At 41.6% G+C, this 123177-nt stretch overlaps 13 protein-coding genes across 19 annotated transcripts; 8 read left to right on the top strand and 5 right to left on the bottom strand.

Moving 5' to 3' along the window:
* Positions 1–15023: 15023 nt before the first annotated feature.
* On the bottom strand, positions 15024–16082 carry LOC115678145 (F-box/LRR-repeat protein At2g43260-like). The gene is made up of 2 exons (XM_030601464.1): positions 15843–16082; positions 15024–15800 (listed from the first exon to the last, which is right to left on the bottom strand). Exons 1-2 carry the CDS (start codon positions 16080–16082, stop codon positions 15024–15026), a joined length of 1017 nt encoding a protein of 338 aa, XP_030457324.1.
* A 3489-nt stretch (positions 16083–19571) lies between these two features.
* Positions 19572–20734, bottom strand: LOC115678135 (F-box/kelch-repeat protein At3g23880-like). Its single transcript, XM_030601452.2, has one exon. It carries the CDS (start codon positions 20732–20734, stop codon positions 19700–19702), a length of 1035 nt encoding a protein of 344 aa, XP_030457312.1. The 3' UTR covers positions 19572–19699.
* A 1984-nt stretch (positions 20735–22718) lies between these two features.
* LOC115678126 (putative F-box protein At5g62660) lies at positions 22719–23858 on the bottom strand. The gene is made up of 2 exons (XM_056313353.1): positions 23852–23858; positions 22719–23560 (listed from the first exon to the last, which is right to left on the bottom strand). The coding sequence occupies exons 1-2, from the start codon at positions 23856–23858 to the stop codon at positions 22719–22721; spliced, it is 849 nt and encodes a 282-aa protein (XP_056169328.1).
* Positions 23859–25409: 1551 nt separating this feature from the next.
* LOC115677693 (phytochromobilin:ferredoxin oxidoreductase, chloroplastic) lies at positions 25410–29365 on the top strand. Its single transcript, XM_030600897.2, has 8 exons — positions 25410–25720; positions 26131–26250; positions 26752–26846; positions 27647–27740; positions 27838–27969; positions 28074–28178; positions 28744–28794; positions 28882–29365. The coding sequence occupies exons 1-8, from the start codon at positions 25502–25504 to the stop codon at positions 29065–29067; spliced, it is 1002 nt and encodes a 333-aa protein (XP_030456757.1). The 5' UTR covers positions 25410–25501; the 3' UTR covers positions 29068–29365.
* A 2135-nt stretch (positions 29366–31500) lies between these two features.
* On the top strand, positions 31501–33332 carry LOC115678119 (F-box/LRR-repeat protein At1g06630-like). The gene is made up of 2 exons (XM_030601430.2): positions 31501–32787; positions 32881–33332. The coding sequence occupies exons 1-2, from the start codon at positions 31573–31575 to the stop codon at positions 33244–33246; spliced, it is 1581 nt and encodes a 526-aa protein (XP_030457290.2). The 5' UTR covers positions 31501–31572; the 3' UTR covers positions 33247–33332.
* Positions 33333–35517: 2185 nt separating this feature from the next.
* Positions 35518–41455, top strand: LOC115677936 (pseudouridine-5'-phosphate glycosidase). Its single transcript, XM_030601211.2, has 12 exons — positions 35518–35676; positions 36576–36678; positions 36784–36894; positions 37262–37344; positions 38328–38387; positions 38483–38543; positions 39264–39370; positions 39462–39539; positions 40399–40444; positions 40535–40655; positions 40784–40869; positions 41100–41455. Exons 1-12 carry the CDS (start codon positions 35602–35604, stop codon positions 41189–41191), a joined length of 1023 nt encoding a protein of 340 aa, XP_030457071.2. The 5' UTR covers positions 35518–35601; the 3' UTR covers positions 41192–41455.
* Positions 41456–48725: 7270 nt separating this feature from the next.
* Positions 48726–59132, top strand: LOC115674400 (DDT domain-containing protein PTM). Its single transcript, XM_030596790.2, has 9 exons — positions 48726–50466; positions 50576–51169; positions 51750–52893; positions 53003–53294; positions 53378–53502; positions 54494–55011; positions 55787–55815; positions 57441–58106; positions 58204–59132. The coding sequence occupies exons 1-9, from the start codon at positions 48902–48904 to the stop codon at positions 58479–58481; spliced, it is 5211 nt and encodes a 1736-aa protein (XP_030452650.1). The 5' UTR covers positions 48726–48901; the 3' UTR covers positions 58482–59132.
* Positions 59133–60881: 1749 nt separating this feature from the next.
* On the top strand, positions 60882–69730 carry LOC115675916 (magnesium-chelatase subunit ChlD, chloroplastic). Of its 4 annotated transcripts, XM_056313289.1 has the most exons (16): positions 61113–61238; positions 62050–62197; positions 62563–62741; positions 63226–63310; positions 63382–63698; positions 63766–63889; positions 64515–64607; positions 65500–65595; positions 66121–66255; positions 66342–66542; positions 66816–66971; positions 67202–67309; positions 68285–68419; positions 68722–68883; positions 69121–69241; positions 69323–69730. In XM_056313289.1, the coding sequence occupies exons 3-16, from the start codon at positions 62656–62658 to the stop codon at positions 69406–69408; spliced, it is 1905 nt and encodes a 634-aa protein (XP_056169264.1). In that variant the 5' UTR covers positions 61113–61238; positions 62050–62197; positions 62563–62655; the 3' UTR covers positions 69409–69730. The 4 variants fall into 4 exon arrangements, 3 of the variants coding, with proteins under 3 accessions (XP_056169263.1, XP_030454591.1, XP_056169264.1); XM_030598731.2 differs by lacking the exon at positions 62050–62197 and having other exon boundaries at positions 60884–61238; XR_008816983.1 differs by lacking the exons at positions 62050–62197; positions 69323–69730 and having other exon boundaries at positions 60882–61238; positions 68747–68883; positions 69121–69146.
* A 1933-nt stretch (positions 69731–71663) lies between these two features.
* LOC115673658 (uncharacterized) lies at positions 71664–74751 on the top strand. Its single transcript, XM_030595889.2, has 8 exons — positions 71664–72005; positions 72162–72231; positions 72414–72495; positions 72603–72664; positions 73303–73610; positions 73687–73720; positions 73791–73922; positions 74466–74751. Exons 1-8 carry the CDS (start codon positions 71958–71960, stop codon positions 74645–74647), a joined length of 918 nt encoding a protein of 305 aa, XP_030451749.1. The 5' UTR covers positions 71664–71957; the 3' UTR covers positions 74648–74751.
* A 1184-nt stretch (positions 74752–75935) lies between these two features.
* LOC115676094 (ubiquitin-conjugating enzyme E2 20) lies at positions 75936–77637 on the top strand. Its single transcript, XM_030598969.2, has 6 exons — positions 75936–76309; positions 76420–76447; positions 76720–76947; positions 77033–77096; positions 77213–77272; positions 77382–77637. The coding sequence occupies exons 1-6, from the start codon at positions 76179–76181 to the stop codon at positions 77426–77428; spliced, it is 558 nt and encodes a 185-aa protein (XP_030454829.1). The 5' UTR covers positions 75936–76178; the 3' UTR covers positions 77429–77637.
* A 783-nt stretch (positions 77638–78420) lies between these two features.
* Positions 78421–82905, bottom strand: LOC115676086 (hexokinase-3). Its single transcript, XM_030598957.2, has 9 exons — positions 82140–82905; positions 81403–81553; positions 81115–81297; positions 80660–80734; positions 79847–80002; positions 79676–79774; positions 79460–79587; positions 79117–79198; positions 78421–78990 (listed from the first exon to the last, which is right to left on the bottom strand). Exons 1-9 carry the CDS (start codon positions 82412–82414, stop codon positions 78610–78612), a joined length of 1530 nt encoding a protein of 509 aa, XP_030454817.1. The 5' UTR covers positions 82415–82905; the 3' UTR covers positions 78421–78609.
* Positions 82906–98234: 15329 nt separating this feature from the next.
* On the top strand, positions 98235–105888 carry LOC115677350 (uncharacterized). 3 transcript variants are annotated; one of them, XR_004005267.2, is made up of 14 exons: positions 98240–98525; positions 99080–99177; positions 99529–99611; positions 99749–99875; positions 100120–100183; positions 103434–103531; positions 103649–103733; positions 103938–104061; positions 104720–104821; positions 104984–105048; positions 105257–105338; positions 105417–105496; positions 105580–105752; positions 105851–105888. XR_004005267.2 is itself a non-coding variant. In XM_030600506.2 (13 exons), the coding sequence occupies exons 1-13, from the start codon at positions 98332–98334 to the stop codon at positions 105635–105637; spliced, it is 1260 nt and encodes a 419-aa protein (XP_030456366.1). In that variant the 5' UTR covers positions 98240–98331; the 3' UTR covers positions 105638–105821. The 3 variants fall into 3 exon arrangements, 2 of the variants coding, with proteins under 2 accessions (XP_056169420.1, XP_030456366.1); XM_030600506.2 differs by lacking the exon at positions 105851–105888 and having other exon boundaries at positions 105580–105821; XM_056313445.1 differs by lacking the exons at positions 104720–104821; positions 105851–105888 and having other exon boundaries at positions 98235–98525; positions 105580–105821.
* Positions 105889–107605: 1717 nt separating this feature from the next.
* LOC115674954 (uncharacterized) lies at positions 107606–118187 on the bottom strand. Of its 2 annotated transcripts, XR_008816954.1 has the most exons (12): positions 115579–118187; positions 115220–115459; positions 114676–114805; positions 113889–114041; positions 113555–113793; positions 113374–113443; positions 111879–112085; positions 111389–111624; positions 110393–110471; positions 110181–110318; positions 107867–108662; positions 107606–107771 (listed from the first exon to the last, which is right to left on the bottom strand). XR_008816954.1 is itself a non-coding variant. In XM_030597486.2 (11 exons), exons 1-11 carry the CDS (start codon positions 117843–117845, stop codon positions 108459–108461), a joined length of 3963 nt encoding a protein of 1320 aa, XP_030453346.1. In that variant the 5' UTR covers positions 117846–118187; the 3' UTR covers positions 107606–108458. The 2 variants fall into 2 exon arrangements, 1 of the variants encoding a protein (XP_030453346.1); XM_030597486.2 differs by having other exon boundaries at positions 107606–108662.
* Between the last annotated feature and the right edge of the window lie 4990 nt (positions 118188–123177).

Genomic DNA, 123177 nt, shown 5'->3' with positions numbered 1-123177 from the left:
AAGAATCAGTTCCGGAAAAATTATTCCAGAATCAAGAAGCTACTTTTTTTTCTTCTTGATTCGTTTCCAAAATTGATTCTGAGACCAATTTTTTGCAAAATTGTGCCCGGGCACAAAAATTTTAACAAACGGATTTCTGTTCCTAAACTGATTCTGAGAACAAAATAACATAAATTTTCACTATTTGGCACTTTGCCAAACGGGCCCTAAAGAGATTTTCCTAAATGCAAATAGTATTTGGTAAATTGTAATTTTAAAGTGCATTAAAAAACAACTTTAGCTTAAACGCCGTTTGGTAAAAACTACATTTTGTAAAGGACTTTTGCTAATTTTTTTTTAAAAAATCTCACAATATTTCCGGTAAAGCTCAGCCGCCGGTGGGCCAAACCATCCGCCGGCCAACCACCGGTGGCCAGATCCATGATGCTTGAGTCGTACAACCCCGTCCTTAGGCAAGGCAGCTTGAGGTCGCGCGACCTCAAGCGTTGCCTGAGTCGCGCAAATCAAGCGACGCCTAAGGTTGCCCTAAAGAAAATAGAGAATTGAGTCGATGAAGCGTTACCTTTCATTAATATGTTTTATACTATAAATAGAGATATTATCACCTATAATTATGGTAGAAGTTAAAGATAAAAGATACAATTTGATTTACAAGGAAATTGAATAAAAGACAAATCTGAAAAGATTTCTAAATGATCAACTCGTGGATATTCTCCTTGATATGTTATCTTCGTGCTGATTTGTGGAAGATTCTGCACTGCAAACATTCTGAATTTTTGCTTTTTGATTTGTTGCTTCAATACTCCCCTTCAAATCGGTCAATGGGAAGGACCAGAGACCGAGTTTGATTCTTAACTAACAAACACATCTCAAGTCAATGGCTTGGTAAGAATATCGGCAATTTGTGAGGAAGACGGAACATAATGAGTTACGATAGAACCAAGAGCAACCTTTTCTCGAACAAAATGATAATCAATCTCAATATGCTTTGTTCGAGCATGAAAAATTGGATTAGTTGTGAGATGTAATGCTGACATATTGTCCGAGAAAAGTAACGAAGGTTGATGTTGGTAGATTCCAATGTCACACAGTATGTATGAAATCCAAGTGAATTCAGCAGCTGCGGAAGCAAGAGCCCGATATTCAGTTTCAGCTGCGGTTCACAGTAAGTTGTTTCCTGGCACACTGTGAAATACAATTTAAGCCGAGAAAAGTACAATAACCAATAGTAGAACATCGAGTGAGTGTGCACCTTGCCCAGTCTGCATCAGCAAAGCCAAATAATTGGAGAGAACTACGAGACAAAATTAGAAGCTCAAGGTGTAAAGTACCGCGAACATATTGCAGAATACGTTTTACCATCTGATAGTGAGCAACAGTTGGGGTATGCATATGTTGGCAAACTATGTTGACTGCAAGCAAGATATCTGGACCAGTGAGAGTAAAGTACTAAAGAGCGCCTACAATACTTCAAAAATGGGATGGATCAGCATAGGGCTTATCACCATGTTTGAGTGGTGGTTGCTTGGTAGCTATTGGAGTAGCAATCGGCTTACATTGTGCCATTGATGCTCGATTCAAAAGGTCCAAGGCATATTTTTGTTGTGAGAGTAAGAGTCCATCAGTGGAGCGATTGACTTCAATGCCCAAGAAATAATGAAGAACGCCAAGGTCTTTCATGGAAAACACTTGACCAAGTTCCTACACAAGATGGTTTAGTAATTTCGGAGAATCACCGGTGAGGACTATATCATCCACATAGAGCAATAGAATAATAATATGACCATGATGACGATAAACAAATAGTGATGGATCAGCTGTGCTACAGAAGAATCCATATTCGAAAAGAAAATCGCTGAATTTGTCGAACCATTTCCTGGGAGCTTGTTTGAGGCCCATATAGCGCAAGCCGAAGTAAGCAAACATGGTCAGGATGAAATGAATCGCGGAAACCCGATGGTTGTTCCATATAGACAGGAACATCAAGATCGTCGTGTAGGAAGGCGTTCTTGACATCTAATTGGCGAATTTCTCAATTCTGAACGGTAGCAATAAATAAGACAATGCGAATTGTGGCTTGTTTGACCACCGGACTAAAATTTTCTAGGAAGTCAACACCCTCCTCTTGATGAAAGCCTTTTGCAACAAGTCGGGCTTTCAATCGGTCAAGTGAACTATCGGTATGTAGCTTTGTCTTGTACACCCATTTACATCCAACCACATTCATTGACGGATGACGGGGAACTAGTTCCCATGTTTTGTTGATTGCAAGAGCATCCAACTCCTCAAGCGTAGCAGCTTTCCAACCAAGGTGCTTTAAAGCTAGATGAATAGTGCATAGTTCGGGAGGGATGGATGATACTGCTATATTGACATACCTGGTGTTTGGCTTCGAGATCCCGGCCTTTGAACGTGTAACCATGGGATTTATTGAAGATGTGAAAGCTTCGGATTGAGATTGAAGTAAAGATGCACTCTCTACTGATTGTGCCACATGGTTAGAGATAGTAGCATATGGAGCATTTGAGTCCAGTTCTATCTCAACAAACAGACGTGCACGTTCGCTTGCAGAATCAAGATCTGTTGGTGAACAACCATTTTGACAAACTTCTAGACTAGGTTTGGGCATAGTCAAATGATCACTAGAAGCTTTGGTTTGTGATGAGGTTAAAATTGAATTCCATCGCAACAACTCCCCCTCAGTCATAGCAGTCGCCTGAGAAGAAGAGGCAAAAGGAAAATAATGCTCATAAAAAACAACATGTCGAGATATATAAATACAACCAGTAGATTGATGAAGACAACGATATTCTTTGTGCTTTTCACTGTATCCCAAAACTACACACGGCAAAGAGCGCTTGTCAAATTTGTTCATCGTGTAGTTGCATAAATATGGATAACAACGAGAGCCAAACACTTGGAGTAATGAGTAATCAAGGTCCTTCTTGAATAAGACCGAGTATGGACTTTGATTGCCTAAAGCAATTGAAGGAAGCCGATTTATCAAATAATTCGTCGTTGTAAATGCTTCCACCCAATAGTTGAGTGGCATAGATGCCTCAAATAATGTAGCAAGTCCGAGTTCAACAATGTATCGATGTTTCCTCTCAGCAACACTGTTTTGTTCTGGCGTAGCTGGACATGAGAGTTGTTGTTGTATGCTGCATTCACAAAGATGCGTGAGAAAATTATTGCTTGTGAATTCACCTCCTCCATCAGATTGGAAAACTTTAATTTTCTTATCAAACCGATTTTTAACTAATTTCTAAAAAGATAGGAAAATCTCATAGAAATCTAACTTTTGCTTCAACGGATACAACCAATAGTATCGGGAGAAATCATCAATAAATACCACATAATATCGAAATTTTTGCATAGAAGGATTTGGGCTCGGTCCCCAAAGATCACAATGTATTTTCTCCACTGGATGGGAACATCGAGAATCAGATAAAGAAAATGGTAATCTTGAACTTTTACTAATCTGACAACTTGTACATAAAGTGCCAGTGGATTTATTTGCTAAAATCAAATTATCAGACCACAGAAGCCGCAAAATACGACTATTTGGATGGCCTAATCTATGATGCCACGTAAGTTCATCAGCAACATCATTTCTCTGAGAAAAGAATGCCATGGAATGTGGGTCCTTATTGGTATATAATCCGTGATGATTAGTTCTCGTCAACAATACCCGATGTGTCCTGGAGTCCTTGATAGAAAAACCAGAGGCATCAAACTCAAAATAGCAAGGATAATCTCTCGTCAATTGAGAGACAGATAATAGATTTTTCTTAATTTGTGGAACGACCAAAACATTATTAAGAGAAAACTGACCGGTCTTATTGCCAAATTGACCAGTCCCAACATGAGTAATCGGCAGTGATGTATCATTCCCAACTATCACATTATCATGGCCATGATAAGGAACTACATTCACAAGATTACCTGGATTATCAGTCATATGAGTATTAGCACCGGTGTCTGGATGCCATTCTTCATCTTGTGAGTTTGAGATATGAAGTGCAGTCAGGCCATGGGGTATATTAATACTCTGATAACTGTTATCGAAACGATACTAGCAATTCAACGCATCATGCCCCTTCTTCTTACAAATTTGACAGATGAGAGATGGCACTCCTAAGTTTGAATTTGACGATGTACCAATGGTTTTGGTTTGTTGAGTAGTATAGTAATTTCCTGAAAATCGCCGACCATTTTGGTTTGTCTGAGAAAAGCCACGACCCCTAGAATTAAATTTGGGTCCTCTACCCCTTTCTCTGGGTTGTTTAAGTAGCCACCATTATGTCATTGTGAGATAAACGCCATTGAACTGTTTGGGAGTATGGTTGAAGTGCGCTTGTTTCGTAACTCATAACTTTGAAGTTGTGCAACCACTTCAACATGAGATAGAAGAGGAGGCCTGAACATAGTCGTTTTGAACGACTCATAGCGATCATCAAGTCCTTCAAGTAATCTGAAGACTTTATTAGATCAATGGAATGCAATTGATCGCAAATAGATTTAAAGTCACAAAGATAAACAGATAAAGGCTTATTTTCTTTCCTGATTTGTTGAAGTTGTCCAAGGAGATCAAGTTCTCGAGTCACCGAACTTTGCTTGAAATGATCAGTGAGAGCCTTCCACACTTTTGCTGCTGTTTGAAGTCCAACAGCATGTCCGAGAACATCTTCTAAGAGTGTGCCCACAAACCAAGACTTTACGAGGCGGTCACTACGCACCCATGATGTATATTCTGGATTACTGACTTCGGTTGAATTCTCCGATGTCCGAGTCTGCGGTAGTGCAACTATCTCTCCAGTAAGAAAACCCAGTAGGTCCTGACTTTCAATCAGAGACAATACCTGTGTCTCCCAAAGCAAAAAGTTGTTTTCATTGAGCTTCAATGTAACAAAATTTGCCACATTGATGTTTGAAGGAAATGGAAATCTCGGGTTTGACATGATTGTATCAAATTTTTTTTTTAACAAGAAAAGAGCAGTGTGCCCTTTCATGGCTCTGATACCATAAAGAAAATAGAGAATTGAGTCGATGAAGCATTACCTTTCATTGATATGTTTTACAGTATAAATAGAGATATCATCACCTATAATTATGGCAAAAGTACACTAGAAGTGCCATAACTTGTGTACGGCGATTACTTTGGTGCCATAACTTTTTTTCGGATCACTTTGGTGCCAAGTCGGAGGAAAATCGATCACTTTAGTGACTCCGGCCAAAAAGCTGACCTAGCATTTATATTTAAAAAAATGGTCTGAATTGTACACGGTGAAAATTACATGGCTTTTTTTTTGAATTTTTTAATTTTTTTAAAAAAAATTTCAAGCAGCGGCGAGGGCCCTCGCCGCTGCTGCCGCCAACCCACCACCGCCGGGAAGGGCCAGCGGTGGTGGGCGCAGTGGTCGGGGAGGGTCGCCGGCCCCTGGCCGGGGCCTAGCGACCCTCGCCGAGCCTAGGGAGGGCCGGATCCGGCGACCCTCGCCGAGCCCGGGAGGCCGGATCCGGCGAGGCGAGACCTCGCCGTCGCGACCCGGCGATCGCGAGGTCGGCCTCGCCTTGCCGGGCGAGCGAGACCTCGCCGTCGCACAGGGCGCGACGGCGAGGTCTCGCCGCCCGGCCCGGCGAGCCGACCTCGCCGTCGCCTGGATCGCGACGGCGAGGTCTCGCCTCGCCGGACGAAGGCGAGGCCAACCTCGCCGTCGCGACCCAAGTGACGGCGAGGTCTCGCCTCGCCCGGCCGAAGGCAAGGCCACGCCTCGCCTTCGCGCCCGGGCGACGGCGAGGTCGGCCTCGCCTTAGTCCGGCGAGGCGAGACCTCGCCGTCGCGACCCAGCGACGACGAGGTCTCGCCTCGCCCGGCAAAGGCGAGGCCGGACCTCGCCACCGCCCGGGTTGCGACGGCGAGGTTTGGCCTCACCTTCATCCGGCGAGGCGAGACCTCGCCGTCGCGACCCGGCGACGGCGAGGTCCGCCTCGCCTTGTCGGGCAAGGCGAGACCTCGCCGTCGCCCGGGTCGCGAAGGTGAGGTCTCGCCTCGCCGGATCCGGCCCTTCTTGGGCTCGGCGAGGGTCGCCGGCCCGGCCAGTGGGCCGGCGACCCTCGCCGACCACTGCGCCCACCACCGCCGGCCCTTCCCAGCGGTGGTGAGTTGGCGGCAGCAGTAGCGAGGGCTCCCTCGCTGTTGCTGCAGGTTTTTTTTTTTTTAATATAATATAATTTTTTTTTTTAAAAAGTACACGTCAGCGGGCTAAACGGCGTCGTTTTTTGTTTTAAATGCTGACTGGACCTCTCCGCCGAGCCGTGTCAGCGCCACATCGGATTTCCGGCGAGCCACGTCAGCATTGGCACTAAAGTGATCGATTTTCAAAAAAGTTGGCACCAAAGTGATCCGAAAAAAAGTTATGGCACCAAAGTGATCGCCGTACACAAGTTATGACACTTCTAGTGTACTTTTGCCTTATAATTATGGTAGAAGTTAAAGATAAAAGATACAATTTGATTTACAAGGAAATTGAATAAAAGACAAATCAGAAAAGATTTTTAAATGATCAACTCGTGGATATTCTCCTTGATATGTTATCTTCGTGCTGATTTGTGGAAGGTTATGCACTGCAGACATTCTGATTTTTTGCTTTTTGATTTGTTGTTTCAATATGCCCTACCTTAGGCGACGTCACCTGGGGTGGCGCAACCTAAGCGGCAATCGCTGGGGGTCACGTAACCTAGGCTAATGCTCGCTTGGGTCCTGCAACCCCAAGCGGAGGTCGCCGAGGTCGCGCAACCCCCCAGGCGGTGGTCGCCAGCCTCCTTCCACTCCTCTGTGCAAACCATAAGGAAGATGAACAGTGTTGATGAACGGTACCAATATTGCATTCTAAGAATGCTACTTTTCAAATGATATCCAAACCTGCCTTAGGCCATAGGCTTTTAGAGGTTTTTGGAAATGCAATTGCATTTCCTCAAAGTTAAGCAAAAAACGAACTAAACACTATTTACATTTGGTCAAGGGACTTTAGAATCCCAAAGCCCATTTGAAATGTTGAACCAAACAGGACCTTAATGAGATTGAATATTGCATATTTTTTTACCCAATATTTTAACTTTTTTTTGGGCAAATACCACAAAAAAATCCCAAACTATGCACACTATGATATAAATACTTCAAACTTTTTTTGTATTGCCAAAATCCTTAAACTTGCCTACTACGATACAAATACCCCCGACTTTTTTCGTGTCGCAAAAAAACCCAAACTTATACATGTGTGACATATATACCCTCTATTTCAGTTCCATCTATGGTAAATTTGTTATACTAGTATAAGTTCAGGATTTTTTATGACACAAAAAAAAGTTTGGGGTATTCACAATGGACAAGTTTAGGGCTTTCATGACACAAAATAAAGTTCGAGGTATTTGTATTTTATTTTGTGTTGGGTTTTTGTGATATTAACCATTTTTTGTAATTCTTCATATTAAGTATTTCTTCGAAAGGTTTTTACTATCTTCTCTCAATAATACAAGGACGTGATTAATTACATTTATAATTTTCCCGTATCATTAACAACGATAATGATAGTTCTTTGAATGATCCCTCATGGTTAACATTGTTTTTCATGTTAAACTTTCTCGGAGTGATGAATGGAGGATCAGGAGCGAGTGCGTCACGCGAATTAAGCGCTAATAGGATGTCACGGACTCACGGGAAAGAAGGCACCTATTTTTTTTCTTTTGGGAAAAAAAAGATATCTGCAAACAATTACTCTCAAGATCTATTCAACCTATGGATGACTAATGAATGTATAAGCATGGTTAACAATTCACAAGGACAAAGAGACCGTCATTTTATTTACAGGTGGGGCGAAAAAGTCCACGCCGACCATTGGCGACTTGCTTGACTATGGCCTCAATCCCATAACGGAGGGAATAATGAACTCTGATTGACTATGGAGCCTTGGAGTGCAGATGCAAGGGCGGGATCTGATTCACCGGAAGGGAAGGCAGCGTCACTGTTATCGAAGAAGAGCTCATCGTCGGAGAGGATCAGTCTATCTTCCACGATGCTGTTGCTTATCATCTGGTTGAGTCCATCAGGGAAATCTCTGTCTTCATTTGCTCGTGCGGTTGCCGTCGCCTCGGGCGGGTTGCATCGCCATCAGAAGCTAGTGAACCAGTCATAGTTTGAGGGAAAAGCTCCACCATAGCTGCTGATGGAAGGCCTCGTAGTGAATAGTTGGTACAAGGCGTCGATGGGGTTGAATCATCTATGGTGGACGACTTATAGTCGTTGACGAAAGGCATTGTGCTTACATGTTCGTCGGTCCCGTGGTGAACGGTGATAGAAGGCGGAAATGAGGCTGGACAATCCAAAGCGGAAGCGTCATGGTTGCTGATGAAAGGCATTGAGTTTGCTTGTTGGATAATCTCTTGGTTCTAAACAGTCGTCTAAGGCGGCAACGGGGTTGAATCATCATCCACAACGAACACATCATCGTTGTCGACAAAGCCCATTGTGTGTTTGGTTGCTGAGTCTCTTGCTGAACACTCGTCGAAGGTGGCAACGAGGTTGGATGACACAAATTTGGGTGCGTTTGGGAATGGCTTTCCCAAGCCACTTTGGGCATCCATAGCCCTTTGAGCTAAAATTGGGTGTTTGGGAACAATTTTAAAAACCTTATTCAGCAAAAGTGAGCCTTGTGGAGGCTGAAAGCCAAGGCAGGTCCTAGTCTCCCTTAGGCTTTCAACTTTCTCAGCATGTAAGACTCCCAGGTAAGTACAAAAAATTTCTTCCAAAACTTCCCTCATTTATTTTTTGATTTTTCGGTTTTGGCCTCGTTTATCACTGTTCATCATCTTCTCCGCTTAGCTCGGCCGGCGTGGCCGCGTGGCTGTAAGGGTACGGCGACGGGCCGGAGGGGGACTGGCATGGTTGCGCAACCCAGCAACCGTCGCTTGGGGTCGCACGACCGCTGCGAGGGGCCACACGACCCAGGCGAGGGCCACATGAGGTCACGCGACCTCTAGACGGCCCTCATCGGGAACTTGCGCGACCTCGGAGAGGTGCCGCGTGATTCAAGCAAGAGCCGGCTGAGGTTGTGCTACCTAGACGACCTTCAAGGACCGCCAGGGACCCAGATCTGGCGCCGTGCGGCCGTCGTCTGAGGTTGAACGACCTCAGGCAACCCCCGACAACCACCGACGAGGGCCGCCTGGGGTCGAGCAACCTAGCATCGCGAAACCCAAGCAGCCCTCGTCGGTGGTCGCCGGGAGCTGCCTAAGGTCGTTCAACCTCATATGACAGTCGTGCGGCGCTAGATCTGGGTTGTCGGCGGCCCTCGCCTAGGTTTCGCGACCCATGTCGGGGGTCGAACGACCTCAGACAACGGCCGCCGGCGCCAGATCTGGGTCGTCGGCACCCGCTTGCCCTTCGGCTCCGGCGAAGGGTTCGAACTTTTCTTTATTAAAAAATAAAAAAGTACTTTGCAAGAATAATTTTTCCAAACATTATTTTACGCAAAGTTGCTTTGCAATGAATTTTTAAATTACAACTTACCAAACATAATTTGTATTTTGAAAAACTCCTTTAACTTAAAATCCTTTACAATTTTCCAAAGACTTTCCCCCAAAATGTTCCCAAACGCAGCTAAGTGGAAGCGTCATGGTTGCTAACCAAAGGTGCGGTGTCTGCTCGTCGATCAGTCTACTGGCGAGCAATTCTCCAAGACTGGCAATGAGGTAGAATCGTCCATATCAGCCACATCGTAGCGGCTGTCGACAGAAGGCTTCGCTTTTGCCGATCCAATGATCTCCTGGTGAACAGTTGCAGGAGGCGTCAAGGAGCTCGAACCATCCGTGGTGAATGAGAGTGTCGTGCTCAAAGGCATTGCACTTGTTCATCAGCCTCCCGGCAATAAACAATGTAGAAGCACCTCGACGAGGTTGATTCATCCACAGTGGAAACGTCATGGTTGTAGACGAGAGACATTTTGTTAGCTTGCGGATCAATCTCTTGGTGGCGAACTGCAGTAGAAGGCGGCAACATGGGCAAATTATCGTCGGCAACGGAGGAATCGGTGTCCACCAAGCGCATGGTCTTCGCTTGTCGAGTCTCCTAGAGATCAAGCGGCATTGCATCATAACAAACAACGAATTTCCTCCTGCTTTCATCCAGTGCATCGTTATTTCTGACGACACACTATACATAGCCGGTTTGCTGCATTGAACAAGAACGACATTTAGTACTTTTGGCAAAGAAAAACACCATTACAGGAAAAAGACAGAACCGAACAAGAACACTGTGTCACGTTTTGTGACGTGGAAAACGTGGAAAAAGACACCATATCAGGGTCCCTGCAAGCTGACCGCATGCAAAACGTGGAAAACGTGCATGTACACCTTCTAACAATGTCGAGTGACCTTATATAAAGAACAATCGATCTAAGTTTTTTGAAAGGCTTTCTAGGTCTAGAAAAATCGCAACTCTATTAGATTTCACCATGCTAACCGAATCGTCCATTCCTCTTCGTCACGATGCGTCATGTCGTGATCTCAGGATATATTTATCGTGATGATTTGCCTCCTTGAATCGAAAGAGGTGTTCTCCCTTTTTTCTCGTGAAGTGTGGTAACCTCATTATCATTTCAAATTTTTAAGTCGATTTAATTAATTCTCTTATACTAATTGGACAGCTTTTCGATTTCTCCAGAAAGAAAATTCACGAATTCTCTTTTATCACCCATCTGTTTCTGCGTTGGGTTGGAAGCTCTGGATTCCAATGGCAATCGGGAAGAATTGGTCACTTCATCAGCGACGAAGAATGAATGCAGTCCAAGTCGATTTTGCCCTTGAGCTTCCTCATGCAAGTGGGACTACGAGTACGAGAACGCACGTGGTCTGAAAACCTACGGAGTTTTTCCGAGGTCGTTTGTTTCGTGCAGAAGTTCGCACGTGACCTCAAAAAATTTTCACGAGTACAGAAAACGCTACTTTTTTCCTTGTATCCTCGGCAAAACCCAGAAGAGAAAAGAAATTCATTACAAATTAGGGCATAACAATTGACTACAATTATATATGACTATGGCCCATAAATTTGTCAAACGGGTCGGTCGGGTCGATTTGAAAATTGCCCATTCGAAATTGACTTATTTAACCCGTTTTGACTCATTTTTATGTAATACAAATCTAGTGATCCACACAACACATACACCACTCATATCGTTACCCAAAATGAGATGAAAGCGTGAGATCGAATGAGAGTGAGAGAGAATAAAGAGAGAGTTATAGAGATGGGTTAGGTTTAAATAAGTCGTGAACCTATTTAATACATATATCAAACCCATTTATGACCCATTTACTGGGTATACCTAACTTATAGAACAACTCAACCTATCAAATATAGATTAAGATGGGTCTACGGCGGGTCTATCAGCCTAGGAATTGAGATTAAGTATTAATCACACAATTGTTACCACCGTTAACAAGAGGAAGAGAAAAATGAACTTACATCTCTGGGATGTAATGTGTATATGATCCAAATATGATTGGTAGCTTTACCATCCTTCTTCCTCGAAGGACTCTTCATTTCGAACGAAAAGAGTCATCTTGAACCAATTGGGTCGCCTTGTGCATTCTTGATTTCCGCCCTATTTTGGCCTTTCCAAGTCTCTGACCGGCGGTCCTCTGAACCCTCTATTTGATCTTGTTCCGTGTCCTGAAAACTTGAGATAATTTTGTCGCAAGCCGGATCGAACATCTTCCATGGCTCCTTCTCTTCGTAGATATCGTGCTCGAAAATAAGATCGGGCAGTATCGGCATTCCTTTCACCTTCTCCATCAAATTGAGGTACAAAACGGAAGCCGAGATACATGGTGTCAAATTCAAGCGCTCCTCTTCTCCAATCTCTCGCAAGAGCGATATCAATGGCTTTTTTTCTAATTTCTCTTCACGTTTAAATAAGAATTGAAAAATGAAATGAATAAATGAAAACAAAAGAAGTCGAACAAACGTAGCTAATTCGATAGCTAATTTCTTTATGCCTTATATATTTTATTTTTCTACTTTGGATTTCACCTGATTGTAATATGAAATTATTTCACTGAAGAAAATCATTTTAACTAAGGAAAAATTGAAGTGGATAAAATTGAGAATCCACATGAATTAGAATCTTTAAATCACAAGTATATTCGGATGTAACTAGTTTTGTTCGGACTTTTCGCCAATTGGGTCGATAAAGATACGACAAACATATCTTTTTTGCGCTAGTAGAACCACATCCCTTATCCTAAAGTTTAGTAATCGGTACTTTAGCATCGATTATTAAAAGTTAAGATTTTGGAGCCCATTTATATTGGCTTAAAAACCAAACTTTGGCTTTGTTAAAGGTTGAAATAGAATTTGGGTTAAATCTAAAAATAGCATGACAAAAAGATTTGCAAAAAAAATACTCCCCTCAGCTCGTGGCCCGGAATCATATAACAAATTCACAAAATTTATAAAAATATAGCATGATCAATCACTATGCCTCGGTGATGGCCGGCAAGGTTGACTCAAAAAAATTTAAAAAAATTTCACAAAATTTATAAAAAAAAATCGGACAAATTAAAAAGAATGTAAAAAATTGTCTACGTGGCGGCCGACCGTGCCACGTAGGACGGCTGGCATCCACATCAACAATGAATGAATCGGCACGATTGCAAGGTTTATGACTAAATTGGCAAATTGTCAAAAATTTTAAGACTAAATTGACATAATTGAGCTTTAGGATTGAATTAATCATCATACAATAAGTTTGCAATTTTTTGAACAATTTCCCCATCTAAAAACATAAAATGAAGGGACCTTTTTCACTCCTTTTCATCTTTTAATGGCGTGAAACTTGTCAAAACTCTTAAATTTTGTTTTGACTGTAAGGCTGCGCATGGCAACCATTCTGTACCCGGGAACAGATTCTGCTCAGAAATGATTCTTTTTTATTCGGTGCCCGAAAATAATTTCTAAGCATTTGAAGACGTTTGGTAACTGCCCAAAATTTATATTCTTAGAATAGAATAAGAACAGAAATGCATTTGGTAACTATACAAAATTTCATTTTATTAATAATATTTTGAATAATATTTCTTTCTTTCTTTTATTTTTTTTCCATTTTTTTCTTTTTTTTCTTTATTTCCCTTCCCTTCCTTGGCCATGGCCGGTCACCGGCGCCGGCAACCGGCCACAGGCCAGGGCTAGTGAGGGCGTCGCGGCCCTCGCCACCGCCCTTGCTGGTCACTATGGCGAGGTCGGCCTCGCCTTGGCTAGGCAGGGAACAGCGAGGTCGGCCTCCCCAGATTTGCGCGAGGTCGAGCCTCGCCCAGCCAAGGCGAGGCCGGCCTCGTCGTTGCTGCCGCAAGCAGCCCTTGCAGGCCACCGATGTGGGCCGCGACGCTCTCGCCGGCCCTGGCCTGTGGTCAATGGCCGGCGGCCGGCAGGTGGCAGGCCGAAGAACAACAACAAACCAAAAAAAATAAGAAAATCAAGAAGAATGAGAAATGGAAAAATTGTTCCAGAATCAAGAAACTACTTTTTTTTGCTTCTTGATTCTGTTCCAAAACTGATTCTATGAACAATTTTTTGCAAAATTGTACCCGGACACAAAAATTTAACAAACGGATTTCTGCTCCCAAACTGATTCTGGGAACAAAAGAATAAAAATTTTTACTATTTAGCAAGTTGCCAAACGGGTCCTAAATAGAGTTTATGTAAAAGCCCAAAGGAAGAAGCCACTCGTGCAGAAGCACAAGGGCCAAATCCATTGGAACTTATGACGAATGAATTGGACTTTGCTTTATTAGATCCTTTCCCATCTATATTTTAAATTTTAGACAATTCATATATCACCCGATCCATTAAATATTAGTTAAAATATGAGTCCCACCCACTTTAACTCTTGAATTTTTCCTTCAATCATTAGTTTTCGGCCGTGTGCTAGGCCAGTTGGCGATCATTTTTGGGTCTTACACGTTACATTTTCTTTTCCATGTATAATCAATAAACCTTACTCGCGGAACATGAATCGCTTCTATAGATTGGAGAGTGATCATATTCATGTAATCACATAGATCATAAATGATCTTTCATACACGAATGACGACGATGGACAACGGACTGACCTTATATTGATTAACGCATTTCATTCCATTTATTGCCTAGATGTACATGTTAAAAAGAAAAAAGAAGAAGCGATTCGGATCATTCACGTAATAGAGAAAGTTAATAATGTGTGGAACTAAAAGTAACTAATTGAAGATGAAATTCGAAAGTTAAATTCTAAAAAGAAAGTAAAATAATGGGAAAGCTAAAGTTTTAAATTGTATGGGTGTAAAATCAAATTTGTGAATTTTTTGTTAAGTTAAAAGATGAAAAGTTCAATGGGAGAGAAAAACATGGGAATTTAATTAAAAATTTCCAACCAAAAAAAAAAAGAAAACATCTTAAGAAAAATTAAAATCCCAAAATCGTAATCTAAAGCTCAACGCCCATCAACTAAGTGCTCGTCTCACTCTCACTTTGTCTAAGTCATCTCTTTATCTCTCACTTATGATCTCGAGTCTCAAGCTCAACGCCCATCGTTGTGATTCTCAACTCCTATCAACTCACGGCCGCTCATCGCCTCCCTCTCTCGCTTTCAATCACATCTATGTGCGTGAAGCTTGGTGAATGCGGTCCGGTTCCGAGTGGATCTATGGAATCAACAGGTGGTTCCCGGTTACAATTTTGCGGCACCGGTCCTCAGTGGACGGATCTCAGTTTTATGGTGGAAATCACTCATTCGAACCATACTCACCTTTACAACAAAGGGTAAAGGATTGTCAGTTTTGTCCCGAGATCACGAACACAATCTGTAATTAGCGCCCTTTGACAAATAATCAAGGAAGTACCAACGAAGGTAAAGCCAATTCGGTTCAAAACGGGTGTGTAGAGCGTGGAAAACCAAAACGAATGAAATAATATACGAAAATATTTACGCAACTCAAGGCAGGACTTTGTCCGCGTTCCACAACTTCGCCGGGGAAAGCAAACTCACGGTGATGCTGCTAGCCTGTCCGGCCGGTGCGTCGCCGGATCTCTGTACACACTCCAGCTTGTCAGCCGCCGGATCATAGAGCAGCAGGTTCTCCAAGTACTTGAGCACAATCTTCCGGCCACCGCAGCCCAGAACGGTAAGGAACCAGTGACTGTCCACGGGCCACGGCGAGTTCAGCCGGACGCTGTACCGCTTCACCCACTGCCGGCCCTCCTCCATCGCCCACACATCCACTCTCTCCTGGCGGGAGCGGTCGACGAGCCCCAGAGCTCCCCGGAGGTCCACCAGGTGGGCGTCTCGAAGCTCGGGGCGGGGAGTCCACGCAAACTCCTCCTTCGCGATGTCGAATGACGAGATCCTGATGAGGCCGCCTTCTCCGGCAGCTTCCCAGTGGATCGATCCGGCAGCGAACACGGGGCCACCGAGGAGGAGGCCAGGAGGGACGCTCGCTATGTCCCTCCATGACCGCGAGCCCTGATCGAGGACCCGTGCTCTAGTCGGGCGGACTGTGCGGTCCACAGAGCAGCTCAGGCGGACGATTTTGTACCGGCCAGACAGGCGGTCAACCCCGATTCCAATCCTGTGCGGGTGCCTCCGTTCGCGAGACGGGTCGATGCAGCTCGGCAGCGAGACGATCTCTCCCGTCAGAGGATTAAGGAGATAGATTGTGCCATCGCAGAGGTCGTCGAAGCAGAGCAACCCGTTACAGGAAGCTCTGGCTCCCTAGAGCCACGACCTGGCGGCCGACTTCGGGAGCGAAGTCACCAGGAACTCATCGTCCACCTCGAACCAGCGCTCCGCGCTGCGGCTCGGCCCCGGGAGCGGCAGAATCCGGGGACTCTCGAAGTCGCAGGTGGCGTGCGTGGCGGCGAAGTGCGGATCGTCGATGACGTCCCGCCATTCCCTGCAGACGGACCTGAGCTTGAGGAGCGATATGGTGGGTAGGCGAGAGAGGACGTTGCGAAGGAGGTCGAGAGGCAGCGAGCTCGCATGATAGCTCGACATTGACAATGAGAGCTTCGAAGAAGAAGACACTATTCTGGTTTTGTTTATATGATGTTATTGCGAAAGAAGTGCACCGATTCGGAGATTTCTATGTTCTCAGCCGTTGGTAGTATCCACGAGCACTTATATAATTCAATTTCCATCTGAAAAACATATATAAAAGGGGAAAGAAATCCTTTTTTGACGATTAGGGGTCAGTTTCTATGGCACTTGTTAAACATTCTTGCACGTGAGTGGGACGAGATGTTAAAAAAGTTTAAACTTTTTGGATTAGATTTTCTGACATTAATGATAGTTTGTATGCTACCGTTTGAATTTAATTTTTAAAAATATATATTAGTGAATTTTTTTTATCAGTAATTCATTTATAATATATTGAAATCGAGTAATCTTTTTGTGCAATAAAATAAGCTATACCGCACATTATGAATACTAACGAGTAACCAAAATCAACCTCAGATTTCTTTTTAATAGTGAAATTTCTAACGACATAAGTCGTATTTTGAAAAGATGAAACACATCCAACGGGGCATATATTCTTAATTAAACGGTTTTCCATAAATTTACTACCAAAATATTTTCAAAATTAGCTATATCATTGAAAAAAATATTTGAGATGTTTTTCTTTAACTACTTTTCCATGTTTGAACTTAAATATATTGAATAGTAGATAAAAAAAAACAAAAGTTGGGGGAAGTTACCAAAATTCAATCTTAAACTTTTTAATTTGGCAAATTTAATCTCTAAACCTTTTGACAATTTACCAAATCATTCCAGCCAATTTTGGCTGGAAATCACTGATTTGGACGCCGGCTATCCTATGTAGTATGTCTTACGTGGCATGACCGACGCTGACATAGACAATTTTTGCAATTTTTTTCAAAAATTGAGCTTTTATATAATTTTTTATTTTCTTTGTTTATTCATTGAGGTTGGCGAGGGCGTGAAGGCCTCGTCAAGATATAGGCGAGGGCTGCCTCTCCCGGGGCCTTGTCGGCAACCCTCACAGACCAAAATGAAAAAAAAAAAAAAGAGAATAAAATTCAAAAAATACAATTTAAAAAAATTGTAAAAATTGTCCATGTTAGCGCCAAACTCAATTGGCAAATTGCCAAAAGACTTATGACTAAATTGGCTAAATTAAAAAGTTTAAAAACTGAATTGGCATCTGCATAATTGGTTTTCGACTTTTTCAGTAATTGCTCCACAAAATTTGTATCACAAATTCAAGATCGGCTAATAGCATGAGCAATCAGCTTGTAGGTCGGCTTGCAAGTTAGGATAATGACTTCCATGGATGGTGATGGATACAGCAGCCGATAAACTCTTCCTTTAATTTTCTAGTTTGGAGATTTTAAATTCCAAGAGATTTGACTATAGCTAAGCCATCTCTATGTGCCCAAAACTCATCCGCAATACTAGTTATGGCGTCTGTCCATCCATCCATCTACGGAAGCCTTATTAAGGAGGAGTCCGATGAAAGTGCAATTCGAATTATAAGAGCAATGTTTGTTGGTTTTGTCGATATATTTCTCCTTTTAATCTGTTATCAATTACTTTAGAGAACTCATCGCTAATTTAGATGTCTAGTGTCGATTTGGTCAAAACAACCATCAAGATTTGGCGGAGATATTACACATACAACAAAAAGAAAATTAGTGTTTGTTTTATACCGAGATCGGGGAAAAGTGCCATAAAAGTCATAAACCTTTTGCATTAGTGCCAATTTAGTCCTAAACCTTTTTTTTGTGCCAATTCAGTCCTAAACCTTTTACATTGATGCCAATTTAGTCCTAAACCTTTTTTTGGTGCCAATTCAGTCCTAAACCTTTTAAATTGGTGCCAATTCAGTCCTAAACCTTTTAAATTGGTGCCAATTCAGTCCTAAACCTTTTGTTTTTGTGCCAATTTAGTCCTTCCGGCCAATTTTGACCGGAATTTGCCGACGTGGACGCCTGCCGGCAGGCGACCGGTCACGGGCGCCGACGTGGACAAATTAAATAATATTTTAATATTTTTTTGAATTTTTATTTTTTTCCTTTTTTTCTTTTTTTTTCCACTTTTTTTTTTGGGTTTCTCCTTCCTCTGGCCGGCGAGCTCGAGCTCAACCTCGCCGGCCACTGGGGAGGGCGGCCTCGCCGGCGGCTGGGCGAGGCCCAACCTCGCCGGATTTGGCGAGGTCGAGCTCGCCAGCCTCTGGCCTCTGGCCGGTCGCCGGACCGGCGACCTGCCAGAGGAAGGAGAAACCCAAAAAAAAAAGAAAAAAAAGGAAAAAAATAAAAATTCAATAAAATATTATTTAATTTGTCCACGTCAGTGCCACGTCGGCGCCGGTGACCGGTCGTTGGCCGGCAAGCATCCACGTCGGCAAATTCCGGTCAAAATTGGCCGGAAGGACTAAATTAGCACAAAAACAAAAGGTTTAGGACTGAATTGGAACCAATTTAAAAGGTTTAGGACTGAATTGGTACCAAAAAAAGGTTTAGGACTAAATTGACACAAATGCAAAAGGTTTAGGACTGAATTGGCACCTAAAAAAGGTTTAGGACTAAATTGGCACTAATACAAAAGGTTTAAGACTTTTATGGCACTTTTCCCCCGAGATCGCGAAAGCAACATTACATATATGTGAATTGGACACATCAGAGTTTGATTCTACGCTCACTCGGCAAGCTATAAAATTGTCATTTGGACCCCCTCAATAAATTTGGGCTCAAGCGGGAAAATTATCCAAAAAATCATAAACCTATTGCACTTTTACCAATTTAGTCCTAAACCTTTCAATTTTGCCAATTGAGTCCTAAATCTTTTCATTTCTTGCCAATTGAGTCCATCCAGCCAATTTTGGCCAGAAATTGCTAACGTGGACGCCGGACGGCCACGTGGCACTAACATTGACATTTTAAAATAATATTTTAATAATTTTATGATTTTTTTAATGTTTTTTTCTGGTTCTGAAATTAGGGCCGACGAGGGTGGCCGGCCGGCCGACCCTCACCGGCTCTAGGTGAGGGCATTGCAGCCCTCGCCCAGTTTCGGCGAGGGTCGCGACACCCTCGCTAAATCTGGGCGAGGGCCACGACTCAACCACCCTCGCCAGCCCTAATTTCAGAACTAGAAAAAAAAAAGAGAGAAAAGGAAAAAAAGAAAAAAAGCATAAATTATTAAATATTATTTTAAAATATCCACATCAGCACCACGTGACCGTCTAACATCCACATCAGCGATTTCCGATCAAAATTAGCCAGATGGACTCAATTGACAAAGTTGAAAGATTTAGGATTGAATTGGCAAAAGTATAATAAGTTTATGACTTTTTGGATAATTTTCCTGGGCTCAAGCTAATACCAAATTTATTGACTTAGTACGCTTTTTCACGGAAAAGAAAAACCTCGATTTTCCAACGTGGGCAAAGCCAATTTGACTCGAAATGGGGTAGAATGTGAAAAATTAAAAAACGAACAATAATAATATATGCAATCTCATGGACAAATTCATCAACCTCGAGGATATAATAATATTGCAGCTAATAAAAAAAACAGAGTGATTATTCTTCTTTCTACCAAATAAAAAAATAAAAAACATGCTCGTGCGCTTAGTACCTCACCGCCACATGATCATGTCTCTTTTATTTCCGCAACCCCACTATTCCACAACTTCGCCGGCGAAAGCAAACTCACGGTGATGCTGCCCACAAGAATGGCCGGCGCCGCGCCGGGTCTCCGCACATCCTTCAGCTCGTCAGTTGCAGCATCGTATAACCAGCATCTCCCGTAGAAGCTGAGCGCGATCTTCCGGCCACGACAGCTCAGAACTTTAAAGAAGAAGTGATTGGTCGGCGGCAACGGCTGGCTCACCCGGACGCTGTACTCCTTCATCGACCGCCCACTCTCCTTCATCACCCACACGTCCACACTCTCCCCGTGCGAGCAGTGGACGAGCCCCAGAGCTCCCCGGAGATCCACCAGGTGGGCGTTTTGAAGCTCCGGGCACGGAGTCCATGCGAACTCCTCCTTTGCGACGTCGAAGGAAGAGATCCTGACCACGCCTCTGGGGGTGGTTTTCCAGTGGATCGATCCGGCGGCGAACACGGGGCGTATGAACATGAGGGCGGGAGGGGCGCTCGCTATGTCCCTCCATGACCGCGAGCCCTGATCGAGGACCTCTGCCCTAAATCGGTCGATAAAGTATCTCATGCGCACGATCTTGTACCGGCTGGTCAGGTGGTCAACCCCAATTCCGATCACACAACAGCCCCGCGGCTCGCGCGACGGGTCAACACTCGACAACGAGGCGATTTCTCGGGTCAGAGGGTTGAAGAGATGGGTAGCGCCGTTGCGGAAGTCCTGAACGCAGACCAAGCCGTGACATGAAGCTCCAGTCACGTGGAGCAACGTCCTCTCGGCCAATCTGGAGAGCGACGTCACCAGGAACTCATCGTTTACCGCGAATTGGGAATCCGCGTCGTGTCTCGGGTCCGGAAGCAGCAGAATCCGGGGACTTTCGACGCTGCTGGTGGCGTGCATGGCGGCGAAGTGCAGATCGTCGATCATGTCGCGCCATTTTCTGCAGACAGACCTCAACTTGAGAAGCGATATGGCGGGTAGGCGAGAGAGGACGTTGTGGTGGAGGTCGAGAGGGAGTGAACTCATCGTCGACGTTTTACGCCGAGAGGAGTTACAGGTCGACATTGGCGAGAGCATTGAAGAAAATTGTGTTCTGGTTTGTTTACATAATCACGAATCTTTCATTTCTTAAATATATGCGTTGATACAACAAAAAACCCAAATCAGTATATTCATGATAAATTTACTCCAAATTATTTTTTTCATTACAAAAAAGCCAAAACTTGTACATCTATGACAAATTTACCCTTCATTAGTTTCCGTTAAATCTTATCATCAGATTACTGGGTTTGATGACACGTGGTAGTGACCAAATGTACCAGTTTGGGTTTTACCCTTCGTTTGTCACGGGTGTACCAATTTATGATTTTTCATTGTATTAATCCAATTTAACGGAAACTAACGGGAGGCGAATTTGTCGCAAATGTACCGGTTTGGGATTTTGGCTATTAAAAAATTAATTTTTGGTAAATTTGTCACAGGTGTATCAGTTTGGGATTTTTCGTGATATTATCCCTAACTCTGAGATTTCTTATGTTCTCAACTGTAGGATTTATCTACAAATGCCATATTTGTAATTAATTTCCATCTAAAATGAGAAAAGAGGAAAAAATCTTTTTGATAAGTCACGTTATCGGCGCTGCCATATCACTTATCACTTATCAGACGTCTTTGTTTGTTTCCTTATTTTGTGTATGGAAGATTATGATTTTTTTTTTCATTTTTGACCATTTATATGCTTTGACTTCTATATTCTGCTCTTCATGCTATCGTAACAAAAACAAGTTCGAAATCGTCAGAAATTGCGGACCTTTCCGCAACCTTGCCCTTCTGGCAAAATGCATTATCCTATATGAACCCAATGCAGTAGGATCGCGAGTTTCATGGATGGCGAGGTTCCTTGCGGAATCGCGCCCTGATTTGGCTACGTAACGTACACCTTTGGTCGCGTTATTTTTGTAAGGTGTGAGGTAGATGGAGCAGCCGATGCTAACGATGCTAACGACGCTAACGACATTGTATTACATTTTTGGGCGAACTCATATATTGTGGCGATTGCTTTTGCGTCTAGTCCTATTTGGATGACATCTTATATTCCAAAGAGAATAGACTAGAGCTAAGCCACCTCCGTGTGCCCAAAGTTCGGCCGAAAAACCAGCTGTGGTGTCTATCGATGAAAGTGCAATCCTAAGTTTAAGAGCTATCTATCCCCTCTTCTTTTTCTTTCCGGTTGATTTAATTCTAGGAATAAGAGATGTGAAAGGGAGGATCGGGAAAGATTTGTATATTCGATATATGTTGAAGAAGAATACAAGAGCCTATTTTTATTAGATGACTGTCTAAGATAATATATTAATCAAGATATAGGCGTAATCTTGAGAGATACTCAAAGAATCAACAGAATTATCAAATATCTTTACAATAAGATATTGTTTAAGAGAAATCCCTTTTTCTTTTTTTTTTCTTTTTTTGCTAGAATATTTAAGAGAAACCCCTTATTATCTCTCTAACACGTCTATTTCTCATTCTCACGCACTTATCAATTACTTTTAAAATATTATTGCAACAGTAAATTCCGGTGTCGATTTTGTTGAGAGAACCATCGAGATTTGGTTGAGATTCTCTGTTTTGACCTAAGATCACTTGTAAATATTTATGTACGGATTGTTATATCTAATCTATTGTTATTAGTACATTTTTTCACAAAAAAAAAAGAAGAAGAAGAAGAGAAAACCGGCAATGCCAATTCGATTCGAAAAACGGATAATATATGCAATCTCGTGAACAAAATTCATCAACTAATCTTCTTCTAACTAAGACAAGAGTCGACAATAAACAATTGCAATTGATAAGAAAAAAGTAGTTATTCATCTTTCGACCAAACAAAAGATTAAAGAATTCTCGTACGCTTTTAGTACCTCTCCAATCCGTCAATCGGTGCCCCTTGGTGATGTCTCTTTTCCGAATACGATGTGCCAAAACTAAATCGGGGCATATTTACGCAACCCCACTAAAAAAACAGGACCTTGTCCGCATTCCACAACTTCGCCGGCGAAAGCAAACTCACGGTGATGCTGCCTACAACTCTGGCCGGCAACTCGCGGCCCCTCTGCACGTACTCCAGCTCGTCAGTCGCCGGATCATAGCTCAAGAGGCCGCTCCGGTGCTTGAGCACCATCTTCCGGCCACCACAGCCCAGAAACTCGCCGAACTGGTGACTAGACACGCATCCCAGCAACGTCAGCGGGATCCTGTGCTTCCTCACCCACAGCCCGCTCTCCTCCATCACCCACATATCCACGCTCTCCTGAAGCGAGGGGTCGATGAGCCCCAGAGCTCCCCGGTGGTCCACCAGGCGGACCAGGCGGGTGCCTCGAAGCTCCGGGAACGGAGTAGGCCCAAACTCCTCCTTTGCGAGGTCGAATGACAAGGTCCCGACAATGTGGCCTCCGCCGCCGGCGACACTCCAGTGGATCGATCCGGCAGCGTACACGGGGGCTCCGACGGGGAGGTCGGGAGGGGCGCTCACTGTGTCCCTCCATGACCACGAGCCCTGATCGAGGACCTCTGCCCTAATAATCGGGTGGACTGAGAGGTCTTTACCGAGAGAATAGCTCACGCGCAGGATCTTGTACAGGCTGGTCAGGCGGTCCACCCCGATTCCGATACTGTCCAGGTAAGCCCGTTCGTGCAACAGGTCGCTCGGCAGCAAGACGGCTTCTCGGGTCAGAGGGTTGAAGAGAAAGGTGGCGCCGCAGAGGTCCTCAAAGCAGAGCAATCCGTGACACACAGCTCCATAGAGCCACGGCTCCGCAACCGATTTGGGAAGCGAAGTCACCAGGAGCTCATAATCTTCGCCGCGAGAGCATCAGAATCCGGGGAACGAAGTGCGGATGATTCTACGATCCCTCGAGAAACGAAGTTTCGAATGTGACGGATCGAACTCCTTTCAATTTTTCGTAACTCCTGTACAAAATATCCAACTTTCACGCTTTTAGTGATTTTCAATCCATGACGGACATGTCTTGCGTTGTTGAGGTGAAGGGCAGAAACATCTGGAAAAATAAATCGTAATCGAAACTGAGCAGTAAATTTTAAGGTTTTTACATTGGAATGGTTATATACAACTCCTCGCACGTCAACAAGACATTATGTCTCCCGATTTGGAAAAAAGTTTTCAAAATTCGATGCAAACCAAATTAGTTTGAGATAAATACATCACAAATATCACAACTTTCGTACGACACTCATTTGAGTGCCATGACTTTTAAATCATGTTTATTTGAGTGCCATAACTCTAAATTAATTACTCGAGTGCCATAATTTTTCAAAAACGTTCACCCAGTTATCGGAAATCTGACTTTACACGGCACTTGTGGTGAACCTTTTTAAAAAGTTGTGATACTCAAGTTATATGTCACTCAAGTGATTAAAAAAGTTATGGCACTCGAGTGAACGCTGTATATAAGTTATGACACTCAAGTGATTAGAAAAAGTTATCATACTAAAGTGAGCGCTATATGAAAGTTATGACACATATGATGTCCTTTTCCCAATTAGTTTAGTTTGGTTGGTTTGAGATTTAGAGTCATAGACCAAATCAAACCTAAATTTAGTATCTGCTCATTAGTTTTAGTATACCCGACACGATAATATTTTTTTTTATAATTGTGTTAGTCGTGTCATGACGTGTGACTCGCTTCATTAGGCATGCCATGTTTGTGTCGAGGCAATTCGATATCTTTGTCAAGTATCGTAATAAGGTCAAACATAATCATGTTATACCCCTATTTCTACATAACACGATGCCAATTGCTAGCACTAATCCTAGTCTTCTCACCAATGCTCGAATTACCGTAATAAATTCACTTAAACCTACTTATGGAAATGCCAAAGTAGGAATGCGTACTTAGCGATCGTAGCAGAAAACACGAAGGGGAAATTCAAATTGAAACAAAAGTAGTGGATAAAAGATTGAATTTTTTGGATCGTTGAAGGGGTGGAGTAGAAATACGAACCGTGTGAAAAAGGGGTTGGTGTAAAAGCAAAAACACGGAGACCTTGGTCCGCAGGTAAAGCGAAGCACAACCTTTTGACGCTTTTTTTTATTTCTTTTTTGTTTTCCTCAGGTTGTCTTTAATTTTCCCCACGTTCACGTGAATAAGATAAGCATTTATAAGGATAAAGCAGCCCATTCCCGGGCCTTGTACTTATCAAGAAGCTTTCAAAAAGTGCAATTGAGTCCTAAAACTTATCACGAAAGTGCAATTGAGTCTTAAGACTTTCAAAAAGTGCTATTAAGTCATAAAATTTATCAAATTAACTTAAACAAATTCTTCTACTGATTGTACTTTTTTTAAATTTTAAAACTCGATTATAATGTTCCTTCTCCTAAGCTCACCATGCTCGATTGCGCCACACACGTGCGTGTATGCTCGCGTCAAAGCATCTCCTTAAGCATCACACTTGTGGAAGCATGGCTTCGGTTTCTCTGACAGGACCGCCTCCTTCCCTCTTCAGGCACTGTCCTGTCTCCTCGCACGTGCGCGCTCTCTCTCTCTAACTCAAGCTGTAATAATCAGTTAATAAAATTAATTATTATCGCTAAAGAAGGGAAAAGATATCTCCCCCTCTGTCAGAGCATTGACCAGTTGACCCCCTACTTGAAAGGGAATGGAAGCATTTCCTTAGGATTAAAAAAAAAAAAAGAACCAAAAAAACAGAGAGAGAGGGAGAGAGAGTCCGATTCCGACCACGACTCCGCTAATGGTGTCCACGGCTCACTAGCTTCGGATGGAGTCCGCTTCCTCCACCGCCTTCTCCTTCACTCTCCTCCGCCGCTCCTCATCCACCAAGCTCGGAGGAGCCGCCGCCGCCGCCAATGGCAGCGTCTTCACTCGGCGGATGGGGAGGCCGTCCGTTCGCGTCTCTGCTCTCTCGTACCGGAAGTTCGTCCAATTCGGTCTCGACGAGACGGCGCTCCACGCGGACTTGACCCCTTCTCCTACGCAGGTGCGCATCGTTTTCGGCTTTTCGCCTTCCTTTTTGCTGGTTACGATTGGTCTCGACTCGGCTTCGTGCTTAAATCGGTGTTCGAATTGGTCTCGCGGCTCCGTGCTGGGGAACTTGAGTTCGATCCTCCTGCCCGCGCGTTGGATTCTGGACCTTCTCGTGTCGGCACTCCAGACGCAGTCGTTGCTAGCTCCGAGTTATCATCAGTTCCACTGTTTCGTCATCTATCCACTGTTTCAAGTTCTGACAATGTTGCTCAACATGTGCGTGCGTGCGTGCGTGCGTGAGAGAGAGAGAGAGAGAGTTGTGACTGTGAATGTTTATTGCCGGGTTTTTGGTTGCTCTCTGGTTGTCTGCTCTATTTGCCGTCTGTTTGGTGAATGAAGGCTTGTCCTTGTTTGTGTCCTTAGGAAAGGTTCAGCTCCATGAAGCCATTGGATGACGAAACAGAGATCGAGTTGTTATCGTATAAAGCGCCAAAAATTAGGTTGCTTCGGAGTTTGCGCATTCAAGGGAGCAAGGGACTGCGGGTATCATTGTCTAATATCTTTGCCGCTTGATATTTAGTTTCTATAAGCTTCTCCAAACACAAGTTACAGCAAAAGCAATTAATTGTAAGGAATCAGGAATCTAGACTGACAGCTTCAAATTTATGGGTTTAAGCAACGTAGCTGGTAGTTTCGGTCTTTAGCTCCAAAAGAGCCCCCATAAGTCAAACACGATGGTCAGAGGAAATTTCCTTGAGTATGAGGCCGGTTTTGCTTAATTGAGATATTATGGCTTCACTTCCTTTGCTATTGAAACTATAGGTATGTTGGCGCCTTATGGATGCATGATTTTGATAGTTTTGGCAATTAGTTGATTCTCTGACTTTTCGCGAATGGAAACTTTCTGTGTAAAGCTTGTCCTCTAATTAGATTTACCACTTGTACTGAAGGATGAATTGGTTGTTCAAGTAGGTTTATTTGAACACATTATTAGCTATGATGTTTAGCTGCCTCATTTTGTTCTTCTGAAGATATTCTGTGCAGGTTTTGGATTTTGCTATGTTTCCAGAACCAGAATATGATCTGCCTATATTCTGTGCCAACTTTTTCACTGCTGCCGAGACAAACATAGTTGTTCTGTAAGAACAGTTCTTTCTTCTTGTTTTTTACTTCTTGTCGTGAGAAACAACACGATTTGATGAAAATGACAGCAGTTGCTTGCTCTTTGGTCAACTATATGTGCTGAGCAACTTTGCATGTGCTCTATGGTCAACTTTATGTCTCGATCAAATTTGCATGTGCATGTGCATGTGCGTGATATCCATGTGTAGAAAGAGATGTATAAGGATGCTTCTTTTCACCTATTAGTGGCCATGCATGCTTTTCTGCCGAAATTAAATGCCATTTGGCTTTTAAACCTGCTAGCACTTTTCTGGTTAAACAAAATGTTGGGCAGTTGAAATGGGTTGCGGTGTAGCTCTCCTGCTTGAGTGTCACGAGCTAACTTTTGCAGAAGCTTTTAACAGTCACGTATTTGACATCTAACTATCTGGTATCTATTGGCATGGTGTGGCATACTGGACTGTGTTTGTCAATCTAGATGTGCAACAGTGAACTTTTTCTTCCACTTGAGATATGTAATGCTCCTTAATGAGCAGTTAGCATCTTGTTGGAGTGTATAGTTTGTTGTTAGGACGTGCAATAAGTACCTCAGCAATGTTATATTTCTCAAAACAGGAGTGATTCGTTTTAAGTTCTTTTATAAATGGTTGAATATATACGAAAAATAATATATGATATCCTGCTTGGTTAGTGTGGAGAATTATTGGCACATCGGGGTCAGCAGATGCTAAATGCTGCCTGTCTCCCCTTCAATCCTATATGAACTTTGTTTTCTGTACATAAGGCTCCCTGATCTGCCCCGATATGTCATTTGCAGGGACCTTAACCCTCTATATGACGTCATCAAGCACGAAGAATACAAAGATAAGTACTATGAAGGCCTGATGCCTTTAGGTCTCAAGTATGCTGAGGTCAGCTGTTCGTTGTGTTTTATAGTAACATTTGAACAGTTTATAGTCTTTTCCTGTCCGTTTCTAGAGGCTTCAGTGGGAACACCACTTTATGCAGCTTTTACCATGGGGTGGAAAAATAACGGGTGAATCGTTGAGATTCTTTTCACCGATAGTCATATGGACCAGGTTTGAGTCTAGTCAACACATGCACGACGTTTTATACTCTGCATTCGTGGATTATCTCAAGGTACCTTGCTCAATAAATTGTCTCTTTATGGGATTGCTTTGTTTCTTTCAGACTATAATATTTCTCAATTTAATTTCCTCTCTGACCTTTCATTTTGTCCTCAGGCTTGGCATGTTTTGATGGACCTAGGAATAAGGGAGACTGATGCATCTCGAATTATAGCCAACCGTGAAGCGCAGCATCGGTATCTGACTTGGAGAGCACAAAAGGTGGATCACCTGGCCACTCATCTCCTCCCATATCTTCATCTTATCTTGCTTTTCGTCACCTGCAATCTACAGTCTGCTTGCGAATTATATTTTTTACATGCACATGCAGAGACCAGTGCCACTACCGTTTGTCTAAAGTATTAAGCAAAGTCATATTAAAACGGGAGGAACTGTGAAATTAGCTCAAGGCGTGAGAAAAGATTTAAAAACTTGAAATGGCCTATGTCTGGATATAAATGTTAAAGACAAAAGCATAACCTGCTCTGCCTTGAGCTTGCTGTGGTTGTATTGCTCACTAATCAAAGAATAAGAAGATGTTATGGCCACTTTGGGAGCACTAAACGAACAGAACAAATCAAATGTGCACAGTTGGACCCCTGAAAAAGTTTTGTGATCTGCCATATCCATTGAAAATGTCAGTTGCATTTCAATATGCATTTAAAGAGAGCCTCACAAAGATTTTAGCTACTGGAAGTGTTTTAGGTGCATATAACATAATGCTGTTGCTCTTATGTTTCTTTGACTTTCCTTTTCGATCTACAACTCATTTGATTTTTGAGTCCAGGACCCGGGTTATCAACTTTTGAAAAGGTTAATTGGGGAGACACATGCAAAGGTAGAAATGCTATTTACGGCTATTCCTACATCTACATTCTATTGCATTTCAGAGTTGCAATTACTTATCTCTTGTCATGAAACATAGAATGTGGTCCGGAGCTTCCTATTCGATGGAGTCGATTCACTAGGAAGCAAAACATTTTTGGATTACTTTCCAGAATATCGATGTGAAGAAGGCAGAGTAAATGAGAAGAGAAGCATGATCGGGAAGTCTTTCGCAACTCGACCGTGGAACAGAAAAGGAGAATATATCGGCAACAGTAATGACTAACCTGCACCGAGCATCCATTCTATTGTTCATTGTGCTTCTGTTGCCTCCTTGACCGGGTCTGTTTCACTGTGCTGCTGCACTTAAACTAGTGCACGAGTGAGCTTTTTTTCCTGTTCAGGCTAGCGACATACTTTTCGGGTTTGGTTATTTATATGTCTCTGATTGACAAAGTTGTTATCTTAGTCATTTGTAATTTTGCTCATTTTTCTTGCAAAAAGTCAAGTGCTTGATCTGTAAGTATGGTGCAAGAGTTTGAAAATGTAGCTTACATGTGATTAATGCACCTTTCTTCTTGTAAGCAACTTTCTATCGCTTGTTGATTTGAGAAGCAACTTGGGTCCTCGTTTAATTCAGTGGTCATCGAGTATATGTAAAGTTTTCCTTTCGGCTACATGCGTGATCCAGTGAGAATGTCCCCGCGATGTCAAGGTTTAACCATGAACTACGGCCATCATTTTGGCTTAGCCGGATCAGGCCGGTTTCTTGTACTTGAGAATTGAGAATCGTCTTAAGTAATTCCCAGAAGCAGATGAATTTTTGGCCATGGTACCATCTCACACTAGTCTCTAGCGAACCACTCTACCTTCTTCGCCAGTTAGAGCTGCCATTATATCTGTATAAGAAGGCATTGTTCATCATACTATCCACATTAATGTCTCTTTCAGTGCAAGCCATAAATGCAGTTATATAAATGAGATCTCAGGGGAAAAAAAATGATTGATGTGTGGTTTGGAAACATGAACACTGCATCCGTGGAATGAGATATCGAAGGGTTTCTCAGTTCTTATTTTTCCAGGTCTCGCCACATTGATTGGGCTATGTTTCCAGTCGTTCCTGATCAGAGGAACAAATATGAAAATCATAAATGTTAATGTTTAGTTAAGTTGGTATGCGAGTAATTAATATCCATAACTTGTAATCCATGAGAGGTATATATAAGCAATGCAATGATTAGAAATATTGTTACCTACCTTTTCCTGTAAGTTATATTTAAACTAAGCACTAGGTATGCCATATTTAAAACTACATATATCTTCTTAGTTTTTTATTGTCAGTTTTATCTTCATGTTTCATTTGAGTGAAATTATTATTTAAGAGCAGTTTTACTGATGAAACAATGTTATAGTGAAGTCTTAGAAAATAATTTCTTAACAAGGAGGCATATAACTAGTAGTTCACCTTGAAGATAATAAAAGTTGTGCATAGTGTCAGGTCTGTCGACAACTGTTTCGGTAATCTCAGGAGAGAGAGGTAAAAATCCTCCATTATAGTTAAGATGACATGATGACTAGGCAAACTTTAAAGGGCGATGTGGCAATGAGAAGGCTAATTTGTTAAAAAATTTCGGGAGAGATATATAGCGAAAATTCGTATTTATATTTTCGAGCGAACAAGAAAGTCCGACAACAAGAGTCCATACGATATAACACAGACAGCGAACGACTAAGGATTTAATTTACCAATAGAATAGAAAAGGAAAGAAAATCAGTTAATCGTGGCGGTTGATTGCTTGGTCGCCAAGTCACTGGAATACAAATCAGAACTCCCCATTAATAACACATCTTCTCGAACTTAGGTACCTCGAAACGCCGTGCGTTTTGATCACAGGCAACGGCGCTCGCGTCAGATAGAAAAACCCGAAGACCAGAAAAGGAAACATCCGACGTTGACCAAACTTGGTTCACAAGCGTCCGACCAAAATTTAAAATTTTCAGAAATTTCCTAAATCTTCGCAGTATTTCCTAATCCTGACAGGGCTCGGATTGGCTGAGATAATTCAGGAAACTTACTGGTTGGCTCAGTACCATTTAGTCCCGCTCTTCCCCGTGTTTAACACAAAAGAGAGCCTTCTGAAGAGCCGAGGAGTTAAGAGTTGTTGTCAGCTCGCAAACGTTGGTGCACAGACGAGGATACTGTTCATCAATTCGTGGAGCATTCTGGGTTCCATTCAAGAAAAAGGGAAAAGCAACCGGTGAAGGTAAATGAGCTTACCCATCAATGGTTTCTTGTTGATGTAAAGTTTGTCTTCGGAAGTAGCTTAACTAATCCTGCTATCGGAAATTTTTCAGCGTCAGTGCGTATTTTGCAGTTGAGTTTTTCTTAATGAGCATGCGGGTTTTGTATTCTCGATAAAATTTGTCCGTGACTCATTGGCTTCCGATGAGTTTAGCGGCTCTTCCAGGGGATTGAACGACTGTTATTAGTGAATGATCGAGGTCTCGCGAGCTCTTTCCATTAAGGTCGCTAGTGTTTCTTTTAAGCCTGTTCTTGCTGCGCTTCAGGATTTCACTGCGTAAGGTTTTGCTGTCACGTAAGTCCAGCATTTACAGGACTTGAATCATCATCATCCTATGAGGAAACCTCGTAGCAGAGCAAAAGAAAGTTATATAATTATGGTTTAACAACAATAGGTTCAACTGACATGTTTTTTTTTAAACGAGCAGTTCTCATTCTTTCTTGTATTGCGGGAGGATTTGCTTAGAACAACGAAGTCAACATCGACAGATGATGGCGGAGAGTTCTGAAGGCCGCATCGATGCATCGGACTCCGTCCATGGCATCCTTTACTTGCCTCAACCGATAGTTCAAAAGATCATGTCATGTTTACCTCCGAGGGTTGCAGCGCAAATCAGCATCCTCTCCAAGGACTGGAACCACGCCTTCAACACTCTCCCGACTCTAGAATTTGACGAGGAAACTTTCGGGCGCAAAGACGTTGGCGGGCACGACGCTGACATCGAGAATGATACTTTCCTGGAATACGTGGATGGTTACATCACGCGGCGCCGTGAGCACGACCTCAACATCGACTCGATGAGCTTGCTAGTCTTCTCGAAGGGCGACAAGTTGAGTCTCGTGTTGCCCAAGTGGATAGACATTGCCTCCAGGCTCAATCTCCGAGACCTTACGCTCGGCCGCATCGTCGACTATCCCAACAGAAGATGGTACGATCACAAATGCCCCGACTTGGTCTCCGACACCATCTCTGTCCTCCACGTGAGCCATCTCTACATGAAGGGCGTCAAGACGAGGCTGCCTCGCTTAGAAGAACTGGTACTACACAGAGTTGACGAGAGCAGCGACGTCTTGAACGAGTTGATGCTCAGTTGCCCCGCACTCCGGCGCGTGGAGCTGATTGAATACTCCCACTTCGGGGACCTCCTCATCTGCGGACCGAAGCTCGAGACTTTTGAGGCGTCGGGCATGTATCGCGTCAATAGCTTTTCGATTTCAGCCCCAAACCTCATGTCATTCAGCTTCACGTCGACATTGACCATAGGCTTACCGGATGGGGAGTTGTCGACTCTCCAAGTACATGGCGCTCAAAACCTGAGGGAGCTTACATTGGATTTGTGTGTGGTCGGAATCAGGACGATCAGAGAAGCCGTTTCTCGGCTTCGTCTCCTAGAGACTTTGAGGCTCAGGGGGAGGCTGTCTGCCGAACGCATCAGGATAACTCACAAGAATCTAAAGCACCTTGTCTTGACTAGATTCGACTCCCTGAGAAGAGTGAAGACCCAAACTCCTAATCTAGTTTCGTTCCAATATGACGGCCTCAATATTCCCATCATCGGTCCACGAGATTCGACAAGATTGGCCAGTGCAAGACTGGAAGTGGATTTCGGAGTCCGCACAAAGAGGAGCTATCTCAAGGCGGCCAAGTTCCTGAGGTATTTCGGCCGTTGCGACTCGCTGACACTAATCTGTAACAATGTCGAGGTAAGTAATTCTTTTGAATAGGTATTTTGTATCGAGTATTTGCATGCTAATGTGTACTGAGCATTGACATTGTGCTATTTTTTATATTCACAGGCATTGGTTCTTCCAGAAGAAATCCGAAGTGTAATGCTTCCTCCATTGCACAATGTCAAGCATCTGAAACTTCAAATCCTCTTTAACACCCCTGAAGTTAATGCCAGTTCTTCCCAACTAACGGAAAGCTTGAGGTGGATGGGTCCTCATTTAGAGACGCTGGTCGTTAGTTCCGAACCCCGCCACGAGAAGACGCCGTGCCCACATTCAGAGACGCCAGTCATCGGTTCCAAACCCCACAGAGACAAGTACTCGCGAGCGAATAGGAAAAGGGGCCGCTCGGAGACGGCGGCAGCAGGAACGAGAGATGCGCTCTCGACGAAGAAGACTCATCCAGCTTCATCTGTAGGATCATCTCGTGTCTGATGAAATTTGGGGATGCTGATTCTTTTTAGGCTTGACATTGTTTGGCCCCCCCTTTGAGAAAATAGCCCTACCACCGGGGGATGTTTGGAATTTTCCCTAGCTTATGTTAAAGCCTTCTGTTTGATGTGTTAAAGCCTTCTGTTTGATGTAAATTTGATTCGATATTATAGCTTAGTTCATAAAGCGATACTGCTCTCGGGAATAAATCTTTTCGGTTTCAAAATTATAACAAAATGTGAACGATGGAAAAATAAAAGAAAATATAAATCCTATCCTGTAGTTTTATTTCCGACTTTAAGAAATGGATGAGGAGGCAAAAATCGAGAAAAAGATATTTTCGATAAAGATTATTATTAGATCCGCTATATATAAAACATTTCTTTACATATATCACCATTCGATGGGCGCGGCATTAAACATAGTTATTTAACCTAATCCATCCATGTACTATTCAATGTTGAAAGTGTAAGTTAATATAACTCACTTAAGCTAATGTAGCTGATTTCGTTCAATTGATCTTGTTCTTCACAACGACTTTATGATTAGAATAAATAAGTAAATCAAATAATGAAAAATTAGCATTTAGGGAAAATGCAATTTATTTGTCGTTTTATAGTTCCTATAGTTTTATTCCTTACTTTACAAATTCACTTATCTTAAAAATACTGTGAAATGTAAAAGTACTAAAAATCGAAGCGTCCTAGACTTTTCGATGTGAAAAAGTAAAACAGAATAAATTTTAGGAGATGAACTGATGCAAAATGCAAGATTCCTAGAGTAATTTTCCCTAAGAAGTTGTTCTAATAATTGGGGACGTGCTTGACCTTGAAATTCCGGAATCGATTAAAGTGGATTTTATTTTTTTAAGTCAAATTGATTTGCAATTTTCTTGTTAGTATATTGTATTGTAATTTCAAGATAAGTTTTTAAAAGTAAAACAACCAGTAACTTATGGTTTCAATCTCTTAAATTTTACAGTAAGGTTTTTTTCTAGAAAACAAAAGTCTTTCCTGTTTAGACTTACTAATACATATTTCAAAAAGTCATAAAAAATTATGTGCGAATTTACATGTAAACACTTCGCATCTTGTGAATATTTCATGTGCTTCGAGTAAAAAATCAAAGTGCGTGTGCTGAAACATCTGGATTAAGTAAATCGACAGATGGAAAAATCAATTCACACATGCCCATTATGCTACTCAAGTTTAATGGATTTTTATCTCTAGTTACACATTTCTTGTAGGCGTACTTTCATGAAACAAAAATGTTTAGATGACTCTTTTTTTAAAGGAGGAGGAACATTCTCTATGAATCTTGAATATATCTATTTCTAATCTCTATGTATCGTATATTTAACACGAATTTATGAAACTTTTCAATCTTGATTTAGGCGTGAAAGAAGTTAATAGTATCGTGAAATTATCTTTTATATAAAAAAATATGCGTACTCCATGTTTAGATATTTAAATTAAAACACTCAATTGTCTCAGAAATTTCCAAAATTATCCCTCCTTTCTTCTCTTATACCCATTTATTTTTTATAAAATCAATTGTTTTTTTTTCCTCTTCCCGCTGTTAAATTACCCTTACTTTTTAGTATCTTGGGTCCACCCATTATGATACTTAATTCATTCTTTCTTTACATAATTGCCTAATTATTCGCACATACGCAGCGCGTCTGAACCCCGGTGCTAATCATATATAAGACAAAACTAACTTTTTAGCATAAAAACTTGTCCAAAATTAATTTCAAAGTCGTTTACCCATTAATAACAAAATTTCCTCGTAGCCACCACTCATCAGTCGGCATAAATATCATTTTTACCAAAAGTACGAAATTGTGAAATCAGATATGATATTTATTTTTTTTCTTTTTCCTCTTGTATATACTAAAAAGGGCTAACATCACCAAAAATCTCAAACACCATAATACACATGTACTACATTGGATGTACTAATTTGGGATAAATAAATATTTTGTAATATAAAAATCAATTTGGGCTAAATGTGATACGGGTGCATCAGTTCAATAATTTTTTTATATCACGAAAATTAATTTTAGGTAGATTCAATCCCAGAGTTGTAATTTGAGATTTTTAGTGATATTAAACCGTTGAAGGTTATATTCTTTTTGGAGCTTCGAAGAGTAACTCAATTCGGAGTGAGCATGATCCCAGTCCAACTCAGGAATCGGACCATACTGGACCGAATTGTCCGGTTTTTGGCTATTCTACGGTAACCGGTCTGGTGTCACTCTTCCAGATTCCGGTTCAGATTTCCCTCATCGTCTTCATCATCAGTCTTCGCCTTGCCCAGTGCTCAACTCTTGTCTTTCTCTGGATCCGCAGTTTGGAAATGCATTCTTCAGCCATCTCGAGACTAACCAACCTCCACCGCCACCTGCAGCCCGCCGACTCTAAGCTTCCCGAGGTAACGTCAGCTCCATCTTCTTCGTCCGGTCTTCGCCTGTTTCTCCGACAATGTCGCGCTCCCATTGCGAAGCAGCAACGGATCGAACTTTCCTTTTTTGAGGAAATTAGGACGTCTCTCCCCATCACTAGCTTCAAAATTTGTCCTTTTCCACCGTACACACAATCACTCTCTCTCTCTCACTGTGATACCAGTTCTCGCCCCCTTAAATTTCGTTGCAGATTGAACGAATTGCGTTCGTTCGCCCTTTACTGTTGATGATATCGAAGAGCTTCGAAGCTGGGTCGAAGAAAGTTTGATCCTTTGACTCTCTTCGCACTTGGGTTCTTTGCTTTTCATGTTCTTTCCGTGTTCGTTGCTCGAGAGATCCCGAACTCAAACGGCTGATCTCACCGAAATGGATGATCGCTACTTGTTTTTTCTCATTTTTATCAATCTCGGTGAGGCTAAGGCATATTTGCAGGGCGGTCGAGGGTACTCGAGTGTCCAGTGACAAAAACTTCCCGAAGCTCGTATTTTGCGTCTTCTTTGCCTTAACCAGTAGTCGTGTCTCATTTGAAACTTGGGTCGGAGTGGCTTTTCGACGAGCTTGCGTGAAGAAGAGATTTAGCATCCAGAACTGCCGCGGAAATAGCGGCAAATTTGAGTTCTGTTGGTGAAGATGTCGAGTATGGAGTGAACTTCAATAGGAAAATAGGTGATTGATTTTATTTTAGGATGTCTTGTGCAAGAGTAATTAGTTACCCAAATGTATCAGAGCCCCATTTGTAGCCAAAACTTTCATCTATTGTGTTTTATTTTTTTGTACTTCGGAGAGTTGGAGGATTATGATAGTTCTCTAAGTTACCGCAAAGAGGATTGAGGTTGCACTTATTTCCTGCGTTTCTCTCTCTCTGTAGAGTGACGATGCCAGTGGACTGATGAAGATATCTCCGGAGGTGGCTGAGGCTTTGTCGAGTGGGAAACCAGTTGTTGCCCTGGAGTCCACCGTCATTTCTCACGGTATATGCTCTGATTCCATCTCCATGTTGCCGGCTGTGTTTAACTGCTTGCGATTCTCTGCTAGTAATCGTTTTCATTTCTGCATGCCCGGTTTCCTTCTATCAGGAATGCCTTATCCTCAGAATCTCGAGACTGCTAAGCAGTTGGAGGCAATTGTCAGGGTAAATGGAGCTATTCCTGCAACAATAGCCATCTTAGATGGTGTACCATGCATAGGTATCCTTTGTCGCCTTCATTATCCTTTTAATATGGTTTTCTGAAAGACGTACTCTTCTAGCTGCAAAAGTTTCAAGTCTTATTCTTCTCCAACTGTATTCTTCCATGAGTAGGAATGATAAAAGTCATATTGTAGGTTGAGACATCTAATATTAGCCAGAAAGGACTGCTACTAGATCTTTCTCGCCAGCTTTTAGGACATGATGTTTGATAGAATCTAGAAGGAAGGATGCCTTAAATTGTGAATGTGCATATTACTACATCTTTCCTTTGGTGCTCTTCTGTAAGGATGAGCTGACCTACCTCTGATGTAGATAGTGACAATGCTGGTCCTCTTATTAAATCTCACTTGTTATTCCATGTGCAGGCCTGAGCTTGGAAGACCTACAAAAGCTTGCTAATCTTGGAAGTAGAGCTCAAAAGACGGCTCGTAGGGATATTGCGCATGTGGTGAGTGGCTCTTGTACTTTGGCCCATGTTTGTTTCTCACCATAGTTATTTTTTTTTTTCTTTCAAGTGAAGATGGAGGCATTTTTGGTTCTTGGCTTAGGATATACTGATGGAATGGATCATACAATCTTCCTTCTTATGTTACAAGATCTCATGGTTGTAGCTCTTATAATGTAGACCAAGTTCCACTTGGAGTACAAAAAAGTTTGAAATGTAATATTTACAAGGTTCATCCTCATTGCCAATTCCATACCTTCAACTTTTGTGAAGGCTGCTTCGTTTTCGGCCAGTTTGTTATCAGTATAAGATCAAGTTCTTGGGCATGTCACTTAGTGTGCAAATTCCTATGTACTCTGGCCCCACGTGGCAGTGGCTTTGGACAGTGGCAGCTAGCTTGGTGAGGCATGGCCTCGGCTGCCAGAATCCTTATTCTAAATGTCATACCTATAAAATGCTCCCCAGCACATCAAGGGTGGTGGCAGCAAACCTAGGGGTGCTGAAAAGGCAAAGGGCATTATGAGGCTATCGAAGGGGTAGAACGGGCCCTGACCAGTTATTCGAGGATTTGCTTGAAGTGATTCGTAATATTACTGCTGCATAAAAAACAAACTAGCTCTACTTGGAACAGTGTATATATGCTAATATGACTCTTCCTTTAATAGGAGCTGCGCTAAACCATTGAATTTTTTCACGAGAAATATCAAAACAACTTTCTACTATGTTTTCTTGATGCATAAAGTACTAAAACTGTGGAAATGATCATCCCCTGATATTTTGACTTTATCAACAATACTTGCAATAATCAAACTTTTCGACTGCCAAATCTATGCCTAGAGTGAAGCATACGTGGGAAAATGAGACAGAAAACAGTCGTGATGGATGACATTTCTTCCTTATCATTCCCATTTGTGGACATCTAAAGGGCGGTTGCGACACCATTGTTCGATCGTGCTGATGTTAAAGATTGATTGTGGCCTTTATAGGTGTCTATTAGAGGAAATGGTGCGACAACAGTTTCTGCTACCATGTTTTTCGCATCCAAGGTCAGCACTTCTGTTTCTCTCATCTCAATTCGTTTTATTTCATTTAAAGGCTAATTGTCGAGCAATTTTCTCAAGTTGTACTCAAGTTCCTGCAGGTTGGCATTCCTATTTTCGTTACTGGAGGAATTGGAGGAGTGCATCGACATGGCGAGAATAGTAAGTTTACTTTGACTAGAGTCTGTCTACTTGATTTAGAAGCAACCAAAATTGGTGATTCTGTACTTTTACTAAACATCCATGGACTCTCATAGGAGTACCATCAGTGCTTCAACTTCTTTTCCTTCTCTCTCCACCACCCATTCCCTCTCTTGGCATTGGCCATTGAAATATTTTGAACATCAATTGCACTTTGGATATGGTTAGTAAAATTCAGACATTGTACACCCATTGGTAGAGCCCCCAAATCCTTTCTCCTTTTCCACACACCACCCTCATCTTACTCTAAATGTTGCAGCCACAAAAGTCCTCTCCCAGTCCATGGCCCCTACAGGTGAATTTAAGTAATGATTGCTCTTGGAACGAATGGCCTTGGGTGGGGGTGCCATTGCCACTTGGCGATAGCTGCAAAAATTTTGAACAAAGCCATAAGATAATGTTAGCTTTTTATCTCCTCCGTCCTCTTTTTCCACCAAATTCTTTAGTTTTGGTGTGCTTTTTCTTATAAACTCGAAGACAACTCTTGTCCTGTCCCTACGAAGGATTCCAAGATGCACCAGACAATGTCACTATCTACTTCAAGAAAAAGAGGAGTCATACTATTGTTTCTGACATTTTGTGCATTTTGTGTACAATTCCATTGCCTTGAGCTTTCATTAGTGGAGCCTTTGTGATCTTAGGACTGATGTATATTACCTTGTCTTTGTAATTCACATGTAGCACTGGACACTTCATCTGACCTTACAGAGCTTGGAAGGACTCCAGTAGCAGTTGTCTCTGCTGGTGTAAAATCTATTCTGGACATTCCTAGGACCCTTGAATACTTGGTATGATCGGATTTTTCTTCGGAACCTATTGACATCGAACAGAAGTTAATGTACACGGACATCAGTTGTTGATTCTATTGTTCCATTGCAGGAAACCCAGGGTGTTTGTGTTGCTACATATGCTACTAATGAGTTTCCAGCTTTCTTCACAGAGAGGAGTGGTTGCCGGGTCAGGACAATAAACCCTATTTTGTGAAAAACCTGTCTAATTTTTTATTTGCATTTGTCATTTGCTCCTTGCTGCACATTATCATTTACTTGGAAATGAGATGGGCAGTTTGGATAGTGTGCGGTCTAGTTAAGATAGAAACATGTGGATCTAGATTTTAAATTATGAAAGAGGGGTTGAATGCATGGTTCATCACATGTCCAGTCCCTTATGATTATTGTTTTGATTTGCTTTGAACAGCCATAAATGTGATATGATGAGATTTTGATAATTCATTATCACAATTTCAATGGCTTAGCCAGAACAAACAGAGTGCCTCCTATTAGTCCTATACTTGACCAAAACCACGTTCTTGCAATCTTCATACTGCATCTGTTTCAGCTCATGATATCTGAGTTACAGGGGGGAGGCGTGCCATATGAATGGTAGATAAGGAAACTAGTCTCCTCAAGGTCCTCCGGATTTAACAGAACCTGCTTTATGCTTTTGTGATTTTCAATTTTCATTGAAGGAAAAGTTTTCAGCCGTTTAGACTGTTTTCACTGTAGTTTCTCAAGTGCCAACAATAATTTTGTGTAGAGGACAAAGTAAGCAACTTGATTAGAGATTGTGAACTCTACATAGTTAAGTATGCAACTTTATTAAAGATCGTGTACTCTACATAGACGTAGTTATGCTGGAGGTTTCGAAGAGCTATGTATTCTGAATGTCTCGATAGGCTGAAATTGATGGTGGATTCTATAGAAGACAAAGGATCGCCCTCATGATCCTTGGAGTTTATATTTGTAGCAAAGCAACTTATATGACTGTGCCAAGATCTTGCACCAAGTCTGCTGAAACTGTCTCAAATAATGTCTAGGTGCCTTGTCGTGTAGACACACCCGAAGATTGTGCTCGACTTATAGGCAAGTGACTGAGGTCCTTTGTCCCTGGTTTTATCTTCTTATTATAGGGTTATCTTGCATGCATCTCCTCATAGCTGTTCTTCATGGCAGATGCTAATATGAAGCTCCGGCTAGGAAGTGGAATCCTTTTTGCCGTACCGATTCCCAAAGAACACTCAGCTTCTGGTCAATTAATTGAGGATGCGATCGAGAGAGCCATTGGAGAAGCTAGGTGAACTTCTCTTTTTGTTTCCTTATATTGTGTATCTAAATATTGTTTTTTCATTTTTTCAGCCTGATCATCCTCTTGCATGTCTTCTGTATTCATATAATGTCTTCTCCTTTTTTCTGTATTTTCAGGGCTAAGAATATAACGGGAAATGCGGAAACCCCGTTCCTGCTATCTAGAGTCAATGAACTTACAGGAGGCACCTCGCTCGCGTCCAGTATCCTTCTTTTGACCATTTATATGCTTTAACTTCTATTTCTGCTTTTCATGTTGTGGTAACAAGTTATATTGGTGCATTTTTGAGCGACCTATTTGTTGCAATGAATTAAATTAACAGCGTTTCAATCCATACGCCTTCGGAGACTAACTTAAGAGTGGAATGTTCCACTGCACCTTGCAATAATAACTGGATTTTTGGGGAATATTGATTTTCTTGACATACAACAGATATTGCGTTATTAAAGAACAATGCTCAAGTTGGGGCTAAGATTGCAGCAGCCCTTGCTCAACTCAGAGGACATCAAAATAGTGGTGAGTAATGCGAAAGCATATCACTGTCCGGTAACCATTGGTAGCATTTGACAGAGGAAAGAAAAATAGAATGAATTCAGCACAAGGACTCACAGTCTGTCCATCTGATCGAAGATACTTAGAATCCTGCAATTAAATGTTGCAAGATACAAAGAATCATGGTTCAATTTGATTCATGGATGTTGGCAAATTGTCTATATGGTTCATTATGGACTATGGAGAAGGACGGAAGGTGTAAGACATAATCAGGCTGCCTGAACTGATTCGGTACATATTTCTCCTTGTGACAGGGTAGGCTGAAACTGATCCTTACAGCCCTCGGGTACTACTCAGGTCCGATCATGAGTTTGTAGTACCCTATCTCTTACTTTAATTGTTATGTTTTATGTTAGCATTGATGTCTGATGATCCTTTTCATTTATCTAATGCCGGATAAAAGGATTCCATTTGCACATTTCCTTCCAAAGGTCATGGAAGACGGATCAGGTCGGTCTTCTGCTCGCTTCTTTTCACCGTCTGTTGTCCCTCTCTCCTGGTTGTGGATGCGGTGTTTTCTCAACTCTTTTCCAAATGTAGATAGCCCATTCTGGGTCGGTGTCCTCGATGCTTTAGATGAGCTGCGAATAGGGCCGGTCATGATGGTTACATGGATCGACCGGATCATTTTACTGTCATCCTTGGAACACCAGCTCCATCACTCTTGGAGGAGTTCAGTGATTTGACATTGTTCCTTGAACTCTCATCTTTGTAAAGACACGGTGACTTTATTCTTTTATCAACGATCATCCTCGGGAATTCATACAAAATCCTTCTTTTGTTTTCTAGCGATGTCCTTGACATATGCTGCTTAATTCCTATCGATCCGTAAGATTAGATGATGAGGCGACAGACGATTTTAGACAATTCCATTAAGAAGAACACCAGAACACGGACAAGAGCCTTGAAATCTGGCCCCCGAGAAAATTGCAAATGCCAATGAAACATGGCATGAACTGGACTCGTTCAAAAGAAAGTCATGTTGAATCATCGTAAAATCGTACAACTACAACTGATGTTGTTTCCACAATCTTTTATTAGTCTAAAGGTAAGTTGGGAAATATTTTTAGCAAATCAAGCCAATCGCATTTTAAGAATATAATGGGCAATCGCTATTAATTGTGCTCGTGAAGTATGAACCAAACGTTTATTTGATGTAACGTTATTGACCCTAGTTATCTCATGACCATTAGGATGAGTAAGAATTTTTCTTATTCTTGCATTTTTCAAAATTGAGTCGTGCTCATCTCCACAGTGCATGCTGGCCGGAGCGACATTGCCGCAAGATCATGCCGTGTAGACCATGTTCTCTGTGCTGCTCAAGCACTCTATCTTATCGGTCACCAAGTTGCGCATGCATCTAGCTCATCGGGTCTCCAACGTCGTCCTCGCACTCCTAACCACCACGTGGTGATTGCCGACGGCCAATGCTCTGGGCGATGACTACCATGAAATAAGAAATGGACCTTTACACTAGAAACAACCATAATACCCGTCGACACAGCCGTTAGCATTTTGATATTTCAATTGGCCTTTGCATTTTTCCGACTCATCGTCGACTTTGACGGTGGTTTTCTTAAGCCGAAGACGTACCTTTTTCCGATAGAGACCGAAAAAACATATCTCATAGATCCGGTCATAACTACGCATCAGAAGATCTGGTGCATTAATTCTTTCAATTAATTAACACTAGAGATGCACTAAAAATAAAATTTGAAAGATACAGCTTGCTGCCCTTTACCGAAGGTCGATGTATATCTTGTCTAATCCTACAGTGAGTGGGCCCAGCCCAAATCCTCAGCTCGGCCCAGTATGAAAAAGGCTGGTCGTGCTCGCAGCCCATGGGCCTTGGCCCATCTCCAAGTTCGTACTCGCTCATCAACGTCATCATCATTCATCACCTTTTTCCCGATTGGTGATGGTGTCGTTTTACTTGATTGTTGGCGAGGTTTGGCCAACTAATTCCGATGTCGTATGGCGCTTGCCCCCAGCACCTAAAAGTTCTCGTCAACGTCAACGCGATTGCGGTCCAAACCCCACGCGGTGGTAACCTTTTTAGCGACTCCACACCAAATTTTGTGTCGGCATTCTCCTTCTTTGGACATTGTTCATTTGATTTTGCTTGGAAGACTATTCGAGAGTTGATTTGTCCTTGTAATCATAACCCCTTTTGATCCTTATAGCCTCACTGTTTATTTCTAAATATTCTTGACCGAGACTCGCTCGCCCTGAAGTGAATTCTCTTGCCGTGGAGGATAAAAAGGGAATTTGAAATCGGATAACGTCGTACAAAAATATTACGGTCAAAAGTTTGCCCAGTGAATATGTAGTGACGAAACATATTTGTATTCGATGCATGCCTATGTTTCGCGGATCGTTTATTTGACGCATGCGTAGATGATGTAGAACCGTGTTCTCGTCGTCATCGAGCTGAACAAGAACCGAAAAGTTCGATCTTATTTCGTCAGAACCCGACATCCCTCGGAGGAAAGAATGGATGATACCACCAACTCGTGAAGGACGGTCTCAAAAGCCCCCGTGAAGCGTTTCCTCTTCCACGCTCTGTCCGCGAACTCTCTCGGACCGTTTCGGATTTTTGCACGCGGCAAGTACCACGAGGCAAAGGCAAAGGGCAACGGATTTGCCTCGTGAGAGGCCTTTTTGAGCGTCCTAACGACAAATGCTACGCATGCCTCGGTGCATCGAACGTTAATCGTCGTGCATTGAGCGTTATAACTTTTTTTTTTTGTAAAAATGGATAACACCAAAGCATGCTTTGAACAATAGGACAAAAGAAGAGTCAACCCCAATTAAAACGGACGAGATATGGACTGACCGTATTTTTGACCCGTTTAACAAACGTGTTCGCCGGGCCCCGGTTGACCCGAATACGGACGCGCCCTTGGCCGGGTCTTGGGCCGGCATTCGCTCCTTCCTCTTTATTTCTCAGGGGAGCACGCATACCTTTCTCTATCGGCAAGCATCAGATCATATTTTTTGTCTAATTCCCTCTCTCTTTTTTTAATTTTTTTTAAATACTTTATAAAGAAATTCTTCGATTTTTCAAGGTACTCATTACACGTGACATTAAAAAGAAATGTAATAAAAAAACAGCAACATTTTCTTATTTGGTTGCTCAAAAAAATTGCGTGCTGGGCACTCTTTGACAAATTCTTTTATTTTTCCAATGACCGCTTTTTTTTCTTTTTCCTTTTCCTCTTTTTTACTTTTATATTATTTATTTATGTTTTTTGCTTGTTCGGGCATTAACTCACGTGAAAACACCGACCATACAGAACCTTCGTCTTTTCCTGTTCTGGGGGTCGCCGCTCGAATTAAAGGAGTTCTTGTCCTTTCAGCTCGTGCGTAGCCCTAATCGCCCACAAAAGCGCATCAACTTTCGCTCATTTGCGTTAGCCGTCAATGGCAAGAGTGCCAACTTTTTCCGGTTACCCGTAGCACCTGCTTTAGACCCGTTTGGTAACGTGTCAAATAGTAAAAATTTCTATTCTTTTATTTCCAGAAATAGTTTGGGAACAGAAATGCGTTTGGTAAACTTTTTATTCCCTGGCATATTTTTGCAAAAATTTGTGCCCAGAAACAGTTTTGAAAAAGAAACAAGAAGTAAAAAAAAGTTGCTTCTTGTTTCTCGACATAATTTTGAGAATGAGTTCTTTTTCTTCTTTTTCTTTTCTTCTTTATGTTGTTCTTCCCTGGGCTGTGGTCGGTCGCCGACGGCCGGCCGGCCGGCCGCCGGCGACCAGCCATAGCCCATGGCCGACGAGGGCGTCATGGCCCTCGCCGGCCGCCGGCGGAGGCGAGGGTCCCCCTCGCCGGCGAGGGCGAGGGCTGGACCCTCGCCGCCTGGGTGAGGTGGCTCGCCGTCGATCATGGCGAGGTCGGCCTCGCCTGATCTGGGCGAGGCCGGCGGTGAGGCAGGCGGCCAGGGCGGTGGCGAGGGCTGCGAAGCCCTGGCCTGTGGCCGGTCGCCGGCGCCGGCAACCGGCCATGGCCAAAGAAGGGAAGGGTAGAAAGAAAAAAAAAATTAAACAATTTAAAATATTATTAATAAAAAGAAATTTTGTGTAGTTACCAAACGTATTCTGTTCTTTTCTATCCCAGGAATAGAAATTTTAGACAGTTACCAAACGCCTTTAAATGCTCAGAAATTTTTTCCGGGCACAGAATCAAAAAGAATCATTTCTGAGTAGAAATAGTTCTCGGGCACAGAATGATTGTCATACGCACCCTCAGTGTGCCCGAGACAAGATCAAAGAGAATTTCGCGGAAAATGTGATATTTTTAAAAAATATTTTCTAGAAAGTTAATAACATTTTTTCGGTACGTGGTTGAAACCTGAAGATAAGTTAGAAAATATTTTTCTGTGTTCGATAAGAATTTGATTTTTCTAAATAGACATATATTATATGGACGATAGAGATTCACGCATAAGCAATTCGGAAATCGGAAATGGGTACTAGGTCACGAGTTCGGCCTTGATGGACCCCAACCCGATCGTCGAGGACCCGAACCCGACCTCCATGTACCCGGGGACCAAGAACCGAGGAACGGGCTCCGAGATCCCGCTCGGCCTCAAGGGACCTAGGCTCGGGCATCGAGGTCCCGAGCCCAATGTCGATGAACACGTGCCTCGCCTCAATGGACCTGGGCATGGACGCCGGGGTTAGCTCATTTTTTCTTATTTAGGGTTTAGCGGCAATGTGGTGGTTTTCGCGCGTTTCAACCAATTCGCCTCCCCAGCAATCTTAAGGGTGCACACACCCTCATCTCCGAGCAATCTCGAGGGTGCACTCCCCTCGCCTCAGTCCATCATTTAGCTTTAAGAATGCTCAAAACTAAGGTTAGCATTTGAAACCACAATGAGAGGAGCCAACTCCCTTACTGTCTAACCCAACATTTTGCTCTTATAAACAAAAAAACCCAAGCATTTCGTTTTAGAGATATGAAAAACGAACCGCCCAAATCGAGAATCGCCCGGACCAAATCGGCCTGTTGGGTCCGATTCCCAGTTCTTAAAAGTAGAGCAGTGTCTAAGCAGTCCGGTTCCTAGTTCAAAGGGGAAACCGGACCGACTACATATACTTTTTTTTATTTTTTTTATTTCTTGAAAAAAGTTTGTTTAATGTAATCTAAACTCTAAATGAATTTCATTGACATAAAACTGGTTTCAGTAGATTGGACCGGACCACTGGTTCTCGGTCCTAGGACCAATTGGTCCCTAGTTGGGACCAATCACCCCTATTTCGTTGGTTATACCACGTAGCTGCTAGAAAAATTGCACTAAACCAACATTGTCCTTAGGGACCCACCACCTCTTCTTGGGGCTTGGGTCCATCCTCGTCCGAATGATACAAAAATTATATATTTGTCTAACTATACGAAATGAATGTATTAGTGTATATTCTATGCTATTAATCAATTCCCTCTTCAATTAAAAAAAAATTAAGAATGCGTTAATGTGGATCTCACTTGGATTTTCTCTCGGATCATGCCCATAATTACCAAACTAGATACACTAACTAAAATGTGACCTTGCCATAAACTTAGATACCATACCTAAAATGTGACTGTGCCATGCAAAGAAGGAAAGACTACAACTTACCTCACTATATCTCCCAATCTTTATTAGGTAAACTAGGTGGTCACAGCCAAGATTGAGATATGGACAATTTTGCAAGTCTCAATTTTGGTTAACTCGCATTCATTCCAATACCTGATAAATGTTTCCATTTTGCGACTCCTCGTGGAATTTTTTTTTTTTAGATTGACAATAATGTAATAAAAATACATAATTTGCACATGAATTCCTTTATTTTTTGCTTTTTTAGTAACCATTTTTTCTATTTGGTGTTATCTACTTTTTTCATACCTAGAAGTTTGATAAATTTCAATGTGATTAATCACTAAACGAGAAAATAGAAACATATAAATTCAAAGTGTATTCGTTCAATCGATCATTATTTTCTAAATATTCGAACACAGTGAGAGTAAAACGTTAGAGTCTCGCGTTTTTTACGTGAATGAGGAACATTTTAGACTTTTGAGGTCGCAAAAGAATCATTTTGAACTTTCAACACTGCAAAATTTTATTTTGGTTCGCATTAATGGTACTTCTATTACGGATTAATCTTTTAAGAGCCGCTACGTCAACGTTTTATTGTAAAATTAGGCATGTAATTAATAATTACCGACTCCTTCCTCGGTATTATCGATCTTTCCTGCGTATAAAAGGGCTTCAAAGTAGTCCGTCTCAATTGCGTCCTCCGCTCTTCAACTCTAAACCCTACGGAGGCGCCTGCTCCGTCGATCGCCGCCGGGCTCAAACGGTGGATCAGAATCCGACTTCTCCGAAATCCGCTCCTCACCGGATCAAAGCATGCTTGCCCTGAAGGTTAGATCTTTATCCGAGCATTTTTTTGGTAATCTGGTATATATATTCAGGTTTCGTCTACTTCGGCATCTACGTATGTTTTACGTCGCACGCAGATACCTTATTCCCATAGCCCTTTTTCTTTTTTAATCAAATTATCCGAATGCCATTAATCTAATCATCTATCTAGATCCCACCCATAATTACAGATCCGATACCGCAATCGAGTTCCCTTCCGCTCGCCTCTCGTCCTCCGGCACCAATGCCGGGCTCTATCCGCCTAAGGTCTCGAATCACTAGGCAAATTCGCCACGGACGCCGGATCGAGCTATTCTCGCACCGCTTTTAACCTTTACACCCCTCCTCTTTTTTCCCCCTCGTTACTTTTACCCATCAAAAAGCCACGCTCAGCTCCATCGTCGAAGGAGGACGGGAGTTCACCCGTCGCCGGCTCCCCCCCCGGCGATTAAAAGAGGGAAGCTTCGTAATTGAAAAGGATCAGCGCCTAATATTAATCGGAGAGGATCCACAATCCACAATCCAAATCCCAAAAGGAAATGAAATCCAGAGAGGGAAGAAACCAATCACGTCGATGTTTTTCGAGAGAAAAAAACCAAATTTGGCTGCTCGCGAACACTCTCCAATTCCCGCGACAATTGGACGGAAAACCAAAATCAAAATTCGCCACTTCCTGAGAAAACAACTCGATAGAGATTCGATTCTTTTTTTTTTCCGTTTTTGGGTCCCTCCCGTCGCTAATCCGACGAGAGCTCTCCGACGCGCCGGCGATCAGCGAATGGGAGAACAGAGAGATTAGGAGGAGGAGGAGGAGGAGGAGTTGGGAAAGAACCCCCCCCCTCCTCTTTGACCGAAAAGCGAAAATGGTCGCCAGTTCAAATCCGCAAAAGGCAAAAGAGATCGTCTTCGCTCACACTTTCCGCCTTCCTTCTCTTCTCTCTTCTCTCTCACCTCTCCCCGGAAGGTAACACCCCCCCCCCCCCCCAAAAATTCATGCAATAAAGAGGGAGGGAGAGAGGGAGAGAGAATTCGTTTCGGTACTTTCCCAACTCCGCCCTCTCAAAGACTCCCCAGGACGGGAGATTCGGCGGCCGACCCAGATTTTCTTGCTCCCTCCCCTGCCCGCAAAAAACCCTCTTTCTTTCCGTCGCTCGCTCGCTCGCTCTCGATGCGCCGTGCCTCGGCGGCGATGCGATGATTTTGGGCAAGTGGGTCGTTGCGCCGGAGCGATCGCGGGGGCTCTGGAGTTGAGAGAGGGAGGGGGGGCGCGCGCATGGAATTCGTTGGCCGGACCGTCAGGAAGGCGTTCAAGGGGCTCGGGAATTCTGCCGGGACGGTGAGATCATACGACCCGGCTTCTGGGTTGTTCAGAATCGTGTACGGGGACGGCGATTCGGAGGAGCTGGAGTCGCGGGAGATGGCCGCGCTCTTCCGGGACGGCGCCGGGGCCGAGGCGGCCGGCGGTGCGGTGCGACCCGGCCGGAGGTCAAAGAAGCGGCGCCATGCCGGAGCTGAAGGTGCGGGTAATGCGGGTAATGATAAAGTAGTTGTCGTTGGTTTAGAAGCTGTGGGCAGTGAGGGGTTGCGGGGCGGGGAAGGGTTTCGTGGCGATTTGGAGAGAAATGTCTGGGTGAGAGAGGATTTGAGGGGGAAAATTGATTTGAATGATCCGGCGGAAGAGAATATAGAGGACCATTTGACAGATGTGGTGGTGTGTAATGGCTATTCGAGTAGACATGTGGATGGGAAGGGAGGCTTTGATTTGAATTCTGGGTTGGATTTGAATGAAGGTTTGAATTTGAATGATGGGCGTGATTTGAATGAGGGTTCCGAGGTGAAAGCTGTGAAGAGAAGTAGGATCGACTTAAATTTGGATGCGACTAGTGATTTGGATGAGAGTTTGGAGGAGGATTCCCTTTCTGAAAGAAAAAAGTGTCTTATTGATTTGAATTTAGGAGTTGATGCTGAAGTGAAGGATGTTGAGTGCAATGTCAATGGACAGCTATGTGAAAGCATGTCATGTCAGTTGGTCGAGGACAATAATGTAGACATCGCCAGAAATGGGGAAGAAAGATCCATGGAAGTTAACATTGCCAATGGAACTTTCCAAGAAGCTCCTGTAGAGATTGATGGACCTACTGGAGTGAGACCTATGAGTGGCTCTGCAGATATTGCTTGTGAAGAAGCCAGGTCTGGTCCTGTCGATGTTTCGGTTTCATATGTATTTGGCAAGGGATCTTTTGGAGATATAACTTGCGATAGTGCAGAAGATTCTAAAGTATCTTTGCCTCAGAAAGATGGCGCCTTCGAGACTTGTGATGCCATGCATACCGGGAATCAAGGCAATTTCGCAAGCCCATCTGAACACGGAAGTAGGCGGGGAAGGAAAAGGAAGTACTTGAGTAATTTGAACTCTGCCGGGACAGTATTGAGAAGAAGCGCACGGAGAGGATCTACCAAAACTTGTGATGCTGGCGTGGCCCCGTTGGATGCCATCAGTGATCTCGCATCATCTCCTGCTGTTAGCGCAATAACGGAAGACAAACCGGAAGAACGCATTGTAATTCCTCCGAAGTTGCAATTGCCCCCTTCTTCCCAAAATGTAAAGTTTGATGGAATCTCGGTCCTGGACGGCTTTTGTGTATATGCGTTTTTGAGATCATTCAGTAGTTTGCTATTTTTGAGTCCTTTTGGGTTGGAAGATTTTGTTGTCGCGCTAAAATCAGATTCTGCTAATTCGTTAGTTGACTCCATTCATGTTTCCCTTCTCATAACACTGAGGAAGCATTTGGAGCACCTCTCCTGTGAAGGTTCTATGTCTGCATTGAATTGCTTGAGGTATCGTGGTTCGTTTCATTGTATCGTTTATCCGCATGGTAATATGGAAAGGCTTCTCTTTTTTCCTTTTGTTGTTTTCCTAAATGTGTTTTTGCATTTTGAAATGTAGGAGCCTTAATTGGGACCTGCTGGACTTAGTAACGTGGCCCATATTCTTGGTTGAATACCTGTTGCTGCATGGATCTAAACTCCAGGGCGATCTTGAGCTTTGTCACCTAAACCTTTTAAAGGATGATTACTACAAACAGCCTATACCTGTAAAGGTTGAGGTACTGCGGTGTCTGTGTGATGAGGTGATGGAGGTGGAAGTTATAAGGTCAGAACTTAGTCGGAGATCTTCGGTGACTGATCTTGATGTTGATATTGATCGGAGCATGAAAAGGACAGGTGCAATGGATGCCTCAGGTAGAGCTCGCTCGACTGAGGAGACTACTGATGACACTGACTGGAATAGTGATGAGTGCTGCCTTTGTAAGATGGATGGAAATTTAATATGCTGCGATGGTTGCCCTGCTGCATATCATTCAAGGTGTGTTGGAGTTGTGAATGATCTTTTGCCAGAAGGGGACTGGTATTGCCCTGAGTGCACTCTAGAGAGAAACAAGTCATGGATAAGACCACGTAGGTCTGTTCGTGGGGCAGAGCTATTGGGAATTGATCCTCACGGTCGACTTTATTACAGCTGCTGTGACTATCTATTGGTGTAAGTTTCTTGTTTTTGGCACGATAAAGGGAACATCTTTTATAAATATAACCTAAATACTATTATATTGTACTGCTAGGAACCTGGCCACTCTTCTAAAGTCGTTTGCTTTGCGGCTCTGCCTTACTGTTTGTATTCTCATTGATTTACAGCGTCTACGTTAATGGTCAATTCATGTTACCTTGCTCGACCTGGCGTTCGGTGTAACAATAATGACACATAGTTGATATGCCACTGCCTAGTTGTTTGATGAAGTCCTAAAGTCTGACTTGCGATGACAATTACTTAGTGCAAAGATGTCGACTTTTTTTTGTAACTGGTAGAAAAATGAAATGTTTTCATTGTGTTTTGTCAGCATGATGTCTCCATGTTCGTGAACTTGTGTTCATACTAAGTGGCAAAAATCACTTTTCATTTTCTTTAGCATTCTTTGACCCTGCTATTAGTTTTTCTTGTTTCCACTTTGTTACGAGTCTTTACGGCATGAGATGTCCATTTTATGTTTAAAAAATGCTCGACCTTACCTACTTAATCACATAATACTCAGGGCTCATGCAAATTTTTTTTTTGGAATTTGCAGGTTGGATTCATCTGAAACTGAAGCCTCTTTCTATTATTACAACAAAAATGATCTGAATCTCGTTACTGAAGTACTTCAATGTTCAGCGAAAGCTAACTCTGACATATTGAAGGCAATCAATAGTCAATGGGGCATTCATTTCAGCTCAAGAATAGCGAAGGCTAATCTTGGTTCCTCAAATTCTGTTCCCCCTTTGAAGGTGCCTGTTAAGGGACAATTTGTTGCTGCTTCTATGACAGTGGCATCCCTGCCTTTCTGCGCAGCTTATGAAGGTATTGATAAAGCTGATGATGACAAGCGCTTGGAAAAGGAATCTCCCTTACAAGCCTCTGACTTCACTGGATTTGAAACTTCCAAATCTGGAAAAGAAGTGGCTACTGTGGCAGAAACTCCACACGTGAGTTCAGAAGGCTCATTTGAAACTACGTTAACTAGTTCAGATCCAGCCAAACAATGGCAAAGCTGTTCTAATGGATATGTGCAGTTGCTAGAAAAGTCTGAGATTCCTGGGACGTTCCCTAATCATGGAGATTTCTGTATGACATTTACCATCTCAGAATGCAAAGCAGATAAAACAGAATCTGCAGCTGCAAATGCCTCCTCCTTGACATTTATCTCTGCAAAAAATGATGAACCGGTGGAACAAGGTCGAAACACTTACGTGAATCTTTACAAGTTTGGACAGATAGCTGCTTCTGTTGCAGAAGAATTAACAGAAAAATCGTCAGACAAAGTTAAGGAAGACCATGTAAGATCGGCTGAGGAAGCAATATCAATTCAGATGAAGGCCATCTCAAAAAAATTTGCTAAATTTAATTGGCCAGATGAGATAAGTGTTGCAGCTCAAAAAGAAAAGTGTGGATGGTGTTTCTTATGCAGATTTCCGAGCGACGAGTTTGATTGTCTATTCAAAGTGTATGCGGAGCCTGCTCAGGAAGGTTTTGGGAGTGAGATGGATATTCTACAATCACAGCCGAGCAAGAAAGGCCACCTTATAGATGTCATTGGTCAAATCATCTCGATGGAACACCGTTTACGTGGGCTTCTATTGGGTCCATGGCTGAGTCCACATTACACTAAAATATGGCATAGAGGTGTCACCAAGGCATTGGATTTGGCTTCTCTGAAGTCTTCGTTGCTTAAAGTAAGTTTCTCCTCCTTACTTTTTAAATCTGTTGATGTTAAAATTGGAGATTCTCTGAAGTCTTGTATTGGAATTTTCAAAATATAATTCTTTTTTTTTTTATGCACAGCTAGAGTCAAATTTGCGGCATCTTGCAATTTCAGAAGAGTGGTTCAAATATGAGGACTCTTCTGTGATGCTTGGTTCAGCCTCTCATGTCGTGACAAGTTCTTCATGCACATCTTCAAAGCCTAGTAGTAGCAGAAAAAGGGGCAGGTGCTCAGATCTCGAGTCGAACAAGCCTTCACATAGTTCTTCAAGCGGACCTAGTATGTTTTGGTGGAGGGGCGGTGGACTCTCTCGTCGGGTGTTCAATTGGAAGGTTCTACCTCGTTCACTAATTCACAAGGCTGCCAGACAAGGTTCGCCCTTACCGGTTCTTTGATGCTTTGCTTGGGGTATGATATGTGTATATAAACTCTGTTTGGATTTTGAATTTCTGCAGCTGGGTGCGTGAAGATTCCGGGAATCTTATACCCTGATGGTTCAGATTTCGCAAGGAGGAGTAAACATGTCGCCTGGCGGGCAGCTGTCGAATCATCAACAAGTACCGAGCAGCTTGCTCTTCAGGTCCTACTCCTGTGTTCATATTTCTATTGTTCTGAAATTTAAATCTTAAGCTCCAGTAGGCTGCTCACATGCATTTTCAGTTGAAGAGAGATGGTCGTGGATTTCTCATATTTATTGGGTCTCAGTCTCTCAATTTTTTGTGCCTAATCTGGTTTATTTTTGGATGCCACTGTCAGCTCCCCCTACAATGGTGGATCGTTTATGATCCATCACGCATGCTTACATTAGATGTGAATTACTCCTAAAGTATGATTATTTTTGCTAAACATTTGTGTGTGTGTTCTGTATTTTCTTTTCCTGTGAAGAAACAATGCTTGTGAGGTATCTGCAATCTGCATTCAGTAACACTACATTAGGTGGGCCTTATTTGATGGTTCATTAGTTATTGTCCCATTGGCCGAATGAGAATTACACTAAAATTACACTTGGTATAGATAGTAGTAAGTATTGTCTACAAAGAGTGGTTGTCCTCCAGCCTGCCAATCTTTGGAGATGTTGTATTGTAGTAGTACATGCGATTATGCATGCATTGTTACTACTACACAGGTTGTTCACCTTAGCCCTCTTTAACTATTACCTTAATTTTATTCAAAGTCACCCGGTATGAAATTAGCCTTCTCTACTACTGAAGTATGCTGGTAGCTAATGTTTGCAATAATCTTGTGCCTTGTTATCAACATTTACTGAAATATGTCCATTCTCAATCATGTCTATTTTATGAGTGTTTAGGTGAGTAAGGCTGGGGTTCAGAAGCAAGTGATCGTTGTTTGATTTCTTTTTCAAGCTAAAGCCTTGCACATGTCTTTCTGCCTTGTCGCAGTGTCCTGTTACTGCATTCTGGTTGATGTTGCGTCTTACCTAGCAGCTATCATTGTACTTATTTTGTTACTTAAATACTGGGCTGATTAAATTATTTCCTTACTTTGAAGCATAGTCATTTATCTTTGCAAATAATTTTAATGAAGTCTAATGGCTGATTTATTGTGTCCAGGTTAGAGAACTTCATTCAAACATCCGGTGGGATGATATTGAAAACACAAATCCTTTCAGCAAGTTTGATAAAGAACTCAAAAAGTCAGCGAGGGCATTTAAAAAGGTTATTATACGCAGAAAAGCCTTAGACGGAGATGCAGCAAAATATCTTCTTGATTTTGGAAAGAGAAGAGTCATCCCTGACGTTGTTTTGAGACATGGATCAATTGTTCAGGAAGGCTCCAGTGAAAGGAAGAAATATTGGCTGAATGAATGTTTTGTCCCCTTGCATCTCTTAAAAAGCTTTGAAGAGAAGAGAATAGCCCGGAACTCTAATAAGACGAGTATATCTGGGGACTCTGATTCTCATACTTCAAAGAAGTTCTCTGATAAAATGAGTTCTACAAGACTTTGTGAGGTCGATATGACATTGAAGAAGCAACTCCGCAAGGCAAAAGGGTTGTCCTATCTCTTCTCAAGAGCAGAAAGAGCTGATTTTTATCAATGTGGGCACTGTAAGAAAGATGTTCTAATCAGGTATGACCTGTTTTTGCAACTATATCTTCTTGTAGTCTTAGATCTTAGGCTGGAATTGTGCACGTGATTATATCTGTGAGAGACAAGAAGGTACTCACTTCGGGTCTGATTGAACAAGCTATATTTGTGTGGCTTACTGTTGGTTAACATTTCTTTTCCTCCCTTTAGCCCATAAAAAGAAGGTTAGCCAATGTCTTCATGCTCTGTTATGTTCATTCCTGTGGGTGGTTGGTGTCATTTTTTAATGCTATATAGAAGATGTTTGTATTCTTACTGGCTTCTTTTGTAGCAGTGAGTTGCCTTTGTGATATCATAATCTTAATTATAATCGATTAATTTTGTCGCAGTCAGCTTCTGACCGCAATCTCTCTCTCTTTGACTCGTAATAATCATGTTGACTTTAGGTTTTGTTGGTATAAAATTGGAGGAAGTGATCTATCTCTAGAGGTTTAAGGGGTTTTCTTGAGAATGCATTAAGAGTTGGAATATTCATGTTCTCTTGAGAATGTGTTAATTGATCTATATCTTGAGAATGCATTAAAGGCTAGAAATTTTAATCTATTTTATCAGTTGGCGCAATACTAGGAAGGACAATCCTTTTGTATTCTTGAGTTCAAGGTTTTCCTGAACAATATATTTGGAATTCGGTGCTTCCAGATAAAATCCTCTTAGATCAGTTGATTGTTATATCTTTTTTTTTCTTTCAGTATTTTGTCATGATTCTCATTCTTGGATTTCTTCCTTCTGAATCTTCTCTTTTTTCTTTGGATTGCAGGGAAGCTATAAGCTGTCAGTACTGCAAAGGTACGTGATTATGGGGATTGCATATCAAGTTAAATTTGATCTTTATAATTTTAACTACCTGCACTCTATCACTATTGCATGAATTTGATTCGTAATAGCTTAGTATCATTGTTTAAGAGGGAATGATGGAGATCAGGGGAATTTCCTTTCATGCGGATGTGTAGTTTGCCGCTCTTTGGACATTGCTGATTGCTGAATGAATCCTCAAAAGATTAGGCATGACTTTGCCCAATAAAAACACCGCCTAAAGTTAGATATCCTTAGTGCAAAGAAAATATTAAATTAGGTATCCTTGCCATTGCAGACAGTGTCGTCATCTGTAGAAGTTTAAAATGGTGGGGCAAAATTAGCTTGACTGAGAAGAAAGCAGATGTCACAATCATCTAAAACTTAAACGTGAACATATGGTACGAATAGTATTTGCTGTTTTCACAACGAATTGTAACGGATTAGATATGAATAATAGAGAGACTCCTCGCTTTTCGGCCCTTATGCAGTGTGGGAAAGAGTTAATTGATGGATTCTCTCTGTGCTTATCAATTAAGCCTAGTTGGTTTGCTACTTCCCTTTCCAGTTTCCACGTGTTTTTTGGTTATGGCTTTTTGAGGGCTACAATGTTGGAGTCATTAGCTCTGTTGTATTCTTTTTCTTATCCAAGCCCTTTCCACTAAACAAGGACGTGTTTGTTTTAGATTAGTAGTAAAAAGTACTTTTTCTTCTCTCCTGTCAAAATCTAAAATATTTTTCAAGTTTCAAAAAATTATGAGTAAGTTTTTCAAAAAATCATTAGTATGTCATGTGTGGATTTATGTATCAACATTTTGTATGTTTGGAAAGTTTCAGGTGTTTCAGGTCAAGAAGCTTTGATTAAGTAAAAAGTAAAAGTCGGTGCATACATGCCATTACCGATATAAGTTGCTATGGAGCAATGATCTGTTTTCTTCAGTAGAGAAGTATCTTCTAGCTGTGGGCACGTCTTGAGTTTAATCTGACATACTCTTGGTTGATAAAATTAACTGCTCTTTGTTGTTTTCAATGTCTTTAAAACCGTAAATCAGATTGGTCACTGTATATGGTTTGACCGTTTCAACTGACCTGTTTAATTTTAGTATATTTCGCCAAACAAATAGTTGTCATATGAAATTAAACAATTGCTTGACTCAAGCCTTGACCAACTCATGTGGCCTGGTTGTGCCCGAAATGTTGCTGAGGGAGCATGTTCGAGTCACGTTCTCTGCAACTCTATTTGTTTTATCAGAAGGGGAGAGTTATAATTCACTATTATGTTTGCCCATTAAATAAAAAGGCCACATGTCAGATGGTTGAGCATGGGTACTAGTCCAATAGGGCAAGTTTTGATTGCTTGCGGGGCCATGGATATAAATTACTTTAAAAAAGTCAAGATCTGGTTCAAACTGACTGGTTCTTGGCTGGTTTTGACATCCGACAGTTTAAGTGTGTGAACTGGACAGGCCTGTCTGGTCTGCTTTTAAAACCACTGGTTGTCGTATTGTAAGTTCTTGCTCATACTAGGTGCCAGACTCAACTCTTCTGGTTCTTCTGGATTTAGTCACTGCCTAAATAACTAATGCTGTTTTGTCTATGAATTCTCTTGCAAACTTCAGGTTTTTTCCATAAGCGGCATGTCCGGAGGTCTGCTGGAGCCATTGCTGATGAGTGCACTTATACATGTCATCAATGCCAAACAGGTAACCCTCGGAAGGTGATGGAGAGGGTAGGGAAAACTGAGAAACCCAGAGGTAATATGAAGGCGAGAATTGGGAAAGGTAAAATAACGGGGAAGTCGGCGAAAAGTGTAAAACCCCTGTCGAAGAAAAGTAAAAAGGCTCTTGCAAAACACAGGCTTGTAAAGATACGTGGTGTTAAGAGAGCAGCAACTGGCAAGCAATCAGTTCAATCATCAACTTGTCGAAGAGTACCTCTTCGTCGTTCTGCTAGACAAGCTATAAAGAACATCGCATTGCAAACTAGGAGCCATGGTGGAATTAAAAAGGGGAAACGAATGAAGTACAAAAGGCGAATATCCAAGAAACCGGAGAAGGATACTTTATGGAAGAAGAAGAGAACAGAGGTCTGTTACAGCCGCTGGGTAAATGGTCTCCTGTTATCTGCAAGGGCATCTGAAGAACGGGTGATGAATTTTCGAAATACGAGACTCGTCGATCCTAATGGAACTGTAAAAGTGGAGCACACTGAGGTGAAATGTCGTCTTTGTGGGGAAGTGGCTCATGATTCTGTGTCAAATTATATTGCCTGTGAAAGTTGTGAAGGTAACGTGCATTGAGTCTAAATGTTGTTTGAATGTCATAAATAACCGTGGTTTGTCTATTTCACAATATAACTTTGATATCTGCTCCTCTGATACAGAGTGGTACCATGGAGATGCTTTTGGACTTGATGATGAGAAGATGCAAAAACTTATGGGATTCAGGTGTCATGAGTGCCTTAAACGGGCTCCTCCCATCTGCCCCTATGGACCGACTACGAAGAGGTTGAAATCTGCTGAGGTGCGGAACGATGCTGCATTCGAGTGTTTGGAGGAAGTGTTAAATGTTAGTCCGCCCTCCAATGAGGTGAACTTTGGAGATGATTCTCTTGGGAAAGAAAATTCAGCAGCTTCAGTTCCAGTGGACGAGGTACCATAGCTAGGGCCATTAGATCAATTAACAATGGGTGAGCAGTTTTCAATGTCAGAAACTGAGTTTGAAGCAGAAGACCACATTACCTTCAAGCGAGATATTGAAAGCGTGTGCATCTTGTAGTTAAACAGAGATGTGAAGCCTGTTTGTGATAGACTTACGGCATTCATTTTCAAAGAGACTTTGAGTACAGAACAGAAGGATGTGTTAGATTGAACTCACCTGCTGGAGTTTCCGTCTGATAATGTTTATGTCAGGAGGAACCACCAGCATCTCCAGTGGCTAACGAGGCACCAAAGTGAACATAATGGTTGTTGTTGGGTTGCTGATTGGGAAGAGCTGTTGCTAACATCAGATCAAGGCCTCACATTACTGGCATCAAGCTAATTGTCAGAGTAGAGGATTTAGAAGTGTATAGATTGAAATAGTGACCCATTTAACGTAACAAAGCTGCCACCTCCATCAGGTTAGATGTTTGTAAATTCTCTAATTTAGGTTATATTCGTGGCAGAAATTTAGAGAATATGCTAGGGTGATTCATTTTACATTGGCGAATAATATTCGTTTATCGGGCTTATGTGGAGGGGTGAGCAGAGATATGTTACAGCTCGAACAAAGTCAGTTAAATGGATCACTGCATTTCTGCAGAAGTTGCAATCCTGTTTCTGTTTACGTTTGTTCTTGCATATAGGGCTCTGAATCTCCTGGCTGGTTCCTTTTGGCCATTGTTTCTTCAACATTTCGGTCGTTGGATCGTGTTATTAAGTTAGAAGCGAAAAGTTATGTCTCGCAAACTGGATTCGGGTTTTGCACTGAAAGAAAGGGGGAAAAGGAGATAAAAAAATTGGTTGGGTTTCATCAAGTTTTGAACTTGAAGTCGATAGAGTCGCGGCAAGAGCTTGAGTTTTTTTTCTCAAATGTGGTACCTTGTGCAACAGTTTTTGCAGTACATGGCTAAGATATGTGACCCGATTCTTTTATTTTTTTCCTGACTTAACCATGGAAGGAGAGTACCTTTCGCGTGGTGCTTGGTTGGATTTTATCGCTGGTCATCTTTTAATGTTCAAGATTTACCGACTTGCAGGCATGCACGAACGGACCCTATCAACCGAAATTCAGGTCGGACTTACAAATGCATGAATAGAACCATTTCCAGATACTTGATATGCTTGATTACCCATAAACGGACCGATCTAAAGGATTGATTCGTGGGTGACAAGCGTCCCAGATGAGCCAGATTATATATCTGCATCAAAATCTTGTTTCGCGGAGTCTTGCTGGGACGTAGAAAAATTCACAGGAAAAATCAATCGTGTTAGCGTTTACACGACGCCCTCCGCTTAGAAATATCAAATGATTAAGGTAGAAGATGTCATTGTTGGCACATGAGGAATGAGGATGGAGTAACGTAGGCATTGGTCCTACAGAACTCGAGATAGTTCACAGATCTGGAGCTGCATCCACCACCACAAGACTTCATACGACCCATCTCTCTCTCTCTCTCTCTGGTCAGGATCAGGAACACGAACACTTTCCCATGTCAAGTTGGGTTTAGAATGATAAGAATTATGCAGATTTGGATGAAAGCGGATGCTGCTGTTTTGTGACTTCCCTTTTCCCCCCCCGGAAGAAATTTGTTCTTAAAAAAATTTGAAATGGTGGAAATTCGATTTGAGTGAAGGAAAACTTCAAAGAGAGAGAGAGAGAGAGAGTCAATTTTAACAATATTATTTTAAGGAGGAGAATTGCTTTTGGTGCAAAGCTATCTGAAATCATTTCCGTCGAGAAAAATGGTGCAAATGGTCCTTGAATGTTGATTGAATGTGTAATATCGTTTTTGAATTTTCAATTTGTTTGATGTGGTCCCCGAACTATTAATAAGTATTCAATTTAATCCCTTAAATGTACGAAAGTGTTCAATGTCGTCTATTAATTCAAGTTAACAAAATTTGCTGTTGTGACTTTTAATCCGTCGAGTTTGAATGATGGATACCGAAAATAGTTACGCGTAGATTATTCAAGTAAGATATTCATCTCAAATCATGATATAGTAATCTATGTTATCAAATCATGTTGGATATGTTAATGTCCTGAGTTTTTGTCCAATTCTAAAGACGGACACATTGACTCATCTTTTTTGAAAAATCCAACTTAACGTATAATAATCCACGTCATCGATTAGAATGGCTACGCTGGACATTTATCAATACTTTAAAGATCAAATTGAATAAAATAAAAAATTCACGAACGACACTGCACGTCAAATCAAAGTCCATGATCCATTTGGCTCGTTTTCTGTTTCCACTAAAAAAAACATCATGTCTGTTTTGTCATTTTTGGTCTAAATTAGTTAGATTTTTACGGTTTCATTTCGTTTCGTACGGTTCGAATGATAAGGAAACGCAACGCACACGAAGATAAAAGCAGATAAGGTAGCAATCTCTCTCTCTCTCTCGCTCTCTGGCATTCATGGCGTTTTCACCAACTGCTCATGCTCATGCTCATGCTCATCCATGTACTTCCTTCTCTCACCTCCATTCCTCTCCGATACCTCCTTTCAAGCTCCGCGCGCTCCCCCTCGCTTCTTCGCCGAACCTGAATAGCCGTCGCGGTCGCGCCCGCGTCGTTCGCGCCTCTTCCGGAACCGCGACTCTCGACTCCGGCAACGGAGCGGTCCCCGCCGCCGCCGCCGCCGACGGGCCGGAGGCCACTTCGCCTTCGTACGGAAGGCTGTACTTCCCCCTGGCCGCCGTCGTCGGTCAGGTAACGGCTCTCGTTTCGGCGTTTTCGTCTCGTGCTTGAATATGAAGTGAAAATTGGCTGGGTGAAGTTCGTCATTGTTCATCGGCATTGTCGTTTCACGTGGCGATGTAATTGTGTGGCTGGTATTAGAGATATGGAATCCGAAGTCTGTCTTTGTTGCGGCACTGGAAGCTTTTCCGTCGGAGGTAGCCCGTGACTGTGAAACGCGGATCTTGTGGAGGATCGGACGGGAGAAAACACGCTGCTTGTAGTATGATTGCTATTTTAGATTGCTAGAGAGAAAGAGAAAGGACGCGGCGAAATGGATTAGAATTTTAGAAGTGAGCATATTGAGTTAGAGAATTTTTTTTCTCCCCAGATTAGAGGCTGGGATACAACTATGCCTGAATTCTGATTGGTGCTCTTCAATTCAATAGTCTGCAACTAGTTATGGTTGCGAGATTTGATGGATGATCCCTATGGTTTTTGGCGGTTCCCTGATAAATCTGGAAAGTGTAACTATAGATGGAACTTTAGCAACTTCATCACGAAAGATATTAGGTGGGAAGAAAATGCTTTAGTTGAACGAAGCGTGTAATTGGAACAAGATAAGATGCAGAATTTTCCTATGAAACATTTTCTCCAATCTCTTGTTTTATGACTCGCGACTTGATTCTGGGATCTGGACATTTTGATCGTTGAAAAATTAAATTAAAGAGAACATAAAAATGCGGTGCATCCTTGCTGTTGAATGTTGTCTTCCCTTTTTGTTATTGAAACAAGAGGAAATTTGTAAACTGTTTGAATTTAGTGTCTTTCTTGATTTTGCCAGAATGAGGCAACATTAGTGGAAGATATCTAAAAGTTGAATATCATGTCTTAACAACTGGACAAAGGCAGAGTGTTAATTGGACAGAGAAAAGTTTCAGAGGAGACAATCAGAGAAATTTTGGCCAAAGCAAATGGTTTTTACTTCTTAAGTCAGTTGCTTAAACTCTGAAAGCATATGATCAATAATCTGATTAATTAAGTTTTTTAGCACTTCTCGTTGCGCTTTGGTTTTAGAAATGCAGAATAATATATACAAACAAAGGTACTTGATGATGAAATTTCACCTTCATTTATTTGAGGACCGCTAGCTTTATCGTGCTCATTGAGAGATACTGAATTATTATCACATCATTTTCAAGTTTTGTGCTGGCACTTGCTTATGGATGTTCATTTGGTTCTTTTGATTTTGTTTTCTGAGATTCAGTGGAAATATATAAATCATCTTGTAGTTCTGTTGCGTAATTTCTTACAGCGCATTTGTAAGAAGTGGTTTATTTATTTCTATTGTCTTCAGGATGCAATTAAAACTGCGCTGTTGCTTGGTGCCATTGACCGGGAAATTGGAGGGATTGCTATCTCTGGCAAACGAGGAACAGCCAAGACAATAATGGCCCGTGGATTGCATGCAATTTTACCGCCCATTGAAGTAGTTGCTGGTTCAATAGTAAATGCTGATCCATCCTGCCCAGAAGAGTAAGTTGATGTATTAGAAATTATTATCTTCTCATGAGCTGGGCATTCTCCAAAAACATGCTAGATGTAGATCTATGCTGTTACATCATGGAAGGAGAAAGACCATGAATGGTTTTAGATTGTACTATTGGGAATAGTTATCAGTCTTGATGCTTGTAGTTTGTGTTACCGACAAGGTTACCAGAAAGATCAAAAAATGATTTCCTTTACGTTCTTCTACTGTATTATGTTCCCTCATTCCAATTAGGTACTAATTGGAAGACCTAGAATGGAAGACCTAGACACGTTAAATTCTTATTCTATAATTGTTAATTCCGAAGGAAGTGGTGATAACTGTTAGAAGGCCTGAGTTGATGATGTTGCTAGACGTGTTTATGCGTTGTTTGACATTTTCTTTTTTTTTCACAAAGATCTTCTTCAATTGTTGCTCTAATAGTAGCACACATCTTCTTAAGATTATGAATGTTTTGTTTAAGTTCTGTAGGTGGGAAGATGAACTTTCTGAAAGAGTAGAGTATGATTCTGCTGGTAATATGAGGACAAAGATTATAAAGTCTCCTTTTGTTCAGGTAATTTTCGCAAACGAACCATGTGAAAATAGACAATTTTATCTGTTGCCTAATTTTTTTCACTCTTGCAGATTCCACTTGGGGTCACAGAGGACAGACTCCTTGGTTCTGTTGATGTTGAGGAGTCTGTCAAAACGGGGACAACTGTTTTCCAGCCTGGCCTTCTCGCTGAGGCCCACAGAGGGGTTCTGTATGTCGATGAGATCAATCTATTGGATGAGGGTATTAGTAATTTGCTTCTTAATGTTTTGACTGAAGGAGTTAATACAGTGGAAAGAGAGGGAATAAGCTTTAAACATCCGTGCAAACCGCTTCTAATTGCTACTTATAACCCGGAGGAAGGTGCTGTGCGAGAACACCTTCTAGACCGCATTGCCATAAATTTGAGGTAAACCCTCTGCTTTAGTTCTCTAACTTATCCTCCTTCCTCTACTAATAACACCCTTCTGCTGCAGCGCAGATCTTCCTATGAGCTTTGAAGAACGCGTTGCTGCAGTTGATATTGCAACCAAGTTCCAGGAGCGTACTAACGAGGTTTTCAAGATGGTGGAGGAGGAAACAGACTATGCAAAGACTCAGGTAAATATCCAATAAACTAGCATTGGATGCAGATCTGCCAAGTCGATAAAAATATGTACTTATCTCTTTAACCCCCTTCTGCACTTATATGTAAAGGTGGGTGTATCTCATTTTATTCTTTTGTATGTGAGATATTAATCAGTGGAACAAGTCATGCATCAAGTCTTTCGACACTGATTTGAGGATAGAAGATGCTAAGACCTACAGATAATTGACCTTGTCATTGGTGGCAAAGTTCAGTAGTTATGTTTGCATCTCATATTTTGACATGTAATCTAGAAATGGAATTTTCTTCACATAGACATCAACTAAAGATTGTTTAGTCTGTCTTTTGCTTTGTTTGTTGATCTTGGAAACGCTTTGATGTGGTTTAATTTATTGAACCTACAGTGGTCTTGGAGATACTTGCACTTACTTATCATTTGCAAAGTAAATATGATTGATTTATGAAATTTTCTTCTCCAGTTTATAAGCTCCTGTTAGATCTAGCCTTGCTTATTTTACTCAATTGAGAAGCTATATTCGTCATTGTACTCTTTAGTACTGATATTTTTGTTTATTTGAGAAGCAATGTTTTGAGATGAGATGCTTATTCATTAACAACTGGTATTCGGATCACATTTAGATCATTTTGGCTAGAGAGTATCTGAAAGATGTCACAATCAGCAGAGAGCAGTTGAAGTACTTAGTGATGGAAGCCCTTCGAGGTGGTTGTCAGGTTCTTACATCTGGACTCTTTGTTAGATTATTATATTCCTGTATTTTTGGATTATAAGTCTGATGGCTTTGTGTAAACAAAGAGTGAAGAGGTCCATAGAGTATGCTTCCAGCTCCGCCTCCTCATCCTTCACCTTTTATGACACTAATTCTGGTAAATACTGTTTTTCTTAAACATGTAGAGTCGGTGATATCATTAGAATATGAGGGCGTGGCCTGATTCTTCCATGCTTGTAGTTCCTCAAATTGGCAGTGCAGCTTCTCAACTTTTGAACTTGGCAAAGGCTTCTAATGGTTTCTCGTTTTTCTAATTTCCAAGAAATTATTTCCTCCTCATACTAGAAGCCTCAGAAAAGTATATTTTTCTTGTTTAGATATTGGCTTTGTGTGCTGTGAAACTACTGATGATGTTTTTGTGTTGTATTATCGTTTGACAAGTTTTCTTGCATGTGTAATGCCTCTCAGAAAACCTGTGGTTTTGAGTTTTCTGCATTATTTATTTGCTATTTCTTGTGCTTAAGTTGCAGATGGCATTAATGCTCGATCCAGATAACTAGTTAGGACAAAAGCTGTAGAACTTATGCAGGAAACCTGTAGTTTGTAGGTGGAGGTTGCAGGATGATGTCATAGAAACTCCATTTCCCTGGAGAGGAAAAATAAGAACCTAAATCATGTGGCTTTTAAAGTACAAATGGCAGCAAGAAATAAATGAGTGAAGCACTATTGGCCTCTTCGCATCAACAGATATGCGAGTTTCTTTTCCCTAGAAAGTGAAATCAGATATGAACTCAGCTGTTCTGACAAAAAGAGTTGTGGAGTTAGCTATCTGTTGAGTTCTGTCTTGCTCAGTGGCTATACTGCATACCTACTGAAATATCTGTTCATCTTTGCAGGGACATAGAGCTGAGCTATATGCTGCCCGAGTCGCAAAGTGCTTAGCTGCTTTAGAAGGGCGTGAAAAAGTTTATGTGGATGATCTTAAAAAAGCTGTTGAGTATCCATCTGAAACACATTGTTTTCCTGGTTTCTCCGCGATCCATTATTATAGAAAACTTCGTCCATTTCTGATTGCTGGAACTTATAAGCATCATGTCAGACGGACCATGGATTGTTTCATAAGCATATTAGATTGCCTGAAAGTTACAAGAAATGTTTCTCCTCATTTCAACTGTTAATTTCTCCACACTGGCATCAATTTTTGGCTCACTTCCATGAGTTCATTCTGGTTTTTTCTGATGCATGTAGTAGAGGTTTATAAGACTCGCTGTTTCATATGGATAAGAGTATCATAGCTTATTTGGCTCAAGATCATGAGGATGTTCTCCCACAAAATAATATTTACTTTAGAAGAAATAACACATTATTTCTCAGAGTTAGTATTCGTAAGATCCTAAATATGTTGCCATCTGCAAATGCATTTGCAGTTCATTGAACGAGTCATCCCTTGTAATTACACAGCAATTTCATTATGGAGCAAGGTGTAAATTTCTTCTATAATATGCTGTGGAATACAGGTGGAGCTTGTGATCCTTCCTCGTTCAATCGTCAGTGAGAACCCACCAGAACAAAATGACCAACAGCCTCCCCCACCACCTCCTCCGCAAAATCAGGATCCTGGGGAGGAGCAAAATGAAGAGGAAGATCAAGAGGTCTGTTTTTCTTTCTATACTATTGCATAATTGTAACGAAACTATCGTATAGGTTTACCTAGAGATGCAGTTCTCCTTGTGAACAGGATGAGAATGATGAAGAGAACGAACAGCAGCAAGAACAGATACCTGAGGAGTTCATCTTTGATGCCGAAGGTGGTTTGGTCGATGAGAAGCTCCTCTTCTTTGCTCAGCAAGCGCAGAGACGTCGAGGGAAGGCTGGTCGAGCAAAGAATGTTATATTTTCTGAGGATAGAGGCCGGTATATTAAGCCCATGCTTCCAAAGGTTATTAGTGCGCCTCTTTAATATCCTTATGGAAAATCTTGCTCTTTTCTAAGTTTGTATGCATGGTGCAGAAGCTTGCTTCGAGTTTGTTTTCTTCTCTGTACTCCTTAGTGGCTTGTCTAAATTGCCATTCACTGTTAATTACCTGTAAAGATTTTGGAAGTTGGGGATTATTAAGCATCTCTTTGCTGAAAGCATAGGGATGGACTCATTTTCTGTAGTTTTAGGGAAGGCCGTTTCTATCTTTTAATCCTAAATGCAGTCCATTTACAGGGTCCGGTGAAGAGGTTAGCTGTCGATGCTACCCTAAGAGCTGCTGCACCATATCAGAAGCTGCGCAGGGCGAAGGATGTCCAAAAGAGTAGGAAAGTGTACGTGGAGAAAGGTGATATGAGGGCAAAAAGAATGGCTCGGAAAGCTGGAGCATTGGTATTGAACCTTTAGTCTTGCAACAGGATTGCAGTAATTCTAGGATAAATCTTTGGTTGTTCTCCTTGTTATCTAATCTTATCGGGTCCTTGACTGCTGTCATGCAAGTAATTTGTTGGATTCTTTGTCGTCTATTCTCAGTTTTGGCAAATTCAATAATGCATGGAATTTGCCATATGCCATGGCGATCCTGCTATTTGCTGAATGGAACTTAATATAACATTGTGTAGGTAATATTTGTGGTTGATGCAAGTGGAAGTATGGCTCTAAACCGAATGCAGAATGCTAAAGGTGCAGCCCTTAAGTTGTTGGCAGAGAGCTATACAAGCAGGGATCAGGTACTTAATGTGGAAAACTTGTTCATTGCACTTGAGGTCTTTCTGGGGAAAAAAAAAAGAAGACAAAAATTCAGCCAGCAACATCTTTTTATCTTAAGTACCAATGAATTAGAAGATGAGGATTGCATGCTCTTTTAACAAGAAATCTTTCTTATATCTTGGACGTCACTGAGATATAAGGAGATTTCACTGATGAAGGAGATAGCACTACAAAAATTTCGATCCACTTTGGAGAGTGGAAGAAAGTTCCTAATGTCGTATTGTAATGCACTCTGTAAATCCTGCTATTATAGTTCGACTATCTAAGTTGTTGTGCTTCACCTTGACAACATCCATGCAGCCCTTGAAAGCTTACAATTTGCATGCTTTTAAAGGTCACTGCTTGTTATGTATTTCTAATAATTAGTATATATTTAATAGGAGCCCCGCATTTATGTTGCCTGCATGGAAGGAAATTTCTTGAAAGAATAAATAACAAAAAGATAAATAAATTGTAGCAATTGGGAAGAAAGGAAGAATCGGTGGATTGAAGGTGAAATGAAAGGTTCTTTGTCTTTGAGGATTTTGGTTTATGGCAATTTGTGAAGCAATTGAAATATGTGGAAAGTTTTGTGCTTATTAAGAAGTACGTCAAAGACATACCATGTACTGTGACAGCCAAAATGATGGCATTTGTTGGTAAAGTTGTAGGCACGGGAGAAACCAGAAGGATTCTCTTCGAACTTTATTTCAAGATTTGTCTTCTCCTGTGTTACTCAGTATGCAAAAGATTCAGATATAGGTAGCATATCAGGGACAGTGAAAAACCTATTTCTTGCTAAATGCTCAGAGAACTTGCAAATTAGTTTTGAGTCTCTCCCTGAACATCCGGGATATTTAGGGAACTGCTGAAGGTTGACCTCGCAACAAGTTTTTTGGTGAATAGTGTTTTCCTAATGATCCTTTTTTAATTGTTTCACTGGTAACGTTGTATAGGTCTCTATTATTCCTTTCCGTGGAGATGCTGCAGAAGTTCTCCTGCCTCCTTCTAGGTCAATTGCCATGGCAAGAAAGCGTCTCGAGAGACTTCCCTGTGGTGGAGGTTCTCCCCTGGCTCATGGTCTTACCACGGTATGTGGAGTCATCTGGGTCCTCTGGTCATTTTTCTGTAATAATCAAGTATTCCTCTGGTCATTTCTAAGGGAAGATCTTTATTTTTGTACGAGTAAGGTCTTTACGGAAGTCGTTCAATGAATTTTTTTGTTTTCCCCATGCAGCAGTTTGAGTTCTGTATCAGGTGTAGGTGAAAATATTAGTGATACTTTTTAAACTTGTTTGACTACAGTTCCTATTGCTTGTTGAATAATCATCCCTCACTCTAATTGAACTTACAAAGATTATTTTGTATCTAAAAAAGACTCTAATCTGCTTAGGCCGTGAGGGTCGGGTTGAATGCAGAGAAGAGTGGTGATGTTGGACGTGTGATGATTGTTGCCATAACTGATGGTAGAGCAAATATATCTTTGAAAAGATCCACTGACCCTGAAGCTGCTGCCGCTAACGATGCTCCAAGGCCCTCATTGCAAGAGTTAAAGGTAAAAGTTTCGGCTCTGTTTGTGAACGTGGCATATGATGCCGATGACATTATATTTTCGAAGTTGCGGTTCCACGCAGCATTTTTATTTTCTTGATTCCTGATATATTTGGCTGTTATCGATGAGGCGCCACACTACATTTCCTTTGCCTTTTTGTTTGGCTTAAGGAAGTTTATGCGCTTTGATACGAGAGTAATGGCGAGAAAGTTATTTTCTTCTCTTATTTTGGCTTCTCAGGATGAAATACTTGAAGTGGCCGGAAAGATATACAAATCGGGGATGTCGCTCCTAGTAATCGACACAGAAAACAAGTTTGTTTCCACTGGTTTTGCTAAGGAGATAGCCAGAGTAGCTCAAGGTTTTCCTGCGTAAAATAGTACGAGTTGTTCCGGCAACTAAATCGAAGCGTTCTCACCGAAGTTCTCTATTTGATTTGCAGGTAAATATTATTACTTGCCCAATGCTTCAGATGCTGTTATCTCAGCCACAACAAGGGAGGCTTTATCATCCTTGAAGAACTCTTAGTGCCGAGGAAGCTCTCGTCCGTTTTTTCCGGCAGTACCTAGCAGACCAAGACTAAGCCACCATTTCCCCTTATTGCTGAGCTCGAGTGGCAGTGAGCAGTGAACCGAGTTTCATGAGATAAGATATTGGACAGGTGAGGTCAGGAAGGGGAAACGAACCATTTGCATGACGAGACGGAAATTATGAAGAGTTTCAGCTCATCGAGATGGTCATAGTTCCTCTATCAAGGCAAAAGTTTGTTAGCAATCGGCACTCCAAACCTGAAATATGAATGTGAATGCTGCTATCTTTATTTAACATACGTGGAGCAAAGGTACCAATGCGTCTGCCAGGTTATGTGTGATGCATATAGTTCAGGAAAATTCAAGAGACGAGAATTGATACACTCTAGGGTAACTTTTTCTCGAAGTGTCTCCACACATGAAGAATGAAGATTTTCCCTCGAAGCCAGCCTAAAGAAAAGCCCGAACGAACTGAGATTGCTGTCCATGATCCTAGTGCTAAAACTGAGGGAAAATTCCAAATAGGAACTTTGTTTCAAATAAAGATCCGAAGTAGTCATTTAGTCTCAAATAATAATCCGAAGTAATCAATTAGTCTCAAATAAAGGCTTGACTCGCCGGCCGGCAAACAGATGCATCTCCCGTTCGTATTGCGGCAACCGATCAGGGGTATTTTCGTCCTAAGATATATTTTTTCTCTCTCTTTTTTCACCCTGTTCAGCTTCTTCTGGATCCGAGCCATGGTGTCCCTGTTCATCATCTTCTTCGTCAATGTTGAAGATAGGCATTGCCCAGACGAAGAACACCGGAATTGGGGCACACCATTTTCTGTGTTCTCAGAGAAATTTACCTACAACTATGGTGTACGTATGAGTAGCAAATGAGAGAGAAGTTTCCGTGAGATGAAAGGCAAAATTGGGGCTCATCAATTTTTGGGTAAGGATTGCTGGGATTGTTTCAAATAGGCACATGAAAAACGCAAAATACGACATCTCTCTCTTTTTCGGAGTGTTTTATGTGTACATCGACACTCATCCTTCACGCGAAAAATTCTGAATTAAGCGGAGTTTTCAGCGCGAGCTCGAATGTAAGAGACAGCCATGGTGTTTGTGAAGGGGTTGAATCTAAGGTCGCACCGGAGAGAATGCTCCCGACAGTACCATGGTGAAGCAAAATTGGGGAGGAAGAAGATCCATGGAGAAGAAGATGAGTATAGGGGAAAAAAGAATAACAAAAAGAAAGAAAAGTACTTTACCAAAAAAAAAAAAAAGAAAGAAAAGTATGGAAGCAACGCGGCCAAACTCTGCCTTCTCTGCGACCACCTCCTCCCTCGCAAGCACCTCCGCTCCCAGATCTGCGACAACTGCGCCTCCGCCCGCTGCTCCACCGACAACCTCGTCCTTTGCCAAGACTGAAATGGGACGCCCACGTCGCCTTCCTCGTCCCCTCCTCCCACCGTCGCTCCCGGCTTGACGGCTTCTCTGGCTGCCCCTCTGCCCTTGAGCTCGCCTCCCTCTAGGGCCTCGATTTGGACGACATTAATCTAATGCTTAACGAAGAAGAAGATTTTTTTTTGGTTAAAGGAAGAAGAAGATGATGAACAGGAATAAGGGTGAAAAAAAAAATTAAAACACCTTTGACGAAAATACCCCTAATTGGCTGCCGGAATACTAACAGGAGATGCATATATTCACCCGCCGGCGAGTCAGGCTCTTATTTGACACAAAATAACTACTTCGGGTCCTTTTTTAATATAAAGTTCACTTCATATCCTCTTTTGATAAAACAATGGCATTTTGAGTTTCTATTTGAAAATTTTCCCAAAACAGATGTACCGCATCAAACATATATTTCGTGAATTCAAATGTCGCATCTTCACTTTAGGTTAAAAATCTGGTAAAACAAGTGAGATGATGTAGTTTTAATTTAGTTACTAAAGAGTAGACCCGACCATTACGAGCTCGGACCGTGGATTTGTGAGCACGAATTATTCGTGGTTCATGAAAACTTAAGAAATCTCTTATGTTTGTATTGGTAAAAAGGGGTGAGAGGGCAACCGACACAAGCCATTAACATTAACAAACTCTCTAGCTAGATGTTACAATTAGTATTTCACGCCTCGTCACGAAATATTTCTTTCGCGACTCAAAATCCTAGATTGGTTCTTTCTTTACGCGAAGATCCAAAATTGGGTGAGCCCGTCACTTTCAAATTCGATCTCGTAGATCGCACCCATTTACCGTTTGGAAGGACCAACACTTGGCGGTGAAAACTTGAGAAAAAGTTGGCCGTACAACATTGGGGCTCCTCCTGAAATTCGAACTTCCGCTCCCTCCCAGACGGAGAGAGATCATCGTCACGCCTTCTTCTTCGCCGCCCTTCGTCCTGCCGACGCCAAAAGGGCGCACGCACCTCACCTCACCTCACTGCAGCACTCGAATTCCCCTCCGCAGTTACGCAGCTTCTTCCCGTCTTCTTCCTCCTTTCGAATCGGGTTCAGAAGAAGTCTAGGGTTTTCGCTTCTCTCCTCCTCGCGTTCGCGAAGATATGGAGCCTCTGTACGCCAAGCTGTACGACAAGTACACTAAGCTCAAGGTACCTTCCGTGCCTTTTCCCCCTTTTTCCCTGATTGCGGTTTTCGCCGATTGTCATCTGAGAAGACGGACATCCTGTCTGCATTTCCCTCGTTTTTTTTTTTTTTGTTTCTTTCGTTCCTGTTCTCTTTGCCGATTTGGATTTTCCGGTCGCTAGGCGAAGAAGTTCGGTGCGCTGGAGGAAGTCAACAAGGAGCAAGAACTGAAGTTCGTGAATTACATGACTGGTTAGAGCTCTCTCTCTCTCTCTCTCTCTCTCTCTCTCTCTCTCTCTCTCTCTCTCTCTCTCTCTCTCTCTCTCCCCTTCCCCCGAATAGTGTACTGATTTTTCCCTAATAATTTTGTGAAATTTCCTTCCTTTTTTTTAAAATGAAAATTGTTATCCTGATGTGTATTTACTGTGATGCAGCTGCTGAAGAGTTGATACAGCACTTGAGAGATGAGAATGACAACTTGCGTGCGAAAATCGATGAACTGGTGGCTGCTACAGGGTATTATTCTAAAGACTCTCCTTTTTAGATTTCTGGGCATGTCGGATTTGCCAATTTATGCTGGAGTCGAGAGTGACATGACATCAGTGTATCTTAACGCGTGACAGATCGAATGTGGACGAGTCCAGTTTGGAAAACCAACAGCTTTTGATCGAAGAAATCCAGAAGAGTAAGCAATTGTAAATTCCTTCCTGAGGCAATTTGTTGAAACTGGGCTGGTTTAGGTGTTATTCACTGTAGACTATGTCCTTGCTAGTGTCCAGGGTAGATTGAAAGATGGCACTTTTGAGCATTTACTGAACTACTCTAGTGCGGTGTGTGAATTTCGCACTTTGCACTGGGTGTTACCTGTTTGCCCTTCTGTCGTGTCCTACGATGCTTGTCCCCCCATTGACTACTTCAGTGTTGTGTTACTACCATTACATAGTAGGCATAGCATTGAATTATGAGGTTGCAAAATGTTTATTTTATGTTAAAGCTCTTGTTTCTTTTGATGCTTTATAGGGGCGCTGAGTTTAATTTGCAGGGTTCTACTTCATTACTTTTGCCATTCATCTACTTTGCATGTCCAAGTATTGTTGCTTATGTAGATTTTGAGTCATTATGAATGCTTTACGTATGGAGACTGAAGAAGCTCCTTTTTAGTCTTGTTGCTGCCCGTATAAGTGTGGATAGCTCTTATGTTCCTTTCTATTTCATTTACTGCATTTTCTCCATCTTTGTCGTCTGTTCTGGAACAGATATGCTAGACTTAAAGAATGTTTATTCGGATTGGTACTGTATTTAGAGGTTCCATTATTGTGGCAGATAAAAAACTTTCTGAAGAAGTTGCTAGACTCCGTAAGCTGCTAGACATGGGACCTACTTTCATCCAAGATCAGGACGAAAATGATAATAAACAGCTGCATACGCCTGAAGATGCACTGCCAGAATCAGACATGCCTCATGGCTCTTATCAATCATCAAAGAGAAAGCGTAGGAGGCCTTCTGAGACTGATACGAGTAATGCAGTTAGGCCTCATACCAATGTTCAAGAGAATTCTCCGCTTCTAGGTTTAGAGAAAGAGTTTCATGGGGATATTGTGTCCTGTGGAGCCGTTCAGGATGCTTATCAGGTATCTGATAACCTTATGTCCTTTACAGTACATCGGTTTCTTTAGCTTTTCTGACGTGTTTGGGGTAACTATACAGCCAGGGTGCTGCATAAGAACAGATAAAAAATCAGGTAAGTTTTTGTTTCAGTGGCTTCACTATTCTAGGCGGAATCTGTATTCTCATTGTTCATGTTTTTGTAGGTGGTGGGGTGAGTGACAGTTCAACATTTGACTGCATGTTTCAAGCTCTTATTCAGTACACACTTGGTATGAAATTTTCAATTGGTGATCAAACGGGAAAATTTTGCCTTGTAGCACTCCATGAATCAAGTGGTAATTCTTATGCTATGAAGATAAATGTTTCTGTTTGAATTATACTAGGCGATACTACTTGCTTCTTCAGGTTTTTACTATTTTTTCAGAGTATTTTGCTCAATCCACACAACCATCTGCTTATTCATGCCATGCAAATTTGCTTTTCGTTGTAATGGATGTCTTATGAACTCGACTAGTGCATGTGTATCAGAGGTGGTTTCTGATATAAGAGGAACTAGGGAAGGAGGCACTGCATATTTGGGATTAGATCAGGTGCATTAGGTAGCACCTCTCCTGCGGAGGGCTTTGAAATAGCAAGTTGAATAGAATCCGCATATTTGGGGTTAGATCAGGTGCATTAGGTAGCATCTCTCCTATGGAGGGCTTTGAAATAGCAAGTTGAATGGAACATAGGGAATGAATTATATCTATGGTAGATGTGATCTCAGAGATGTGAGCATTTATGTTACTTCTTTAGTACAGTACCTATGGTACTTCTTATTGACCTGTAAAATGGTTATTGCCCACTAAAATCCTTATTCAATTTTGTTTTTCCAACAGGTTATTCATTCAGTCTCACTTGGGCCAACAGAGCGTCTGGAGGGGATGTAGAGCTGATGTATAGCATGCTATCACTGGGAACCTACGAGAGAATCGCTCCCGAATGGATGAGGGAGGTCATCAAATTTAGCATAAGCATGTGCCCCGTTTTCTTCCAACGGATTTCACGGGTGATTCGATGAATCGGTGAAGCATACCTGTAAATTGAAGGCGTTGGAACAATGTTCAAGCACTTTATTGAGTTTAAATTTAGTGGAAAGTATTAGGGCAATGAAGGTTTTTAGTATGTTTTGTACGATCCGGTCATGCTTAATTTAACTGCAGGGTCTTCATCGTCTTATCCTAGAGTTATATAGGTTGCATCAGTAATTGATTCTACTCAGTCCTATCCTATAGCTTACTCGAAACTGAGTATTATCCTCAAAGGTCAAAGGAAACAGGCAAGAATATATAAGTCAAAACAGAAAAGAATGAAAACACCTTGTCTCTTAAAAATGAGTTTGTAGCTGATTTATCTCCGGTTTGTCGTTACGATGCCAACCCGCCTGCCTGGCACGTCGTCCTACCGGTGAAGCCATTCTCCCGATCACATTAGTTGGGGGTTCGAGTCTTGCCCTGAAGATTTTCCACCAGGAGAGTTCACTAAGCCTCCTCACATATAAGGAATAAGGCCTAGGGATCTCGAAGATTACTCAACTGGGATGGGCCAAAGAGGGTTCCCCATTGGGAAAAGGTCTCGTGAATAATTGAGGAGGGATGCGTGTAGAATTCTTTGCCATAAGAAAATGCGTGTGAGCGCACTTCCTGACAATCATGGATAAACTGGAAACTCTCGTTCATAGTTTCAATTCAATTACATCACCTCCCCGTTACTATAGCCCCGAATGCTATACTTTCGGAATATACGTGCAGGGGGAGGGGGGGTGGAACTCAAAAGTTTAAATGGAAAACCGAAACAAAAAGTCACAAATCTTCGCCGGAGTGGACAGAGAAAAAATAAATTTTCTGATTTTTTTTCGCTCTAATTTTCTTCTCCCCCTCCTCCCCAACACAGCATACAATTTTCATTTTTTTTAGTTCTAGCTGTTGTTACGTGTGAAAGAACGCATTAACAACTTATTTTCTCTCGATAAAATTCAAAAAACAATCGTTCAAGAGCCGAGATGACCAAGATACAGATTTTAGCAACCAAAGAAGAAGAAGAAGGTGAGCCGAATTAGGCAAACCCAAAACTGGAAAGCCCAAACAACTACTCGGAATGGCAAGAAAACTAGCCGTTTGAAAAGGAAGAGGGGGGCAAACTGAGGCTTAAAACACCTACCTCTGCAACGCAACGGTCATTTTTTTTTTCAAAAAAAAAAGAGGAATAAACAAATGAATAAATCCCGAACCTCACAAATCATTCTTAAATCTCGCAGAGCTCCGTTCTTCTTCACTTCTCTTTCGCCTTCGATCCCACAAAGAAAACCCAACTCTTCTTCTTCTTCTTCTTCTTCTTCTTCTTCTTCTTCTTCCTCCTCTCTGTTTTCCGTTTTCAGAGTCGAATTTGCTTTCGCGGTCGCCTTCTGATCCGCGGTCTCTCTCTAGCGCTCTCGCTCGCCCGCGCCTGTCTTTCAGCACTCGTCGCGATCGGCGAATCAGAGAACGAACGAAAGAAGAGAGAGAGAGAGAGAGAGGCGAAGAGGAGAGAGATAGGAAGGAAGGAAGGAAGCCATGGCCGCCGTCAACAACTACGCCGAGACCCAGCAAGAGAGGTACCAAGGCAACACTCCCGCCGCCGCGCCGCCTTCCAAGCAGCCTCTCCCGGCGGCGAAGAGCGTCGACACCCAGTCCGTGCTCAAAAGGTCGTCCCCCCGATCACAAAACCCCAACGAATTTGTTTAATTTTCGGCGTTTTGGCCCGGATTTGTGTTCTGATTGCTTTTTGCTTTGTTTCTTCCCCTGGATTAAACAGGCTGCAATCTGAATTGATGGCTTTAATGGTAAGAAATCGCGCCCATCTCCTTTCTATGACACTACAGATTTCTGTATATCTTCTTCCACTTTAAGAAACATGTATCTAATGGCTGTTGGAAGCAACTAACGTGTCGCACAAGTGAGAAATTAGCATTCTTTCTCCATTAGTTGGGGATCAAACTTATCTCACAGTCCAGAACGATCTAGGGTTCAGTAACAAGTTGGGATCTTGAGTTCAATTATGAATTTCATTCCTTTTTTGGGTTTTTGATTGGGATTGGCGTGCGATTGCACGCAGATGGGTGGTGATCCTGGGATATCTGCATTCCCGGAGGAAGATAACATATTCTGCTGGAAAGGAACAATCACCGGAAGCAAGGGCACGGTGTTTGAAGGAACGGAGTACAGGCTCTCTCTTTCCTTCCCAAATGACTACCCTTTCAAGTCACCAAAAGTCAAGTTCGAGACCGCCTGCTTTCACCCCAATGTCGATGTCTATGGCAACATTTGCTTGGACATTTTGCAGGTGAGTTCGAGATTCTACATATGTATGATTTAGTGTTTCCGACGAGATGAGTTCGTTGCTAAATGCGAGGTGATGGCTGTTGTAGGACAAGTGGTCATCTGCTTACGATGTCAGAACCATATTGCTCTCTATCCAGAGTCTTCTTGGAGGTAATGCCGCAGTAAACACCACTGGACTCTTGATATATTCTTTGTAGTAGTTTGTTTCATCTCAATTGTGTGACCCAGTTCTTTTCTTTCGTTCTGGTTGAATTGGGATCTAACAGAACCAAACACAAGCTCGCCTTTGAACACCCAAGCAGCTCAGTTATGGAGCAATCAGGAAGGTCAGCTTCTTTCTCTGTCTAGTCTACCTTGTCAACTTCGAATATACGCAAGCAATCCAGTTCTCAGATGGGACTTTTTCTTGATTGAATCCGTCTTTTTCTCGTGCAGAGTATAGGAAGATGGTGGAGAAGCTGTACAAACCTCCAACTGCTTAGAGTCCAAGTAGAGAATGGGTTCCTGGAATGTGAGAGGGAAAATATGTTTCAGCCTTTCATTCATTCCCAAAGAGGTCGATATTGACTTGGATTCTTTGGTTTGTTTCGGTGTGTTTTGAGTTTAATTTCCTCAGGCAGATTTTGCCCAGGAAATGCCTCTCTTGTATTGGATGGATGACCATATAAAGATTGAGTTTTTGGAATGGAAATGACTCTCTCTCTCTCTCTCTCTCTCTCTCATTGTGGTTCTTATTGTTATTCACATATATGCAACCTTAATGTCAATGACAAACACAAGGCTCTAATTGTCCTTAAAAATCACTTTATGGCATCTTTCTTGGCCAAACATGCTGATCATCTCGAAGAGTTTCTACATACTCTCTCCGCATATATATATAAAAACTTTTTTCAGGTGCTAAATATCTTGAGCTTGTCTAATTTCTCGTTTTTCGGCTTTTTTCTTTTGGGGCTAATTGGAACCTGAAGAGACATTTTTATTTGTCCCAAATTGATCCTTTCATCAATCATTTGGGTCGTAAATTCCAATGTGGCAATATACAGTGGTGCCACTTTAGTGTTGACCAATGCGCATACATTTATAGTAAGTCAATGTACATGTACTGTCAGATTAAATGAATTTTACGTGAATCACGAGTTGGATTACACGTAAATCCCATCTCATCAGGTGGCCGAGCACGGCACACCATTAGCAACAAGACTTATTTTCTTATTTTTTGTGATTATTTTTCTATAGAAAGTTTTTCTTTCATATTATTTTATTTGTTTCTTTTAGTTTTCAGCATCCACTATTAACGTTTTTTTTTTATTTTTTTTTAATGAAAGAAAATAACTTGAACATAAGGAAAACAATTCTTTCAAGGACCTACAGTGTCTTCTATCCCAACTAGAAAACAAAACAGTCTAGACATATTGCAATTCGCAACTTGCAAGTGCCATCATATTTGCTCTTGCCTTTCCTGGTGAATACAAGAGGACAAAATAGAAAGAACCTTCATTTAAATTTGCTTGGTCGAATGTACAATAAAGATATGAATCCAATGGCATACTATGAACAAGCCTCACCTCTTTCCATTTATAAAGAAGATATGGACAATGCCAGAAGAAAAACAAATGCTACATTTACAGGGGCTATTCGTATAAATATCAAACAATATATATACTTATAGCATCTGTACGGCATCCGGATCGTTGGATGCGTGTGAAGCGGCGAGGAGGGAAGCACCAATTCCCGATCCATCTTCCATCACATTGAAAATCACGTGTTTGGCCACATCTTCTCCCAATATCTCAACCATGGCTTCGTTCAGATACTCCCTGAACATTGAGTAGTTGGTGTATAAACCGCCTTCGATGGCCACGGCGGTTCTCCTCATTTTGACGTCACCTCTGCTCCTCCCGCTCATGATTCCACCGCTACCGTCCCTACCAATCTTCTTTAAAATTCCCACGATACCTGCAGCTGCCAGTCGAGCAGCTCTTCGAGTAACCACATCACACACGTTTACGACCAATTTACGTACTTTCAAGGGGACATCTGGGATCTAGAGGAAGACCCGAGGACACAGGCAACCAAATGAAAGAATTAGAAAGTGTAGACTAACTAATATTACTCAAATAAACATTGCCAACGGGAAAAAGAGGAGAGAATATCAAATAAGCGTGCTTACCTCGAGAATGTCTCTCAAGATTTTTGCGACTTCTGCCAAATCTGGGGAGTCATCCTCATGCATAGTTGCCACCAAAGGTGTCCTGAGATGATAGATATGCAAGAATACTTGAATGTCTGGGTACCACTTATTGTTTCCGGTCCAGAAGTAAAAACTGCTGATATCATGTATGTCAAGCAGTCATTTAACTGATGTTCAGACCCATGCAATGCAAGATTTGATTTCCCACATTCGGTATCCAACAGTACTAGCTAGTATTTATAAGAACTGAAACCTATACTTAACTCTCTTCATCTAAGCACAGTCACAAGCAGAGAGAGAGAGAGAGCATTCAAAATTTTACCTCAATATGAAGGGTGTCAACAACCTGGGAGAAACAGGCCCCAAAATATCGGATTCTTGGGACATCTTGAGTAGTACTCTCCTGACAATATCACCCAGGTACATTCCTGATATCATTTTCTCAAAACCCTACAGCAAAAGCTCCACGTGGTAATATGTTAATTCAAACGTATTGATGCCAAAGCAAAAGAAATAGAAAGAGAGCACAAAACGATACCTGCTCATTTGGGTTGGGGCTATCGGCATCTAAATCAATGTCATATGAAGTTCTCGGCAAATGAGACGACCAGAAATTTCCCCACTCCATGTTTACAACCTTGAAAGAAAATAAGCACGTGAAATCTAAGTCATACAAGATAATTTCAGTAAAAGATGAAAGAAAAGATACCATGCCTCCAGAGGAAGTAAGAATTCCTTGGCATTTAATTATTGCATCCATTCTCTCCACATAGCAAGCATTTGTGCCAGTTCCAATTATCACTGCAGCAACAGTGTCTGCATCATGATAATGTCCCAGAGCTAAAGTTCCCACCGTGTCATTCACCTACTCATCAACAATGAAAATCTCATCAAATCTGCCAAAATTTCAGGTCATAAAAAGCACAAAGTTGACCATTCCATAAGACATAACACGAAAATGCATCAATTCATGCCATGTGTGAGTATACACGTCAAATGAAGGTGATGATCTTTCATAAGCAGGAGATTTGCTAAGATCAGCCGAACTTGATGTGACTCGATCATCTAAAACCTTGCCTCTGGGATTAGCCAACTCAGCCATGCACAGAAGTCCTTCCTTAGCATCTCCATTTTCAATGGAGAAAACCCAACTAGAGTTTCCTTTTACATGAATTATCACCTCACTACAAGATCATCTGACCTAATCCAGACGAACAAACTCCATCTCAACAACAATTATTCATTTAACAGTCTGAGAGAAGTGCATCTGTCAGTCAAAGAAAATAAATAATCGGATAGAAAAAAAAAAGATTAGAAGAAGGGGAAAAAAACCGTGCTAAAATTCAGCATATTACAGAAAAATCCTAATTTATTATATTGCATCGCTGATAGGTTGAAATGCAATTCCGCACTCTTGTATCTAAGTATTACATCTACATAGCAATACACTTCCAATATGCTTAAAAACTCTTTGGCATGATCAACAAAAATAAACACATGAAACTAAAGATGGAAAGTCTACCAGGGCAGAAACGCGCACAGACAGGCCTTTTCTTGTCAATGCTTGTTGTAAACATTCAACCACCTCTTTCCCAACCTGAAAACCAATCAAATTATCCAACTTAAGCAGTTCAGTTGTCCCCCTTTTGCACTGATTAGCAGGAATAAATAATAGCTAAATTGTCGTCCTCATACGAAAAAAATATACACGTTACATTAAAATCTCATAAAGAGAAGGATCTAATCTGAGTTGGGACAATTGTCCAAGAAAACAAAAAAAAGAATCTCGAAACAGGAGTAAAGAAACGAACTACTACCTCCTTAAAAGAGAACCATCGTCACTTGGACCCAAAATTCAGAAGGATACTACCATTACTATCATTAGAACTACTGTCACGAACTTAGACGGAAATGAAGTTTTTTGTAATGCAAAATTACTAGCGATCTAACAAGAAAGGAAAGATGGAAGAAACCAACCATGTCCTCGATAGCAAATCCTTTTGTCCATTTGATCAGAATGCCAGATGAAACAGAGGTTTGCCTAACGGGATATGAGAATGTGAAACCAAGTTCTCTTCTTCTGTCCAACGTAAATGCAGAACCATTTTCTTCTCTTTCGATGAATTCCTTCAATGATGAAGCAACAAAATCAAAAAGATCCTGCAAGGAGTAACTATGTTATGATAAGCACATTGTAAAAACTATAGGGCTCGGGACTACAAAATAGATATATATAAATCTCCCACAATGCTTTAATCAACCCACCTCGGTTGTACCGGTCATCAGATGTTGAGGAATGAGTTGCCGTTTCACATCAAGTACAAGGATCGAGGACCTTTGTCCTCCTAGCTTTACCCTCAACATCCGAAAATAAGTACCTCCAAGATGCAGCGCATAATATGTCCCTTCCTCGCTCCTAAATAGCAACAAAAAAGAAACAGAATTACAAGAGAGAATAGAGTTCCAAATTGCTGGCATTCCCATTCGAATCATCTGCATTGCTCCTTGCATAAGTCAGTTAGGCTAAGGTGACACAAGGCAATAAATTTTCAGTCGTAAAAGTAGCACAGCACTAGACAGAGAACAGGATTGACAATGCCAACGAAACATCATACTGAACAAATGAAATCCCAATTTTCTTAGTCGTGGGACATCCGCTAAAGCTAGACATTTCCTATTCCTCGAAAAGACTGCTCTAAGCATCAAGGAGCAGGAGTCTCTAGTGTTTGAATAAGGACATCAAGAGACAATATTACACTGCGAAAATAAACTGTTCAGGGACGAATAAACAAGAAGCTCGGTAATGACCCGCAATCGGCATCAGGATTCAGCGTATGAACAGTCCAATAGTCAAAGCAAATCCCCAACCAAATCACAAGAAGACACGGGCAAAATCAAAAGGGGACAACAATTTCCTCGTCAACAACAAGAAACATTCCAAGCCCACAGAGCGAGAAATCAAGAATCAAACGACACCAAATAAAAATGGAAAAAGAAATTACCCAGAAGGGAGATTATCGACGAAAGTGAGCAGCATTCTGAGCTTGGAGCCACCCTCAGACGCCAACCCCGCATGCATCTCAACCGCCATGGCGTCCACCACCTGCTTCAGCCTCCCGACGCTCGTCTCGCACCCTTCATCGACCTCCCTCAACAACCCCAAAACCCTCCCCCACTTCCTCCTCCTCCTCACCCTCCGCCCCACCACCGCCGCCGCCACCACGCACGCCGCCGCCGCCGCCCCGGCAGCCGCCACCGCCACCCCCACCTTCCCCATCACCCCCCTCCTCCAGCTCCCCCGTACTCCCTCTCCCCACAAAACGACGCCGTCTTAGAAAAAGCTCAGGGGAGGAACGGACGGAAAAACGAATTGAGCGCGAGCGACAAAGGAAAAGGCGTGTACTTTTCAACTCCTAGCCATCGAAATCCGCCATTTTGATGTACCTCCGATCGTTTACCGGAACAAGATGGTGCCTCCGGACCATGCAGGGCTGTGTCTCTCGTCGTCGCTCCCCCGCCGAATCTGACGACCTCCGAAGCAATATCAGAACGCGCCGGCGAGCGAGAGAGGGCGCGTTTCACGTGTTCCCGGAGTGCTTGCTGGCAATCGGCCGAGTCGCCGGAGGAGTTCCGGAACAGTTTTCCGGTGAGACGACGGCGGGGGCGGCGGCGATGGTCCCCCGGTAGTTCTCTGCGAGGGAAGAAGAAAGAGGCCAGGCCAAGGGCCTAGGGGGGTGGTGGTGTTGGGGGTGTGTGTGTGTGTGTGTGTTTTTTTTTTTCTTTTTTGTTATTTATTTATTTTTCCTTCTTGCACTAAGCGAAGCGAAGTGTGGGAAAGCGAACTAGGTGATATTTATATTCGTCTCGAAATTACCATTTTGCCCTTGAGTTGTCTTTTGTATGTCGGATTCGCGTGCCCTTCTGTTATTCACTTGTTCGATTTTTCTGTGAGATTGTAGAAGTATGTGCGAGTAAATTTCTACTCTTTTTAGAGAGGTTTAGCTGTTGTCCATGTAAATCAAATACTATGTGAAAAAGCATATCGATGTGAAACGGTACAATTAAACGTATAAATTATATTCGAAAAGCACGTGAAAACTTTTCTTATTTTTATACATCTTACACCTTTATCGATCGTGAATGAATTTACTCTTTTAACCGTTCATAAACTGAATGTGTGAGTTCTTTAAAACATCGGTACATTACTTAAGAGAAAAAAAAATTTAATAAACAAGGAGTTAAAAATAAATTACAATGGGCAGTTGCAATTTTCCTGCGCTCTTTTGGTAAATATCTATTGCGTCGCACACGAGGGTATACTATGCGAAATTTCCTTTTCTCAATAATACACTCATGACCCCTTTATCGAGTTGAATGAAAAAAACGAAAATCCCGGACATATTATATTCATAAGAGAACAATCAGCTATTGAAAAAAATAGTTTTTCTTGTTTTGGTGGCCTAAAATATCATCGTTCTGTATAGATATAGATATATATATATATTATGGTATTTTTATAATATATCATAACGTGACCTTATTGTAATTGCGCTCAATTTTAGCCATGAGTAAGTTAAATAAATACTTTAGAAAGCAGCAATGATCATGCACCTATACCGTATGATATCACAAAGATTGACTAGGGGTTGATGAAAAATGAAACAACTCATTTTACAATGAAAATTTAATCACCCGAATATCGAATTCCGTGATATTTTTTAAAAAGAGAAATTTCATGATAAGCTTTTCCTCGGACGATTTTCCGCCATTAAAACATAGAATTGAAAAAAGAAGTCCCTCGTTTCCTCTTCCGTACCGAACCAAGGGCATAATAGCTTTTCAATTTCCAGCGGAAAGGTCGCTGCTGGTGCGGAATGACGGAATTGCCCCTCGCCCGTGCGCTTTATCATGGCCAAAAGTGGGTCGGTGCTCGTTCTAAAAGGCCGTATTGATTGCGTTTGACTCCAAATTGATGGAGACGGTTGCTCAATCGGCGGAGTTTAGGGCACGCCGGTGGCCTTTCGACCATCACTTTATTATTATTATTATTACTACTACTATCGTTATTATTTAATTAATTTGTGCAAACCTTCATTTAGTGGTCGTGTAATAAAATAAACGGTTTTCTGATGTGACTTGTTGGAAGCTCCTGTAATCCCCTCGTGATTCAAGCGCGGAAATGAGTCACGGCTCGGCGAGGTAAACGGGTCAATCGCGGATGATGATGATGATGATGATGGCACCTTTTCAATACATGCTTCTTAATCAAAAAGGTTTAAAAATCGATGGCCTCTTCCGTCTTGCCACGCGACAACGGCAGTATGGTAAAAGCACGGGACCGAGCCCCCCCACGCCCCCCCCCCCAAGATTAAGACGCGATTAATTGGCTAAGCTTCGACAAATTCTGGGAACGAGACGAGGAGGCCACGTCAGCGGAAGCCCTTTTCGGGATTAAAAAAAAATTGGAAGGGCATGACGGTCAATTCTGGCACGTTTTCTAGGCTTTGGACCTCTGGGTCTTGGTCCGCCCCCCGACCACTTGCGAAATAAAAAGGACGGTTTTTCCTATACATTCTCACTTTCGGAAAATTGGAAAAAAAAAAATTATCTACATGTTGGGCATATTTATCAACTTGTAATGTCTCTTGAAATTTGGGCCCAAAAAAAAATCTCTTGAAACCCTTTTTTTTTTTTAATGAAAACGAAGACTTAGTGCTGTAGTAATTACTCAATGGTGTACCGGAAAATCAAGACCCGTGGCAAGATTCTGAAAAAAAAATTGATCGAATTATGAAATGTTCGATGAATCAAAAACTCGATTATCGATTAAAGAGGAAACAAAGGTGCCGATAATATCTCATTTTGCTTGTTATTTTTTCGGCATTTGTCAAAAGGTGTGCTCGAAGTATTTATTAGATGATTAATCACGAAAGATTTTGATCTTCTCAATGAAAAATGTTAGTCCAATTAATACTGGTATAGAAAATTGATTTATCGGGCGATGTATCGTATTGTTACTGTTTCTTCAGACATCAGTCACGGCTTGACATATCAATTAGTGAACCGATTTTCTATCGGGGTCTTAATAAGTCCGGCGTTGCTATTTTCCCATACCCCGCCTCTATTTCATGCTTCCGTGTAATTGGAATATCGAAAAATGCCTATTTAAACATAACATCCAAACACACTAATTAATTAAGGCGATTATTCATTTCCAAAGCAATTATCGCACTTAAAATACGAGACGATTAGCACGTATTGGGGAAGTGCTGGGTTTTTCTTTAATTAGTTAATAATTCGGACTAGTGCTTCCTAAAGACAATTCGTTGACGAAATTTCCAAACGCCCTTAATTAAATATAATTATTCGGAAACGCCCGTTGAAAAAGAGCTCAGGTTGGTTTTTGTGATTTATGTACGGACCGGAAGTCGAGCCATAGTGTAATATAAAGAAATCGAAAAAAGTATGGGGAAAGGGGGAGGGAGGGAGGGGAATCTGGTGGATCGGCGACGGGAGCTGCGTAACAGGGGAGGGGATAGTCCGTACGGTGCCAGTTGGAATCCGCTAAATTCCAGCTGTGCCTCACACCAGTTCGATTGAGAGAGAGAGAGATCGTACCTTCTCGCCATTCCCCACCATTCATCTTCTTTCCCCCAAATTATGCTTCTCTTTCTCTCTCCTATTTTTTTTTTTCCTTCTGTAAATATCTTTATTTTTGGTCGCATGTGAAATATCTTTATTACTTTTTAGGATTTCGCAAAGAAAAATTTTCATTTTCATCCGCACTAACTATTTGCATCGCGAGGAAAAGATTAATGTTTCTGATTCATCATCTCTTTTGTGTCGTGTATGATCAATCTATTCAGAATTCGATACATATTTCATGACGGTATATAGTCAGTAGATGCTCCCGGAACGACCCCTTTTGTCTTTCTTTTTTATGAATGTTCTTTCTTTCTTTTTTTTTTCCTTTGGTAGCATTTGCTCGTTCCTTTTCGTTTCCTTCACCAATCCTCCCCACGCATCTCTTGTGCCAAAGACGTGCGTTCCGTAGATTCTCTGATCACTACTATTGGTAAACAATAAAAATGGAATGCACAGGTGTCAGTGCCAATGAACAAGAAGAATGGTATAAAGGAATGGACGGAATCGCTTAAATAATTGTAAACCAACTTAAAAAACGCATGACTTTCCTAAGTCGAATGTGAAATCTCTTCCATTATGCAATCGTTCAGACTTTTCTTTTTCGCTCGAACTGATTTTCGAAACCAATCATCTATCCCTCTACGCTCTCATATATAAAACTGCTCTCCACATGCATGCTAATTTTCGAAACCAATCATTTAAGCTTTACACATGAGACGTGATCAAATGTCTACTCTCACCCGCGAACAACAATGTCTAATTCTCCGATGAATGGAAACGGACCATGGGGGAAGCACCCATCTCGCATTTTTAATACAGTCCGTCGCATGCCATCCAAAGTTAAAAGAACTAAAGTTTGGTCTGGCTTTAAGGTAACCAAAAGTCTTTACATGAAAATCTAAAGTGAAAGAGTCAAGAGGGTCAATAAAAAAAAAAAACAAGAACATCACCGGTCTCCGTTTGGCAACGACACCGGATGCTTTTATCCAGCGAAGAAGGCCGAGATCAACAAATGCTCGTTATACTCAATTTATCACCCTTCCTTTTTAATTTTATTTCTGGGTTTTCATTTTCTTTCCTTTTTCGGTGAATTCATTCGGAAATCGCGTTAAAACCAGCAACGGGGTTCCAATGGAAAAAGAAACGGCAATTTTTAAAGTCCGTTCTTTCTTCTTCTTTTTTTCCTTTTCGGAATTTTCCACGCCATAGAAATAAGGCAATAATTTGGAGCTAGGGCGGTGCGCGGTACAATATGGAAAGCTAAAAACGCCAGCCGCGCGCTAATAATACCAAACGGCGCCGCAATGGGAGGAAGGAGCGGCGAAAATCCAGCAACCAACAAGTACTCTCTCTCTCTCTCTCTCTCTCTCTCTGGCTGTGGTGGTCTTAATAATGCCCCTGGTCAAACGTATTTTTTTTCGTAAAAATGAATGATTGATAGCGACCTGGCCTTCTCCTCGGCTGCGCAACACCGTCTGATCTGCTGTCTCCTCCTCTTCCCTCGGTTTTTACAATCGCCACTCCCCCCTCCTCCCCAAAAAATAATTACGACCACCGTGGTGGACTGGCCACAAAGATTCCTGTCGACAGAACTGAAAGAAAAGCGGCACGTGCTCATTACGGATTGCCGGGGCCCACCGGGATTTGCTCGCTTCGATTTAAAATCAGGGGTGTGCAACCGGGCCGGGTTTATCCGGAAACCGGACCGGCCCACCCGAAAAACAGATCCAGGAACCGGTTCCGGTTAAAACCGGTCCGGGAACCGGTTTTATTTTTTTGGAACCGGTTCGGTTTCCTATTCCGAGTAAAAACCGACCCGGACCGATTTTAGAACCGGTTTTAGAGCCGGTTTAAAGATAATATAAAAAAAACCCTAGATCTAGATCACGATCATTGTCTCGGTTCTCTCTTCGTCGCTCCTCTGTCTCGGTTCTCTCTTCGCCGATGGCCGCAAGAACGCAATTACACAACCGAGGAGACTCCTCGTTCACTTCACCCATCCGGCTCTCGTTGATCCGTGAGTCCTCCGTTCCCTCAGTCTCTCTTCTTCGTCTTTGTTGCAAGGTCAGATGGTTTCGAGCTCGAGCTTCGAATCTGTTCTAGTGTTGGGGAAGTGTTCGAGTTCGAGTTTGAGGTTTTGCGTTCTAGTTTTAGGGGTTTTTCGCCGCGGGCTTGGGTTGGTGTAGAAGATTCTCTAAGTTTTGATGATCAGTGAAGGACTTGAAGGAATAGACGCCATATGATCTTGTGGAATCCGGCTTGTCTGAGTTTTTTTTTTTTTGAAACTTTTATGTCTTGCTTCTTGGACTTCTGAGTTTGTTTAATGGAAGAATGTAAGCGTTGGTTGCGTACCTGACTTCAGTGGTTGGCCTCAACTCGAAACTCTATATGTTGCAAGCTCATTATACTCGAAACTGGTTATTATGATCTTGTCGTCATCCTTTGGATCATTCATGCAAGATCGCTCGCTTTAGAGTTTAGATCAGTGAAAGCTTCCCTCAAATTTTTGGAATTGTCGTAGTTAATTTGTGGGATTAGCTTCGTGGTGTCAGTGCGCGCGCGTCTCTGTGTGCTCATGTTGGCATTTGTGTTCCCTCTTTTCCTTCAATTTGGTCAATTCTTGATTTGCTGCGGTTGGTTTACTAATTGTGACATGGAATTCTAGTGCTTGTTGTTGCTTCTTGCTCGATTAGTCCGACTGAGCTCTACAGTTTCTTTTTTGTGGTAAAGATTAGGTTCAAGAACTGGGTGTGTTCACGTAGTAATGACTTTCAGTGAGATGGTTAATTCTGGCAAGAAATATTTTGTCTCTACATTTTGTTCTTATTTTGCTAGAAAAAAATGAAACCAGAAAAAGGAACAAAAAAAAAAAAAACAGGTTCTTGGGTAGACCCTGAAACCGGACTGAAAAAACAGGGTCGGTTCCAAAACAGGGTCTAAGGAAAACAGGGTCGGTTTCAGGTTCCAAAAATTAGGAACCGGTTATAACAGGGTTGGTTTCAGGTTCCAGGTCTGGACCCAACCCACCCTGGAACCGATCACCCCTATTTAAAATCTCTATTGATAGAGTTCAAGGGTAGTTGGTTAAGTTTTGTATGCATCTCCTGTTTCGACTCGCCAGGATGGCGTGGTTTTGGAAATTTTTCGAGAAAATCATAAAATATTCATAAATTTATTATACTTTTACCGATTCAGTTTTAAATTTTTCAATTTTATTAATTCGATCATAAATTTTTTTATGTTTTGCCAATTGAGTCCATCCGGACATCGATGACTTAGATGCTAGTAGTGCCATATAGGACGGCCAGCGTTGACGTGAACAATCTTAATGTTTAAAAAAAATTTTGAATTTTTGAGTATTTATTTATCTCTTTTTTCTTTATTTCTTTACTTTTTTTTAATCAAGTCCGGCAAGGGTCAGCAACCCTCGCAGTCACCGGCCACTGGACGAGGGCTGCGAAGCCCTTGCCGAGGCTTGGAAGAAAAAAAGGAAAAAAAAGAAAGAAAAGAAAAGGAATAAATTTTTTTAAAATATTAAAATATTTTTTAAAATTATCAACGTTAGCGTCAGCAATGCCGCGTACGACGTCCGGCATCCACGTCAGCTATTTCCGGCTAAAATTGACAAAATTGACTCAATTGGCAAAACGCAAAAAATTTTATGACCGAATTAACAAAAGTACAATAATTTTATGACTTTTTGGATAATTTTCTCGAAATTTTTCAGCTCGAGACTTGGATGTTATCCGTTCGAATACCGTCAACCGCGAGCAGCCCGATTTCTGCATCGCCGTGTCGACTTAAGATACTGCTCCTCTTTTGTCGGTTTTCGGGACATTTTTGTCATTTATACTGCCCAATTCAACTCGAAAGCTAATGAAAGGTACAAGTTCTCGCGAAAGCAATCATAACCGACATTGCCATCTCCCTTTAATTTAACTTTCCTCCTAATTCTTAGGGTTCAACATCTGCGACTCCACTCCAATTTCTGTGCCCTCTTTGACTGCAATGCGAGTGGGCAGACTTGCAAGCAACCTTTAGCGCTTTAAAGTTGGTATGCGATGGCATGCGCTTTGGCTGATGCGACTGAGAACCCGAAGTAACCGGCCGTTCAAATAGCGGTCAAAAAGCAGGAAGTCAAAAAATAGGATTAAACATCGGTAGGCCTATAGATCATGTAAATCAAAGCACATCTTCACCGTCGATCACGTGGGCATCGTGATGATTCCCACGTAATCAACGGTTGGGATAGCATGCGCGTACATGGTCTTTAGACAATGCAAAGACTTCTCCAAAACTTGTTTGTTTGGAGTGATTTTCGTTTGATTTAATATAATGAAAAATCTCAAATTAGTACACTTGTAATAAATTTATACAAAAATCCTAAACTGGTACATCTGTGACAAATTTACCATCCGTTAGTTTTCGTTAAATTTTACCGTCAAATTGCTGAGTTAGTGACACGTGATAGTTGATAGATGTATCAATTTCGGGTCTTACCTTCCATTTGTCACATGTGTACTAGTTTGTGATTTTCGTGATACTAATCTAATTTAACGGAAACTAACGGAGGATAAATTTATCACAAATGTATCGGTTTTTGGCTTTTTATGATCAAAAAATTAGTTTGGGGTAAATTTATCACAGCTGTACTAGTTTTGGGTTTTTCGTGGTCAAAAAATTAGTTTCAGATAAATTTGTCACGAATATATCAATTCGGGATTTTTTTGTTGTGCTAACTATTTTTCTCTGGACTTTTGACTTTCTTCAAATCTCGTGGCATGCGCACTTTAACTTCTTGAACGGTAAAATTTTCTCGTATTGATATTAAAATCCACAAAGTGTTTCAAATTCTGACGGGAAAAATAAATAAAAAAACATATTTCACTTTTTTTAAAAGCAAAAAATTAAAAAGAAACGAAATAGAGAAAAATGGGGAGAGGAAAACAATTTGACCAACGGTGGATTGAATTTCGAACGGCACCGTTGGTCATGATGAGTCGCGATCCAACGGTGAGGGAGGTCTTAATCCACGCGTCATTTCGAAACGCAACAACGGAGGGCCCACGTTACAAGAGAAAAGGGAGCCACGACATGCCGTTTTCGTGTAATATTCTGGGGGGAGACATCGTGGAGATTGCGGCATCTGCCTGGCTTGTCCACCGACCAATCAGCGCTGGACACGCGTCCTTGCCTGCTCCTGCCGCGTTGTCCGAGACGAAACGATAATGATGACGATTGCCAAGTGACGCATAAACACGGGGCGGGTCTACGTGCACATTACGATGCTCGATACCGTATGCTGGGAACTCGATTTTGTAACGAGCACGAGAGGAAATAATTTCCTTTTCATTTCGAAACGCCATTATTCTTCAGCTATGCATTGTCAATACATAAAAAATAATCCTTTTTTATTAGGTATGATTTACAAGTGGCCCGAAAATATTTATTAACAATATCATTTTTTGTCTTTTCTCTCTTTTTTGCCTTTTGGTTGGTTCCAAAGTTATCTCGTAATGTTTATCACTGATGGCCAATTTCGACCCCAAATTATCTTGAAATGTTTTGCCAATCCCATTCATCGCACTCGACCACATATGATGCTTTGATTCGAGGATGAAAATTTGGAACCGATAAAACTAATCTCCGTAAATATCTAAAGTTATCACGTGATATAAAAAAAATAATACCACTACAGTTTTTTATTTTAATCAAAACTGAGTAAAACAATGTGACTGGTGTGAGGGTTATAACTTGCTATAGGGTGGAATTAAACAAAGAAAATGTCGATGCCGAAATATTGCAAACCATACGATACGAGTATTGACACGTTAATTCTCATATATTTTATTATCATATTTTTCCGAGTCAGTTTTTAAAATCTGAATTGCGGACGGATGGAGGGCGGAGATCCAATTCCTCGAATATTGCCAAAGAAAGGATTTCTCGAATCCCCCAGTTTCATCGATTTCTAGCCAAAAGGTAAATCAATCAAAAGGGGTTCAAGAGGAAAATCGATATGGAAGACACAAAGAGGAGTTCTATGGAAAATAAAAGAAAAGGGAAAATATCATAAAAAATTTCAAATTATATCACTTGTGATAAATTTATTTTGAACTTTTTTTTATGACACGAAAAACCTCAAACTATGCCACTTGTGACAAATTTACCCTTAACTTTTTTTTGTGACACGAAAAGCCCTAAATTATGCCACATGTGACACATTTATACCATAATACTTTAGCCCATGTGTATTTTCGTCTTTTTCCTTTTTCTTTTTTTTCTCTTTTTTTCTCTCTTCCCTCCGCAGGCCACGGTGGAGGGAAGTCGGCGAGGGCTAGGGCTGCCTTTGCCGGATCCGGCGAGGGCTACCCTCGCCCTCGCCAGATCCGACGTCGGGCAGCAAAGAAGCCATCTATCCGCTCGTGTCGACTTGTGGCCCACTTCATTTGAGCAGTCAGGTCATATGAAATTCACATGAAACTCGCATGATCTTCAAGTCGCACGATTCCACTGAGCACGGCATGAGTAATACTTGATAAGTAATCACACGACGCTTACCGAATAAAAGGGTACCATCGAAATTGGTTTCCGACCCATCAATCCTCAAAATTCATCAATCCCTGCATCATCTATCTTCAGTGAACTAGACGTTCGGTTCGCACGAACACGTCGCGCATCGCATTCTGGTGCGAAAAATGTCTCTTGCCATGGTTGTTCAGTCAAAGCTCGTTGCGTCGGGGTTGGGCCGGATCGGATCGGATCGCAATGGGTAGGCAGCATGCACCGAAAGCGACCGGAGAGCCAAAACGTTTTCATGTGTTCCCACCTCTTTTGGAACTGGGAAGCGAGTCCCGACCCACACATATCCACATCAGAGATCTCTTCCAGTTGACCCCATTTAGATCTTCAATCATTTCGTTCGGGTCTCTCTCAACTACAACCACGCTCTCTAGGTCGGAGTCTAGAGCTCTCTCTTTCGTCCAGCCATTTCTTTTATTTTTTTATTTAAACTTTAATCTTATCAGAAAAATAAAAATATTTTTCGAAAGCGAGATATTCATTGTCTTTAGCCATTGAGTCGTACGTCATTTATTTCCGGTTTCCAATCGTCCGTCCAATCGCGTCCAGGGCAACAACTCCTCCTTCGTCGTACAACGTTAGCAATGAAATTTGTTGACAAACACTCCCAAAAATTCATTAAATTACTCGATTAAACGAATTACACGATTCTCGGTATACCGGCTACTCAAGGCTAAGCGTAACAATCGACTGAAAAGTTGTATTTATTTTAACTTAAGCATACTTAGCAAGTGCTTTACGACGCTCGTTGTCATTATAAATTGAGGGTTTCCCTCATCTTCCTCGATGTATCGCCTTATTTTTTCTTAACAAATATTAAATCGTGATTAATTATTGTTGGATAATCCGGAGTTAAAGCCAGAAGAGGGGACTGCTTAGTGGGAACAAGCGCGTGCGCTCGGTCCACCACGCCGCCCAACTAGTCCTCCTCGTCATAAAAGGCGCTGCCCCCTCTCCCTCTCTTCTCTTTTCTTTCTCTTTTTCATTTTTGAAAAAATTCCAAAATCACCCTAAAAAAAATACCCTCGGGCTTGACTCGAAATTCCAAAATTACCCCCCGCTTGACACCTTGACCAAATAACTCCTAGAATGGCACCTTTTCACTAAATCCTCCCCAACAGATTAAAACTTTGTTCCAAAATATCTCCAAACCCCCATGCGTCCGTTGATTGACCGACGTATTTAAATGCGACCAGTTCAGAGGTCATTGGATTAAAGTCGAATTTAATTGAGAAACGGACGCAGCTTCAGAGAGCTATTGGGTCAGGGCGATAAATTCATCGGGTATTTTAAAATAAAACAAAATCTAGAGAAAAATTTTGAGAACGGGAGGCCGCTTTAGGGGGGATTTTCGAAAATTATCTTTTCTTTTGAGTTATTTTCAATGAGAAATAAATAGTATTTCGCCAACAGGCGTCCACGTAGTCCTGGAACACGCCATGTAGAAACAGTGAGCAAGCGTCCACGTACACTTCTCGTGAGAAATTTATCTCCGAAAAGCTGGAAAATAAAAAGGATTTTAAAATTTTCTCGAGAAAAGCGCACGTGACGATTTGATCTCGTGTCGGTCAGAGGCGTCCAGCTGGATGCGGGAGAATCCCAGCTTGCATATACGACACGTGGGAAGCCAATGGCTCGACAGCTCACGATCTGTCGTGGAAGGGACCACTCGCCTACAGGTTTCGCCCTTTTACCCCATTTTTCCTATTTTACCGTTCCGATGAATCTCCTCCGCCTCCGGAAGAACGAAAAGCATAACCGTACACACATAATATATATATATATATAGAGGTTAATATCACGAAAAATCCAAATTGATACACCTGTAATAATTTTATTCTCTATTAATTTTCATTAAATTTTACAGTCAAATTTATAAATTGAATGGCACGTAATAATTTATGTGTGTGCCAATTTGGAGTTTTACTCTCCGTCAATCGTAGGTATACTATTTTGTGGTTTTTTATGATATCAATTTAATTTAATGGAGGAAAAATTTGTTACAAATATACCAGGTTAAGGTTTTTGATGATTAAAAACTTAGTTTAGGGTAAATCTATCATAGGTGTGCCAGTTTATGATTTTTTATGGTCAAAAAATTAATTTGTAGTAAATTTGTCACAAGTGTACCAGTTTAAGATTTTCGTAATATCAACCCTAATATATAACATACCAGTCGATCGATAAAATATACAAAAAGATCGAGAGTTTTAAAAATTGAAACCGAAAGTTCATTGAATTAGATATTGCAAGAGTAACGTACTAGATATTAATAAGCATGTTTAATGAAAAGAAGAATAATACTACGTAATCAGCTATTAATAGAGTCCGTGTGATATATGTGGTCAATAAATCTCGAATTTCATATGTTGAAAATTTCTTTCTTCTACTTATTTGATGGCTATACATCCGTTGTGGATATTTTTTTTTTCAATTTCGACAGAGTTATTCTTTTATTTTGGTCAATGATAGAGTTAGATAAAGTCAAAGGACCCGTTTGTTTACCTTGAAGATGAGTCATTTTCCATTTTCCCCGTTGACATGTAAAGTATAATTTAAATTTCAAAAAAGTCATCGGTGATTCGAAAAACCATGAATCGTTTTTCAATATCAATGAGATTCCCGAGACTTTTCAAACACCTGACTAATTTTCATCGATTGAGGATATCTCCCGTCAAATTATGAAATAAATTATACGTGAATCTACATCAGGGTCTTGAAAAAAAGAAGTCGCGGGGCGAGAATGGAAAATTTTAGATTAAACAGAAAATCGAAAAGTAAATCTAAACATGAGAGTTTTAAATATGAAACTGCAGAATTAGTTGAGTTAGATATATAACAAGTATTGATGGATTACGCTGTCATTAGTTAATTTCAAAATACCTTTCTTTTTCCTTTTTTTTTTCACCTTCTCTCCAGCTGTCGCTGTCCTTGGAATTGGACCGGACCTCCTCGGCCGCGGTGAAATGTCAAACTCGTTTCTCCGCGGGCCGCGCTGGTCACGTGACGAGCACACGTCATCCATCGCGTCACGCTTTGGCGGGCGCCCCGCTGCGTGTCGTGTTGTTCGCAGATTTGCACATTTGGCTCAGCAGCCAAAAAATAAAGAATTAAAAAAAAAAATTAAAATGATTTTTCTTTCCTGTTTTTTTCGGCTAGAAAGGAGTTTGTGAAGCCGAGGGGAAGGGGAACTTTGGGATATGCCCTTTCTGATTCGTTCCATGTGCTTGAGTAACACTAACCAGGACGCTACAACCTCTTCTCTTTTTTTTTTTTAATTAACAATTTTATTTAGGATGGGCCGCCTACATAATCTTTGTCGAGTAAGGCGGTCGTTCATTTCCTGCGTAGTTATTTTCGATAACAAGCATGTGCTTTTAGATGATATTGAGAGGATGAGATTTCAATTGGCATTTCGAGCAAGCAAATGAACATGTTTATTTGAACATGATGGAGTTATAATCGAAAGGAAAAATGGTGGCTGAAATACGAGACTTTAATTTTTCATTTTGAAATTGCTGAATTTTGGAGTAGACGATGGGCAACGCGATTATCTCTTTTGAATGAGCGATGAACCGGCTTGAATTGCATTCTCCATCGTTGAATAGCCTCACAATTTTTTTGTTCTTTGAAAAAAAAAAAAAAAAGAGGAGGAGCATGCTATGAGAATGTCCCAAATAGCTGGCCAAGGGATTTAAAAAAAAGTCCTAAAGATATTTGTTTAATCCTAGGATCAACCTAGAATGGATTTATGAGCAATTTCAAAGGGGAAACGTCCACTTATTCGAAGTTTGACGATAGACTTCAGACCGGATAACCCTAGATAAAACATTTGACAACCTTCTTGTGCACGAGAGATGTGATAAAACTCTTCCCAAGAGACGATTACAAATGCGGTGATTGTCGTTGTTAAAGTATTTAAATACAAATTCACACCTTAATCAAACCGTTTTTAGAATATTCGGTAGGGGTCTTATAAAATTTTACACCGTATCAGAGCAAAGTCAGGTCTAGCCTAGGGGCGAGAGAGAGATTGCGTGTTAAAGTACTTAAATGTTAGATCACTTTTATATCTAACGGCTTAAAATTTTTAAAATAATTGGCAGTAAATAATATCGCCTCATTTGCCATGATCACCTTTCGACTATAGACCTTTTTCTTCCTTTTCTCAGAGTTATTTATTTGAGTTTTCAATATTATTCCATTTACTCCCCGGGGTCTACCACACGTCTCTTGTCCCGTATATTTCGCCGCGCAAAGAACATGTATAAAAGATACAAAAGTTTTCTCTTATGGTTTCTGGTTGTATACCCCCCCGTGGCCAAACACTATCATACTCGCCGGAAATCAACGATGGCATACTCCGACTATCAAAGGCAAATAGCGTGACGTCCTGACTCAGTCCACGAAGGCCGAACGCCCTTGAAATGAGTATGACGAGTAATCATACAATATGGCGATCATTTTGGGTGCATGGTCGATTATGAATTGCTGAACACGACCTCTTTTATTTGATGCGGAACTTGGGATGTCATGATTAGTCTTGTCGAAGATGGAAGCCGCATGGAGGTCATTGTTTCATCATGCAATGGTAAATATTCATCATTTGGCACCATTATTCAAAACGGAAGTTTTTCTTATTCACATTGCAGTTGGGTAAGTCAAATAAAAAATAATTAGACTCCGTTTATCTGGCGGAAAATGAATGATTTGGAAAATACATTCCCAAAAGTAATTGCTTGTATCGCTTGAAATAATTTGTTCATGAAAAATACTTTCATTGTTGAAAATATTTATGTCTAAACATTTCCGTGGACGTTAAAAATATTTTTCATTCATTCGTTCATTTTTATAAAAAAATATAAGTGATTATCTTTAGAAAAGTATTTTTCAAATCATTCATTTTTCACGATGCGTTATTGGATTAGTGGCAATCTCATATGCCACGCCTTCATGCTTGCAAGCTTGAAAATGATGAACTCTCTTGTCGCTATCGTTTATCATCCCATTCAAACGTCCGACGTGGGCTACCCAACCATGAGCACAGCAAACATGCGAAGACTTCCTCTTCCCTTGCTGTTTGGTTCGGGACATTTGGGCTGATCGACTTTGCAAATGGGCCTCAATTCATTTTTTTGGTCGTGGCCTCAATTCATTGTGCCTCCCATTATAGGTCAATGGGCCCATAGCGAGCCCAATCAATAGTCTCTCTTTTCGACTGACCAAATAAAAAATGAGAAGCGTGCATACACAGTGCTACGTAGGATGGGATTCATAGCACGGGGCAACACTAGTTGGTCAGTCACACTACGCCGTTACTGCCGCATGATGTGTCCGCTACATAAAATACTTTCTTCGTTTGGATATCTTAAGATGAGAATTATCTTATTGGTAAAGTAGTAATCGCGTTGCATGACACGTGATTAGGGAAGAAAGCATAATCTAGATGAGTGACGTTTAAAATGAAAATTAAGGATTTATCTAATAAAGTCGATTCACAAGATACGGTGAGGAGCGAGCTTCCGGCTGTTAGGTAAAAGTGTTTACACCTTTTCTTCCCGAAGTATTCTTTACTTCGCTTTTTAGGGAGACGACGGCACTCGCAAATAAAGATTCAACCACGTTTATTAAAATATAATAAAATTCGGTTTATAAAATGAATATGTCGAGTGACGTGGCGGATAGCTAGAGATATAATATGGCAATTCTGTAAATAAGTGAGAATGTACTCGTCATGTTTCTAGAAATCTCTTGGTACGGCCTGGCGCGCAAAACGTCCACGTACGGAAGCTGCTAACCAACCGTCAAAGCGGCAGGATCAAACACCAAAACGACATCCACCACCATCACCACCACCACCGCCACCACCACCGGCCCCAGAAGATAAAGCTCCTTTCCCTCGCTGGATAAGAATCAGAAGAGAGAGAGAGAGAGAGAGAGAGAGAGAGAGCTTGAGGGCGGGTTTTAATGGCGCGAAGCTTGGTTCATTTGAAGAGCTGCTGCGCCCTGGAGACCCAGCCCTGTCGCGTCCGTCTCCCCGACAAGGCCCGCAGCGCTCGCGTCCTCGTCCTCGGCGGCACCGGCCGGGTCGGCGGCTCCACCGCCCTCGCCCTCTCCAATCTCTCCCCCGATCTCCACATCGTCGTCGGCGGTCGCAACAGGTAAATAACACAGTGCTCTCGTTTCTCGGTTTCTTCCAGTTCACGCGATCGATTCGCCGCCATCGACCGCGACCAGTGATTTTTGGATGTTTGGAGCGGTTTCGAGCTCTCGGTTGCGTAGTCGGAACGAGTAGGAAGTAGGTGAAAATGGCCGCGACTATGTCGTGGACGAACAGCTTCTTCGTGGAGTTCGTCTCCGTTTAGTCTCTCCGATATATTTGGGATGAGTTAAAAACTCGAGGCGTAGTCGACAATGGAGAGAGAAATAGTTCGCTCTCGCGAGCATGACGTTGTTAAGAGTTGCTACACTTGATCGAGTGACAGGTCTGATGACGGATGCCAGTCTGATTGACCAGAGTGAACTACGCCTTTGTCTCGATTTTGGAGCGTAACAAATAAACGTCCTCACGTAACGCAGACATTTCTGTATCAGGATCATGAAGATTTGTGTATAGATTTTACATTCCTCTCCTTGATCATGTACCGGTTCTTGCTTCCGGTTTAGATGTCAATTAGGTGGTAATTGTGTAATTATGTTTTGCATTGTGATGAAGGGAAAAAGGCGATTCAATGGTGGCTACATTAGGAAAGAACTCTGCGTTTGCTCAAGTCAATATCGACGATGTGGTGTCCTTGGAAAGAGCTTTGGATGGTAAAGTAGATCTCTTTTACATTCTTAGGACTAGCACAGTGGATGCTGTTTATATGCTGATAAAACTATTGTCGATCTACTGATTTTTCTTTAAAATCTGTGGTAATGCTGTGTAAAGGATAATGTGAGGAACTTGAAAGCTTTTCTAGGCGACAAAACTTTCAGGATGTCTAGGAAGCAAGAACCTTCATCGTGCCCCTCCTCCCTTTCCAGTGGATGAGGAAAAAAAAAAAAGAAGTACAATGTATAATTTGTGAGAGGGAATCAGGCCTTATTGGATCATGCTTCAGTTATTTCAGCAACGATTTCAGTTATTTCTTGCATCTCACCTCCATCATCACGTCATTGCAGATGTAGATCTTGTGGTTCATGCAGCAGGACCCTTTCAACAGGTTCAGAATTGCAATGTGCTTGAGGCAGCTATAGCAACCAAGGTGAGAAAAGGTAATCGATATGTTTGGGCTTCCTTGTTGTTTGACATTGATTGATGTATTTTCCCCAGAGCAAATTAGATATGATGTGATTACGAAGAATTTTCACGTTCTTTTGCGTCTATGGGCTTTCTTTGCAGACTGCATATGTTGATGTTTGCGATGATACTCACTATTCATTGCTTGCGAAGTCGTTCAATGACAAAGCGGCTGCTGCAAATATTCCGGCCATCACAACTGGTGGAATTTACCCAGGAGTGAGCAATGGTGCTATGACCAACTCTTATGATTGCTTTCTTTTAGCTGGTTCACAGTGCGTGCACTTTATGTTAAGTTAGCATTTGAACCTATCAATTGAAGGGGAATACGAAAGGAATTTGAATCGTATGATTTGAAATTGAGGTTAACGAGTTCAACTGGAGAGACAACAGTTGTGAAAATGATAAGTTTTGTCATCAGCTCTTTTACATTTATTGGAGCCAAATGCTGATTTAATTCCACCTTATGACAGTTATGGCAGCCGAGCTTGTCCGTGCAGCCAAAGATGAGAGCAAGGGCGAGCCTGAGAAATTGAGGTGAGAATCTTCTGAATAGTTTACCCTAAATTCGAGGTAAATCATTTTGGAGGCCCTTGAGGATGGGCTATTTCTCAGGATTTAGTTAAAGACTGTGAATTAGGTGTATTGGTTTTATTTATTTATTTTTTTCTGGTTGTACTGAGAATCGATTAAATTTATCCTCATCAGAGATAAACAATACTTTCCATATCCTCGATATTTCAAGGCTGTTAACTTGTAAAGGGTTGGAGGACAAAGAGGATATGGTGGTAATATACTTTGTTTGGCCAAAGGGGGATAGCTTTATTTGACACCTGTCCAGCATCAACGTGAATTAGAATAAACTTAAAAAATTCTCACTGTGGATTTGGATAAGTACACATAAGCTCTTTCGAGTTGCTTTCTCTTGTCAGCCTATAAACATTTTAGATTTCCTCAAATTCTGATCCGGTCCATATTCTTACTAAAGCGGAAAGATCACTACAGTTCAAGGCATACCCTTCTGATGTGGCAATGCCATCTTATATAGACTTGCTGGCAATTTCTTAGCTAGCTATCCTGCATATACTATTTTCGTGCCTCGTCATCTTTCTAAATTTCTTCCTTTTTCTCTCCTGTTTCACTCTCTCTGTTCTCTACTCGGACTTCACTCATCAGCCATGGGCTTTCTTGCTTCTTCTGTATTTGCACTAGCCTCTGTCACTTTCTATTCACTTCCCCAGGCCCATGGTATATCTCTTCTTCATCCTTTAATTTTGGGAAAAGTGCCAAAAAAGTCCTAAACCTTTTGCATTAGTGCCAATTTAGTCCTAAACCTTTTTTTGGTGCCAATTCAGTCCTAAACCTTTTGCATTGGTGCCAATTTAGTCCTAAACCTTTTTTTGGTGCCAATTAAGTCCTAAACCTTTTAAATTGGTGCCAATTCAGTCCTAAACCTTTTATTTTTGTGCCAATTTAGTCCTTCCGGCCAATTTAGACCGGAATTTGCCTACGTGGACGCCTGCCGGCCGGCGGCCGGTCACCGGCGCCGACGTGGCGCCGACGTGGACAACTTTAATATTTTTTAAATATTTTTTTGAATTTTTATTTTTTTTCCGTTTTTTTCCACTTTTTTTTCCACTTTTTTTTTTGGTTGTCTTCCTCCTTCCTCTGGCCGGTCGCCGGTCCGGCGACCGGCCAGAGGCCAGAGGCCGGCGAGCTCGACCTCGCCGGCCACTGGCGAGGGCGAGCCTCGCCTTGGTCGGGCGAGGCTCGAGCCCTCGCCGGAGGCCGCGGCGAGGGCGAGCCTCGCCTTGGTCGGGCGAGGCTCGAGCCCTCGCCCGACCAAGGCGAGGCTCGCCCTCGCCGCGGCCTCCGGCGAGGGCTCGAGCCTTGCCTTGGTCGGGCGAGGCTCGACCTCGCCGGATCTGGCGAGGTCGAGGCTCGACCTCGCCAGATCCGGCGAGGTCGGGCCTCGCCCGACCATGGCAAGGCTCGCCCTTGCCGCGGCCTCCGGCGAGGGCTCGAGCCTCGCCTTGGTCGGGCGAGGCTCGACCTCGCCAGATCCGGCGAGGTCGAGCCTCGCCCGACCATGGCGAGGCTAGCCCTCGCCGCGGCCTCCGGCGAGGGCTCGAGCCTTGCCTTGGTCGGGCGAGGCTCGACCTCGCCGGATCTGGCGAGGTCGACGCTCGACCTCGCCCGACCATGGCGAGGCTCGCCCTCGCCGCGGCCTCCGGCGAGGGCTCGAGCCTCGCCCGACCAAGGCGAGGCTCGCCCTCGCCAGTGGCCGGCGAGGTCGAGCTCGCCGGCCTCTGGCCTCTGGCCGGTCGCCGGACCGGCGACCGGCCAGAGGAAGGAGGAAGACAACCAAAAAAAAAAGTGGAAAAAAAAAAGGAAAAAAAATAAAAATTCAAAAAAATATTTAAAAAATATTAAAGTTGTCCACGTCGGCGCCGGTGACCGGCCGCCGGCCGGCAGGCGTCCACGTAGGCAAATTCCGGTCTAAATTAGCCGGAAGGACTAAATTGGCACAAAAATAAAAGGTTTAGGACTGAATTGGCATCAATTTAAAAGGTTTAGGACTTAATTGGCACCAAAAAAAGGTTTAGGACTAAATTGGCACCAATGCAAAAGGTTTAGGACTGAATTGGCACCAAAAAAAGGTTTAGGACTAAATTGGCACTAATGCAAAAGGTTTAGGACTTTTTTGGCACTTTTCCCCTTTAATTTTTCCTCCCATTTGAGCAGTGCATTTTGGGTTTTAAAAATTCTATTTTGCCAACCCTTTGTCAATTAAATTCCATAGATTTCAGGTTCTCTTACAATATTAAGTTATTTTCCCTTCGCTGGACATTCCAATGTAATGTTAGCCGCCTAATTGTCATAGTTGTAACACTCTTCAAAGTACGATATTGATCACGAGATTTTGTTAAACTGCTGAGGAAAGAAATATTATTTCATAATAGTACTATCTTCTATCTTTCATTTTTCAGGTGCATTGCATGTTAGATTTTAGCATGCCGTAGTATTATGCCTTTGCGAGCCATCTGGTGCCTCAGTTTAGGCCAATGAGCACCTTAGTTGCATACATTACTGTAGCTGCTTTAGTTGTTCATGAGTATTATCAATGAGTTTACAGTGCCTACAGAAGGCACTTTATTAACTCACATGAATTGGCATTCTAATTCGCCATTGCTCGAGTTCTCCATTTGTTCTCTTTTCCTCATATTTTCTGTTTCCCCCTTTATTTCTCCTTCTCTTAATTTCTTCCTTTTATATGCATGAGCCTGGTTTTCCTTTGTCTCATGTAAGACCGTTCTTTAGTTTGTTTGGACACATAAACGGTTCCTCTGAACATATGCACTTACAATGATCTAGTTGTCTGTTTCAGTCCTGAATATCATCTTCTAGTTTGAAAACTGTAGAACCTTACACATACCTAAGTTCCATTTTACCATGTCGGTGCTCCTTGAATCGTAGTATATTTACTATCACTAAAATAATCAATGTGCTTTTGCTCCTTACCTAGGGCGTCCCATTCTCTCTCTGTTTTCTGTCATTCTCGTATTCCTTGTGGATGGTTAGTCATGTCTCTTTTTTGCTATCTATTGTTGCTATATTTGATACTGGCTAATCAGATCATCAGAGCATTCTTCTACAAATCATATTTCCTTTTTGGTCACAGCACATGTCCATTTAAATTGACAAAATTGCTCTTTGAAGTGGTAACAGAAGACTCTTTGCTCTTTATTAAACCTAGTAATAAACTTACACGATGATTTGTTGTCAGATTCTATTACTACACTGCAGGTACTGGTGGTGCTGGTCCAACAATTTTAGCAACTAGTTTTTTACTTCTAGGAGAAGAGGTAGTTGCCTATCTTAAAGGTTAGTGACTTTTTTTATCTGAAATGTAGAATCTATATGTATGTGATGCTCAAATATGACAATGGGCCCTTACCAAAAAAAAAAATATGACAATGGGCTTTTCCTACCTTTGACCAGGAGAAGAGATCAAACTAAAGCCATATAGTGGAGGTCTAAACATCGATTTTGGAAAGGGCATTGGAAAGAGGGATGTTTTCCTGCTGTAAGTTCCGGAAAAACTCTTGTATTGGCAGATCAACCCTTCTAATGGGAAGATGTCAATTTCTTGGTCCAATTTAGATATCGGGTGTGATTTCTCCCCTGCACTCAACTTGCATGGCTACATTCAACACTGGATACTTGGTACTGCTGCCATAAGTTTTACATGCTATAGAAGCAATCTCACCAAGATTAAACTCTTCTATAGGAACTTGCCAGAGGTGAGAAGTGCTCATGAAATCCTCAGAGTGCCTACTGTCAGTGCTCGGTTCGGAACTGCCCCATTTTTCTGGAACTGGGGGATGTCAGCAATGACAAATCTTCTACCTCCTGTAAGCTTCAACCCTAGACCATTTCAATGTTTCATGGCCGCGTAGATAGCCTGGACAATTGACTATGACCTCCTACAGGAATAGCAATTAATTTCCTATTTTAATTTCCGATTTTCCTTCGAATATTATCATTATAACAATAACAACGACGATGACGACAACAAGCCTCATCCATTGTCCCACTAAATGGGTCAACTATATGCATCCTATTATGCCATTATGCTTGACCCTCTATTAGATTCTCAAGACCTTGCTTTCACGCAATTTTGTACAGGATTCATTTCATTAAGGATTCGACAAGAGAAAGAAAGAGTGCCAGCTGTTGATTAACTGACACACCCCTCCCCTCATTCTTTATGTGGACTTAGGACTAGCGGTGTAAGATAATCCTACTTAGGTGGAATTGCGTACGATCCTTATCTGTGTAAATCATTCCAATGATTGAGTATAAAAGGTGATGGATATGAGACAAGAAATGCTAGTGGTAGGGGTGGCATGGGTCATAGACACGTTTTGTAGCTCATTTATAGGTGAGTCTCGGAAGTTGATGATTTGATTCTTTTTTTGTTAGTGACCAATACTTATTACTTCTCCTCATACCAGTAGTACTAGAAGAATAGTCTGGTACTGATACATAATACTTGAACAAACTATACAGGAATACCTTAGAGACAGAAGCAAAGTACAGGAATTGGTTCAACTATTTGATCCCGTAGTTCGTGCAATTGATGGGATAGCAGGAGAGCGTGTTTCAATGAGGGTGAGATTTACTGAGTAATTTCTGCTTATGTGATATAATCTCTCTGCATTCCGTCTTTTTGATGGAGAGGATCCTGTGATATGTGAACCACCTATATCCCAATTGAATATTGCATATAGCTAAGTTTTTATTTTCAATTCGTTTCCATCGGTCTTTCGGTAGGTCGATTTGGAGTGTTCTGATGGGCGTCATACAGTTGCTATATTCAGTCACAGGAGACTCTCAGTGTAAGAAATCTGTACATGAGTTAATGTTATCAGCCCTTTCAATTGTATAGACTTCCACATACATTTTCTGACTGCTCTTGTTTATATATTCACTTTTGACTGAGAGATCTTCATAGGATTTTTGTTCTGTTAAGATGTCATCTCCCCCGGAAGAATGCGGAAAACTTTAACTCATACAGATTTTCTTTTCTCTTTGGTTCCTTTTCAGGTCAGTTGGATATTCTATTGCAGCATTTGTTCTCGCTGTTCTGGAGGGAAGCTCACAACCCGGCGTGTGGTTCCCAGAAGAGGTGTGAACATTGTCGCGATGACTAGAAATCATCTCAAGGGTTCCTGTTTATAAACCTTATGCATATGGGTACATGCAGCCTGAAGGAATTGCTGTGGAGGCCAGGGAGATACTTCTGAAACGCGCATCTCAAGGAACTACCAACTTTGTGATGAACAAGTAACATCTGTTTCCACGAGCTACTTTGCAGTGCCGTCTGTCTCTCTTTGCTAACTTTTGCTTATCCTGTCCTTGATCAACAGGCCTCCCTGGATGGTGGAGACCGTGCCAAAAGAAGTTGGATTGGGAATTTATGTATGAGTACATTCTTGGTGATGGAGAGATTCGGCCAATCATACCAAGTTGGCTCTCTTGAGCGCTGCAAAAATTGTCCTTATAGTTGCCACTTCTGTCCCGTTTTCTTGGCAAGACTCGGGTAACTAACTTGTCTACGACAATCTTATTGAGATTTTTTTTTCCCGAATGTCATGTTTGTTATTAATCACGACTCAAGCTATTGATGCGATTCCGCAGGTTCGAGCATCAGATATCATTTTCCCCCTTTGTTCTTACTGGATTGGAGATACTATTCTTACTGGATTTGAGATATTAAGACTGTGAATGATAACCATTCTGTTTCTATTTTTCTGTTCCAGAAACAAGTTTGGAACATAAATTCGTTTGGTAAAGCAATTTCATTTTTCAATTTTTGAAACAAATTTTGATTTGAGGAATAAGTTTGGAATAGAAATGAGAAGTAAAAATTTTATACTTTTTTATTTGTGAAACAAAAATGAGAAATTCTTCTCATCGCTCGCCCTCACTATTAACCGGTTGCCCATCCATTGCTTATAGCCGCCCACTTGCCAGCTGCTGTCTCCCGCCGTTCGCCGTCTCTCGCCCCGTCGCCAGCCGCCGTTTGCTGGTCACCGTCTCCCGCTGTTGACTGCCCGTTGCCACCCATTGTGGGCCGTCGCTCGCCGACCACTGTCTCCAGCTGTCGGCCGCCCTCCTCTCGCCGTCGCTCACTGTGGGTTGCCGCTCGTCGGCCACCGTGTCCCTGCGCTGGCTGCCCTCCTCCCGCTGCCGCGCTCCTCCCACCATCGCTCCTCTCCTACCGCCGGTCGTCGCCCGCCTCCAGCGACGCCGGCAGCCTCCAGCCGTTGTCCTCCACATTGGTCGAGTCGCTGTCCTCCGCCGCCTACCCCCACTATCCGTTGCTCGCCATTTGCTGCCACCGTCCGCCCTCCTCCCGCTGCCGCCCCCCTCCCGCCGCCGGCCGTCGCTCGCCTCCCGCCGCCGGCCGTCGCTCGCCTCCCGCTGTTGCCCGACGCTAGCCACCTCTAGCCGCCGTCCTCCGCACTGGGCATGTCGCTGTCCGCCTCCCCCCGCCGTTCGCTGCCCGCCATCCGCCCATCGTCCACTCGCCGATCACCAGAGAGGGAGAAATTTTGTGCCGTTATCAAACAAATTTCTGTTTTGGGGACATAGATTTAGTGTCGTTATCAAACGTGTTTTTTTGCTTAGCAGCTTAATCGGAAAGCGATGTTGACTTTACAATTCAACATAGAGCTGAGAAGATAGCACTTGAATCAATGAATGATTTCTTTCTCCAGAGTCTTCCTTTGAGTTAAGAGCGAATACGGTGCTAGTATTGCTCAATTTGTTTCATAAAAAATAAAATTTGCTGAAAATTATTTGGAATAAGTGCACTGAAAGTTTTAAAACTTTTCACGAAAATATAATCGAGTCCTAAAACTTTCAAAAAAGTGCAATCATGTCTTAAATCTTGTCATGAAAGTGCAATCGAATCTTAAAATTTGCAAATAGTGCGATCAACGGAAAGACTTGATTATATCAATTTGACAAGTTTTAGGACTTGATTGTACTTTTTGAAAGTTTTAGGATTTTCAATGTACTTATCCCAAATTATTTTCAAGGAAACTAAATGTTTAGCTGTACTTTGTAAATAGTATCCAAGTCATCTTGTAATGCCACGGTAAAACTATGGAGCACACGATTGAGAAAAAGTTACGAGAACAACCCCATATGCAATATTCAGACGTCGGGGTCCCAGGCCTGGCCTCGAAGGACCGAGGCCCGGATGTGAAGCCTAGAACCTGAGTACGCTGGTCAAACACAACAAGCAGATGAACATAATCTTATATTGGCATGCTACGTAGCTAACCCACAGGCAATCAGGCGCTAACTATTGGAAATCGACAATCTCCTTGTTCCCCACTAATGAATAAGGGATTTCCCCTCCACCACAAACCTTATGCAGAGATCAGTTTCAATAAGATAGAGCTCCCTCTTGAATAATCGATCAATGAATACAAATTGTTAAATATCAAATCACTTTCCAACCCCCCAAAAAAAAGGATGGCCTCGAAAACCGACTGTACACCAAAACCATCTTTCATCTGTGTGCATAACAAACAAACCCTTTTCTTTTCTTGAAAAAAAAAAAAAAAAGACAAACTTGCACTAGTATCTGGAAAGCATAGGCAAAAGCAAAACGAACCACGCTGCGGGATGAGAAAAACTTACTTTCTGTGATACGTAAAGAGGAAAAGAATATCAGCAGAACCATTTCCGTCAGTATCATTACCTTTTTGCCAGAGCTGAAGAAGAACTGTCGAGTCGAGTCAATGTCTTGCCTCTATAAATAACACTCCCCCTCTTCTGTACAGATTGTCAAGATATTTACTGTTAAAGGTCAGGAGTTAGTATTCGGACATTCATTCCAGTCCCCATGTTTCTTCCCTTACGTCCTCTCCTTTATCATCACGTTGTACAAACCAAGCTCCATCTCGTACTAAATGGGATCTACTTTTATTGGTTGCCTTTTTTTCCGGTTAAACTGCGTCCCCCTCTGCTAAGAGCAATCTCCATAGCTCCTCCTTTTAGACTGCAATTTTCAAATGGGTGGGTCTGTTCTGCCCGTATTCTACCGCCCAGAACCATATACACGCATTCCACTGAGCTCCAATTACAGAAGGGTAAAGGAAATTGTATCGCCTCTAGACCTCTGCACATCCTATGCTGTAGTAGGATCCTTAGGTGGTGAAGAACTGTGTGGGCCGTGCTTCTCTGTATTCGGAGTACCCCAGAACTACTACGCTCGTACTGCGCTCGACGATCAAGTGTATCTTGTCCAGCGATTAGACTCTGAGGCTCGAGCCTGGGAACTACCATAAGTTCCCCAAGCTTCCTTCCTTTGCTGCCTGCTGCTGCTTCTTTCGAATGGATGATTTTGGTCGTCTCTATGTGTCCTAGTTGTGTTGGCTCCATGGCGTTTCTTCTCCATGTTCCTCCTCTCTTCTTCAAGATCATACTGTAAACGCTGCGAACTCAGAAACTAAAAGTTAGTACTATTGGGTCTGACAATCAACAAGTTCCATGTTGAAATACAGAACACCGTCCATGACAAGGCAAGAAGAGAAATGATTCTGTTGGCACTGTAACTGCAAAGAAAAGGGTGCTAGAATAGAGTGCTTCCCAGCAAATATTATATAAAATAGCAGCACACACAGTAAAAACAGATAAAACTGCAGACAATTAGGACCTACCAGCCATCTCATTGAAGATGTTTGGAGCAACTTGTGTACGGTGTTCTTCTGTTTACCCAGGAGAGTCAGTTCTAATCGTTCATATATTGCAACCCATGTGGGCGTAACATTCAACTGGAAGGATTCTCCATATGAACTATAAAGTGTGTGAAGTAAGGTAGGGGGATAGTAAATCCATTTAACTTGGGCAGATCACAGAAAATGCAGACCTACATCCAGATAACCCTTCTTTGAAACACATTTTGGTAGTGTTCCTCAGTGGAAAATCTAATGTTACTACGACTCAAACTATCCTGAACAAATACATTAACAAAAAGAAGACTAATGATTGAAGATCCTCAGAAAGGTACTAAAACTAAGCGGCCTGAGACATTGGTTGCCTCTTTGGAGGATTCCTGTGCTCTAGCATCTGCTAAACCCTATTACAAGTTATAAGAAAGCAAAATATCTGATAAGTTGCGCAAATCAGAGCATCGAAAAGTGCTTGACAAATGTCACGAACCGTATCTGTCTGTCATATGGAGAAAACGATGTAAACACTGACGAACAAACTTGATTTACAAGCACCAGTAAATTATTTAGTAATAAGGAGCAAATGACCAGTGCTCACAGCTACACTGAGCTTTTTAATTATTAACCATAGAGTTCTCTGTGATGGAACAAGAGATATGCTTGTACTAGCGAATTCTATACAGACACAACAATGTGATCAGTTCCAAGACAAGGAAAGGGTGATGACAAATTCAGTGCTATTCCTGTGTTCTCAACGTGAACAATGTTACCTATATTCTTGACAACTGAATCTATGCAGAATATCTATGTTAACCAACTTGAGCATCCAGTACTAGGTACTAGTTTCCTGTCTCTCTCTCAAAGTTGTTATGCAAACACTTATAATGTACATAAAATTGTGTCCAAATGCGATTCTTCTATTACTAACATTCTAGACTTTAGCATGTGTATTAATAGAAAATGCACATTGTGTACTGTATACTCTTTGAGTCACAGAAATTAAATTAATAACAGAGCAAAAAGAAACTCCACTATGTAAAGCTTTGGGCAGAAGGCTGCTGGCTTGTGTCTGACTAACCAAAAATGGAATTAAAAAGTACTACCAGCAAGGTTATAGATTTAATGTACATATACAACTATGCTTTTAACATAGACGGATAACAACAAATAGCATTTCCCATGGTCATGAAAACAGAGCAAGAAGACCGATGTAGATAAATAAGAACAAATAGTATTTCCTATGATCATGAAAACAGAGCACAAAGACAGATGTTTAATACCTTGGTTGGTTCCGAAAGTATAGCATGTGCTTCTCCAATCATTTTAAAAAGTCTGTCAGCATCCTTCCGGACTTCTTCTGCTATTCCCTTCCAAAGTTTATCATCTCCATTGTCAACTTTTGCCAAAAATTGACTAGCCTACATCAATTGCAAAAAACGGTAATATATAGTTGATAACATCACAGCAATCATCGAAGTAAGAAATTACAGACCTTGTCAGGGTGATGTTTAAGTGCTGCTTTACGATACGCCTTCCTTATATCTGGTAGTGACGCTAATGGTTCTACTCCTCTGCCGTGAAGATTTTCAAGTGAGTCACTCAAAAAGATAATGGCAATAAATTCTTCAATGTGAATTCTAAACTTGAGTCACAAAATTAATAGGATTCATTAAGGATGGGATGAGTCTCTTGAAAATTAGTACCTACAACAGTTGGTTTTGAGCACGAGGATTACACATACTACTATCAAGATTCTTAGGAAGTAAGATAGTAAATCAAACATGAGGCTTTTAATTCCACTGCTCTAAAAGTCTAAGCTGTAAAATGAAGGTGTGGTTTACTATTTAAATATTCCGACACTTCCCCTCAAGTGTAGGATGAGATTTGGCCTAATACTAAAGGATGGAAATATACAAATTGGGAGGAAAATAAAGAGCCTAAAAATATTTGAACTCAGGATTTCCTGTTTTGATACCATGCAAAATTTGGCAAGACCAACTATTAGATGAAGAAATGGTTTAATGATTATATATTCTGACAACTAATATACTTTCCAAAAGACCAATAAAAGTAGGATAAGCAATGCATTAAATAACTTCACTCGAGGAACCTGGATTACATTGCATGATATTCCCTCAAATAAGAAAAGGAGATAAAGACATTGGCAATTTGCTTAGGCAAAGATAAGAGGAAGACCAACTAAAGAAAGTGGACGAGGAAGAAATGATTCCTTATGGAGACAACACGGAAAGTTCACGCACAAACTTTCTATTCCAAGAAGGAAATGTACCATCCCAGAACATAAAATAAAAGCTGTAAGAGAAAGGAGGCAATTCTCCATCTTAACAGCTCAAGTACCAAAATTCCAGGTTTTGCTAGACGAGCCAAATAAAATAGAGCACGTAGCTTGCAGTAGCACGAGGCATAGGCAAGATCAATCATCAAACAGTACAAACATGTATAGCCCGATGAGAAAACAAAAACTTACAGAATTAGGTATATATCCAAGGGAATATCCTTTTTCGCTGCTTCTTCCACTTCACTAAGCCGTAGGCTCGTTTGTTTTAGTTCATTCACAGAACTGAGAGATCTATCATAAACTCCAGCTTGATTCGTCTTCTCCTCTACTTGCTTTGTGAGAATAGAAACAAGTCTCTGGAGGTCTGCCGCTGCTTGTCCATAATCTCTTATCATTTCAAATAAAGTGGCTCGCCTAGATATTGCCTGTATTCAAAGGTAGAAAATGTAAAAAAGAAAAAGAAAACAGAAACAATCAAATTTGAAGTACCTCATTATCGGAATTTTCATGGAAGCAAAATGATTTGTGCATCAAGAACGGTTTATAATTAGCTAGTCTTCACTGGCAGATTGGACAGTAGCATGGAACATGAATTGCACGCATATATGGGTGCACTCTCACACAAACATATGGAGAGTGAGAGAGAGAGAGAGAGAGAGAGAGAGATCGCGTAGTAAACCTTCAGATAGTTTCCATCGAGGGCTATGGCAAGGCTGCAATCAGCAATAGCATCGGTAATTTGGCCCAAAGCTTTGTATGTGGCAGCACGATTGCAAAAACAAATAGCTGCAAAAGGACGTGACTCCACATTGCATGACATGGCAGCAGTGTAATGTTCAACTGCTTCTGCATGCTTTCCAGCTTGAAATGCCTCGTTACCTGCTGCCTATGAACACAAAAACCACATAACAATCCATTATCCAAAGACTACACAAGCAATGTCTTCCGACCATAAAGCAATGCAAAGTTTCAGTTGATTCAAGAAAATTAACTAATTATAGACAACCATCCATGAGTCAAACAATGTCCCTCAATTTACACTTTAGAAATATGGACCTCCACTTTTTAGATGATGCAAAAGAGAATTTGAAAGGTTGTAAACTACCAGTCGTATATTAACAATCCCTACCAGATACTCCTAAAAGATCTTCCATTAAGTGCTTCTAAGTGGTTGCTGACAGTAGTGTTGAACTTTATTGTCAAAACTTTTTCCCTAGAAAGAAAAAGAAAACATGTTCTAGTGGCTTTCATTAACATATAGGTGTCAGAAGATTTTGAGTTTATTATTATTTTCGTTAACTAAAATAAATAACAGTTTTGTCGTAGCAGTAAAAGTCTAATCAAAATTTTACCACGTGAGTTCTGTCAAATTTTTGAAAAAAAAAGGGATCTTTATTAAGATAATGCTTTGGCAAACATTTTGCTGAACAAAATCATCTTCGGCGTTCTTGAAACTAAAAAATCTCGAAGCATGCCAAATATGTAAAGACAACCATATAATTGCGCGCACGCAGTGCCTTGGCATGGTTTCATTCCAAGAAATTTCTCAAGTGTTACATGATTTGTAAGTCAAAGCATTCTCTCTTCAGAATGCATCTAATTCTATTTTCTTTCATTAGTTAAGCTGCTTTTTAGTTGAACCAAGATATTTCTCAAGTCTTACATCATACGAAAGTCAAAGCATTTTCTTTTAAGTATGCATCTAGTTCTATTTTCGTTCATTACTTAAGCTGCCTTTTTGTTGAACATATCTAAGACTTTGATTCTATCTCTGGAAATAGGGGAACTAGGATAATCATGAAAGATAGGATCTGTTTAGCAAATCGTTTTAGGACACCCAATGCAATCTCTCTCCCTCCTCCCTCTCCCCTCCCTCTTTAGGACAACCCAATGCAATCTCTCGTTAAGCCACCTTTTTGTTGAACAAATCTAAGACTTCAATTCTATCTCTGGAAATAGGGCAACCAGGATAATCATGAAGGATAGGATCTGTTTGCAAATCATTTTAGGACAACCCAATGAAATCTCCCTCCCTCCCTCCCTCCCTCCCTAACAGGGTAACAAGTTGAGTTTGTGCTTCATAACTCGATACCTTTAGTCCAACCGATGTTAGATATTATGTCAAGATGTACATTTAGTAGCACATAAATGGACCAGGTACGAGATTGGGGTACCTTGAGACGTAGAAGTTCACGTGCAGTCCCAACCTGGGGAATTACCGACGCCAAACTGGAGTTTTGATTCCTGCATTAAAAGATCAAACTTCTAAGCTCAAAACTGCTGTCCATTTACAATTTCAAGCCAAAAGGAAGAGAAATTAAGGTAAGGGAGGAATCTGCATCACCCAATCTATACCTATTCATAGCTGATACCAATTCTTCTTGCCTCTCCAGTGAGGCAAGGCCCTCATCAAGCCTTCCTAATTGGAAGTATGACTTGAACATGAGGCGGCATCGCCAAATTCTGAAATATAACCTATTTGAATACTCAAGACCATCCAGATCAGCAAGCTGGTCATTTATATCTAAAGAATTCTTTTCAGCTGAATCAAGGGTCTGCTCACACAATTGAATCACTTCCTCATATCTCCGCAACTGCCACATGCAGAAAACACACCCACAGGAAATAAAATGTAATTGCCATTTTTTGCACTACATTAATTTAGAAAATCAAAGTAGCTGGTTCAGACCATAAAAAGTGCTTCGGCCTTCATTTCAAGTAGTTTTTCTGAATATGAGCTTATAAGCAAAGCCTCTGCAATAACTTCAACAGCAGCTTCAACATCCCTGGATGTTCTTGTTAGTAAGAGCACGGCTGCATGGTTCATGCATTCAGAAACTTTCTGCCACCAAAAAACAGACTAATCAAACAAAAGAGGAATATTCGGCATCAAACTGCAGGTTTTGAATGTTGACCGAAGATAAAGGAGAATACTGAGCACCGCCAATCATAGACAACTGACAACAGAAATATGAGTATAGGAAACATGAAAGCACAGAGCCCAAAGCCCAAAGTCTATTACAGGCAGGGCCTCAAATGGGCCCAAATCAACCGTGATCGGGGCCAGGAGCGGGCCATGCTCAAGAGAGTCTTTCTCGGCTATCATAATCCAAAATGCTGTTAAAATTGCTCCAAATAATGACTACTCTAGACTATTATGAGTCAGTAACAAAGTCGTCATGCCACTGATACAATAATCTTCAAAAGTGATCCTAATAAGGACTACTCTCTAGACTATCACATTAGGAGTCAGTAACAGAGTCACCTGCCAGACAACATTAATAATATATTGGAGATCAAATTCAGAGTACATATACATTTCCATGCATATATAATTGGAAAGTCTTGCAAAAACAATTACTGCATCAGTACAAAATGAAGCACCCATCCTTATTCTTTTAATAAGATTTGCGGTGACTTGGATAAGAAATTAGGCTTCTTAAATCTGAATCGGACAAAAAATTACAATGTCATACCTGTGCCTTTTGCAAGCCTTCAGAAGCTTCTACAGCAATTTTTCGATCTGCACACACCTCGTTTCCTACTTGCAGGCATTTCTTGTAATATCTCAATGCATCATCAACTTCCCCAAGGGCAAGGTAGCAACTTCAAAGAGAAAATGCATGAATTAGGGAACATGACATTCAAGTAAATACTAAGAAAAGGTTAGCCATAGCTGTTCATCATTTAAATCGAGGGAATGGTTTAAAACTCCTTAGGACTAGAAAAGATAACATAGCATAAAGGTAGATAGCACTATGAAGCTCACCTCAGCAGTTAAGAATGTGTCCAAAACCTAGAATCTTGTGATAAGTACACAAACTGTAATTGAAGATAAAATGCGGGATGAAAATCCTTAAACGTACACATGTTGCGCCAAGTATGGTGTTCTAGCAGAAGAGCTTAAAGACTTTTGTTAACTTTAGGACCCAACCAGCTACAACCAAGAATAAGAATGCCGGCTATATCCTCCAAAATTACAATTTTTTTCACTGTATGATGATAAAAAACAAGTCTTACTTTGCAGCTCTAACTTGCACCCTGAAGAAGTTAGGGTCGATTTCAATGGCCCTCAAGCAATCTCCTGTTGCATCTCTCATCCTGCCAAAAGCCATACGGGTAGCTGCACGGTTGCTGTGGCACAACATGAGAGCCCTTAAGCAGCTTCTTGACATCTCATCTCTTGAAACGCAATTTATTCCATGTGTGTAATAATCCTCAGCCTTACCCGCATCCCCACTTGCATAAGCTTGATTTCCCCTAACATTCATCAAATTAAATAGAAAACTTAGTAAAAGAGATGGAATTACACAAACAAACTAAAATCTAGCTCGCAGTATATGAAGTATGAACATTAGGTGATGAATAAGTGTATTGACCTCAAACGCCATTTCTCACATGCTTCCTGCGTGATGGTTGGGGCAGAAGTAGATGTTGATACAAGCTTGCCATCCAGCCCTTTATCCATCTCATAATCTTTTCCAACTTTGTATTGAGAAGAAATCAGATTAACTTTCTCTGGCTGAGGGGAAAGAGGTGAAGAGATGGCTGAAGATGGAAAAGGCTGAAAGGGGGATGAAGCATAAGGAATTTCGAGAGTTGAACTCAAATTATGGGAACCGTGAACAGGTTTCACCAAAGATTTCTTTTTATGTTTATGTTTGGGCACTGAAAATTGTCCATGAGAAGCTGAGGAGGTAGTAAAAGTAAAGTTAGAGTCCCCCATTTCTTGTACATGTGAAGCTAAACCATGTTCTTTCCTCCTTTCATCATCACTTCTCTCGATCTTCGAACTGCGACAGGCTCCAGTTCTATCAGATGAAGTAACAGCATCATCATCCCTGACCAATTCTATATCATCAGCAGCAGATTTAAAGCTTTCAGTTTCAGCCCCAGATGCAGACTCCTCAACTGGGCCTTCAATGTTGACACTTTTGTCCAACCCATGCTTAGGAGCATCCTCTGTTGCTTCTCTGCTTAGCTCATAATCATTTATATCCATATGCTGTGTTGCAAAAAGGAGGCTTTCGTCTATAGCGTTGTTAAAAAAAGTGGAGTGAGGAGCATCCGAGGCATCAGCATTGTCCAGACTGTAAGACTCATTTGACGTAACTGAAGTATCTCTTGACCATGGATTTTCTGCTAATGTTTCTTGATATGGAGATACATCCATCGGTGAAAAAGGCTCAGAGGCCTCCGGCTTTTCTAGAGATATGCTTTCCATTGACATAAAAGATTGCATAAGCCGGGGCTGGACATGGGCGGACTGCCTCATTTTTCCCTTTTTCTTCTTCATTTTTGAGCTATCAAATGCCTCTCTCTTTGCAGTAAACTCAATTTTTTCAGTGAAGCCAGAAGCCAGGTCCACTTTTTCAATAGGCGTCTTAAATTCCATAAATGATGGGCCAGTATCATCCTGTTTGCTCTCAGAAGAAACATTAATGTTTCTCTCATCTCTATTAGAAACATTCTTCCCTCCTTTTATAGGCATGCTACTGGATGGGAATTCATACGATGATGTAGCAGTGCCACTTACTCCTATATCATTGCTAGGTCGGTTCAAAGGAACTTGACTGCCAAATGCATGCTTGGCTTCCATTCCAGAATGAAAGCTGAATTCTCTAGAAACTGGCTCAGCAGTAGAATCGTTCATTTTGCTACCAATATTCAGTTTCTCATCGATCTCATTCACTAGTACAGTTTCTGTCATCCCACGGGTACGACCACTGGCACTTGTGCTCCCTCCAAATACAAAATCGGTTTTCTTGGTATTTAATTCGTAATCATTCTCTCCAGTACTGTTATCCATGGCTGCAGGATCCCTTAAGTTGAGATTCATCATCTGATCAGGGAGAGCAGCTGCTGAATTTCCAGCACACACACCATCATATTCCTTCCTACTTCCACGAGTAGATTCATTTAACTTATCAGCTTTGTCAACAACCCCATTGCTGTCCGGTCGATTAGCTTCTCTGATATTCAGTTTCTTCTTCAACTGATCCAGGAGCTCGGCTTCCACATTTTTCCCATCAAAACCATACGTGCCTGCATCGACCCCTACACCAACCTTAACCTGTTCGTTCGTACTTAAATTAGACTCAAAACTCCCGGGTCGCCCGGAAGGCTTGTCATCTGAAACTTGGACATTCAGCTTCCTCATTTCTTCTGGCAATGCAGAAGCTACTGATTCATCAAAGCTAGAGCTCTTATTGTTGCCACTCTTTGATTCAAACCTCGAGCTTGAATTCGCATCAGAAACACCATCTCGAGCAGTCACAGACGCATTCCCACTCCCCATTCTCAAGTTCTCCATTTCCACGACAACTCCTGTCCCCAAGCCCCCGCCCGAATCACTCCTATTCGCGCTAAACACATACTCACTCGCCGGAGGATCATTGGCCGCATTCGGAAACGAGCCAGGCACGGAATCACGCGGATTGAACAGGAACGGATTCGCTCCGGGATCAGCTCTGCTCTCCTGGTTCAAGTTCAGGCGATTAATACTTCTCCTCTTGGAGATTCTCGCCTTGGCGAAGACCAACCCCGATCCTGAAGCCGAAGGCGCGCTGAAGTAGAAATTGGAGCCGATGTCGGCCGAGCTCGGATATCCAGAACCGCCGCCGTCCTCCAGCTTCGACGAGTTCATGTTCGTTTTCGATATCTACAGGCCCGAAAAAAAGAGGAAAGTCGCAGGGAACCGAACCGCTAGCCCTAGGGATCCTCCGGAGGGCGTCGGGGCTCCGCCGGCGAGTCAGCCACGCCGGCGACGCGGCGTCGCGGTCGGGGCCATCGGCGAGGGTGGTCGCGGCGTGGGGCGGCGGCGGGGGGCGGCGGAGGAGGCGATCCAATGGCGAGGGGGAAGGGGCGAGAGGGAGGCGGATCGGCGAGAGAGAAAGGGATGATGATGAGCGAGCGAACGAGCGAGCGAGCGAGCGAGGCGGAGATGATGGCGTTTCTTTTTCTTCGTTTTCGGTTCGGTTGATGAATGAGGGAGAAAGAAAGAGAAATAATTATTATTTTTTTGTTTTCAATGTTTATTTTTATTTTCTTTGTTTTATATATTACCAATTTGCGATATTCCTTTTTTTTTTAATTTTTTTTGGTCTATACAGGCAAAAAGAAAAATACTTGAAGTGAGATTTGGCTTAATTTAGGAAATGGGCTGGCCAAAAGAACTATTTTAGAAAACGAATTCTAATTATTGTACTTCGGGAAAATATCTAATTTATCATGAGATTGTACGAGAAAATAATTAGCTATGCAAACCCTTTTTAAATTATCGCTTTAAAGGATTATGATTCACGACAGAGCCAAATTATACCGAGAGAGAGAGAGAATTTTTTTTTATTTTCTTTCGTTTTATATATTCCCGATTTGCGATATTCCTTTTCGTGAGATTTTTTTTTTAAATTTTATTTTTATATACAGGCGAAAAAAAGCACTCGAAGTGAGATTTAACTTGATTTAGGAAATGGGTTGGCCAAAAGAACTATTTTAGAAAATGAATTATAATTATCGTACGACGGAAAAAGATCTAATTTATCGATAAAACGAATAGCTATGCAAACTCTTTTAAATTATCACTTTGACATTATGATTCACGATCGAGCCAAATTATTTTTGGGCGAGCATACTTTTCATCTGGTCGAGTTTTGAGATACAGTCTGGTTCAAAATAAAATAACACAAAAGGGAAATTATTGGGGGGATGCGTGCAGCTTGGGGTTAAGGTCATGTATGAATTATTCAGTGAGCCAAATAGCAAGTTTTGGTCATTGCAAGACAAGAATGGCCCAACGTGTAGTCATAATCTCTTTTGTCGGTTTCCCGTCGAAAACTCAACTCGATTTCAAATCATTGTTGGAACAATAATGCCCGGATGATTCGAGCATGAAGGAGAAATGAATAAATCTCATTTGATAAAAAAAATTGGGCCAAAGTCAGCTTCGAGAACAGCTCAAAACATGTAATGAAACAAGGTGGGGGGAAAAAGAAAAAGGATAATTGACTTTTTCATCTCATTTTGGTACGTAGAGAAATTTATCGAATTATATGATAATTATGTCAAGAATTTTAAAGAATTTTTAATTGTTTTCGTAGCTTTATAATAAAGGCATTTTTACGTTACTGTTTCGTATCGTGCATGGATTTTCTTGAAATCTTTGGAGAGATGTTCGAAAATGAAATTGAAATTCACCACCAGATTTAGTTTATTTTATAAAGAGGCGGAAAAATTGCACATTATTCATTTAGTAAAAATATACGGTTTTGAACTCAGATATGATACTCCGGTGTTTGACTTTTTCTTTATCAATCTTTTAAAAGTGTATTTTCGGCGATATGTAAATTTCGTTTACAAATTAGAAAAGAAAAAACCATATTACCACATCCAATTCGTACATGTAGCTATAGTATTCACAGTTAATCACGTGTGTGCAAAAAAAGAAACAAAAAAAAAAGAGAGAAGATTTTGCCATGTATTTAGAGAAAGAGGGTCTCAAAGAATTCAAAATACTAAGGAGGAGAGAGTTTCTTTTGTTAGATTGGAGACATTTCGTCCATCTTTTGAAATTGTCAATTTTCATCTTTGCTCATTAAACTAGACGATTAGCAGGAGCAGTGCTAAATAAGCATGACAGTTCTTTCTACAACATGAGCATTTTGCCATGACAATCATTTTAAATAATTAAGGATTAGGGGTGATTATCGGGTTGGCCCGAGTCTAGTCGGGCCATAAGATCGGCCCTAAATTTTTGGCCATGCCCGCCTAAAGACATCTTCGGGACCTTTTGGCTCGGGCAGGGCTTTGATGAGCTTTCGGGCAGTCAAGCCCACGATCAGATCTACGAAATATGTATTTGCCTTTTAGGTAGTAGATGGATAAGAAGAACACGTAAAGTTTCGATTTTTAAAATACCACCTCTATATCAGGTCCTAATCACGTGATTTCATATACTTTCATATACTTTTCAAGACGAAGAACGATAAATACCATTTCTTATCCCATGCCCACGTATGAACTTCAAATTTCATTATACATGACTGAATCTAGATTAGCATTATATTGGAGAAAAACAGAACCAGCTCCTGGATATTGATCCAGGTATGAACTACAAGAGCTTTGCAAGAGACTGAAAAATGATGGATTCTGCAGACTATATAGACTTAGAAACAGGAACAAATCTGGGAATTTAGTTCAGTTTCTCACTGCTTTTTCTTTCAGCAACGAGGGTGGTGTATTCTTCCCTCAGCTTCTCATAATTGTCACTCAAGGCCTTGAGGGCTTCAACCTTCTCATTCGGGACTTCGCTCTTCCTCTGCTCCAGACGAAGCTTCACCGCCTCGATTTCCCTCTTCAGCTCTTGAATCCTCACCATTTTCTCTCCATGCTGTCTCTGCAACTTCTGTAGCTCTGTCTCCTTCCCCCCTGCAAAATTTCAATTGTTTTTTCAATCGCATTGTGAGTTTAACCATCAAGCCAAATCCAACCCATCATCCTGAACAACGTCATTGTGCTAAAACTAGCAAAAGAAAGACATATTTGCCAACTTAGTCACCTGGCAAAGCATGTGAACTCCCACTTCCATCCTCCATCCCACCAGCAAGTTTCTGCATGTTAACAAAACAAAGAAAGGCATCTTTTTAAGGGGACAAAAGTCCGACCAAAAAAAGGGGGGGGACAAAAGAGCCATCGAGCTTATGAAACATCAAGAATTTTATCAAACCATGCATGTACATCATAGTGAGTTTTATCTAGCCCAAAATTCTTTCACCTGCTCTCTTTTGGTGTCCCCAATTCTTCACGGGGTGTGGCTGTGCCAAATAGATCATGAACAGGACTTTATATATAATCCAAAAAGCTATTTGTCACTGAAATGTGAAGTGATGAACCAACCACCAAATCTGAGAAGAGACATGGATGAGCAAGAGCATCTTCCTCAGATGGAAAGAAAATCTCCTCCGTAGATTCTGGTTTACCATAGATGTGAAGTCTTTTTTCCATCTTCCCCATGTCCTTACTTCGCCCGTCTGGAATCAGAAGAAAACAGACACTTGTTGCTGTTTCTTGTTTTCACCAAACAGAGAGATATCCATGCAAAACAAAGAAGGAAAGGAGATTGATTGAAGGCCTAAAAGGGCATCACATCATCCATTTTGGATGGATCTTTAAGCCCATGTCTTGGATTTTACTTGGACCGTTACTTTTTGTCCAATTTAACGATTTGGCCCATGCCCGATTGTGTCCTCCTTAAAAGGAAGCAGCTTTCCAAGAGTAGGCCAATCAGTCATCGACTCATCAACCTCAAAACGACAATTTGGTCTAAAAAAAACTCCATGACCCTTTGTAAGTTTGCAATCATTGGTCTGATGCTGTGCGTCCCCAAAGAGATCTCAACAAGTTTGATAAGCATCTGCATCTGGTGCTGTTGACTATTCCGGGGAAAACACGAAATTAGACAAAGAATTTCCCCAAATTTCTCTTTGTTGTAGTTAGTAATTTACTGAATATTCAAGAGTAAGTAACTCAGATTGAAGTCCATCAAGGAAAAAAAAGAAAAATTTAAGCATGAAGAAAAATGTTTTGATTAGTCGATCATCTGTCATTTTTTTTCCCTTCGTGGAGCTATCTAATTGGAACTTGCGGTCACCATCCGACGTATCTTGTCCACTACAACATGAGCATTGCAATTTGGCACTTTGTCAATTTGCGCATGTCTCGCGAAAGTGAATAAGATAAAATAAAAAGGCACGGAGTTTTTTACAATTATTATATCAGTTTGCACTACACTAAGATTTCCCAGCTAAGAAAGAAGCCCACCTTTTCATATGACAATGGGCGGAGAAAGATAAAGCTCCCAATTTGCATGAGTTCAAGTCATTCCGTAAGCATAATTGTAAGTTTTCGAGTGAAAGCAACATAGCTCGAGCACATCCGAGTCATCAAAAACGCGAAAGCGACGGAGCTCAAGCACATCCAAGTCATCAAAAGCATGAACCGTCAATAATTATTACATTCAGTCACGCAGTCTATGCACTCGCGTATTAATAAAAGATTTCGGTCGGTCTCTCATCCTCCAAAACTTTGAAATTCGCAGTCCTCCGCCGTCGTTTCAAGAGATCGGGGACTTCATATCTCCACGAAAAATAAAAAAATAAAAATTCCCCCCCAAGTATAGCCATTTCGTACACACCCTCGTGATTTTTCCAATTGGAGAAGATGCTGCCGGTGACCAAAAAAGAAAAAAGGAGGAGAAAAGAAAAGAGCCCAACTTGGACAGAATAGATATATGATGGTGCAAGAAAAAGCTTATTATGTCCAATGAAGATCCTAAAGAACTCCACTTTCTCTAAAAAGGCCCCAAAGGCTGAAGGCCAAAAAAGCGAAAGCGAGTGTTGTTGTCAAAGAGAATCATCCACTTAGCCCTACACAATGACAATCAAAATTATATATATGTCTGTGGAGTACGGGGGAGAGACAAGCAGATATGAACCGAAAGTCGTGAACCCCCATCACTTTCATTTTCAAGTGCTCTCACTTCAAGAAAGGGAAAGGGTAGTAGGGTGGGCTAGAACGTAATGGAAATTAAAATTTGAAAAAAATAGAAAATAAAATAGAATACAGAGCTACCTCCTCCTCCTCCTCCAGGTATCTATCTGTCAGTCAACAAGTGTGAAGAGAGCCATGATGTTCACTAACTCGCTTGTTCCTTGTCTTTGCACATTCACTCAAAAAGATTTCGGCAATTGGTCGATTGAAACACTTGAAGTTTTTTACAAGAAACCCAATCGGGTCTCTATCTCACCATCGATGGAATTCGGACGTCAAAGGACCAATTTTTCCGCGTGGGAGCCACGTCGGATTTACGATACTTGAATTCCATCGATGGCTAGCTCAAGACTCGAGAAGGGCTTCCTTGAAACTGTAAATCCTTGATTGATCATAATAAACTTGATGTCCACAATCGATCAAACAATAAG

The sequence above is a fragment of the Syzygium oleosum genome, unplaced genomic scaffold (genome assembly GCF_021117445.2).
Source record: "Syzygium oleosum isolate NSW1041296 unplaced genomic scaffold, Sole_v2.1 Sole_v2.07, whole genome shotgun sequence".
NCBI classification, from domain to species: Eukaryota; Viridiplantae; Streptophyta; class Magnoliopsida; order Myrtales; family Myrtaceae; genus Syzygium; species Syzygium oleosum.
This window is presented reverse-complemented; position numbering and strand designations above follow the sequence as displayed.

What these genes read in the sequence shown, in the direction of transcription:
- LOC115675916 (XM_030598731.2), top strand. Translation starts at nt 60,945, where the DNA reads ATGGCGTTTTCACCAACTGCTCATGCTCATGCTCATGCTCATCCATGT. An exon ending in ATGAAGAGGAAGATCAAGAG is followed by an intron (nt 66,256 to 66,341) that starts GTCTGTTTTTCT and finishes CCTTGTGAACAG; the next exon opens with GATGAGAATGATGAAGAGAA. An exon ending in GCTATACAAGCAGGGATCAG is followed by an intron (nt 67,310 to 68,284) that starts GTACTTAATGTG and finishes AACGTTGTATAG; the next exon opens with GTCTCTATTATTCCTTTCCG.
- LOC115676086 (XM_030598957.2), bottom strand. Translation starts at nt 82,414, where the DNA reads ATGGGGAAGGTGGGGGTGGCGGTGGCGGCTGCCGGGGCGGCGGCGGCG. An exon ending in GTCGATAATCTCCCTTCTGG is followed by an intron (nt 81,554 to 82,139) that starts GTAATTTCTTTT and finishes GTTGCTATTTAG; the next exon opens with GAGCGAGGAAGGGACATATT. An exon ending in TTACTTCCTCTGGAGGCATG is followed by an intron (nt 79,775 to 79,846) that starts GTATCTTTTCTT and finishes TTTTCTTTCAAG; the next exon opens with GTTGTAAACATGGAGTGGGG.
- LOC115678135 (XM_030601452.2), bottom strand. Translation starts at nt 20,734, where the DNA reads ATGAGTTCACTCCCTCTCGACCTCCACCACAACGTCCTCTCTCGCCTA.
- LOC115678145 (XM_030601464.1), bottom strand. Translation starts at nt 16,082, where the DNA reads ATGTCGAGCTATCATGCGAGCTCGCTGCCTCTCGACCTCCTTCGCAAC. An exon ending in AGGTGGACGATGAGTTCCTG is followed by an intron (nt 15,801 to 15,842) that starts GTGACTTCGCTC and finishes TCGTGGCTCTAG; the next exon opens with GGAGCCAGAGCTTCCTGTAA.
- LOC115678119 (XM_030601430.2), top strand. Translation starts at nt 31,573, where the DNA reads ATGATGGCGGAGAGTTCTGAAGGCCGCATCGATGCATCGGACTCCGTC. An exon ending in TAATCTGTAACAATGTCGAG is followed by an intron (nt 32,788 to 32,880) that starts GTAAGTAATTCT and finishes TTATATTCACAG; the next exon opens with GCATTGGTTCTTCCAGAAGA.
- LOC115673658 (XM_030595889.2), top strand. Translation starts at nt 71,958, where the DNA reads ATGGAGCCTCTGTACGCCAAGCTGTACGACAAGTACACTAAGCTCAAG. An exon ending in CCGTTCAGGATGCTTATCAG is followed by an intron (nt 73,611 to 73,686) that starts GTATCTGATAAC and finishes GTAACTATACAG; the next exon opens with CCAGGGTGCTGCATAAGAAC. An exon ending in AGCACTCCATGAATCAAGTG is followed by an intron (nt 73,923 to 74,465) that starts GTAATTCTTATG and finishes TTTTTCCAACAG; the next exon opens with GTTATTCATTCAGTCTCACT.
- LOC115674400 (XM_030596790.2), top strand. Translation starts at nt 48,902, where the DNA reads ATGGAATTCGTTGGCCGGACCGTCAGGAAGGCGTTCAAGGGGCTCGGG. An exon ending in TGCTGTGACTATCTATTGGT is followed by an intron (nt 51,170 to 51,749) that starts GTAAGTTTCTTG and finishes TGGAATTTGCAG; the next exon opens with GTTGGATTCATCTGAAACTG. An exon ending in AAGCTGTCAGTACTGCAAAG is followed by an intron (nt 55,816 to 57,440) that starts GTACGTGATTAT and finishes TGCAAACTTCAG; the next exon opens with GTTTTTTCCATAAGCGGCAT.
- LOC115677693 (XM_030600897.2), top strand. Translation starts at nt 25,502, where the DNA reads ATGGAGTCCGCTTCCTCCACCGCCTTCTCCTTCACTCTCCTCCGCCGC. An exon ending in AAGGGAGCAAGGGACTGCGG is followed by an intron (nt 26,251 to 26,751) that starts GTATCATTGTCT and finishes TATTCTGTGCAG; the next exon opens with GTTTTGGATTTTGCTATGTT. An exon ending in TGACTTGGAGAGCACAAAAG is followed by an intron (nt 28,179 to 28,743) that starts GTGGATCACCTG and finishes TTTTGAGTCCAG; the next exon opens with GACCCGGGTTATCAACTTTT.
- LOC115677936 (XM_030601211.2), top strand. Translation starts at nt 35,602, where the DNA reads ATGCATTCTTCAGCCATCTCGAGACTAACCAACCTCCACCGCCACCTG. An exon ending in AGATGGTGTACCATGCATAG is followed by an intron (nt 36,895 to 37,261) that starts GTATCCTTTGTC and finishes TTCCATGTGCAG; the next exon opens with GCCTGAGCTTGGAAGACCTA. An exon ending in CTAGGACCCTTGAATACTTG is followed by an intron (nt 39,371 to 39,461) that starts GTATGATCGGAT and finishes GTTCCATTGCAG; the next exon opens with GAAACCCAGGGTGTTTGTGT.
- LOC115676094 (XM_030598969.2), top strand. Translation starts at nt 76,179, where the DNA reads ATGGCCGCCGTCAACAACTACGCCGAGACCCAGCAAGAGAGGTACCAA. An exon ending in TATCCAGAGTCTTCTTGGAG is followed by an intron (nt 77,097 to 77,212) that starts GTAATGCCGCAG and finishes GGGATCTAACAG; the next exon opens with AACCAAACACAAGCTCGCCT. An exon ending in GTTATGGAGCAATCAGGAAG is followed by an intron (nt 77,273 to 77,381) that starts GTCAGCTTCTTT and finishes TTTCTCGTGCAG; the next exon opens with AGTATAGGAAGATGGTGGAG.
- LOC115674954 (XM_030597486.2), bottom strand. Translation starts at nt 117,845, where the DNA reads ATGAACTCGTCGAAGCTGGAGGACGGCGGCGGTTCTGGATATCCGAGC. An exon ending in TCGATGGAAACTATCTGAAG is followed by an intron (nt 111,625 to 111,878) that starts GTTTACTACGCG and finishes CTTTGAATACAG; the next exon opens with GCAATATCTAGGCGAGCCAC. An exon ending in TACTTTCGGAACCAACCAAG is followed by an intron (nt 108,663 to 110,180) that starts GTATTAAACATC and finishes CTGAGTTCGCAG; the next exon opens with CGTTTACAGTATGATCTTGA.
- LOC115677350 (XM_030600506.2), top strand. Translation starts at nt 98,332, where the DNA reads ATGGCGCGAAGCTTGGTTCATTTGAAGAGCTGCTGCGCCCTGGAGACC. An exon ending in GTCGTCGGCGGTCGCAACAG is followed by an intron (nt 98,526 to 99,079) that starts GTAAATAACACA and finishes ATTGTGATGAAG; the next exon opens with GGAAAAAGGCGATTCAATGG. An exon ending in TGACAAATCTTCTACCTCCT is followed by an intron (nt 104,062 to 104,719) that starts GTAAGCTTCAAC and finishes CAAACTATACAG; the next exon opens with GAATACCTTAGAGACAGAAG.